This window comes from Lichenostomus cassidix, chromosome 11 (assembly GCF_008360975.1).
Source record: "Lichenostomus cassidix isolate B80296 chromosome 11, HeHo_3.0, whole genome shotgun sequence".
Taxonomy (NCBI): Eukaryota; Metazoa; Chordata; class Aves; order Passeriformes; family Meliphagidae; genus Lichenostomus; species Lichenostomus cassidix.
The window spans coordinates 12,040,595-12,184,773 of NC_139492.1; the positions used below are offsets into that span (position 1 = coordinate 12,040,595).

The following is a 144,179-nucleotide window of genomic DNA, read 5'->3' on the forward strand; positions in this document are numbered from 1 at the left end:
ACTCTATGTTTCAGACTCCTAAGATGTCAAGAATGTAATCTTTAAATTATTGATTTTAGCATCCATTTATCAGACTAGGAAAGTTCTAATAAAAACCTGTCCCTAACCAGTGCAATCTATGAGTGTCCCAGGTCCCTGATTCCAAGAGAGTATAAATTGAAGTACTTCTGTTGATCTGGTAAAGCTGCACAGAATTTCCAGTGAAACCTGTGGAAGTCACAAGCACAGAGCCATTGAGGGTTGTGGCTCTAGCAGATGGCACACTCAAAAAGCAAGTTGTGATTACAGACATCAAAAGTAACAAATATTCCCCAAAAAGGCTGTAAAGAGACAGGAGGAATGTGAGGCCCACAGTGCTGCGTTATTGCTTCCCTTCATATTTTTGCACTTACTGGAAACTCCGAGTCTCTTTAATTGAGCTTTTCCTCTCCTCCACTCTTTGCAGGGTGAGAGGGTTAATTGCTTTGGACTGGAACATTACAGTTTTTGTACTCCTGCTTCCTCCTGGCACGCTGAGCATGCAGAGATGCCATGTGCACACACTGCACAGGAGTGCCCAGAACCCAGAGCAGGAATGAGAACAGCTCCAGACATCCCAGCCATGGGATGAGAGCAGCTCCAGACTGCCCAGCCATGGGATGAGAGCAGCTCCAGACACCCCAGAGCAGGGATGAGAACAGCTCCAGACTGCCCAGCCATGGGTATCTTTAGAGCACCATATCTACGGCTTTGAAAATCAGCACTGGCCAAGTGAGACCTTAACGCTAATTGCCACAGCATTTCACTGTTTATCTTAGTTGAACTAGCATTACCAGTCATGGTTGTTAACAACCTCAAGTGGCACTTTATTCATCTATCAACAGCCTTACCCTGTGAACAAGCAAGCAAAGAACTATAAACACCCTCTCCAAAGTCACTTTGTAAGTTTAAGCTGAAGCCCACAGAAAAAAAGGCTAGTCACAGAATGTCAGGGAGAGCAGAAAAAATACAGCCTCCAAACCAATGTTTTAATCTACAAAGTTTTATTTGTCTTTTTAAACTTGTAAACCATAAAAAGAGCTTATCAAATATCTGAAATTAGTACAAGAAAAAATGATGACTCATAGCAAACTGCATTTGTAAGGTCCAAATTCCAAGACATGCATGGGGCTCTTCTGCTTCCATTTATGAAGCTGCAAACAAATTTGGCCCAGTTTGTTAGGTGTTTTATTAGAAAATTCACAAAGCCTCAGCGTGCTATACTTTGTGAATAGAACAGAATGGGAAAGATTAAGTGCAAGAATAAGCACTCAGCACCAGAAGGATCTGAACTCCATATCTTCATCCACAGAATACAACACCAAAGGAGTACATCTCTCTGCTGGCAGTAATTACAGGAAGCTTTGTCTCTATGGACTAGGCACTCAGAGGAAGATGCACACCCCACTCCACAGATATGTCCTAAAAACCAGAAAGCACAGTGCACATCATTACCAGTATGCCTGATACTGTTAATATTTGCCCATTGCCAAATCTATGAAGCACCTGAACATTATGTCTTTAACACTTGAGAAACTTCTGGAACTTCCTACACTGGGTCCCCAGAGTAGCAGCCTGATGACACAACCAACAGGCCCAGCCTGCCATTCCTTGTGGTATAAAGAGTATTTTTTGTGTCAGTAGATTTCACAGGCAGAGTTAGTGCTTAGTGTTTAGAAAAATCAGGATAGATACCAAAGCTTTGGGTAACATTGGACCAACTAATGTGTGTTTGTAATCAGACAAAAAGAACTGATGTCACTATTCAAAATGTGTTCTTAAGAATATTCAAAACAGCTGCAGAAACACCTCCACTTCTAGAGATGTTTCCCTCAGCATGGATAGGGACTCAGGAAACTGGGGATCATTCCTTCTTCTGCCACAGCTCCCAGGATTATCTGCAGCTCTCCTGCCTTGTGCCTCCCCCTGCATGCTGGAGATTCACCTCCTATAGAAAATCTTTCAAGTTTTCCCAGTGAAAAGCATTCTACAAACTACTGTTGCTGTTTTACGAGCAAAAAATGTACCATAAGAGATTCAAAAAATAATATGAATAAAACTCCTCCATACAGCATTTTCCTGCCTCTGGTGTGTCTCCCCCAGCCCCTCTGTTGGACATTTCTGTGCTATCCCCACACTTCTCAATTCTGTCCATCCTTCCCTTGCCAGTCTTTCTTCACAGCTCTAACCCTCTCAGTAATCTGCCTGAATAGCCCTTAATTCCTGCTAGTTTAAAACAAAGAAATTAGAACACCTCATCCATGTGATTCCTACCATTTTAGTTCATTTAGGATTGAATTATCTAGAAATATATAGAAATATAAAAGTAAATTAAAACATCATTAAAACCTCATTATTTAATAATTATAATCCAAGCTTCAAATAAGATGCATTTCAATGTATATTGAATATTTTCAATATAAACTTATTTGCTTTTCTATATCTGCTCCTTTTAGACCATTTTGAGCACATTTTAAATGTGCACAGAACAAAATAAAAAAAAAAATCCCAAAACAGACTCTTCCAAATCAACTCAACATCTGCTCAAATATGCAAAAAAAATACATTATTATGTCATAAATAGAGGTTGGTTTTACTGTTAAGTGTGTTAGGAAAGAAATCTTTTTCCAGAAGCTATTTAGAAAACACATTAAGTTTAATTTTTAGTTCATGGATTTTCAAACATGTTTCTGCTGGTATACTAAAAAAAAAAAATAAAAAGAAGTCGGACAGCTAATAAGATGCTGAATAAGACTTGGTTCCCAGCAAAGCCATGAATAAGTCATGTTTGAAAACATATTTTCAGATCTTGATGAATTGCATCAAGGTAATTAAAGGTGAGACTTGATTAGCTGACATGTTTCCAAACATGAACATTCTTGCCTGTACTCCAGGCAAAAATTACAGTGAATGTTTTTGCAAATTTTCTAGCATGATGAATTTTTCTCAAGTATAATCTAGGCCCAAAGGGGCCCAACTTTCCTGTTAATTGGAATACAAATGAAATCTGTCATTCAATAATTGAGGTACACGATGACATATGGAGAACAGTATGCATTCATCTTAGCTGTGTGGCAACTTGTGGAGCATCCACAGTGCTCATCCCTTTAGAAAAAATCACCTCTGTCAGAATCCACCTTGCTCCCCTCACTAACTTCTGCCAGAGGACACACACACACACACACACACACACACATATATATATTTATATGTATATATACACACACACACGTACACACACATTTTTAAGGTACTTCTCCAGCTAAACGTTGCTGTCCTATGCTCACAATGACTAGAGTAGAAAGAACCATTACAGAGGTCATCTATTTGGCTTTTGGGCCTCAAGGGGCTGCTCTGCCAATATGCCAGGAGAACCTGTACCTCATCACCCAGGGGCAGAACTGGCTCTCCATTTCTAGCAATGACTAAATGACATGTGGCTGTTTCAAAGACATTTGGAAGTGCCTTGAGGTCCTCCAGCAACATCAGTATAAAGACAGTATTTGCTGCTAATCTTAATTAATTTATCAGCTTGATCTCTTACAGTGAAAAGTCCATTTGCTATTAGCAAACCCATCAGCAGTAAGATGCAGTAAAAATAAATACTGAAATTACTGTCTGCACGTTATGTAGACTTCAAACTCACCTGCCTGGAATGGAATTACAGGCACCCTGCAGCCAGTGGGAACCTGGCAGCCTTGCCAGAGATTTCACTGGGACAGAGATTTCACTTCACAGCCTTAGCTTAGAATACTTTGCATTGTGGTCATGAAGTTGTGAGAAGAGCTTAGCATTCCTTCTTTTCAAAAAACTGTCCTCTCCAGAATTGCAGCTGGTAGAAATGAGCAAAATTTTTCAATTGAATTTTTTTCAGCAAATAGTGCAAACTTTGATATTGGCTTCATTTTGCTGAACTGCCTTGTGTAAAAACAGAAAAAGTAAATGAAAAGTCTGGAGATTTCATCTGAAGTTATTTAATGCCACTCCATTTTACTTTTCAATATTAACAATATACTCAACTCTGATATTTTTTCTTTGGAAATAAAATGTTTTGTTTAACCAGAAACTAAACTCTTTCAAATTTTGATTCCGCTATGGTTTTGAACAACTTAAAACAATATTTTTATTTTTTTTAAGGAAAAGTTTTCAGAATTAATAGCAAGATTAAATATCAGTTACTCAACACAGGTCCAACAGCAGGGGACAAGAAATTTAACTTTGAAACTTGATAGTTTAAATATTAGACCAAAGCATAACCAGTCTATACGTAATTTCCTGATCCTGTTCCTAAAAATGTTAATGCAAGCTCTTTCATCAGTGGGATCTGCAAGCACTGACAGCAATTGCAATAGGCCCCTGAAATCCACAACAACAAGAAGAAATATACTTTCTGAACTAGTAAAACTTTAATAAACAGGGGGTTCTCTTGGCACAGTTTTTGCTGTTAAATAAATAAAGCATTTAGTCAAAACCATCTATATTTACTATACAAAATACTGAAAAGCAAACATATTTAAAAGATACGGAAATTTAAGGTTCTGTGAAAAGAAACTGTGCTACATGTTATTCACACTTATAATGCACATAACACAACTGCAACACAGTATTTAGATACTGTATATTCATACATGGCTGGTGTAAAGTTTTCGTAAGGGGATGCCATGTTATTAAAATGTATTTGTGTTTCACAGAATGTGAGCAAGGCAGAATTTGACTTTTGCATGTCCAAATACAATAAACCAAACCAAATCAATGCCAGGCTGTGACCAATGGTCAGTCGTGCTCCATGTCTGAGTTCTCTTGGCACAGCCAGAACTGCACACTCCTCCAGCTGATGGCATTTGGGGATTTTGGTAGTGGTGCTGTTTTCTTTTCCAGCAAAATATCTTTGGGTGAAGGAGCATTTTTACCCCTTTGCTGCCCTTTCCTAGAAAACTCCACAGTTCTGAAAGCACTCGAGTTTTCCAGACTGTTTTCTGGTTTTCAGCAACAATCTGCATTTTTTAAAAACTGACTTAAGAACAATTTCCACCTCTCAGTCTTCCTGGCATATGCTCTACTGAGAACAGAACAGCTTTAATTACTTCTTTAATTACTTCTTCAAAACAAATAGCATGGCATCCCTTCTTAGATGGAATGTACACTGTGTGTCTGCATGCGGTATAAAGTAAGTCACTTGAATACATCAGACTTTTTAACACTATAATATAAATAAGCTTATTCCTTCTACTAGACATAAAAATGCCTTTTTTTTTTGCAGTCCATAATTATATATACATTGAAAAAGAATGATACACAAGCAGCAAAAAAGGCTTAGACTAGAACAACTCAGTGGTAACTAACCAAATTTGTGGCCTTTTCATATTTTCAACACAGAAAATTCTGCATATAAATATTTTTGGACTTTAGGAATTTAAAAATAAACAGAACAGTATAGTTGTCACACAGATCAAACACATTTTAAAAACATTTTGTTAGGTTTTACAGAACACGCTGTTGACAGCTAAAAAAAGTAAAATAAAATAAACCAGATTTTTTAGAGGACAATAAGTCTAAACATCTGCTGATCCAGGGAGACAAGAGACGGACCTAATTACCATGAAGCAGTGATTCTGTTCCAATTCCACAAGAAGGCAAGGCTTCCCACTGTTCTTTAAAAGGTTGATGTCTCTGTGTTCTTAGAAAGGACAACATCCCTCTAAAACTGGTCAGCAGTAATTTTGGACTGACCAAAACTCTAGTCAGAAAAAAACCAAACCCTAATCATAGAGGGCTTATAACAATGTTGGATAGTTACATTTTACAATATATACTATTGACAAAATACCACAACATTAAAAATAATTAAAACCAAAAGCAAATACATTTATAGAACAATTATGTTTCAATGTAGTTCTCTACTTTAATGTTCCAAAAGAAATGTAGATGTTTTCCAGTCACTTTCTACCTGCAAAACGGTGATCTGTACAAAATCCTACTGAATCTATTATAAATCTGGGCTCCACTGAAAGCAAAACTTGAATGTACTGACCCTTTTTTTGTTTTTTTTACTTTTCCAATTTCCTTTTGACCTTCAAATTTCTCAGCAGCCATTAAGGTCTCATGAGTGTGGTCTGATTCTCCTTTATGGAATGGAAGCCCTTTGATATGGAAAAAGTAGAAGAAGCCAGAATGACTGTGAATGATATTTTTTATACACGTCTCTAAAATGTGACAAGAACAAATTGGTAGGTGCTTGGGAAATTTAAATTGGAGGCACCAAGAAAATGCCATGGCATGTGTCTCTAAAAAGTCACTGTTGTGGAAAAAAACAAATATAATGTTAATATTCAAACCACAGATTTCTAAAACACAACAAAATGTACCTGAGAGTGTGCATATTTATATATATATATTTATATTTATATTTTATATATATTTGCCAACATTTAACGTGAGAAAGTATATTTCCTCAATTCTTTCTCAAAACTAAGAACTGTGGATTTAAACAAAACAAACTCCCCAATAAACCCCTCTCCTTCTCAAACTCCCATGAATGATACTTATGGCCCAAGCACTAAAGACTAGTGATGCTTTGGAAAACCCCATTTCACATCCTCCTCTTTTCAAACGGTTACCCCAAACAGAGTGAAGAATAAGCAAGAGAAAAACCAAAAATAAAAGAAGTATATTTAAATATTACCCAGTATATAATAGACTGTACTTGTGTCAATGAAGAATCTCCGAGAAAATAAAGTGTAAGTCGTACAAATGTAGCCCTGTTGACAAGTTTAGCTAATATTTCCTTGTAATTAAGATGCTTTGAAAGGATGTGAACACAAACAGGCTACACAAACACAGTATATTAAATTTCCCCCCTGTAGCACATTACAATCAATAAAAAGAAAATAAAATCTGAATAATACTAGAGGTAGCAGCTGTTTGTATTTTCCATTATCTGAGTATCTCTGGAGTCCAACCCTTCGAACATTGCTCCCCTGATGAAAGGCTTGTGTGCGATCAGCCGACGTACAGCAGAGTGGAAAGCTAGATGTCTGCAAGAGTGTTTGAAGTATCTTTCTGAGTACAATGGAAGTAGTACTTGTACAGAAGTGCGTTGACGACCTGTATTATATCACAGCTCAAAAAGCTATGGCTGTTTGCTGTTTTACAAGCCACTTGGAAAAAAAAAAAAATCCACAAGGTGTTTGAGTAAGCTATGCGGTTCCACAACATATAAATAGGGTAAGTTTCAAGAGTTCCATATAACCTCTAAAATATATGCTAGCTGAATATTAATGGAGTAATGATAATATTAATCATAGTAATGCCTTAGTTCTCGTATCACAAGAATGCATTTCCTTCATTTGGGATGATTCCTGGAGGATGTTGGTGGGATCTCTTCTATGTCTGGTAGAAGTGGTGATAGTGGTGGTGGTGCTCGTGGTGGTGGTGGTGCTCATGTCTTTGTATCATTTGTCCCACTTGGCCTTCATATAAAATGACTGTGGGCAGGTCTCTCACATGTTCCTTTTCCACAACTGTCCCTGGAGACGGAAAGGTTTTGCACATTTGGTGATTCTCCTTTGCCCTCTGCTTATGCTTCTTGTGGATCTGCTGGGATTGCAAGGGAAGGTAGGGCAGGTTCTGCCCCACCCGTGTGCTTGGGGAAGCCATGGGCACAGGCACCCCTTGGAAAGGTTTATTTCTGACTGCCCTTCCAGGGTGCACAGGGGCCACATTTTTGCCCTGGGCTTTGGGAGACCTCACAAAGTGCTTGTTTGAGTCCTGGTTCCGAAGCCTCTGTTGGATTTCTGCAATCTTGGCATAGGAACTTTCAGCCAGATTGATGTGGTTTGGATCCACCACTTGAGATTTCCTATGGTGAGCGTGGAAGGTCTCAGGCTCATGAGAACGGGATCTCGTTTGATTCACAATTCTGCCTGGTGGGTCATGTTTTTGAGCTGCTGGAGGAGATCCTAGGAAATAACAAGCTGAGTTAGTCATCTAGTATTTCAAAGTTTTAATTAGTAGCATGCAGTTGGCAGGGATAGCATTATCGGCTGAACAATTTTTTCCTAAGGAAGTGAATGCAATTATAGCTGTCTAGTTTAATTACATTTAATAATTCTGGCCAGTAAATAATACACACACAAACATGAATACCTATCTAGAGAAGACTGAACGTGTGTGTGTGTGTGTGTGTGTGTGTGTGTGTGTGTGTGTGTGTAAAAACCTTCACATTACCAACCCTCGGTCATCAAATTAACTGTGAGTGGAATAGTAAAACCCTGGCAGAGAGCAGGGAAATGAAGGAAATCCAAATCTCTTTAACTGGGGCCTAAAGCCAAAACTCCAGGTATGAACACACATTCCTCTATTTTGGGGTCAGTAGTGAGCATAAAATATGTTCTGGTATCATCTTGGGAACAAGCTCCAGCATCCAAAAGTCAATCCTTGCCTCACCCATAGACTAAATTTAATAACTGAGATGTAGAGATTGTTCTCCCAGGCTCAGCTCCAAGTTTAGATACACAAACAAGTACATCAAAGCAGCCTTGCAGCACATTAGCCACTCTGTTGTGATACCACCTTCACCAGTAATTACCTTGCAGTATTCACAGTCCTATTGCTAAGTCACTAAAGACAAATCGCACAGCTTCACAATTCACTGTCCCTGATATGGAACATGTAACTAAGAAAGAAAAGATTATGAGGTTACAACATAAATCACCTGGCCCAAACTTTGATGTGTAGTTTTCTATTCCTGCAAGATCCAAATAGTGGTTTCTCCTTTCAATGTTCTCATCAACACAATGACGATAGCACCCACTTTGCTCTGGATTGTTCTCACTCTGGTGGTATCTGTCAGCAGGAAGCAAAATTACAATTCAGCAGATCTTCTTTAAAGTTGTTATCACCATCTGCAAACCAACAACTAATGGACCCTTTGAAGTGACAGGAGCTGCTCACAAAGAAACAACAAACACTTGAAATTCTGGATGACCAGATTTGCTAAGTCGATAGGCCTGAACTGACTGTTCCTTCCCCTCATATAAATCAACCCTGATGTTGCAAAGCAAAGAAGGCTTTCAAATTGCATCACATGTGCAAAAGCAAATAAAAACACTCCTAGCATTTATTACTTTCTGCCTTAGGGCCAAATCATTCAACTGATTCTCCAATTTGGACATGCCAAAGAAAATCTGCTGTTTGATTCGTGACCATTCCCACTGCTGTGAGGAAGTGTTGAGGTAATACAGATAAATGTTCATGTGTTCCTGTTTCAGAAAGACAGGCAACAGCACAGGTGCAGTGACTAGAGAGAGCCTGGGAAGAGAAGGTGTTGAACGGTTACTCAGAGGTAACCATTGCTTTCCAAAATATAATTAATAAGGTCAGATCAGATGCTGGCTTTAGAATTTCAACTCCTTTTCCTGCTCAGCTTTGCAATTTTATTTATAGCAGAACTATTTCCTGAGAATGAATATCTGAAATACCATTCATTTATGAGGCAGAAAAAAATCAGGCCGAAGTTTACAGTATTGTAGCCCATAATGCCAAACTATTTAATTCAGCAATTTAAATGGAAGTCTGCAAATATGAATAACATTTTCAATATAACAAACAGGATAAGCAGAAAATTCTTGATTGAGTTGCTGCCTGTCATTCACGTAGTTCAGTGTCCAGCAGCACAAGATTGGTTTGCTCTTTCTCTGTGCAATTGCACTGATGTCAGCCTAAGACCAGAGTTTGGCCTTGCATCCTACACCAGTTGCTAAATATGGGCTCTGTACTTATGGTGCCCAGCACTCTGCTTTTAGTCTATTAACACATTTCCAAGTTTCCAGAGGCTGCTGATCCCACTGAGCTTTGGCACAAATGGCTTTCCTGGTCTACTTGCACTATTCAGGGATATTACAGAGCTGAGTCCCCTTGTGCCTCTGTCAGACACAGGTCTGCAGTTTCTCTGATAAAAGTCACAAGACTTGACCTACACCTGGAAGATCATTTTACTCTACTTTGATAGAGGCAGAGTCACCTGAATGGAGGAGAGTCTGCCTGGAAAGCAGGTAAGGTTTAAAGTCTCTGAGTCAGCTTTGAACTCCAGAAGTGACACGGGGTACTCTCAAAAAAAGAGGGACTGTCCAGATAGTCTCTATTTTTTTGGATACCTAGACAACTCAGTACCTTTCCTGTCTCAGACACACCTTTACAGGTTTTTACACTTTAGCAAGTCAACACAAAAGACCTCTGGGGCTAGGACTTGCCTAACTGCAGTTGCCAGGCAGGAATCACATACAGAAACCATTGGGACTTGCACACATATGCTGAAGACAATGCACAGTTAACCCAGAAAAGACATCATTGAGTTTGATCCAACAGAATTAAGCAACACTGAATACAGCACTGTCTGTTGGAAATGAAGTTAACAGGGAACCTGTTATTTTGTTACTGTAATAAATTAAATCTCTCATCAAGACAGAAAAGAGAAATGATGCCAGTACTGCCACAGCCCCACATTCTAATAACTTTCTTACATGCAAGAAGACATTCAACAATATTCATGCAAATATACACAGTGAAGCAATTATACACTGATGAGAGATGTGCTCCACTGTCAAAGAGAACTTCAAGTACTTCTGAGAACTGCAGTGTCTGGCATCCAGCCCCACAGTGCTGTCCTGCAAACACATGGCAAGGCTCAGGCAGGCATCAACCATGCAGCAAGGACTGTGTAAAAATACACTGTTGTTACTGGGTTTGAACTTGGTTCGGTTTTGTTTTTAATAAAAAATGGCATCTGCTGAAGCATTTGTGGAGTGTATAGAAGTCCTTTGTAAAATTCCCATGCTGATGTGTCACCCTGATGGCACTAAGCACACAACAATATAGCAGGGAAAGGGAACAGAGCAGTGAAAAGCAGAGGGCAGAAAAATGCAGGGACATCTGAAAGCCTCACTCAGTGAGAACACAGAGTTTAAGTCAGTCAGGGAGAATCAGGCTATCTAGCCATGAATCTAGCTGCTTATCTTGATATTCATAATAGCCCTACAGGTGAAAACTCCTGCCTGCAGCTTCCAGCAAATGAAAAATCTAACCCATCTACCTCCCAGCCTTCAGGATAAAAACATTTCTATCCATTTTATCTTGAATATTAATCACATCTTGCCTAGAATTCCTAAGTGACTGAACATGTGAAATGTGTGCAGTTCTCACAAGTCCTCATTGCTGCTTTCAAAGGGGAAGCAACTGCATTAATATCACGAGATGCTGATTTGAGTCTCAGCAGTTTTCCTGAGGGTTGTCAACTTGGCCAGAGTGCACAAACATCCCTGAAACACACCCAGGGTGAACAGCACACTCTTCATCCTGCCTACACTTAGTGGGATGCAACAAGAACTGTCAGATGCTGACCACTGTCTGATGCTGATCTACTCAGCTCAAGATACACGTGTTCTGTCTCACCTAAGGGATGAGAAGGACAAACATTTTGTCCCAACATTTGATGCTTCTATGACTGTGGATGTAATTGGAAGTGCCTGCTGTTCATAAAAACATCACATTTGCAGAGCCAGAACTTCAAGGTGGATAAGAGGGGAACTTCAAACTGAAAGGGGATTTTTGCACTAGATTATCAAACAAAAACAGTGTATTGAATTCACACGGGGCAAAACTTTGCTAATGGGCAGAGACAATCTGAACACCACATCTAGGCCAGCCAGTAAAACCATGGAGTATTCTTCAGTTCACAGAAGATTTTGTACAGAGTTGCTGACACAAGATTAATAGTAATTTTATTTTTCGTTTAATCTGAAATTTGATTGTACTGGGATTTGCTCACTGTGATAACTCACTAGCATTTTTTCTCCATCCAAAAAAGGGAGGTACTGTTCTCTTGTCAGTTTTAATAAGACAGAATGCTCCTTCTCCTGATAAATTTGTTATGTATTCAGACAAATATCCCTAAATCCAAGGAAAGCCAAGAGTTTGTTGTTTTTTTCTTTTTTAAATTTGCAGCTGAAGAAACAAACACAACTAATGAGTCAATGTCATTACTGTAACATTTCAGCAAACACTTCCCTCTGCCTTAGTACGAAACATAAAATCCTAGAATATATCAAATATACACCAAGATGACCTGTTAGTTCTCTGGTCTGGTTATGACTTGGTAACCAAGTTAGACCATGTAAAGCTTGGCACTATTTCAGTTGATGAGTGAAAAAGATAGGCTGGAAGGAGGACAGAGAAAGGCAGGAGCTGGCTGGCTGCTAAGGAGATGAAAAGGTTTTAGGACACTTTTAGCCAAAAAGATTTACCTCACTTATTTGCAGATGCCATGTAAAAAGCAATTCAAATCCTCTGAAGAGCTCACAGAAGAAGAAAATTTCAGGATTTTTTTCTTTTTTGTTTGTTTTAATATACAAACTATCCAGCTAAGGAATCTGCTCATAATTCCACAATGAAAACTCCTATAATTCCTCCACGGTTTTTTTAATAATTTTTAAAAAGAAAACAGACAAGTAAGAAATGAATGGTTGAGGTTTCCTCAGAGGTACCCAGTGCCTGTCAGGAGTCAGGGCTCATTCCCCTTACCTGAGAGAAGCTCTCTGCTTCTTCTCAGAGCTTCTTGCTTCTTCATTAGCTTTGTTTTCAGCTCTGTGCCTGGCACTCTGCAAATCTGCCAAAAGAAAGTACATTATTGTCACATTACTGTCCTTGCAGTGAGAATTTGCTTCTGTCCATGCTTGATGGAGTGAGTGTATTATTAAAACTGAGGTTACAAGGTTCTCCTTTTAGATGTGATGCCTACATTTTCCACTGAAGTACTATTTTAAATACTTCTAAGTATTTCAATTTAGTACTACTCTACCTACTGAAGTAATTATGCTGATACAATTATTATACTGATACTGTTATTACAGTGAAGATAAGCTGGATAAACCATCATGGTACAATCATTTTTTTAATGGTAGACTCTGCCATCACACAAAAACGGGCAATTTTTAGGCATGGACTCTTTAAGTTTACTTATGCTGAATTGTTTATTTTTACCCAGCAGCAGTGGTAGCTATGAACTGGCAAGAAACATTTTATATCCCTACAGCTACTTTCACACAAACCAAGGGCTGTACTATCAGCAGAGATAAAGTGGTGCAAGTCAAAAAGGTCTTAGTTTTGCCTTGCAGTGAACAAAGACAATTACACAATATAGAGGTTATTGCTGCTTCCAAAAGAAGCAATGCATCAGGAGAGGAACCCTCATTTGTTAATGAGACTCTGAAAGGAAGGCAGGTAGTTTTACAACCGAGACCATAAAGCAGGTTCATGGGGTTTAAAATACCCACATAATTATTTACCTTCAAGTTATATACATATTTGTTTTAACAAAATATAGAGATGGATTTTCACGGAATTCTGGAATTTTTTTGTATTTTTTTCCAATGGCTGATTGCACATCCTTACCAGTATGATTTAATAAAATACTCTTTTTCTTCTGGCTGCCATCTGGTGCCACAGTAAGTTTCACTCGTAGAGTTTTGCTGGAACTAGGAGAATGGTTTACTGATGCATCAACTACCTCATAGATGGTATGAAGCAAGCTGGTAATATCCTAGAGTTGGATTGAAACACAAAAGAACACAGAACTGTGAAAATGGCATGAAACCAACAGCTTTGATGCTTACAGTTGTTTTGGACTTGCAACTATTAAATGCTGAAGTATCCTCAGAAGTCACTGAATTTAGAAGACTTCAACTTGCACTGAGCATTACAATCTTCACCAAATGCATTTATGAATTAAGGCAAACCAGATCAAAACAATAACAACAGCACAAGATACTCAGGTTTTCCAAGCTCTGAATCAGCAAAATGGTGTTCTACCTTTGCTTTGTTTTGATTTACACAGAACCTAAAGATAACAATTTATACTCCACTAAAAATTGAGTTCACACAACCAAAAAAAACACAGCAATTGATTAAAATATTGGACATTACAATCTTCCTATTTGTTTGGGGTTTTTTTTTTTCCCTTGGGATAGTTAAATGGTCAGTTATCTAGAGGAAAACCAGTAAGAGAAGTGGAAGAACTGTAAACCTCAAGTCTGGAAACAAATTATGTCTGTCTGGGTATCATCCTACCATCTGTGTTTTGGGTTCTAGCTTATTTTGTAAAATTTAAACCAGTTTTAAACCCACATTTTTGAACTGCACATATTATCCAGTCAGGCCTATTACAGAACCTTCTTCACAGATCTGTTTGAAGGCAATTGGATGCAAACAAAGGCTTACATGTCTGGTTGTTTTGGAAAGAACACCAGCCAATTGTAACAAGCCAATCATTTCACACAGGAGAAACACTGTTTAGTCGCTGGTGATGCTCAAAGGTCCCTCAGGTTGATTTAATCCATCCAGGCTCAAATAGGGTATTTCAAGTCACCAGGATGAGATCTCTTGGCTCACTGCTTTTGCTCAAAGGGATTTTACCCAAACTGACTTGGGCACCAACCTAAGGCTAAAGCATTCTGATCATTGTAGGTTATAAAGAGCCCATTGAATGCATAGCTGAGAATTTCTCCATGCTGGTCTTCCCTTTCCTTGATCTGTCCTAGTACCTAAGCTCTTTCCAGATGCCTGCAAACACAAAGGGAATAGCTAAATCATCTTTGGTTAAGTTTAACTGGTTCTGAGGACTAAGAGTCAGGTCTATAAAAATTCAAAACCTCTACAATTTTCCTTTGCTCAGGGGTATCTGTAACAAAGGCAGCTCAAAGTATGCCCTAATGGGGCCCAATACTTTAGTAGCCAATATACCCAACAGTCCTCATTATGGGACCAGCTTTAAAGGTGACACAGAAGTACTAATTTCTACTCACATAGAATTTAGGGAAATACTGACCTTATGGCCAGGACCAGCGATATTACACTAGATGATTTTCCAGTGCAATAGGCAGAAAGAATATCTAAATCCTATGGGGTCCAGATTTTGTGTTAACATGTAACCTCTCTAACTTTTCTGCACTGAAGGGAATTTCTCCAGACTTGTGAGTTCAAGATAATATATTCATAAAGAGAGAGCAGAATTTGCAGTGTCTCATTTATTTTTCCCCTGATATTTTTTCTACCATTGCTGCAAGGATCTATATGTGTGACAACTACATCAATAGCTGCTTTCCATGCTCTTGACAATCACCATCTAAAGCTCGAGTGTGGGACAGAAAGCTCTGTGATAATCTGGTGTACACCTCACAGCTCTTCAGCACATCTCCCTTCTCACACTTCCAACCTACTTTGAAACCTAGCCAGACCTCTAAATAGACAGAGCCACATCCAACAGCCAGCTTGAAGGGCTGGATTTTTATTTCATCTAAGAGGAAAAACCCAAGCAAGCACATAAACAGACAAACAAACCTTATCTGTTGTTTTATACACCCTCCATAAGCCATGCTCTAGGAGCACTGTGCTATAATCCTGCACATTGATAAGCCAAACCTTCTCCTTCAGCAGAATAGTCAAGCTCAGTATTTATTCTTAACTGGGCTCCATACACTCAGCACTTGGGTGAATGGAGCTTTTCCCATACATTCCTGAACAAGTGTTGGTTAGCCAACATGTCATCTTTCTGCACAAGGCTGCTATCAAGAGGTTATTATCAACTCTTTCATTCACAATAATCTGTCCTTCTTCCTTTTTTCAACTATGCCAGATATTTCTAAAGCCAGATGTTTGTACATCTAGTCTATTTTTGTTTCAACCAAAGGCAAACAATTCCCCACTGTCCTTTTACATGGTTTTATTTCAGGGTTGAGGTCTTACTTGCTGACCAGCAGACAATCTGCCCCTTGTGTTCTGTGATGGTCTTTCTCAACAAGCTGCTTGACTCAGCAGTTTGAAAAGTGCTCCCAAAGGCTGTCAGGGAAGACCAAACGTGGCATTTGTGTGGCACGTACTTGGCAAATCCAAAATATGTGCACACACATATCACATCAGGACAAGCTACACCTCTCAGCCAAACAGGCCCAAATTAACCCAAATTAATGCCCAGGCTGTGAAATGAGCACAGAGGACTCATTAGCCCTTGTGGAGTTGCACACTGCTGCCTTTGCATTTTGTTATGTGCTTAACACGCAGCTTCCTCGGCGGCAATCTGAAGTGCTCTGCATTCTGGCACTGGAGGAACGTGGTTGTCACACTGGATGTGTCCCAAGATCGAGGTTAGGGATATCCATGAGCAACCACTTAATGCTCGTGGCTGATCTTTTAAATACTGACAACAACATTTTTATTATAGGATTGATTTACTTGTGGTCCTAATTTGGGGTTGGTAATTTCAGCAAATTGGCAGTTCTGATTTGGTCTAACAAGGCTGCTTGGGTCGCTCTGCCTCCTGTGCCACGGTGCTGGCTGAGCAGTACCAGTGACAAGGCAGCTTGAGCCTCCTGTTGCTTCACAATTATTGCTTCACAATTATAACACACGAATTTCTGAGGCACTGATCTACTGGGAATGGTCTTTGTCAATGAGATTTGAACTGTGACTAAAACAACCTCCTCACAGCCCTCTTTTAGCAGCTAATACTAAAATGGTTTCTTGTCAAACTGGTAGCAATAGCCCATTAAGATATATGTTACACACTCTTATTTTAGAGTTACATGTATATTTACCCCCAAAACTACTTTTATCTTCCAGTAGCCTTCCAGCAGATTTGTCTCCCTTGAAAGCTGTCCCACTGAACATTGTCTGTATTTCAACTCCTTTAAAAACTGCCTAAATCCATTGAGACAGCTTTACCTTCTACACACCAGCTTGTGTATTTTACCATCCTCAAGAAATTTAGCATCAAAAATCAAGAAAAAAACCTAGTTAAATGTTCTTCTCATCTGATACACCAACCAGCATGACTCAGAGCCCACCTACCAAAGAACAGAACTTTTCTGCACAATGAATTATGAGTTTTACAAGCCATGTGATTTTACAACTGTTTTGCTTTAGACTGCTTGGCACTTCCCCCACAAAAAGTGGATTTTTACACTATCTTAAATGGGTAACGAGAAGGAAGAATGAATAAACAGAAATATTTCTCTCCTTTACAGCAAATGGATGATATTTAGAGGGGAAGTATGCTGCATGACTCTAACTTCTGAAGGGCTTCTGGTATGCAGAATCTCTGCTGGGATCTCTAGTTTAATCAAGTACAAAAACTGAAACGATAATATTTTTCCACAGAGAGGAAAATAAATGCTCCTTGGATAGTATCCAAACAGCCAGCACATGCCATACCCAAATTCATTTGTCTTTTGCTTATTGCACACTACAGTTGGTTTATCCAGTGTGAAAACCCCACCCATTTTTATCAAGCAGCCAATGCAACAAAATATATTAAGAAGAGAAAAGGTAACAGATTGACAGAAATATTTCCATTCAAAACATCAAAAAGCAAACAGTTAAGCCCACACATGTATGCTGCACTCGCAGATGTACCTGCAGAATACTTCATGGATCTCCAATAGGAAATTATCAGTAATTTAGAACATTGAGAGAAACCAATGTGTCTGAAAAAAGAGTGAGAGCACTGAAGAGGTCCTCATTTCTTACAGAACTTAAGTGAGAAAGTGTCTATTCCAGGTACTGTTTTCTATTTTTAAGTCCCTATTCCAGGTATTATTTTCTATTCTTAAGGAATATTAATGGTACAGGGATGACCTTGTTTTTCCCATATTAGCATAGCTTGTCATCAAGACTAGTTAGCAAACTAGAGATTTTTGTAGAAGACACTAATAGGCTTTTCCAAAAGAATTAAGCAGAATGAGATACTTGTACCAAAAAAACCCCCAACAAACCCAAATAAAAACCTAAACTACCAACCTGCCCTCAAAAAAAAAAAAACCACCAAAAATCCCCAAAACCAATGAACTTAATAACACTGAAAGAGAAGATTCAGTTTGACTCTTTGTAGTTTGTCTGAGAGAGGACTCTGACTTCCCTTAAAACCAAAAGAGAAAGTTATATTTTCTCTTAATATTTCTATCTGACATGAAACTACCATTTCTAATGCCTGAAATGATGGCCACTGATACAGATGGGCACTGCCCCTCTATCCATTGGTTTAATTGCTCTTTCTATATCCTGAGTTAATACAGCACTGACAAACAGTGAAAACCAAAATATTTCAAGATAAGGGTCAGGCTGACAAATAGTTGCCCCAAAAAAGCCAATATCCTTCACCAAGTCAATGACTTGGTGCTGAGTTCTGAATGCAGATATAACCTCAAACCTTTTCATTCATCAGAGGATAGGAGCAAAAAAAAAAACCTAAAAAGGGAAAGAACAAGACACAAAGAAAACATAAGAGGAAAAATTGGGTGTTTAATGTAAGATACAAAGAACATTTTTAGCATTAAAAATGCATGAAGAGAAACATCAATATCAGTTCATTACCTCTCTCTTGGAAAAAGATAAATACAAATGTCTCATTTGTACTTTGTTTGTAGTCTGATTTCTACATACAGCAGGATGTTTTTATTGCAACATCAGCTCTGTTTGATCACACATTTTTGAATCATTTTTATTTGGAACGTGAAAGGAGCTTCACTTGCTATCTGCTCAAAAGCTACTCTAGAAGAAATTCCTTTTCTTTTTGTCCTGACAAGAAACTTCCTTGTGTGCTTATTCCTGTGCAGCCAGTCACCAAAGAAACTCAATTTTACAAGGAAGAACTGATTACAAAAAAACCCCCAAAAAAAACAACAAAAAAAAGCATCAGTGTTTATGAATTATAATTACATCCAGCAAGCTCAATATAAAACCTCATGGATCAAAACACATTAGTTCAATTATCTAAGTTTCAAGTCTGATTACAAATATTCGTATGAAGATAATTACAGCACAGCTGTCAGTTCTAAAAAGGCCTGCTGTACATAATGAATTGTCCTCTTACGGCTTATGGAATGAAGGGAAACATTATTAGCCAAGTTTTGTAATATACATATTAGAGCAGGAAAAGTTATCTCTCACTAAACCAGAAAGGACTGAAAACCAGTCGTCTTTACGACAGAAAAAGCAGTAGTTTAATAACATAAAGAAATGCTAATTTATAATTTGCCATGAGAATAATTATGCTGTCATAATGGGTGTATCTCGTCAAGAAGCATGACTAGATGTGAATTTCTAATTATAAGGACTACAGAATAAGTCATACAGACTCTAGGAGGAAATCAAAGCAGCATTAAGTTCTGAAGATGTTGTTAAGATCCAGAAGAAATTTCACTACGATGGAATTTGAATGCTCTTGCGGTGATCTGTCATTCTGTAGAACCCAAGGGAAATTGTATCAATTAAATACACACTTTGTTTACAATTTTTAAACACTTGAGTGAAAAAACCCCATTCAGTCCATTAGTAAAATTGCTGCCCTTCTATATCTCTTACAAACTTAATTTAACTGTGTAGATTCCTGTGGAAACTCTCAGTCATGAGGTCCAATTTTTTAAACACAATGACTTTGCATCAAATTAAATGGATCTGGGTGGGCAGGCCACTTCTTTTCCAGTGTCTCACTTTTACTATGTGGTGAAAAGCAAGAATCATAATACTGACTTCCTTTTGTAAAGCACCTCCAGGTCTACAGGTAAAAAAACTAGTTTAAAAATTTCATCTCTCTGTTAAATCCAGCTATAAATTCAGAAGACATTAAAGGAAAATTTTCCAAGAAGGAGAAAAGGTCCATATTAAGCTTTTCTCACGAGAACACTGGACTTTTGTTAAGAAAAGCTGACTGGTTCTGAATGCATTTTCATCAGCTCACTAAAGGGCATTGGTACAGATCAGCCTCTTCCTCAGACTGCCCATTCTGTCCCTGATCCAGCAATGTACTTCACATATTTTTAACTGAAAACATGCCTCTTATTCATCTTAGTTGAGACTATTCAAATGTTTAATGCTCCCCCTCGTTAAGTCATTTGCTGGAACAGGAGCAGAGTTGCTTAGCAAAGGACACTATCAGGCACACTATATCTACCCATCTCCCAGGGGCCAGCAGAACAAGAAATTCTATGTCATATTAAAAGACTAAGATTCCTCTTCTGTGGCCAGGATTATCTATGAGCTGCTATTGTTGGTCAGACTTGCTCAAAATAAACCTCTTAAATTGCACCTGTATTCAACAGAAGATAACCAAGAAGAGGGCTTATACAAATGGCCCTGGAACAGTTTGCAAAGAAGTGTGTGACATAAATGGGAAGATTTGCAATGGTGCATACTACTTGTTTCTATCTTTGGTCACATGTAAAGAGCTGAAAATTATAAACTTATTTGGTCCCTTGGTTAAAAGAATTTTTTTTGGCACAGGTTCAAGCCGGAATGTAGCAACCTCCAGACCTCAGAGAAGTATAATATTCAATCCCTGCACAGATTTGGTTTCAGTTAAGCTGTAGTCTGCTCTTGCAGCAGGGAGAGGTAGAATTTGGCTGTAACATATTCTCGAAGTATAGTCAAATTAAGCTTTTTGGTGAACCACATAATCACAAATAATTATTGCATACATACTTGAAAGCATATTCTCATTATGTTCAGCACATGGAACTCCCACTGACATTAATGGGAATTCCAGGCCTGTATGTAAAAGACACCCGTGTGTGTGGGTTGGGGTTTTGTGTGTTTTCCCCCTATTTTAGAGAGTCCCAATAATCTTGTAATGAAGACTTTGCTTGGGTCTTCAAAGACCTGGGTTCAGTCTGCCGCTAGGTCTTGTGAGTCTTCAACTAAGCTATTTCATTTTTCTAGTCTCTTCCCCGAACATCAACAAATACAATACTACTTCCTCACCTCACCCCTCCTTTTTATCTTGCCCTCTCTCTCTATCTCATCTTCCTGTTTGAAACTCTGGACTTGGCCTGCAACTTTTCATCTGCTTGTCCTCATGCATGAGGGGCACAGATTGCACTTGACTATTCAAAGCACTATCAGGGTAGAGACAACAAAAATAGCCTTGTAATGATGTTCAAATACATGTTAAAAACCCTGAACAACCACCACATTTGGCAATGTCAAAAGAAATTTGTTTCAGATTTACAGGAAAAAATTCTGCCCTCGGTTGGTGTCTAAGGCCACTACACTTTCTGTATTTGTCCTATTGCTTTCAAACAGTTTTTAGCAATTGCACACAGGCACCAGCATTAGATCTAAGAGAGAAAAAGCCTTTGATTTTTAGTTGATTATCTAAAGGCATGGGAGCCAGGAAACACACATGACAAAAATCAATGACAGCACATGGCAGTAAATTCGAAGTAAAAGACATTCTTCTAGAAGAAGTATTATTCAATTTGGGCAGAAATAGTTTTCAAAAAGGGCTATATCCTAATCCATACAACCTCTTATTTGGCTTCTCATTTGCACAGGAAATATGACTTGAAGACATTCTGATAATAAGAAATACACACAGGTATGCTTTGACAGCCACTCTTTATGCTCCTCCAGAGAACATCATCAGTGTTATTTATACTTGGAGGGAAAAAACAGAGATCAGCCTAATATTCATGAAAACAATAGAACAGTATAGTTAGTTAGTACTATTGGAAAGAATGTCAGCAAGCAACCTTGCTATTTAGTTAGCTTAACTCTGAAAAGCAGGAGAGAAGCCAGAAAAATATACATTTGCAGGGGTTTATTTTGACAATGTGTTTAGCTGTTCAGTTGGTTCAGATATTTTTCCTCCTCAAATGCCAGTATTATTTTTTAAAGGCTGATCTCAGGTATTAAACAACAACCAGCTTAAAAAATGGTACAATACATCTGAAAACAGTAAACTACTGGTGGGATTGTTTCTAGGAGGGAAGGGTCCATGGAAACTGCTGTTTAAGTTGGCAGGACACCTCCACTTCATAGTAGAAAAAAATGTTCCTGTTATAAAACACTTCTCTCATTAGCAAAAGCTGCACATAGAGGGGCAGCTGTACTTTGCTTACCTCACGTGTGACTCTTCCGTTGTTATCAAAGTCATACAGAGTGAAGGTCCATTCTTGCCTGTTATCTTCCTCTACAGACACATCACATTGCAATTCCTAAGAAACATGCAAAGAGCAGCTGATTACCTAAAGCAAAAGGCCTGTTTGCAGTGGAGATTCCCTTTAGAAGGAGGCTGCTTGCTTGCTTCCTCCCTCCCTCGCTTGCGGGAGGAAATTTTCAGGTTATGTCCTGCAGAAGCCTCTGTCTACCACAACGAAGAGATCCCATCATCATCACAAAACAGCCCTAACTCTCTGGGTTACACTTCAGGGAATTCACAACATGTTTTCTACTACATTGTAGAAAACAGGAAAAGATACAAGAAAACTGCTCCCTGAAGCTCTTGGAAAATGGTAGGATTCCCCACTAAAAAGTGAGAAGGAAAACTGTGCTTCACTCAGGAAGAGGAAGACAACAGAGGCAGACTCACAGAAGGAGTTGGCACACCACAGGGCCAGGAGTAAGGGTTAATGCAGTATGGACACAACTCCCCACCAGAGACACCTGTCTTTGATGCAGATATTTGATAGGTAAAGATTGTCAGAATCAGTGCAGTACAACATCACGCCACTGAGGCTCCTGAAATGGAGCCTGCCTTGGAACTGGCAAGAACAACCTGGGACGAGTGCCTGCTCCTTGTTTTAACTGTGCTTCTGTTAGTGAGAGAGTGATCTGTGGAAAGCATGAAAGAATCAATTTGTTAAAGGGGGAAAAAAATCCCCAAACTAAAATCAAGAACAAAGGATGCCCTTTGACTGACTCCAGTCACCTGGGTGCAAATCATTTGCTGTCTCTCAAGGCCTGTGCAATCAGAATTATCCACAGCCACAAAAAGGCAAAACAGAGAAGTTACAGTGCAATTAAAATGAAAGTCACTGTATGCAAGTAAAATAAACAGCTCCAAATAGCTTCAGCATGATAGACCTCAAAATACCTGGTTGATCTCCTGACTTGAAACCAATTCCCTACAGCAGTTACGGGTACCCCGTCCCCTGCCGAGTTCAAAGGCAGCCTCCTCTCAGTTGTAACAAGCCCGGCTGAGAGCTGCCAAGTGCCCCACACTCCACTGTGGAAACACAGTTTCGTATTACATAAACATTCCCAGCACCTTTAAAAACCAAATCACTTTCACCTCAGATTTAGACCTCTTGTCGCAACACTTGAGTTTCTGATTCTTTCATACCTTTGAAGCATTTACCAGTCTCTTAGCTCCCAGCTTACATTGCTGGAAAACTTTCATTTGAAGAACAAGGGAAAAAAATACCAATACTTGGTTTCTTGCCACATATTAATACTTCCCTGTCCCACATTGCCTAGCATAACATCTTTATGTGAGGATGTGCTCTGCTTAGTTAAGAGCCACGGAAACCTTCCCTGCATTAGTCACAGTGCCTAGAACCAAGTGCTAACCTTTATGGCATGCCAAGAACTACTTGGGAACAAATGCAGACTTTGCTGGTACACTGGAGTTCCACCTACTCTGGCACCAACCATGTTGACAGGTGTCCTCCAACGTTCAAATGTCAAGGCACTGTTAATTGCAATTTATCATGCCTTTCCTCTGCAAATGCCTGCTACTCAAGGTAGAATATAAAATGTGCCTAGAAGAGTTATCACCATACAGGAAAAAAAAAAGTGGGGAAAAGTCACCTTCCCTCAGAGGGCACGCAAGCAACACCTGAACTACCCATGGGAAACCTACCTGCTCTTAAACAGCGTTAAAACTGTAAAAAATAAATTGTACCAGACTGAGAAGGAAAAGAACACTCGAGCCATGCTGCAAGGTGGCTGCATTGTCTTTTAAACAGCCATTGAAGAAACACAAAGCTCATTACTGTGAGAGGCTGGCAGCACCGAAAGGCAGAAGTTTGCCATATCTGCTGGAATGCAAAGATGAGTATTTGTGCTGTTTCTTGCTGGTACCAGAATATCTTCCTCCTCATCAAGACAGACAACCCACTAGGTGGATGACTGCATGTTTCCATACTCGTATTTATGAAAACCCTCCCTATAGAAACAAAATCTGCCAACTACACACAATGTCTGGCAGTTCTATGAGTTTGTGAGTCTACAACAAAAGAGCCCATAGGACTCATCACCCTCCTTTACCTCCTGCCATGTGATCAGATGGATTTCTCGTGTATCAGGTCAGGGTTATTTCACTTTGGAGACCTGGGTACAGAAGACCAATGACTGCAAAAGCTTTCACAAGCATCTTTTACATCAGGAAGATTTAATCAAGTGCCATAGTCAATGAAGGTCAGTCTGAAGATTTGATAATATGGTAGCTGGCATAATAGACACAGGGTTAAACTGAAAGCTTTTCCTTACTATCCATTTCAGATCCTGGAGAGGAATAACCATCATTTGATTCTCTCCAAACCTGGAAATAAATGACACTAATCACCTCATCGGAGCACTGTATACTGAGGCACTGATTTGTGCCAGTTCTGCTGCTTCCCGTACCCATTACAAACATTATGAGCAATAAACATGCATCAGATGACACTATTTGGTCCACAGGTTATTTTTCTACTATAAGTATGTCAGTACAGTGAAACTTTAAAATACAAAGGACTTACTTCAAATTTCAGTTGCTTCTTGGAACTTGTGCGTGTGTCACTTTCTTTTTCTGCTTTCTTTTCATCTCCACTACAAACTCCATCTGTCTTCTCTGGAGGCAAAGCCACTGCGAAAAGCATATTTAAGAAAAAATGTTTATAAGGAAATGTCAAAGCAGTCTCATATTTGCAAATCTGCCTTTATATTTAGGGTGAAATTGATATCAGCAAACTTGTATGAGAGGATCATTATACTTGATTTGCTTTTGTGTTCACTACACATCCGGGCTAATTTCAGCAGACAATCTACCAACAGCCTCTCCTACAAACATCACTAGAGTCACAGGAAGTTCAAACACAGTATTATGAGAATATAAAATAGCAGAACTGTTACTGCAAATAAGTTGAATAATTTGCAAAATATTGAAAGTTTCTGACATATTGCAAAAACCCATCACATTCACCAGCAGTGAGTGAAGTAATGAAGCTGAAATAAAGTCCTCGTTCTTTTTCAGTTTCACTCTTCAAACACACAAAGCTCAGTGCCTTTCAAGAAGGTAACACTTGCCAGAAAGGTTAAGCTGCATATTTTCAATGTATGACAAAGTTTATTTCACTCAAATTTCAAGTTAAAACATCAGGCACTTGTATAAATCAATAACACCCATAAGATCATCAATATTAACACCTATTACAATTTATCATAACATATATCAGATACATAACAGAAAGATATTTGCTTCTCATGTGGACTAAAAGACAAGTGCCTAGGACTTAATAGTTATTCCTTCGTCTCCTGCAGGGGGATTCAGCCTTTGCACATGATGAAACCCTATATCTGAAGAAAACAAATTCTACCTTTATTAGCATTATGAAAACATACACAGACATTTTAACCCTACTCTCAGACTTTTAGACATTGTTTTTTACACATCCACACAGCTCTGCCAACAGTGTTATGCCCATTCTCCATTACATATAGTAGCAATCCTTCCAACTCCTCAAAACCCAGCAATGTTGCAAGAATATGGGTCCTAAAGTCAGCATTTTCTTCTCTTGCTCTGCAGCATTTGCATTTACCCAAAGCCCTCATCCTAATGCTATGTACGAACTGTTTCTTGCGGATGCCTTTGTAAGCAGCATCTCATCAAGTGCCAGTTCAATCAAGTCAGATCCCTTATAAAAGAGGTGACATGATGCCCTCCAGTTCAGGGTGACCCATTTCAAACTGGGTTTACTGGCTCTCCTGGTGTTCCACACTGCTGAGCTCCCTCCCAAGCATTCTTCCAGGAAAGCAAGTCACTAACATGCTAGAAATTAAGATACTCTATTCCATGTTCCAGGACTTTCTTTCATGTTTAAAATAGAAAAATCAGCTTCAAAAAAACCAACCAACCAACAACAACAACAAAAACCCATCCAAAAAATTCCCACAACTCCCATTACCATAGCTTTATTCTCTCAGAAATTCCAGAAGTTAAGATTTCTGCCACAACATTTGTATTGCCACACTGCAATATGTATCACATTTTCTAGTCTCGTTTATTTGTTTAAATTTAACATTATTGTGTTACCTTTGTTTGTTTGTTTTTAAAACTCTGGTATGCAATACAAGATGGATGTGCAGTAAAGAATGGGGAATGAAGTAGAAATCCTGACCTTTGGAATTTCCTGACTTTCATACTTACTGCTGATTTTGATGTTATACTAATACCAACAGACACAAGTAATTTGCATTTTATGAATGCAACGATGTTTATTATACACATACTGAGATGTTGATGTACTTTGATTTCTACTCCAAGTCATGTTAGGATTCCTTACACCAAACATAAGTAGGAAGGTCAGACAAAGGAAGACAAAGCTGCTTCACAGCAGTTTCTTCCCTGTTTCTTTTAACGTGGTGTTATTGGACAAGCAGGGACTGTTTCTTAGGAGGCTTTGTATAGTGTTTATCATGTGTAAGACACATATTAAAATAAATATTATTTCCAATACATAACTTTGAAGTGTATCTGACAAAGCACCATTTGCTTTATACTCATTTTGCCCATAAATACAACTCCACATCTCTGGAAGTTCAAAGCTAAAGCCACAAAAAGACCCCCATACAACAAAAGACTATTTTTGTCTACTTTAGTACAGAGCTTTTGTTTCATTCTAAAATCAACAAGAAATGAAAAAGTAACTTGGGCCTTCCTAACAAGGACAGTTACACTGACAGTGGTTCTTCATGGCTATTGGACACAGCCCAAGATTTTCAGTGCCTCATTTGTACCAGTGATTGGCTCTTCACATGCACAGTTATAACCTGAGAGAAACTTCTGTAATAGAGCCTTTTGCAACCCCTCACAATCCTCCTCTAGGGAATGTGAAATAAATGAAAGCTGTGCTGGTATGACCCCTAGCTCTGTTGGGACAGCAAACAACCATCTGGGAAAAAAATCCACTCCTGTTATCACACATGCTTTTAAATGTTTAAAAGTACATAATGGCCAAAAGACTTCTACAGTGGTCTTTCATCTGTTGAGGGCCAGCATCCCAAATGATAATGGCATGGCAGGCTGCATTAGGCATAGCACTTGGAGGCAGATCCTGCACAAGGTGAAAATTCCCTGGCACACTGCTCTTTGTTGGGTTTTCTGTCAAAACAGTATCTTACAGAGCATTCCCTCTTCCCACCACCACACCCTTGCACTGTGCTGAAAGCCTCTGCCATGTGCATAGAGCTCCAGAGCTCCCCAGTCCAGCAGGTGCTTCAGAGAAGAACAGCACAGACCTACCTTCTGCTTTCAGGAGCAGCCCTTCCCCAGCATGTTTAACAACTTTTCTGGGTGTACAGTTTGTGTGTTCGGATAGGAAGCTTTCACTTTAATGTATAATTTATGTAACAGAGGAAAAAAATGTGTGCTGACAAATTAGTCTTCTCAAAAAACAAGGGTTCAACTATTGGGGAAGGAGGGGATACATCTTGCAGTACACTCCTTGGGAGAGTTTAAATACTGTATGCCAGAAATTATCCTCTTTGAGCTTCACTGACCTTTGAACTGAAGAACTTATTGGCCTTGCTGCTCCAGGGAATTATCCCTTGCAATCAGTTACTCATTTTGGAGCTCAAATGAAATGGGGAAATCTGGTGATCTCATCCTGATGTCAAGTTTCATTCAGCAAAGAAAAATGAAATCTAACTGAGGCAACTTTAAGGGGGAATATGGAGATATTGAAATAGTATTTACAAGTGATCAAATAATGTGTCTGTGCATATATTCCCATGTGCCTTATCCAAACCAAATGAACATTTAAAAATAAATACTGTTTTGTCTGAGAAGAGAAGGAGAAGTGTTTGGTATCTTTCTGCTATACTTAGTTTCAACTATTGACGTGCTCAATTTCATGAGGGATACAAACACATGCAGAGCCTACTTATAAATAAAATGAGAATGTCTGCTTGGGACAGTTAAAACTGGCAGCCTGTACACAGAGATCCACCAGTGAGCCGCATGCCAAGGTTCAGATATATTCACAATGTGAACTTCCTTTCAGCTCTGATGATATTAAACTAGACCAGACAAGATAGCTATCTCAAAGGAGTGTGGAGAATTAATAGACTTGGGTTTCCAAAGTCCAGGCCATCAGAAATTGGTCTGCATACAATGCATCATCTATACAAAAATACTTACTTACCTCCCTGCTCAGATAACAAGTCCTGACAAAAAGAACGTGCTTCATAGACAAACACACAGAAAAACATACCCTTGTTGTGGGAATCCACAACTGGAGGGGAAAAAAGTATATGTATTCCTTCTCATGGGAATAACCATATGCTCTTAAAACCAATGTTCCCTAACAGAATGTTTCATGAATTGAAATATTGCATATGTTTTCTTTATTATGTTATTTTCTCGTTCATTATCAATGGCCTTGTATTCACTTCTATAACCTTAAGACACTATAAAAAATGTGTCTGGACAATATTTGAAATTGGAAAGACAATAAAGGAAAAATATTAACTTGGAAAAATTGTGAAATACCATTCTTTCACGAAAAACAAACTGACTGGCTTAAGTGTACTAGCAGATGTTTCTCTCTACAATTGTTAATTACTACCACCCAATAGTTCGTAATTGAAGTGGGGGAGGAAAAAAGTGAAAGAATGAACACCAGTTTAAAGATACAAAGACTCATCCCAGAAGAATTAAGTCTTTTCTTTTTTTCTTTGGTTTTTTTTTTTCATTCCTAAGGAAAGGGGGTAATAGGAATCACCAAAATATCACAGAAATGAGGTAAACTGATTGCTGTGCTCTGTGTACTAAATGAGCATAGAATAGTAAGCTTCAGGCAAAAATCCCATTTTTCTCTTGCCTCCATCCTGCATCTGACTATAAGGGAGAAAAAAGGAAACACCAAAATAGAGCTGCTCTCAGGTGGAAAAGGCACTACTTAAACTTTCACCCTCTCTCAAGTGGCATGTCATTCCACACTTCTCAAAGGCTCATTCCAGCAAAGGACCATTCTCTTTGTCTAATGATCTGCCTTCTCAAAGGAAGGGCTGTTTTACTCTGGTTTTCAACTGTACTTTGCACTTTAGTCAGATGGATTAACAGGATCTTGAGGACAGAATCAAAGGGTACAACTCTGATGAATGTCCAAGGCCAGGCTACCAACTCCAAATTTGCACAGCAGTTAGAACTCAGGCTAAATAGACAAACAACTTCAGAACCTCTTTGGAAGGACAGCCATTCCAAAAGGTTGTTGGACTTTAATTCAAAAAGCAGAACTTCCATTGCATATGGAAGAACCTATGCAATTCCACAGTGCTGAATTATGACTGGACATAACCAGTCATGTCTCAAACCTATCTCAGTGTCAGGGTCATTACTGAGAGAAATCAGAGCAAAGGTAAAATTGAAGAATTGACAAAAATGACATCTATGAAAGTCAGCACCTCCCATCCATGAAACCAAACCTTTGAAGGGAAATATTATTAACCTTCGTCTCATGTTGGATAGACTGGATTCCATAGCAATTCTTTAAAACTACTACCAGAAACAAAGGGACAGAATTATCTGTACGTGGGGAAAAGAACAAACCACACACTAGAACCTGAGACTTGTGGGGGAGTAGGATAAAAGGAAAACTTAAAAATTAACATTAAGACAAGGAAGTGTAGTCATAAGCACTTCTATAACAGGTCAAATTGAACTTCGGCAGCAATATTTGACAGGTTGAATTGAGAGACAAAGAGCTGGCCAAGCTCAGTAGTAAAATTCCTATGGACATCAACAGGGTAAAGGTTTCCCTTCCAGTTTACAGACCCAGCAGATGCAGCAGAACTTAGAGACTATGAGAACCAAAGAGATAGAAGGAGAATTAATTTCACTGTTTTATTTGAAGTCTCTGATGCTTAAGTTATCTGGTTCTGCCAACATTTTTTTCATCACAAATCAGGTTTGACAAACATAACTGACATTCTTTACTGACTGCGCAACAACCAGAGCAGTAACAACCATGTTTGAAAGTCTAAATTGAGGAGAAGTCCTTTAATTAACAATTACATTCACATTCAGATTTCACTTCTAAGTTCTCCTGGAGGCCATGGATTAAAAAACATCACCCCCATTAGGCACACTTTGTTTTATTCCTCTGATTTGATTGAAATATATCCCTGATGGAGATAACTTTGCTTGAGCAAAGGCCCTCTTCTCCAGTGACAAATGGGAATCAGGCAGAAACATTCCTGTTCCACAGCCACCAGAACAAGCACCCAGGAAAACAGGCTCACCCTGGGTCAGTGCCAAAAGCATGTATTCAGCTTTCCCTGTCTGAAAGCTGAAGCTGATGAATTAGACACACCCTTCAAAACAACAAAGATCAAGCTGCTTTCTCCGAAACTTACTGTAGGGAAATTAATTGTCCATTTTAAGTCCAGTGAGACAAGTCAATACCAATTTAGAGGAAGCTGTACTAGTAGTGCTTCCTAAAAACCTGGGATGGGTACTTCAACCTGAAAATAAGGAGGGAAGTCATGCTCTTCTGCTTTGTGGTTTCTTGTTGGTCAGAGCACAAATTAAAGGTTCAATTGCACACCATGGGGGGAAAAAAAAAAGAGTCACAATGTCACAAGATCTAGTGTCAGCACCTGACCAGGAGGAGACAGAGCAGAGGGGTAGTGACTCAGGCCCTGTGACAGCTTGAAAGAAAAAAAATCCCAAACCAAACCCCAACAAAAATAGACAACCAAAACATGTTTTAAATATTCAGGCTTGGTTCTGGCAAGACACCACTAGGACATTGAGGAATGGCTAAACCGAAATTCATTCAAAAATTCAGAAAACAGTTTCTCTCCTGAATAAAATTTAATCAAACTTACAGGTTAGTTTAATACCACCTCCCTAAAAGGTTCAATTCCTTTTGCCAATCCCAAAAATGTGACTTTTGTAAGTATTTACAAGCCTTGATGCAGAATCACAGCTTTCTATCTGTGTCTGGCATTTTTGGTTTGGTGGTTTTGGGGTTTTTTTTGGCTGTTACACTGGGGAGAGTGGGGAGGATTTTTTTACTATTTCTTTACAAGAAAAGTTTTGTACTAAAGATGAAGATACAAAGGACAATATGGTCTCTCTCTGCTAGCTAGGGCGTAACTCATACATGCTTAAACACTAAACCTAGATTTCTCACACTCTCCCTGGAGTGAGTTTGCTAAAGGGAGGGAGTTTGCTGAATTTTGCCAGATTATGATTCCCTTTTCCAATTAGTTCCCCAACTGGCTGTATTTCATCAACACAAACTGCCAGATTAAATGCCTTACTTGACCATCTTCACCCAATACACTTTGATGTTCAGTTCTCAAGCTTCAAAATACCTTTTGGATGAAGATCAGACAGCACTAAACAGAATTACTAATTAATTAAGCAAAGTTAAATTTTAAACACTGTTTGTTGTGTTAGCCAAAAGCCTGAACAGAACAGTCTTCTTTTTTCCCCTTCTTCATTGGAGATCAAAGAAGATCATTTCTCATTCCCCACCCCCATCTCAAAAAAAAAAAAAAAAAAAAAGAGGGGAGGAGAACAGGAAAACAGGGAAGAATCTCCATAAGCTTTGGTCAGAATAGCTCAGGATGATACCTGTAGAAGCAAGATTTTTGTTTGATCAGTGGACATATCAAACCCCACATGAACAGAATGGAATCTGTTGTATTATTTAACATGGATAAGTGATCCTTAAGTGAAAACTGCGACTGTCATATGGACCACTCACCACTTTCTAACAGCATTACATGTCCCTGGGGCTCTGAATGGGCCTGTGAAGTGTGGAATTCTGTTACTGAACAGTGACAGATGGGGACATCAACTGATCACTTGTGACTTAAAACAAAAGGAAAAACACTGCTCTTCTCTAAAGACTGATTTTGGTTAGTAACTGGTAACAATTTTGCTTTTTAAAAATCCATTCTCATAGTAAGCTGCAGACATGCATGTTCATATAGGATTTTCTGTCTTGAATTTCCTTTGCCTTTGTCTCTTTCGGCTTTTCCCCCTGAGATTCACAAGGGAATAAAAAGAAGAAAAAGACCCAGCCACTGCATAACCCCTTATTCAAATGAAGACTGAGCAGGTAATGTTAATAATGTAGGCTTTGATATTAACTTGCTCCCTTCTAACTTAGATGTTCAATAAGAAAATCGTGTTTCTACCACCTTTGCTGTGATAACAGGGCCTCTAAAGGTATCTGAACTGTAATAGTCAGTTCATCAGAATTGTTTTCCATGAGGACAAATGTCACTGTGACCCTCATAGAGCTAACCTTTTATAGGGAGCAATGTTGTCAACCCATATTGTAACATGATTTTGGCTGTAATGAATTAGTTACACATCTGACAACTCTTTAATAGTTAATATTCACTAGTACATTCAGTGTTCCCATGCTCAGAGTGCCATGTATTACTCTGAGAGGTGGGGGAGAATGGAGACTGATCCACAAAACAAGAGAAAAGCATTCTTGTGACTAATATTATTAGTCCAGCACATACATGTGCACATATGTCTCCTCCCCTTTTCATATTTATGCATGAGTGAGGAATGGTACTGAGGTGATGCATCACATACTGCAAAACATGCAGAGAAATAAATTTCATCAGAGCTTGACCCAACCACCTACAGTCTGGAAAGTACACAGGATCTCATCAGAGAAACAATTCCCACAGAGCAAAGGCAGGTATCTTCTCACCATTGTTAATTAGTACAGCCTAAAGAACTCAGCCAGAGAAGGAAGCTGCTGCTCAAACACAGGGGATGGTTTGGAGCATGATTTGGAGCACACTGGCAGGAGGAGCCAGCCCTTCCTGTTGCTCCAGAGAGCACATGTGTTTGCAACTCAAGATTCAGCTTCCCACTTTGAGCCACCCCTTCGGTGGAAGATCCTGTCACATTCTCCTAGACAATGTCACTCTGAATTTACCTTCAGAGGCAGCATCTTGAAATCTGGGCAGCAATAACCATGGGCTGGAGGGGTCTGTGCAGCTGTCCCTGCAGGGCACAGGTGCCTGGGACAGGGGAGCTCCCAGGGGGTCCTGCAGCAGCACAGGGAGTGGATTAATCCAAACCCCGCTCTGCCAGCAATATCCTGCCACACCTGCATGGCTCCACACCCTTTAAAGGCTCCTTGACATAGCAAAACAAGGGTCTGCAGCACCAAACTTCAGCTTTATGCCTCCACATCCTTAGGATAGACTATAACTCCCTCCTAAAAATATCCTTTGTGCACAGAGTCCAGGGCTGCCTTGGCTTCCCTCAGCAGCTCCTGTGCCAGCACTGAGTCCTGAGCGCAGCCGTGGCTGCAAGGCACAGAAATGCTCTCCACTCCTCCACAGCCCTCTGAAAATTCCTTGGGTAGCAGCTCTTATTTCTGGATATTTTTGTTTACAACTACTATTCCTTTCCTCTCTTTCTGTTGCTTTTACTTTTTAAAATCCTTTTTGATACAAAGTTGAGAACTCTGGATGACGTATTTTATTGGTGAAAGGACCTGGATTGCTGGATCAGACTTATAAAGCAAGAAAAACCTGATTGCTGGTAGTTTTATTCTTTTTGGTAGACTGGGGGTTGGGACTTTCCATCTAACAAGAGCAGTTGGACTCCAAGCTCTTTCAAGAGCAGAAATGTTGCTTCAGGTTCATTTCCACAACCCCATAGTGCTGCATTTATTATTTGCTTTTACTCACAAACTAGTTGTGGTTACAAAAAAGGCTCGTCTTCCAAACAAATGACATTTTATCTCTTTCTCCACAGGAGAATAAGGTTGACTGCTACTTGTGCTTTGAGGTTTGGATATGATTGAGATGAAACATCTGTTAAGAAAAAAGGTGTGGGGGGACTTTTTTCTGCTAAAAATATCATGTTTTTTTTTTTTTCCACCAAACTTGAAACATGTGATGAAATTCAACTTTTAAAATATAACCCTGGAGCTACTTGAAACTATAAAAGTCTCCTCAGTATCTGAGGCAAGTCAGAATTTCCACTGTTCAAGCTGGGCTTTTATGAAGAGCAGACTTTAGAAAAATCTGTAATCTGTCTAGGTAACAAAGGGCACTTGTTCTGCCTGGTGAGGTAAAACTTTGGGTTTCTGTAGCTACTGCAGCAGAAGTGGAGTTGAAACACACAAAAGCTGATACACACTTTGAATTTGGAACAGCAACTGGCAAAGCAACATGCTTGTCATGGAAATTGCTTCCCCAGCTCTGCATCGACACACTCGAGTGTTTCAGAGGTTGTTGTGGCTCAAGTTACACAGCTCCAAGGCTCAGGCTCCCATCTAACTTTGCATCTATCAGGCAGGCCACCTGTATAAAACAGTGACTCCTAAATGCAGTCCCCAAAATGCAAGAAATATTTAATCCTGCGATAGTGTGTGTCCACACACGAGACACTCCCAGATATGAAATCCCTACAGGCAGGAGAGAAGGGCCTTAACAGAACTATTAACACGGCATCTAAACAAAAACCTCCTGCAGAAAGCTACCAGAACCCCAGCAAAGGCAGCACTCTCACTCAGCTGCCTGGTGCTGTCACAGGTCAGTGAAACACAAGAAAACTTGCAACATCAGGAATGTTTGGGAGTTGCAGCAGGACATATTGCCTATTAAATGCAGTATTCAAGGATTCTAAAAATAAGCTAAAAATGAGTATAGTGTTTCACGTAAAGGCAAGGGATCTGAAACAAATATGTTGTCTTCAGAAATATCAAAGGCCAAAACTTCTTTCAATGATAAGGGTAAAAAACTGGAATAATTCTATGAACAACAGCATGAGAGTATTATCTAGTCCAAAATCTTTGATTGGAAATATGCTCTAGCATCACATGGGTAAAAAAAAAACAGAAAAAGAGAGAAAAGTAGAGTCACAAAAGAGTCAGAGAAAAATGGCATTTTGACTCACTTTTCAAAAACATATTTAATAAAACCTCCATGAACTGTGGTCAAAGCTACATGAAAAATAAATGGTAATAATCATTGCTGGGAAATTAAAAGTAGAAAAGGACCTTTGTTCAAGTAGAATAAATGAAACCACTGGTATTCATCATGTTTCCAGAGAAATTGTTTTCAAACTCCTGACTTGTTCCCATATTTCATTCTTTGTTCTTGGTGGTGGATGTCCTGGGGCAAAGTTCAAGTCCCATTATTATCCTGCTGCATATGTCCATTAATGCAGCCTCATCTCTGTACCACAGACCCTGGATCAGCTGTCTCAGGTACACCCCAGTATGGATGTACTTTCCACACATACCCTGATGCTCTTGCTCTCACACACTAGAAGAGAAGCTTGAGAGATCTGTAGACATAGATTTTTCAACAGGAGACTTTGTGCCTCCTAGCAAACTAGCTCACGGCTACTCCAGAGCTGAGAACAAAAGAATGTTCTTATTAATTGATTCTTTAATGACCACTCAGTAAGAGCATTAGCTTCTCTGTGGAAGAAGAAAAAGGTGCCAGTCTTAGGTAGATGGAAAGAACATGGAAAACCAGTATTATTATAAATACCATGCACCTAATATTATTTTAAGTCTTTCCATATTTAAGATATTCATTAAGGATCGAGTCTGCTTTTTCTGAGGTGCTTGTTCACTTCCCTATTAACATTTGGCTTTCTTCAGCCATCATAAAGAACATAGACCACTTGTAAGTTTGGAAGGCTTTCTTGGGTGCTGCACTTTGTAATTCTCTCTCTGTCATACTCTAAGAGACAGACATGGTTGCAGAAAATCCCAAACTCCATTCTCAGCCTTGCTATTGTGCTCTTAAGCCAAACATGCAACTTGCTTGTGTTCAACACAATAACTTTCCAGCTGTGTGGAACGATCTGAACGAAACTGCTACTTACAGCAGGTATGATCTTCCCAATCTAACGCAGAGGATTATAACCCAGAACACTCTCAAAGCACAGACAAAACACATCATCTATCACAGCCTGTTAGGCAGCACCAGTGGGAGCTGGTGGGGTGTCAGCTAAAGAGAGCAACACACTCCGTGCAGGGAACAAGCAGGACATGGGAAGGAGAGCACATGCTCTCCACACAGCAGCAGCTCAGTGTGAGGAGGAAAGCTCACCCTCTGAGGTGTCCTAACAGCCCACTTTTCACTGCCTTTCTGTGCTCTGCTTGCCAACATGGGTGGGAGCTGTTAGACACACTGTAAAGGTTCATTTGGAAACACCTGGAGACCACTAACTCATTACACACAGGCCATGGGCAACCGTTGGATGGCAACAGTCTTTCATCACTACTGACCTGGCTGCACTTGAAACAGCAGCTCTAGAAGTAAAAGCTTCTGATCCAAATACCAGCCCCCCTCAACTGGAACGGCTAATGTTAAGAAACACTTGTACAGTTTTATATTTTTTTAATTTTTTTTTAAGTGCCTCATGCCGTAAGATTTTCCTCCCACTCATGGCAAGCAGCCTACCTGCTTCTTATAATTTCCTGGATCTGTGCACAACCACAGGAAAACTTCTGCTAATCCTACCAGTCTCATGTTCTTTGGTGACTTTTATTCTAACTGCCAAACTAAGCAGTTTTCTCTTGGCACTCTCCCCTGCTCCTTCCTCCCCACACCCCCACGTCCTTCGGTGCTCCTTCCAATGCACAGTAACAGCTTATCAGCTGCCAGCCTCAGCAGGGACCTGCTGCTTGTCACACACTGCTGGCTGCTGCCAGGAGGTCACCCCGTGGCTGGAGACATTTTTCAGAGTTGCTTCATGTCATACTGAGTAGTAGGAAAGGATACCTTTCCTACTAAACCTCTTGAGAGCTGAAAAAAATACAGCCAGTGAGGAAGTGATCACCAGTCTGAGGTGATCACATAGCATAGACTCGTGCATAGCAAATCTATGGTAAGTGCAGGGGATTAGCAACAAGTCATTAAAATGCAGAGTTCCCATATAACATCCCAGAAGGCTGACCACAAGAGCAGAATCAGGTAGAATTATTAACACTCTATTCGCAATGTCAGGGATAAATAAGTATTTGGTTTAAGAACCTGAAAGGAAAGAGACCATCTGCAAAGCACCAAGACTGCATCAATAGTACTATACAGGTGATAACAATGGTGCCAACATAAGGCAAATTTGTCTTTGTGCAAGATGCAACCTATACCTTTTTCTATAAATACACTGGAATTTCATGTACATAAAATAAAAAAAATTATTTAAGCTTTAGAAAATAAATAACCATCATAACTGAAAGCATTAACTAGAGAGAGGAATGCAATTTGAAATAAACTGCCTTTTATTACCTATTCATAGCTCAAAAAAGTGTCTCCCAGGCAAGTGGAAGGTTAGCTAAAACTGGTTAAAACACTGGTGCAGTTTTGCCTTTGCTGACAATTTTATAAAAAATTTTGGCCCAAGGACCATACCTTACCACCTTCCTCTGAGCTGACAACCACACAAATATTCTTCCAATTACTAATCTTAGAAAAAATTCCAGGAACTAAGACCTTCACTGATTTTTTCCGGAATGAAGAGGCAGAGAAAAGGGAGTTATCTCACCCAGGAGCAGCCCTGCTGTGGGGTGCACTAGGAAAGGATGCTCCCCCTATGCCTGCCCTGCCCTGCAGCCCCAGCAAAGGGAAGCATCCACTGGAAGCCAACGTGCTCCAGCCCTGGGATGTGTGGGATCCGTGGAGAGGGGGAAGCACATGCAGCTGGGGGGTCCAGCAGGCTGTCAGCTCCAGGCAGATCAGCAGCCTTAAACCACTCTTCATTTGTCACTGTTGGCTCCTTGTTTGCTTATCGGTTCTCATTAAAGTCAAAAACAACAACACAGCTCTTTATGCTGGAGCACTGCCAACCACACCTCAGCTCCCACTTGACCACAGATTCCCTGGATGTTGGGGAGGAAGACATGAAGGACAGGCTGCACACACTAGTAACAAGTTGAAAAACATACAGCAATATTAAGAATATAATGAATTACTTTTTTGCTTTGCTGAATACAGAATGCCTTAATTGCAGGTTTAAAAATTCCATAATGGCTTGTAAATATGTGAAAAGTGCAACAAGTAGCTCTTTTTACAGATCTGCTAGATTTTTTTTCAGCAGTAACATGTGCTTTGAACTCTGCTGGAGAGCTTTCTAATATTAATGGGCAAGAAGATGACCTGAATAATTTGTCCTTTCTGGTACCAGAAGAGGGAAGATGTTACATCTGGGGATTTAGATATATCTAGCTTGGGAAATACATGAAAAATTTGGTTTGTTGATTCAGGCCAAGCTCTGTCACTACTTTCAGCAGGACTTTGAATATCATGCTCAGATAAGGCACCAGGAAGGCTTGGATCCTCTCCAGTCTTCTGTTGAGAGAATAATAATCAAGACATCACCCTCAGCTGACAAATGAAACAGGGAACAGATTGCTATCAGTTAAGAGGCAGCTCCTCTGACAGGTACAGGACTAGATTGATCTCAAGAGAGGCAAGATTTTTGATTAGCAGAAACACTTGAGTCATACTTTTCAAGAGAACAGTGACATGAGAAATCACATTATTGCATAAATAATTGGTACAATAGGTTAGGTATCAAGGTAATGCCTAAGACACTCAAGACTTCACTGTGAACTCCAAAAGACAGCTGTATCCCACAGGGCTCTGAAGTATAGGAAGAAATCACCCCTCTATACAATCAGTCTGCATCAGAGGAAGTTTCCTTCCTGAGCTGAACTTTCTGAAAAGCTTTTAAATGTTCAAGTGGTAAGATGGAGAAACTGCAGTTTATTTCAAAAAGACGTGGAGTGGTGAAGATAAGAACGTTCTCCTGGTCTACAAGTTTCAGCTGCAAAATTTTCTTCAAGGGTCCAGGGAAAGGAGGTGAAAAAGGTTCAGAAAAACAAGAGCAGGACTCTTGAATAGCTCGTCAGAAGCTTGCTTATGCCTAGAAGAGTTGAGGGAGACCTTAGATGTCATTATTGAGCACACAAATAGCAGATGTTTCTGAGTCTTGTCCCCATGGCAGAAGAGTGACTTGATGCTTGATCCTGAACTCAATTCCTGCCTGCCATTTTAGCTTCTCCACTGACACGAAATAGAAAATATATCCCAATGTCCATGCTAGTTTTTGTGACTTCTTCCAGAGCCACCCCAGTCATTTAGTTCTGGGAACCCATTATTCCAGCTAGGGACAAGGAAAAGAAAATGGGAGCTCTTTTACCTGCCGTGTGAAGGGTGATGAAGCACATCCTTCCTGTGCAGAAACTCGGGGACAAGGAGGTTTGAGCATGAGACATTCCTACACAGCCACAGCAGATTGCACAAGTACTCCAGCTGTGGCGAGTGGAAGTCTGAAATGCAGTGGGAAATCACTTAGAATGCAAGATGCAAATGAATCCACTGAAGAACCCATAACCAGCGTGCCCAATTGTTGTGTTACTAATGAAAAAGGAAGAAGGAAAACAGAGTAAGAGTAATATGAGACGGAGGTTTCCATTGGTGTCTCTTATCTAAGGAAATCACTGACCACATAAGAGAAAATCCAAAAATTTCAATTTAGTGACTTGCCCAGCAGCAAAATCAAAGGCAGGTGGTGGATATAATAGACAATGCTGGTCAAACCGTTTCTTTCTGCACAGCACTCAATAAACAGAGTTGCCGCTATTGAGTTCTAACCTCTTGTCATGCAGCAACATTGAGTCAACAATCCGCTCTCATGGCTTAATGCTTTTGATGTTTACTTTGTTCTTTGTATAGTTCAAAAGAAAGCACTAATGCACCAGTCCTCTTACCAAATACAATCTTAATCCCAGAATCCCGAGCCTTTTGCTGTTGGCCAGTTAAGTCTGTTAAGACGAAAGGATTTGATCAAGCTTTACATAACAACACAGAAGTTAAATCCAGCAAAGAGAGTTCTTTTTATCTGTACTGCTCAGACAGCTAAGAGGGGGGAAAAAAAGAGAGGGAAGGAAAAAAAGGTAATGAACTTGGCTATGTAAAACAAAATAAGGAATTCAATTATTTCTCTTATTGCCACTTTGTCTTTTCAGTGAGAGTCTTCTAAAGAACTCAGATTTACTTTCTCCATTAAAGTTCCTGAGATGAAGGCTCTAATGTTCCCCCGAACCAGAACAGTAGCACTTGCTGTGCTTTTTTTGCAAATCTGAGAAATGTTTCTTTTTCATCCCTACCATGTATTTATAAAGACAGAATATTGTTCACTGATGCATGGTGTTTGGTAGAGCTGGGTTCAAGTCTTTGTTTTGCCATTCATGTCCCCTCTGAGCTCAGTCTAACCAACCATTTTCAGGGTTGCAGATCCCTGTCTCTGAAGCTGTTGGTGATTTTGATGTTATCTTATGACACACGAGTGTATAATCATGCAGCACATGTTTTATACCAGTACCTATGTAAAGATCATGAGGCAGCAAAATAAAGGCAGAATGCTGTTTTAGATGGAAAGGTTAATCTATGTTCTAGAATATTAATTACATTTTCCCACAAAAGTATTTCTATGCAAAGAAGAGGTACCGTCTTGTACATAAGCTGCACGGAATTCAAGCTGTGCCCTGTGTCAAAGATCTCAAATCATGTCTCAGCTTCACTCTATCTAATACATTTTTGTGCTAGTACTAGCACAAAAAGGATAGTTTAACACAATGCTTGTAGTATTGTCTGATAATTATAAGATTTTCAATATCTGAATGGAATGGGAAGTGGTTAACATTGTCCCCAGCATGGAAAGCACAGCCTGGAGATCTGAGAGCAGAAGGGATGAGGAACAAGCTCTGACAATCTGCATGCATTTGCCTGAGCACTGGGTGGGAACACTCATCTTCATCCCACCAGGAAAGATGCCACAGAACAGCTCTTCCCTGGTAACAGCACACAAAGAATGGACCACTGCTGCTATCTAAATCTGGTCTTCACTACTCGGCTAATTAATAACAAGTGAAACTATCAGAAGTAATAACATGAAAGTGCTGAAAGACTGAAATTACAGTTACCTAAAAGGTTTTACACCCTAGTAAAGCATAAAAAAAATCTTGGTGCTGACTAGTTTAAAAATATTATATATTGAACATTATGTTTGCTATGCAAGACAATGCTACACAACAAAGAAAGAAATCATTGGGGCAAGGAAAGATAGAATGAGACAAAGAAAATGAAATTATTCACCATCCTGACATTTAATATCCTGTCTGAAGGAGTTTCTCCTATAATTCTAAAATTAAAATCCTACCATTTATTGGCATTATGTCCTGCTAAGGGGAGATTGGAAAACTCTGGTGAAGTTAAATACAAAACCACTCAATAAACACTGACTCCATCATGGCAAGTATAGTTTGCCTTTGTGATAAACAGCAGCCTACAAGCACTAGATGAAATTGAGTTCCTATGTTATGACACATATGAGACATGGAGCCTTCATAAACTACAGAGATGATAGAAACTTGGAGTCCAAGGATCATGGTCTATTAACACATTGCACACGTAAGGAACTGGGAGACAGACATTCTTAACAGAGAGAATATTTCAGGTTCTGCTTATACAAAAGTTTCTAATAACAGAAACAAATTATTGGATCACAAAAGGATAGAAATTTCCAGATTAAGCTTGAGATGGTTCATTGCTCTAAATAAACTGGGCATATTGTTTCCACTAGCACACAGCCCATGCAGCCACTTGTCATACTTGAGAGCTTCTGAACTCTCATTTTCATGAAAGGAATGAGCAACAAATTATTCTCCTCCATTCATGAAGCCCCACTTGTCCCTGAAGCTCAGGGTAGCTGAGATGAGTTCTCTGTCAGAAAACAGCATCCGTACTCAAGGTCCTTCCCACCACAACGATTCCATCTCAACTGCCTGACAACAGAGGAGGAGATGAGATGGAAAGGGAAGTTGTCTGAGGCAATGATGATTCCATTCATATTCAAGAAAAATGTGTTGAGCAAGAGTCTCTAGTCGTTATTAGAAATTAACGTGGGAGTTTCTAAGGCTGGTTTGTGAAACCCAGAAGGGAGTGCAGTGTCTCACATAACCCAGTGCTAACAGTTTCACTCACTGCATTTGCCACCTCTGCCAGGGACACTGACATTCACCACTGCTACTAATGGCAAGAGAAGTGTCTGGAGAAAATGGTGAGACCTTAAATAAAAACACTTGATCCCTGTGGTTCAACTGGCTCAATTTTTTTAGTACTAGTAGTAGCAGACACAAAAATAATATCCTATTTCCATCTTAACAGTTTTTTCAGGCAAATGACACGTCAGTAGATCAAGAACTGCACTCTCAGTATATGCATTCTCACACTGATTTATTCACTAGCTTACTCCAATACCCCTTTATATTAACCAAAAAATTGTGTCTTTAAATACCTTCTAGATGAAAGTGTTCATCACCAATAGTGTCTCTGTAGCCTTCCCCAGATAAATCCTGTTTAAAACAAAACAAAATAAATTAACTACAAATATACTACATATAAAGGGTTGAGGTGTTAATGATATATATTTATTATTATTTATTGCCAGAATTAATTTATAACATGAATGAGAGCATGGAAACTGTTTCCCAGGAAAGAAGTCAATCACCTTATTAGTCCTAGTCAATGCATTTGGTGCTATTTTACAATGCTCTGGACATACTTCTGCACAAAAATTTAGTGAAGATAATTTGACTATAGTGGGGAAAGAAAAAATAGTGTTCATATTCAAATAATTTTACAAAGTAATGTTTAGCATTTCAATGTTCTTTCAATCAAGCAAGATTAAAAAAATCTCCAAATGGAAATGATAAAGGAGAAATAAGTCCTTCACTGCCCACAGAGGAATGTTATCACTTGTTTCCACCAACAAACAGAAAACTTCCATATGCCAGAGGGCACTCAAGAAAAGCAGATACCAGATTCTGACAAGCTGCCTGAGCCTTCAGTCCTGAAATTAATGAAATTTTGTCAGCCCCAGTATGTCTTGAACAATACAGAAGCAGATGCCATAGATATGCAGATGAACTTATCTCGGACCCAAAAATATTTCTCCAATGGTGCTGAAGTCATTATAAAGGGCATCAGTGGGATTTGGAGCTAATCACAGTTACAAAGACTCTGAAAAGCATTCTTACTCTCTTACTAGCAAACCCTTGCAGCTCCATCACCCCAGCCCTGCTACACCACCAGCAATGGCAGCTCTCCTCCTGTCCTGCCTTCTCTCAGCCATCCCAAAGCTTTAGCAGCACCAGAGTGCCACTGACCTTACACTACAGTCTGGCTCCCCAGATTCTCCACAAACACTCTCTGCCTCTGAGAAAATAATGGTGACAAAGAAGGATTTGGGCCTAAAAAACTGGCATGCTGCACTCACAGCCATTCCAGCTGCATCTGCAAAAACAGCCCAGCAGCACAGAGCCAGCATTCTCTGTGGCTAGCACAGGTCCTTCCCATGAGAATTCCTTTTGTGTTTTATAAATAAAGATAAAGTTTGGACGTTATTAAAAACAGTGTCCCAAGATTTGGATGGTGCAGGCCTGGCCAATCAGGCCTAGGGGGAGGTTTCTGACTGACCAATCTGGGTGACCTTTGAAAACTCTATATATATGATGAAATCAAAACAATAAAGGTCTTTCCTTCTTGCCACTGAGAACTGGGTTCTTTACTCTGCTAGCGGCTCAACAGCAACAATTCTCAGCATCAGCCGGGGAGCTGGAAGTTGACTGTGGAGAGCTTTTGGTACAAGACAAGGGAATCACCTGTGAAAATTACTGTCTGGTTGTACTCATTAGCTTTATTGTTAAGGAATCTGATCATGATAAAGGCAGTTCACTTCTTCTCCTTGAAAAAGCTGACAGAGGTTCTTTACCTTCCACATGACCATATGTTATTCTTTGAAATTAGTTATAACAAAGCAACTAAGCCACAAAAGCATATCTTATGAATTTTTCAGTATCAATTTCTGCAACAGCATGTTAAATATTAGATTTCACTAGCCCTACTGGATACCAAGCCCAGAAACCCTGAAAATATTGTCTCTGCACGATCACATCCCCTGAAGTAAAGTCAGAACTCGCAGGACAAGTGTCTCTGAGAAATGCTGGCAAACTGGCCTGGAATGTTCAGATACTGCACAACACAATGCTGCTATAAAGGCTGATATTCTGGATTTATCTTTCCAGGTAGCAAATCACAAAAAAACTAGAAAAAAAGTAGTTCCAGTAAAAAAGGTCTCTTTTTCTGGGCATGTGCTGATTAATATCAATCATTACCTTAAAAATTATGGAAGGAACAAACAGAGAAAGAAAAGAAGACATAAAATGTTGGCATGACGTATCATTTTGCTGCAAGAGGATGATTTTTTCAGGACCATCTAAAAGTTAGTATATTTTTGTTTGATCAAATTCCCCCATGTCACAATTCTCCATGAAGCTGTGAGCACCTCACCTGCTCTCATGGATAATGATATATGGAAAAGACTGTGCTCTCCACCATGCTAAATATTGAATAACTGTTTTTGTTTGGGGTTTTCTTGTGTTGGAATTCCTGCTCCCTTTGGAAAAAAAAAAAATTCTGTTAACCTGGTCAGCAAATATGCAATGGGATACACTTGTGGTGTATCCCTGAGAATACTATCTAGATGGTAGCTTTCACTTCCTAAAATTTTAGCTAAGCAAGCACTGCATTTGGGTATCAAACACTGCCTGTTAAAATGGTGTCATTAATCTCATGCTCTACAAAATTCACAAGTCATTAATTGTTATGATTTTTCATATGCCAAAGGACATCACTTAAAAATAAGCATAAATTTGTTGATGAAAAATGCACTATAAAGTAACTCAAAGGAAAACAGTAGAAGATAGGGAGTGTAAAACAGCAGAGTGAAGCATTAATATTCATTACACTAGCTCCTTTATTTTCTGGCTTTTAATCATTACATGGGTCTTAAGCAAATATGTTTTATATTCCAGTCTAGTTTCACTCCTTCTCTAGCTCCTAGTTATTTAAGTTAAAGTAGTAACTTAATGCAAGCAAATTTCCAGTAAGTGTTTCTGCCTTAAACCAAATTATTATAAATTAACACATTCTAAAAAGTGTTTTCATGCTGTTCAACCATAATATAACTGTTATACAGCACATAAATTGACAATCCATCCTGAAACTGATGAGAGTATCATTTGAACATTTAGTGACACATTTAAGCAGAATTTCTCAGCTCCCATTCAAACGAGTTCCTCTGTGGAATATTCTGACATGTATTATCTTTGATAGACAGACATGTATCTGCAAAGCGTGTGGGCAGGTCTTAAGATTTTACAGGGGAAAAAATGCAGGAGAAAAAAAAATATACTCTCTCATTCATCTTATCATCATTAACTTTTCTGTCAAAAAAACTGCAAGAGAGTTACTTGAATATTTTTAGCACCACCGAGATATGTTGCAACCCGGATAAACACCAAAACGCACCTGCCTGACAAAAAGTTTGTGGGCACTGTATGTAAACTCATACAAGGGAAAAGTACAAAAGGTGAGCAAGCATCAGGGAAAACAATCCTGAATGCAGCTCACCCTGCATAATATTCCCCCAGTAACCCACACAAATTGCCTTAAAGCCGATAAAACGGTGCATCTACCCCCAGCAACCCAAATTCATAAAGTGGGCTAGAGTAAAAGAAAAGGGTCAATGGGTAAAACAGAACTCAGAGCTCAAGAAATTCTAGTGGGAAGCAAACACTACAGCCAGGTAGGAATATTTGACACTGGGGACAAGTGTGTTCAAGCACAAAGAGCACATGGGCTCAAAGGGGATGGAAAAGCCAGGCAGGAGCACTGCCCAAGAGCAACAGCAACAACATTTATGTCATAGGCAGTTGTATATCACTGTCCTGACACGATGGTTTAAATCACAGCACTGCATTTTCAAACTGGAACACTGAGTCATGAAACAACCAAAACCAGATGTACCCAGTGAAATACTATATAAATGAGGTCAGCAAGCACTTGAAAGAATGAAGAAAAGAAACATTTACATAGGAGGATTATTCCAGCATGCCATTGCTATGTGTTGCTAAACAGGAACTCATCTAGAGTAAGTGTCTCTACCTCACCAGGAGTTTCCCAGATAAATAAGTTGGCCTGTGTGAGCTACCAACACAGCTCACAGTGAATGACTAAGATTCAGGCTCAAACATCTGCTTCAAAACTCAGAACAGCTGGCCTGGCTAGAAAGGACCTCGTGTCCCATGTATCCCACTCTGATAGGTGCCACTGAGCTCAGCTCAGATTTAAGAGGGCGGGAGTGAAGAGTTAATTAGTGCAACTCCCTCAGAAATGTTGCTGAGTATATACATACACAAGGAGAAAAACAACCTTTAAAAGCTCCCACACCCCAGGGCCTCTATTCAGCTGGGTACAAGTCCAGTAATTGTCACAAACCTCCCACCTTCGCTGTGCAATCAGACATCAGAATTCTAACTCAATGGAAATTTTAATTGTTTTTAACCTCAATGTCAGCCCTAACTGCCCTGTGCAGTTTTCTTACTAATACAAGTCTCTGGAGACAAAGGCCAGGCATCCATTCTGGGGCATCCAGCTATTGACTTCCTTCTCACAAACCACCTGAAATGCTGCAATCCAAATACTCCCCATTCATTCTGCCTGCATCACCTTTGCTGTCTTCCTGCTTCCACCTTGAGGTTAAGCTCCTTGACTTCCCCTTACAGGCTCTGTATTTGCAGTCACATCTCCCAGCCCTGCCTCCTGCTCCCTACACCCACAGGTCACTCTAACCTTGCTCTGCAGTATTACCCTCACTGCTGTCCTGGCTCTGCCTTTCCATGTCACCCCCATGACATCCAGCACATTTATGGCACACAAGCCAAAGCTACTGATTGCAACCAGAGCATGGATTTGAGTAGCATGTGCCTGACCTAGCATGGTACTCAATACAGTTTTGCTCCAGTGTTGAGTACAGACAGATACATCCATAGATGTATTAGATATTTCAAAGGATAACCTTCAATTTAAGTGGGTTGTCATGCTAGCAAGCACATTTTTAAAGCTTGAGCCCCCCTACTCCCTGTATTACATCTCAAGTCAATATTGTGTTAATTAACATTTTTCTAAAAGGTGTTGCTCTTCTCAAGTAGAAACAAGTTGCTTTACCTCTCTCCTTCTTGAAACACCTCATTAAAATCCTTTGATTTAGCCTTAAGATACTGAATTTTCCACATTTTTGGCAGAAAATATGCACACATTTCCTGTTTAATGAAGTTTTTGTTGAGGACTCATATATTCTTTTTTTTTTTTTTTTTTTTTGCACAACACATGCAGAATGACAAACCATCAACCAAAAACCTTTCCTCCCTATTTTTAACCATCTGACTGAAACACGGGTTTTTCTCTCTTTATTCTCATATTGATGCAATAAAGTTCCAGCACTTTTGGAATGAGCAAAGTTGAAGAAACAGATTTCACAACAGGACTGCAAGGGACAAGATATGTGGCAATTCTAATGTCTTGTGTAGATTTTAAATGGTTTTAAAGTCACTGCCAACAAGAATGCTGTGTCACCTATGGACAAACTTTAATTCTTGATGTAGAAAAACAATCTCAAGAAATGGAGGCTCAGGAGAATGAGGATGCCCTTTGGCCTTTCAACCAAACCACTGAAGACCTGTCAGTTGCCTAGTGGCCATTCTGAATATTTCAGTCTGATTCGCAGGAAACAAGTTTCCAAGATAAGTCTGATTTTCATACAGCAAGTCCTTAGCAGACTGTGAAAACCTCATCTGTCGAAGATGCTTCAGGAAACCCATCCAAATCCCACAGCAGTCATTATTGTTTTACTTTATTTTTAGTCTTGTCCAGTCTTGAAGAGAAAGAGGAAAAAGACTTTTGAAAAACAGTTGGTGGAAGGAACTTGTTCCCCTCTGGGTATCTGAAATTTCCCATGGACTAGAAACACAGCCACGAGCAACTGTGATCAGCTCAAGCCTAGGCTTCAGCACTAGGAAGCCTACTCACACCTCAAAAAATGGTGTAGTTTCTTTTACACTAATGTAAGTAGAAGTAGATATTCAGTCATCCTGAAGTGGTCATCATTCTTTAAATACAGGTTAATATTTGTCTTTATGCATACAATTGTGTGCAATCACTGCTTACAGACAATAGAGAAGAATGTACTTTGGGCATGTATCTGCCTCTCTCTGCATTTGGAAATGAAGACTTCATTGTAATATTCTCTTTCAAAAATGCTTGAAGATCCCCCTCATAAGCTTTTTCAAATAAACCATACACTCCTGTAAAACAGTATTCTGTTTAGGACAAGATCTTCCTTTCCTTCTCTGTTCATAAGCAATCTATAAACCCAGGGCCTTACAGGGAAAAAAGTATATATGCCAAGCCTCACTACAATGCAAATTAAAACCAGGTGAATACATGTAAGAATTACAGCATATACTACATAGAAAAACATTATAGAGCAATACACATTTATGCATGGTTTGAAGCCTAATATTGTTCTTCTACAGCATACTTCCCTTTTTCTTCTGCAATCATGAGGTTTTACTTTTTTGAAGTTTGCCATTTTGGATAATTTAACAATAAAGATAATTCAGTATGATTCAATATTCTGTAGAGAATGCATAAAGCAACTCCCACTTAAAGAAGTCAAGGTGACTCTAATTTTCAGACCCACATTAAAATACGCACTGCAACTGCAATAATGTAGATTGTTCAGCGGAAGAAACAAGCTCAACTTCTATGCTGTTTTCTTTCTCTGGAATAAGAACCTGTGCTCTGTCATTACAGAAGGGTTTTTCTTCCTCCACCATGCATTGAAGTTTCCCTCAGATAAAATTTCTTCATAATATAATCACAGCAGGTAGAGTTCTTAAGAAAACAGACTTTCCCTCTAAGATCTGTGACAGATGATCTTGGATGGGTTTAACTGCTGTGGCTTAGGATTTTACGGCCTTTATCTGCCCTGTTAGCCTCCACGTCAAAAGTTATGGTCTTCCTAACAGAGAGAGCAGGACACAACAGGTCTACTACAACAGATACCAAAATTCATCCTTTGGCACTTTAGCATAAAGGTCACATTAAATCTACCAGCTCCAAAAATAAAATTAAACACAAATGCCTTCAGTTTGGCTGCCTCTGTTCTCTGGGAGCAGTAACTCCTAGCCATAATAACATGGCAACACTGTTTGAAATCATGCATCTGTATCCACCAGCTGAACAGAATTGGCACCCCTGCAGTCTCATCTCACAGAAGGTATCTGTAGAGCAATTCCAGCTGCCGGTAAAATACTGTGATGATAAAGACATGATGGCAAAAAAAAAAAACAAACCCAACAAAAACCCACCCTTAAACTGCAGTCACAAAGGATCATAGACTATTAGAGGCTTATGAGGCAGAAAACATCCCCAATACCTTTTATCCCTGTTACAGGCCCTTAAATGGGCACAAGGAGCAATTGTTGTAAGATATACTCTTAAGGATAGCCCATTCATAGGAATATGAACTTGAGCCTGTTGAGGAAGTGGACATGCAAAGCAGATGGACACTTGCACAAAAGCCTTCATGGAGGACATGTGAATAAGAAAGGAAACATGGTATTTTTTGTTCCAGGCTACTTGCAACATGCAGCTGAACCTCTTTTACCCAAAACAAACATGTGCACCAGGCTTTCCAACAGGATGAAACACTAATCCTTTCTTCATATTTCTGACCTATTTCTTTTCTCCATCCAATGGAAATCAGTTAGTGAGAATAATAAAACGTGCTCTTTGCAAGTAGCTGTTTCACCTCTACTGCAGTGGGCAGAGGAGCATCCTCTTTCAGTGGCCAGTCACTGCAACTGCACCCAACAAAGGCTACCCGCCTGCTCATTTCACTCCAATCATAAGCTTCACATGGGCTGTGGAAGATAAGCATGCTTGTAAACATAAATCAATTTATATCCTGCATATATATAAATATATATAAATAATCTAGAGAGAGAAAAAACACCAGCAATAATAGCTTAAAATACTAGGAACTTTTATCCAATGTATGTTAAGACCTGTAGATACTCATAAGATCAATTTAGGATACAGTTTTATTTAGATTATTCCATGTTCAAGACAGAACATTACTATTTTTATGATGTTTTAATCCTGGATTTCATGGATCTTTAAAAACCTTTGCTAGGTATTTGCAAAGTGACATCTTCCATTAACACTATTATTGGAATTCTGTAACTATAAAGGCTTCTAATTTTTAAGGTGATAGGATAAAACAGAGTTTTTCAAGGACTTCTGACAGATAAAAGATCATACAATTGAAAGCAACTGTTAGAACAGATGTACAGAATCAGCAGTTACTTTCCAACTGAAGGGTCCAGCCATCTTCAACTAAAAAAGATCATCAATCTTTGAGATTAAATAGAACTGAAACAAGAAATGACTGCTTTTTGCTATATTTAAATTCACTTTGAAGACACTTCAGAAGAATAAATGAACTCACTCTACAGATTCAGCAATTTACCTTACTTTGTTCTAACTATCCTCTAATCTCCTTGCTGATTGGAAAATCAATTGTCCCACGTTCCCCAAGATCTTCTCTTCAACATAGATTAAACTGATGAACATGTCTAAGGACATGAATGAAAGAGGACAAATCTTCATCTTCCTTCCAGCCTGGAGAAGCTCTGTAACTTCTCTGAATTGCTTATTTTGGGCTTCTTCACCACAGCAGACAGATGGGCGTAGCTATGTAATAAATCTGATTTTCTGTTCAAGTTCCTTTCATGATAGATTTGGTTACCAAGAAACTCTTTAACAGACAGGCTTGAGTGCACTGAGGTGATTGTATCCAGGCATGCACTGGGAAGCAGGAGTGCAGAAAATGGCTACAGAACTTGAGTACAGAATAACTTGCTTATTTAAGGTGTGATCACCAATTTCAGTGATCATTACAGCTTTAACATACTGCTTTCTGAACATTTCTTGTGAGAATAGCCTGTGTCTTCCTATAGGGCTCAGGTTTTCATATAGCACAAGGGCTTAAAGCTCCTCTAGAATGATAATCAATGTTCCTCTATTATGTTTATAGCTCTAAGGCTTTTCCTGCTAATGGATGACGTATATTTATGCAGCTGGAGGAAACCTGGATTCAATAACTGCTCCACCACAGACTCACTGTGTGGTGTAGGGCAAGTCACTTAAATCTCTCTGTGCCTTCATTTTTCAACTGTAAAATGGAATTCTTGATGCCCACCTTTGCAAAGAGCTCTGAATCCTCAGGATGAAAACATACCCTGCTAAATAATATTACCTTGTTAGGAAGCACAGGTGTGTGACCCTGGACACATATGCTAATGTAGAGCCATAAATCTGTCAACAGGAGGTGCTGGCAAAACAGATGGTTCACATTCCTTTTTAAACCACCTCTTTGTCCCCAGAGCCCAGGTATGTCAGCTAATCATTTTATAACTGGTCGGGGTTTTAATGGGCCAGGAAGTCCCAGCAAAGCACAATGCCATCAACATTATGGCTGAAAACAGAGCCAACAAGAGGAAAAGACAGACACAGAGGTTTCTTTTACTCTTCTCCTCTGCTGCCTGGCATGTAGGACAAACACTGTAAGGCTCTGCAGAAAAAGATAAAATAAAAAGCAGAACCTATCCCCACACATTCCTGTAAGCAATCCAGCATCGGTGACCATGCCTGAATGGTGACTGATGCTGCAGACATGAAAACAGACACGTTTTTTCATTACAGGCAATAAAAAACCACAGAGCCACACCGTTTAAAAACCTGATTTAGATGAACAACTGCATGTTGATTCACAGGGTCAGGAGGACTACAAGCAAATAAAAAGTTCATTTCTAATTTTTTTTTTAACTTAAGAGTTGCCTCTATTATTAGAAATTCCCATTTTCTATCTCAGTACCTGAAAACTGAGCATACAGCATTTTCCTTGAAAATGTTACTGTAGCAACAAGGGCTGGAGCAGGATTTGAGCTGCAGGCTGGGCAGGCAAGTGACAGGGAGTGCCTGGGCTGGCTGGGCAGGGCAAAGCAGCAGGCAGGGCAGGGGACACAGGACAGAGCTGGCAGGGCAAGCAGGGTAGCAAGGGCAAGCAGGCAGAACAGGGCAGGACAGGGCAGCAGGTAGGGCAGGGCAGGAGGGCAAACCAGGAAGGATAGAGCAGGCAGGGCAGGGCAGGCAAGCAGAACAGAGCAGGAAAAGCAGGCAGGGCTTGGGGTTGCAGGGCAGGGCAGGGCAGGACACAGTAAGGGCAGGCAGGGCAGGACAAAGCAGGCAGGACAGGCAGGGCAGGACAAAGCAGGCAGGGCAGAGCAGGCAGGGCAGAGCAGGCAGGATTTGGGGTGCAGGCAGGACAAAGCAGGCAGGGCAGAGCAGGACATCAGGCAGGGCAGAGCAGGACATCAGACAGGGCAGGCAGGGCAGGACAAACCAGGCAGGGCAGATCAGGCAGGGCAGGCAGGATTTGGGGTGCAGGCAGGGTAGGACAAGCAGGGCAGAACAAAGCAGGGCAGAGTAGGCAGGGCAGGACAAGGCAGGGCAGGCAGGATTTGGGGTGCAGGCAGGACAAAGCAGGCAGGGCAGGGCAGTCAGTAAGGGCAGAGCAGGAGGACAGGCTGCCGTGCAGGCCCGTCTGCCACGCACATTCCCATAAATGGAATCACAGGGCCAGCGGCCCACATCAAAGCATGGAGTTTAGCAGATTTCCCCTTCCCCTCCCCCTGAGTCTTTGAGACGGAGACTTCATACTCCAGAATTTAATATCTTTTTCCTCCCTCCCCCCATCAACCCCTTTGTCTGTGTCTCTGTTCTCTAAGAGCTAACAGATGTTGATGCCATATAGTTTCAAAGAAAACTTTTGATGCCCACATAACTCATTACAACTAATATATTCCAAGAATGCTTGTAGCTCAGGAAACAGTGGGGTGAAAAAACAGAGGAGAAGGGGCAAATGGCTACACTGAGTAAGCCTTGAGAGAAAATAAATAGTTCACTTCAAAGTCATCAGGGAATTCTTTAACAAGCTCTTTCTTCCGCAAAACACAGAACAAATTCAGCTGAGCCTAGAATTCCCAAAGGAAAAAAATAAAACCAAACCCCATACAAATGGCAAAGCAGGGGGAAGCATCTGAGAGGTCGCCTGGCTCACCCAGCAACAAAGTGCAGCATTCTCGAGGTTCACTATTCCCAAGCAACCTGCACTGTGCCAGGACACAAAAGCACCGCTGAAAAGCAGAGACTGTCAACAAGAACAACACAGAGAGCCCTAGAAAAAGCTAACCCTGTCCCTCTGCACAGAATGAACGCAGATGGCAATGAGATTGCTCAGTTCATGGAGCACTGTAAATCAGCCTTAAACATATGAGGAGGATGTGTCATGAATGTCACAACTAAAACCAAGAAACATCCCCTCATTTAGCAAAAGCAGGTGACAGCATTTTTCAGGGCAGGCAGGTCCATGATCTTAGCTGTTTTCTAGGATTACACCTAGGATACAAACCTCCATAAATTTTGCTTGCAGGTCTCCTCCTCTCCTCTGCTGCTTCAGCACACAGCTGCATCCTCCCCTACGTTTGGTGAGAAGCCCCCCAGGAGTCACCAGGGGTTGGTAGAGAGAAGGGTTGAGAAAAAGGGGGAGGGCGAGAATGCGATTACATCAATTTCCACAGCAGGGGGATCAGATTGCATCATTGTACACAACTTGGGGCCCACTCTTTTATCCCTGATGCAGGCAAATTTCCCATTGAAATCAGTGGGAGACTCGTCTGTGCGAGGACTGCAGAATCGGGTGTTCTGTGATCACAGAATTAAAAAGCAGTAGGAAGCCACACCTGGCAGCACCTCTCCCAGTGGTCCTCTGCCCTCCATCGGGATGGATATCAAATCACAGCAAACAAAAATATAACACCAATGTTAAATCCCTTCTCCCCTCATATACAAACTCCTAAAAATCCACCACTGCAGTTACTGTATAAAAGTCTGTATAAAGTTCTTGCCACTGTACTGCAGATTTCACACAAAGCAAGTAACAATAAGAAAATATCAGGGGGAGGCATACACAGACATGTCTCATCTAACAACTAGAAAGCCAGGAGTTTTAAAGGTTTTCGACAAGCAGGTGTGTTCTACTGCTTGTCTTTTTTTTTCCCAGGGGTTTAGTTGGAAGAGGAGAAACAAAGACAGCCCTACTGCAGCAGCAATAACACATGGTCTCTTTCTGAATCGTTCAAATACAAATCATAGTACAATAGCACAATATGTGGAATTATTACTTTTTCACTGCCGCTTATTTGCAAGCACCACATTTTGCATCCACTCATATCTGCATGAAAATATTCCTTGTAGAAGCTCAATAGCCTCCTCAGTTTAGCTGCTGCTACTCCTATTCACACCTTCTTTGCAAAATAATTATCCCTCAAGCCCAATGGTAAACAGCTTAGGAAAAGCAGAACTAAAGTCCTTTATCAGATTTGTTGAGGATAAAATGTTGTTCCTCGTAAAATGATTCCTTATTATCTCTCCTGCCTCACTGTTTGGGGATAGGTCATTTCCACTAGGGAATAACAAGGAAGACATCCTCAAGCCTCATGGCTTTGTAAGTAAAATGCCATATTACTGAGGTCATCCACCACATTTCAGAGCATTAGGAAGCTTCAGCAGGACAGCAGAGAGCAGAACTGCTCAGGTAGCTCAAATCTAGTCTGTGGCTGAGTGAGGCCAAGGTGGAAACTTCAGAATGTTTTCAGGTGATGACACAGAAGTACCAAACACTACTGAGCCCATGTTTTCCACCACTGTCAAATAGCATATTCCAGTGTGGGCTAATTACATGCTCCTCTGTCCCACATATACCAGCACACAGAGAGGGAAAAAAAAACCCATATAACATAAATGTTATGTTTTCATTTTCCTGGTTAGGCCTGATTTTAGTTTCAGCTGAGCCCTATCATGACTATTTTGAGACAGCAAAATAATTTGGCCTTTAGGATGAAAAAAATAGCAAATAATAATTAGAAGGGGGGGGGGAACCAAATCCCAGACCAAAAACTTAGTGTCTATTACTTTTAGTGCCTATTGGCAGCAAGAGCTGGAATTTCCCCCATATAAGATGAAGCACAACAGCAGCAGCACAATGAATGAGGTTTTACACAAAAAATAGATTGAACTACAGTCTGGGGTTCCTCCTAAAGCTGGTGATGCTTTGCCTTAGAAATCTGCACCTATAGCAGTACTCCTGACTTCATACCATGGTTCTGCTTTCTATACTCAAAACCAGCATTGCAAGAAGCCAACCAAAGTAAGGATATGGGACATTGTCCAAAGCCCTAAGAGCACAATTGCCATGTTCTGAGCACATCAGCAGGGCTAGCAAGCCTCAGTGTGCTCCCCCTGGAAAGGTACAGCCCCATTTTACACGGGTGGCAGAGGAAACACTGCCCCATGACTTGCACAACACACTTGGACAAAAGTGGCATCACCTGGGACCACAACAGACACTTTCTCTTCCCATAGAGGTTGGGAGAAAGATGAAAGAGTAACGTAGGTTATTCAGTTTCATCCCAGGTCCACAAAGCCCTCAGCATGTGATTGTGACAGAGTTTTAACAGCCTCATCAGGTTACCACCCCGCCTTACTTTTAACTCCATCTTTGTGGCAAGGTTTTCTACTCATTTGCTATGATTTATAACATCTTATTTAAACATAAAGGCCCGTGGAAATCCTTTACAATGTTTACACAATTTTTAATGTTTTCCATGAGGACCAGACACATTTGGGAGGGGAAGGAGGAAGGATGGCAACCCAATGCAGATTATATGGAGAGCAGCAGGCTTGACTGACCCCATGCAGCTATTAAAGGGATAGAAACACTTTAAAATTCACATTTGCCCAGAAAAATTTTACCTAATCTAATGTAAACACCAAAAAGGCATTAAAGGAGGAAGAAAGTCTCAGCATTTCCAGTCAGTTCACTTTGACTTTACAAAGGTTGTTTCAATTCAAGCCTGCTGGTCCTTTTTATATGCTCTAGTAAGAAAGGCACAGAAAGAGGAGTGGTACAAATAACTATGAAAATAAAGGAAAACTACACGGAGACTTTACTGCCCCAAGCTACCTACATTTAAATTTTTAAATATAAATTAGGGGAAATATTTAATCACAGTCATTACTGGCATCTCAGTTGACATTATTTTAATATCAAATGTTTAATGCTGCTAATTTTTAATAGCTTGCATTTAATGAATGAAAGAAAATTAACACAAACAGAACTTTCTCACTAGGCACAACTCTTAATTTCAGTCAGAAAAGTCTGTCAGGCAGCCCAGATTGCATCAACAGCTTCATGAGCTCATGACACACCAGCAGCATAGCACAAACTGTTGCCATTGCCCAAGCTGTCCTGGCAGGACATGCAAACCTTGATTTTGATCCCAGTTTTGCCCTAGTTTCACGTTTCTGTAACTGCAGCACAACAAAATCAAAGCGTCTAGAAACAAAGTTGTTCTTCACCGGACATTCAAGACCAACTCGTTTTCTAGTCAGTTATAGCATCAATATCAATATCAAAGTAAATATTTTAACTTAGGTTGAAAACTCTTTATATTTCTTCCACAAGCAAAATATTAAGAACTCTGCCCTAGAGAAAGACAAAAGGAGCCAATCTCCCCTTTAAATTACCAAGCAAGCCTGGGCTTTGACTCCTTTTTCAATGGGAAGTCAAAACGTCTGACTCCAATCAGTTTGTATAAACCAGCTTTTGTTTTTCCTTTTACCCAAATGACTCCACTCTTAAGGATTTATTGTAACTGGATTGCTTTTCTACCCAGCAGGGAGCTGTAGCACTAGCAAAGCTGTTCCACACAGTAGGTTTTCCGCTGATTGAATTTCTAGACTTTCAGCTCTTCGGAAATGTTTGCTCTTGTACAAGCTGTCAGAGGGAAATTGTGTGCAGTCGATTTTGTCTCAGCTAAAGCCAGGCGGGGTTCCATATGCAGCCAGCCAATGTAGAATTGAAAGAAGGAGGATCAATCAAATTGCAAAGGAAAAAAGGTCTCAGCACAAACAAATTAAAAAAACCCCAAAGAAACAAACCATACAACACAAAAAGGGCAGAGGGAAGCATATGAGAATGAAAACCATTCCTGCAAATAGGTGCAGTAAAAAGAACCAGCAACATCCTTTCTTAAAAGGAAAGCTTTTATTTAAAAATCACTAAAATAAGGGCTAGGAGCCATATGAAGAAGTTGTTCCATTAACCATGCACAAAGTCAACACCATTATATTGCTCCAGCTCCAAGCTGCTGTATAATCCCTCATCCCTGGAGCAGCCCACCCCACCAGCAGTGCCCCAGCTGTCAGTACCACAGTCACAGCAGCTCTGCCACATGGGCTGCTGGCTCTGTGTGAGCAGGAACACACACAGGGAAGATGTAGGAAGCCATTGGAAAGCACCTCAGCTGCCATGCTTGTCACAGACCATGGAGGGTGATTTAACATGAAGGATTTTTCAGGCATCAGGTTCTCAGGACCTTACAAAGACTGTGGAGTTACCCCCACTTCAAGTGGATCACTGCCATTCTCTTGCCATGCACAGGGTCTAATGGTGCCAATTGCTGTCTGCACCTGAGGTTTTGTTCTTTAGAAATGTAATAACTGACAGGGCCAGAAGTGCACCGAGGGGCCAACACAACCAAATAAGTCAGAAGCAACAAGCAGAGATGAAGACATCTGTATTAAAGGTTTCATAAAAGAGTATCAGTATAAGCAACACTTGCCTGTGGTCTGGTCTGCAATAGCTCATATTTCTAACTCAACTGCAAGGACAAATATTGGCTCTAACTGCATTGCAGGGAACAATAATGCTTTTAGGCATAAGCCAATACTTCCAAATGACACAGTCACCCATGAACGTGACAGTAGAGGTAGGCATTGGACTGGGAGTCTCTGCCCTGCCAGCAAAGGGCAGATAAGCCTCACAATATTGAAATGCATCACAACAGAACCAGGAGTGGTTGCAATGACATCAGGCACACCATCTTGCCTCTGTACTGAGGTTTGCACTGGGACAACCCCACATTAGAAAAGTTGTGCACCTGGTTTATCTTCTAAGAAATATTTATATCTAGTGGGTCTTTTTTTGACATACAATGGAAATCAAAAAGCCAAACAACAGGGGTTTGGTTTTAAATTACTAAATTGACCTTAAAATCTAGGTCCTACTACCTTGTACTGCTCTGGACTTATCCTCATGTGTAAGTTTAATGAGTAGCCTGGAAGTGCAGCAGTATCCCTACTGTCTGCAAGGACAGTCATTCTAACTTTTACATGTATAATGGGGAAAGCACCTTGCAAAAGATCTTTTTTAGAGCATCCCAAGTGTCTGCAACAGTGACTGGTGAAGAACCTCAGTGATGGTGCAAATAGGAGCCTTCAGTCTACTGTGCACTGTCTTTCCTCAGAAGACACTATACAGTGAGAGATGATGACATCTATCATAAAATAAATAATAATACCAAAGATTTTTGCAACAACTCTTCCCCAGTCAGCTGCCTTCCATTAACAGTGGTTTTCTCTCTCAGTTCCTCCCTTATTTCACCTGTTAAGTGTAGCTCAGTGATTTTCCTGCTGGGAGTCTGTTCAGACACGCTTTCCCAACTCAGCACACTGACAACCTGACATTTGTGCTCCTAATCAAGAGTGCACCTCAACAAAGCCCTGATGATGAAAGGAAATATCCTGGCTCCAAAGTCTTCTAAAGGGCCACGTGCCTGACGAAGGCATTTGCACCACTATTTACACCACATTTAATGAACCTCATTACTGAATCAGGTGTCTGCTCATGTTAGTCACTGAAGAGTTTCCTCTTTTTCTTTTTTTCTTTACCTCTTGGGAGGCAGAGAAAGAAGAGCTCCTCTTCGACCATAAAGAAAAATATTGCAAATAGAAAAGAAAGAGGGCAGTGAGCAAGAAATTCCTGATACCAAGAAGGAAACACAAGGCTGCAAATGACCTGAAACTTTGATCAGTCTTTCCTCCTGATACTTTAAGATTTACTCCAGATGTTCCAAGCACTACTGCTGACAGTGCCCCAGCCCAGGGCTGTAACCATGTACAACAGCTAAACAAAGTATTGCCTTAAGATAAAAAATCACTCATAAATCCCAACAAGGGTTATTGAAGAGTTATTGCTCTCCAGGTAAAGATACTCTGTCCTTTCAACTAAATGCAGATTTGATTCAGAGTGACACAGAATTTAAGATTCAATATTGCAAATGCACAACCTTTCTATGGGAAAACCAGAGCAAGGATTGGTTAATTCTCCCCACACAGTCTGAGGATGCTCTGATTGCCTGAAAGATTTTTTATCTCATTATCAATTTCTATCAAGTTCTCTATTGCACAGTTCAGTCTGAGGGCACGTGGTTGCACAAAGTGCAAAGAATTATTCTAGAGCTCACAGACATAATTGAAGCAAGGGAGATATCACTGCAACACATCTTCCCAACAATTATCCCTAACTGACTGCTTAATTTCTTAGATCTATTCCACTTTCAGGTCCTAAAAAACAGAGAACAATATCTGAACTGTTTATCAAAGCCAGTGTTCTTCGCTACTATCAGCCTTAAGAGTTCAACAGACTTTGCTCTATTTACCTGCTTTGTACAAAAGCCTGCCTTGCTCTTTTGCTTCTAAAAGAAAAAGTTAGGAGAGTGAGAAAGGGAAATGACTGAGTAGAGCAAGAGAGCATTTGGGGACTTTGGAAAAGGAGAAGCACAGCTTGGAAGCTCACAGCTCACCTTCACGTTCTCCCAGATGGACACCAACAATCTTACCATACTAACTCACCTGGGCATTGCACTGGAAAATACTCACCTTCCTCAAAAGGTTGGAACACAAATTTGAATGTGTTCACTCTACTCTCTGGAATGAGTCACTCTACTCTGATGTGTGCAATTATACAAAATGCACATTGTGGATTTGCAAGATCTCCCATTTAAGTGAACAGAACCTTAATCATTGATGTTCATGGAAGGACACCTTATTTCCAATGCTTAGCATAGGCCAGCTGCAGATTAATGCCCTAGACCATATGTCACGCCTTGCAGATCTCACTTTAGACTACAACTGTCTTTCATCCCAAACAAACTGCTGTCAATCTGTGTTTATATGCTTCAACTATCACCTTACAGTTATTACTGGAAACTACCAACTGACTGCTTTTGAAGGAGCAAGGCAGTTTCACACAGAACCAGGATGATGACAACAGAAGGAGATGAAGTAAGAAATCTAGGAGAAGTTATATGTTTTTGTTTTTATTATTACTGCTATTTTTAAAAACACAAAAGACATTGAGGATGGGAGAAGTTAAGAGACAAAGCTTAAAGACACATGGAGACTGGAAAACAGATGTAGAGAAGAAATTAAAGGCACCCAGTAATGGAAACATTTGCACAGGCACAAAAGCTTATTCAAATGAAGAGTTCTTTTGAAACCAACTTGACTCCTTAAATGAGTAAATTTAAGTTAGCAGGATCAATGATCTAAAATGAATGCTTAAAATAAATGAAAGATACAAGATATCAGAATAACAGCACATGAAATATGGTATCACACTAATACTGATATTAATCATCTCTCATTAAAAACAAACTTCAAAGTCGTACAAGAAACCTAAATGGTAATATAGGCAAGATTCAAAAGTGATGATAGAAATAAGGCTAAGGTATATAATAGCACATGCAGTGGAAAGGGATCATCAGAAAGACTAAAGCAAAAATGGAAACCAGCAAGGACTACAGCAGGAAAAAAAATGGGATATATGTAGTCAAAGAACATGCCCAGATGTTTTATTCCCTATTTATGCAGGGTCACACACTGCAAACATTTAACACCTGATGGAAAGACTAAAGCCATGGCCATTACTGTGAGTTTCAATTACCTGGGTCTAATTCTTAAGGATATTCCTAGATTTGGAGTTGCAGGGGCTTCCCTTGTAAATGAGAACCCACATGAGCATCTGCAGGGTTTGATCATTAGCTCACAGCTGCTTCTGAGTTCCATTTTTCTTACAGTGTGGTTCCAACAGCCACAGCCTTATCCAAGTGAGAATGAACTGCTGATAGTGTGACAAAATGTGGTGCAATGCAGAGACAGACATCCAGTGGAGACTAATATTTCCAAGAAATTATGAACAAATTCTACAGCCCATCTGACAGAAATGAGATGGGCTATTGGCTGACACCAGAAAGCACTGAGAACACTGCTCTAGTGAGAAAAGTTTCTGTAGGATGTAAATGAACTTTCCTCAGATCACATATATGTAAAATATAGGTTAGGTATCAACACCTAGTGCATACAGGGAGCTGCTTTAAACAAAACCAAAACAAATTAGCAAGAATTCAAAAGAAAAAAATGGATATGAAGAAAATAATTCCATGGATGATTGTCTTTTAGTGAAGCTCTTCTACAAGCTTGTATTATGGAAAAAGAGGCAGATGAATTCTCTGTCAAATTTCTCTGAATAAATTTCTTCCATCAGTGTCACCCTGCTGAAGCAGAATGGGCAGCTGACAGTGCAGATTCTCACCCAGCACCAGTTCCCCTGCGCTGCCCTGAGCAACCATTTCAAAGCAATCCCCAAAGATCCTAAAAGAGCTGTTCTTCCATCAGTATTTCTATTTTAGACCTCACCCTCGTATTTTGTATGGGACAGAAAGGAGTAACTGCCTCCACAGACATAGCTCAAACATAGGAATCCATAACAGAGATTAGAAAACAATAAATACCTCAGAACTGGGAAAAGCACATAGAGATAGGCTAGAAGAATCAGGAAGGCCCTGAAAGTTATATCACTGACAGAAAAACAAAATGCTCAGATGTTCATTGCAAACCCACAGCCTTTCCAGAGTCTCCAGGGCCAATGCAGAAGCCCCAGCTTGAGTTGGAGGGCAGTGTCTCTAAAAATTCACCTGTTGCAGGCTCTGCAAACAAGATACAGAGGTGTTGCAGTGCACAGGAATAGAACTTTACACAATTTTCTGGTCCATTTGGACTGATGGATACTGTAGACTCAAATACTGCAGGAGAGTGTCTGTTAACGTGTGACAAACTTTTGGCTTTGGGAAACTTGAATGCAAACTGTCTTAGATCACGAAACACAGTGGGTGGAAGAGTTTTGGAACACCAGTTTAAAAATTCTCTGCCCTAGGATGGGCTGAGGTTTTTTCACATTGACTAGCAGTATATGGATTTCACACTGAAGTCCCAGGTATTCTCCATTTGCTCATGTTACTAATAACAGTCCGTTTTAGCTCAAGATCCTCTGGTTTTATAGCAAATAACTCAGCATATCCAGTATTTATCAATTGTAATGTAGCACCAGAATCCCTGTTAACACCTTAATTTTGTGAATCTCTTACACAACACCTGCAGAGAAAACTTTACAGCTGCTGAGCTTGTTATGGGCTGGGCACTCTTTTGCATCCTGACTGAATCCTGAATGTGCCCAACAAAGCTCCATTTATTTTAGCTAGGGATATTTCCATATGCCTGTTTTGATAGGCAGAGCTCCTTCCCCTTTACTTCAGTGTCTTTTCCATTTAAGAGTAACAAATTTAAAAGTTTAAAAATAAATAAATAAATAGATGGAACAGGAAACTATCATAGCTTCAAAATCTCACCTTCTGGATAGAATTTAGGACAAGGGACAATACTAACAAATACAATTTCTACCAGACTTTAAAACCCACATGCTCAGGCCAATGATCACACACATACACAAATTCACACTGTGAATTCTCTTACAGTGTTGCTGGAGATAACACACAAAAGCTTGTTTAGAGACCTCTGCTCTTTTTTCATTTATCATTGTGTTTATTTTTGTTATGCCCTTGCGCACAGAGCCTTAGCTCTCCACTGACAATGTGCATTCTGCTCATCTCACTGAAGCAGGAGGGAAACTCGAGGAGCACAAGTTTCCTAACTGTACCTAGAGCATGTCACCACCCTGGGACACCCAGAGTCAATCGTGCAGCCCTCTAGGGTCAGGGCTGCATTTCAGCCTTCTGGTAACAGACTGGGGCAGGCAGCTACGGCACTTGGGCATATGGAACTGTACTGCCAGGAAGCTGCAGCTCCTTTGAACAGTTTGTGTGTAGGGTAACCAGGCTGGCTCTGCAGTTCAGCACAGGCAGCTGTCACAGCCCCCCTTGCCTGCTCGACCTGGGGAAGAGAGAAACACAGCCAAGGAAAGAACACAGTTCAAAGGCCTCAGCCTGAAAGCAAATGCTAAAAAAAAAAAAAAAAAGGGGGAAAAGGAAAAATAAGAACAAAGAAATCTTAAGCTGGTTTGTCTGTTTTTCAATTTACACAACTGTAAACAAATTCAGAGGTTTATTAGTTTATAATGCTTTTTGTGGTCATGTAATTCAAATGCGAGCTTTGATTTAAGAAATGGAATTTGGCAAGAATGGAGTTTCAAGGCAGCCTACTCACTTTCCCATTAAGAAGATTAAAAAAGAATTCAAAATATTTAACTTTGAGTAATAAGGTCTATACTTGTGTAGCAACTAATCTTGTGCTCATGCACATCCCAATTTGGTACTGCGCTTGCTTAACTTTAAGCAAGTAAGTAATCTCACTGACTTCCTGCATACTTCAGAAAACGCTAAGTGCTTTGCTGAAATGGGGCCATGATCAGATTTAAACAGTGTCCTTTAATGAGGATTTACTCATTAGAATAAAAGATCTCCAGAAAAGTCACTCAGCCTGTTAAAAGCCAGCCATTCACCTTAACCAGCAACTTTTTATCTAATTTTGGTTTTAAATAGAGTTATCCTACATTCAAGCATGGAATCTACAAAGAGTTATTTTAAACAGAGCATTTCAAGTTCAGCTAAATCTGGGAAAAATCAGAGCCTAGACTCTTTAAGTGCATCCGGACTTGCTGTGCCTATATGCAGAAGGCAGCAGCACATAATCCCTTGGTGTACCACAGCCACTTGGGCATTCAGCCTTAACTCTGAATGTGCTGTCTTGCTTTTGTAATCCAACAGGCAACATCCATATTTTCTGGCCAAGTTCTTTCCAGTTATGATTTTTTCCAGATTTCGGTCATTGCTTGCATGCAAAAGGAATTGAATTCAAACCTTAATGCTACAATAGGCTCTAATTGTATATACCACATACTTTTAAACACTAATCATTCTCAAGTGCAGAAACTGAGAAACAGCCTCACTTGGCCTTGAAAATACAGGATGTAGTTAGGAATAAGGGAAAAATTTACTGAAGAAATACCATGTACTTCCCCATCTCCAACTCAAAGATATAAGGCCAGTATTTTACACTGAGAACACTCCTGATTTCCTTTAAAGCAGGTTTAGGTCTTTATCACAATTACTGTTATTCTGCTATTGTTTTAGCAGCTCTCTCTTGCAGGTGTTACTGCAGAAAAAGTCTTTATTTCACAGTAAGTTACCCTAAAGAAGAAATTACATTATCCCACATCCACACAGAGCAATGACCATTCATTTACCTGTTTAGAAAAACATTAGTAAAGCCACAGAAGCTGCAGCTTTTACAGCCAGTATGGATTTAATTTTTCCCAATGGGAAGAGGGGGAAGTTTTGCCAGAGCAGGTACATCTGCAGACTCCTCAGAGAGGCTGCTTGGCTTTACTCCCACAGCACTACTGGTAGATGGGTTTGTCTGCAAAAGGAAGCTCTGCTGGATTTAAATAGCAGGCTTAGTTTTAAACAGAGTTCAAGTGCAAAAAGCCATGTGGACATTTATTCCATGAGGTTTATTTTTATTTGGCTTAATTGATTCTGAGCCATTTTAAGCCAAATAAAAAAGATAGCCAGAATCCTTAATGCCCACACTAGAATCTTCACCATTCAATCCAAATTAAAGTAGCAGTTTATTTAAACTAAAGTTGTTGTGTATGGACAAGGCCAAAGCTAATCAAGTGTTGTCTCATCACAATCCCAGCAAACAGCCTGAGTGGAGATAATGGCAAGCTCTGCTTCCTGCCACAGCAGCTAGCAGTGAGGGAGGGAGGCTCTTCCAGTCCCAAGGAAGACCAATTTGGAGTGTACATGGAAGAGGGAGAGGGTCTTCCTGCTAGATGGGGCTGGCAATTCCATTTCTGCGCCAAAGAAACAATCCCCTCAACGTCCCTCCAGTGTGTTGTCAAACCTGACCTGTGTGAAATTTGAGAATGGATATAAATCAAAGGGAGAAAAAGTAATAAAATGCTCCCGGCAGACTTGATGACATGTTGATAATGTTCTCGTCCTGGAGTCAGGGTGACACCAGCCCAAAGATGATATATAGAACTAAGCCCACATACCGACGATTTACTGGCCTAACGACAGTTTTCATTGATCAGAGGCCAACAATTACTGGATTCCTTCCCACTGCCTATTTCAGTATCAGGCTCTGGCATACAATCAAAACACTAGCCCTGCTTCTCCACAGTTCATGTGCCAACTTTGCAGTGGATGCTCAAGCCAAGTGAGAATGATATGCAAATCTGGCAGGTGTTTGGGGCATACCAGGAATGCTCAAAAACCCAGCCATAAAAAAGGAAACGGCAGACAGGCCAGGGGAGTCCCAATCTGCTGCAGAAAGGCTGCAGGCTCTGTACAGTACACAGTAAACAGGTCCCAGAAATTGGAGACATGGCTTTCAGGCAGCAACAGAAAAGCTCAATTATTTTATCTCAGCATAAACAAAGCACATTCTTTATATCCCCCCCCAGATTGTCTAAAGGCCTCTCTTGCCACTGCAGCTTATTTCAGAAAGAACAAGAACTTACAAATAAATAGAGCAACCAGTGCTGGTAACAATCACATAACATTCCTTTGTATTTTGTTTTGCTTTGTGTCTTGAAGTAGGGAACCAGTAGAAAGAGATTTCCTTCCCAAGCGTATGGAAAATGGATGTGTCAAACTGAATTAATATCTGCAATAGCACATTTAAATGGCCATGATTAAGCTGCTGGAACGAGATGAATCAATGTGGGAAAGGTGCTGGCAAAGAAATATTTTTCCAGTATATTACTGTCTCTTACAGACAGGCAAGTGCATGTAATTTGTCTTGGTCTATCAGGATTTACCTATCTGTCCCACAGTTAGCAAAGGGGAATGCAGCAAATTTCCAAAAGCTTCTATCTACCTTCTTTGGGACTCAAAGGAAAGTTGGGAAAGGCTCCAAAGAAACAACTCCTGCTAAAAGATGTAATTGTCTTGCTGTAAAACTCATGAAATACACACGTTTAGAAACTACACAGGAGCTCAGACTGATATGACAGTGCCTTTGTACAACACTCCTAAAAACATGCCACTAAATATTTTCCATCTCTCTTGACCTTCTATCCTCTTTCTCTTTTTCTTAAATCAGATTTGGTCAACTTTTCCAACAGAAGTGAAAGCAGCTCAAGAGTTCAGAAAGGGAATTACTGTTTTGAGGAACACAGATAATAGAAAATATCTTCTAAATTGATATAACACACTTAAAATATTTAACCCTCTTCCGCGAAAGGAGAAAGGATGTAACTACAAAGAAAAAATTAGGCAGCAGAGTATTCAGAAGATGCTACCAGCACATACTCTGAAAAGACAGGGAATTTTCCTCTATTCAATATTCCCAAAAGTAAAATTTTTAAGTAAAACTTTTTAAGTCTACACAAGTAGACTTTTATGGCGAGAATTAACTTCTGTATAAATATTTTGCACAAAGGAAGACCCCCTGAAAGCAGATGACCCTGACAGCCTTTATGTGCTCCCCTATTCAATACAAGCTCTTCCCTGTTGCCTCAGTTTCTAACTTCACTTAATATAGCCTTTTAGCATCCATGTCTATTTACTCCTGAAATGTGCCAGGCTAGTAACCACAATTTGCATTGCAGCCATGCCTATATTGCCCTGGAGAGGATCTGCAGCACTGAACTGCACTAAACTAAGCCTGTGAGGGCTGACCAAGCTCCTGGCTGTCCTGTGTGCAAGGGACTCCTTGTCATTCCACAGGAAAGGCATTCCCCCAGGAATCAGCACCACCCTGCCTCAACTGCACCAGGTTATCACAGAGGGGAGCAACTCTACATGAGACTCACTAAAGACAAGACACTGCCAGAGCAGCTAAAGTACTAAAAACACATTTATTTTTTGCCTAATGCAGACAGGTTGATGGAAAGAGCTGCTCTATCTTTTCCTTTCTAAAGGATTAGATAGAGAATGAACAAAATGGCAGCAGAGCTGAAGAACATGCTTTTGTTTTCCTTCTTGTGAAAGGAGCAAGAATTAATTGAGGGTCCCCATCGAATACATACTTCTTTCATCCTCTCTGCCATTCAGTTGCAGTACTCATCTGGATCCTAACTCTCTCCTGCAACTGCTGAAATCAGCCATCTTTAGCAGTTCCATATCTCTATTTTCTTTTTTATTTTTCATTCCTGGACAGGGATTATTTCAACAGCATATTTCAGAGTGGAATGAGAAGGTGACATTGGCAAACACTTTCTATCAGGAACTGATATTCATTAATCTGAGCCCAAAAATTAAAGGATAGCCCCACCTGAAATGTTGGATCTGCCTGCCTGCATCACACATCTATTGGGAGGAAATACAGGACACAGCTCACTGAGAGGAGTGCCCCACTGTGTTTTGGGGGCTCAAATTAATATTCAGCATATTTTGACAATGGATCAAAGCCATAGCAAGTTTGTTAAAGTATGTTTTCCCCACCCTTTCATATCTGTTCTTTCCTTCTTTCATTGCTATTTAGACAGTCTGGTGTTCATCAGCATGCCCTCCTAGTCAGGCAGGCATCTGTTTCAGCTTCAAGTGGTCTGTGGGGAAAATCAAAGCTTTTATGTTCAAAGAGGCCAAATTCTCACCTGAACAGGGTCCCCAGATCAGCACATCTGTATGCAGTAAGTAGGTGTGTTTCTAAATATCAGATTTTTGGAGATAAAATAATCTACAAATGCAAAGGTGAAAGATTTATTCACACCGCTTACTTCAAATAGTAACCCTACCAATCAAGGTTAGCAAAGTTCTTTTCAGATATAACTCTTTCCCAAGGGACTTGCTTTATGTACATGGTACCCCTATGCTGTTCCCTATACACCAAATGCAAGGATAGGGCCAAATGTCATTCTAATAACTCATTTTTATGTGTGTACAGAGATAATATCATGGTAAATTGTCAACTATCTCTTTCTTAGTTGCTGAAGGTGCCACACTCCCAGAAGTGCACTGTCTCTGACAGTTTTTCAGGACCTCTTCTGTTGGATTTATTTGCTGCATTTGATTGATCTTTGATGAATCTGGGTTATGACAGTGAACTATTGTAATGCATTGCGTGTTGAAATTGGGTCAACACTGAGTTTATTTTACACCTTTAGTGACATATGAATGATTTACAAATTTTTCCTAAGCAGCAGGAGACTGTTTGATGCTGTTCCAAACTGTCCTGGACAGTTAGTACTCACACTTCTGAAATGCAAGAGTACTGTAGAAGCTACCAGAAGCTCTAGCATTGCCTACAGACAAAGGCAGATATGAGGACATCACATTCAGCAGCACTGCCCAGAACTGGAAGGTTAGGTAAAGCGTGCAGTCAGGCAAAGGAAGTTTATATTGATCACACAGATCAAAACTTCCTCAATAGGACTCCTCCACCCCTTCATTCAGGGCTTTTTTTTGGCTGGTGCAAGCTAAATTTCTCCAGCTTGGATTCAGAGGACAGGTTACCTAGTGAAAAACGTGTGGAGTAAAAGCATTCAAAAAGTAGTTGTCAGCCTTCAGAATTTGTTCCTGTATCTTTGTTGTGGCTTTTCCCTTCCTCCTCTTCCCCACTATTTCTATTTCTCATTTCGGATCTCAGCCTTTTCACTGCATTAACTTTCCTTTTTTTGGACAGTTGGTGGCTTGTGTTTATATACAGGAGTCAATACACATCAGAACATTCCTATCTGCCAAACCTCACAGACTTGAAATGTGAGAAACACAAAAAATAAATTTGCAGTAATAAACTTTAAGTAATCTACCAGTCCAGTTCATCTAACTTCATCTTCATCATCCCTCCCTTTCAGCTGATACCAATAATTTACAATAATACAAGTGAAATGAAAAATAGGCCTGCATGGAATGGCCGCAAAAATAAGACTAAAATGAAAGAAAGAGAAAGATAAAATATGGAGTCATGGTGCACTGTGCAATTAGGATAATTTAATTTTCTATTTCACTAATTGAAGGTTGCAAACAGGGCTGATCTCTGCAAGTAGCTGTGAAGTGATAAAGCAATTTTCAAGTATTTCTGCTCTGTCCAAGTAATACCTGAGTAAAAGGGGTATAAATCCCTTCTTGCTTGCAACTTGACAACATCTGACAGAACAAGTTTCTCTATACTGCTATACTGAAAAAATAAAAATCAAAGCAATTCTCCTCTTAACTAAGAGCCCACACCACCACACCACAGAGCTGGGAGATCTGGATCTGCTGCACCCTACCTGCCCAAGTGGAAATTCTTCCCTTTATTCATCTCTCCAGCAAGTGCTGGGGCTGCCACTATATTTAGCCAGCTCATGCAGGACTGGCTCCCGCTGTCTTCAAAAGGCATATCAGGTGCTGATGCCTATTTTTAAACAGGACATCTAAACTTCCCAAGTGTGGTGACCCATGGGTTTGGACATTCTGCTTTTAATCAAGTGAGTTAATTAACTACAGGGCTCTAAAGGAAAAAAAGGCATCAAAGAGGAAGAGCAGGCTACAATAAAGCAACTCAAGATGTGAGTGATAGGAGCTCCTCCTACTTCAAGCACAACTATTCAGGGAAGGAATTTTCTCCCCTCCCCTTATCTATGCCACTGAAATACAGGCAAGGCTTCTTCCTTCCTGCAAGAGGCTGACATCATCTTTTGTTCAAGGAAGTCTCTAGCACTGGTATTACTCACTCTCAAATGAAAAGTTATTCAACAGACAAAATTTTGTCCCTAAATACCATGCCACCAAGAGGATCATAAGAAAGTATTGAAATCCATGACTGAAACTAACTACAAACTGCTTTACAGACATTAACAGAAACTTGTAAAATAAACAAGAGAACTAGCTATGGTAGTGAGCAGTGATGGGAGGTGACAGGTTGGTGCAGGATGCAATGGAAGTTGAAATATCTTTAATGCATTTTCAAGAGAGATAAAGTATGTAATGCAGAAGTTAAACAATTTGAGAGAACCAATCACAGAACCCAGGATATCTTATAACCTCACCTACTTTGTAACCCTCAGCCAATAAGCCTACCAAAGCAAAGTGCCAGGGTTATTACTTCTTCTGTATGCTCATTATACATATGGTGAAAAAGACATCCAATATTTTTAACCATTCTGAGCATAATTTAAAAAAAAATCAACAAAAAACTCACAAACCAAAACAGCTTATCATTGTTCAGATTATTTACACAAACATGTCTTCCTGCTGGCACACATCTCACCTCTAACACAGTGGAGTTGTTATTTCGAGCTGTGCTGCCAGGGAAAATGCAAGGATTTTCTGTCTGTTCAATGTAAAAAGCAGAAACAAAGATATGGGAAAAGTCATAGTTCAGCACAAGGTTGAAAAGTACTGCAAGTGCTTATCCAGTTCTGTGACACACAGGCAAACACTGAAAACACAGAGAACATGATGATCAATGGACAAAACCTCTCGATCTGCAGAAGAGAATCACCCACTGTTGATATGTGGGTGTCATGTTGTGCTCCTGCAAAGATAAGTCCTTGGTCCTCTGTTTTCTCTCTCTCTGACACGTGTACACACAAACACACTGTCCCTTAAACACCCACACAACAAAGTGCAGCAGAGGCCAAGCTTCACAGGCAAAGGTTCCTAAATCTACCCTCTTCAGATAGATGAGATTAATGCTTTTGTGTCAGCCTGATGACATTCCAATTTTTTCTCCAGCTTAAAGGCCTTCCTTAAAGCAATGAATAAAGAAGGGACAGTCAGCAGCTTTCCTTTCTCCTTTTTCTGTCATCTGCTCTTCTCCATTCATACATACACATGTCCTCTCCCAAATTTTTACCACAGCATTTCTTTTGTTAAGTTTCTCTCTTCTCAGCCATTGGCCATGGTCAGGTTTTCTTTTTCCCCTGAGAGACAGTGACAGTTTTGGACACAGCAGTGAGTTGCAGCACAGAAACTGGACATGAGTCTATCCATGGAAACCTGATATATCTCCTTTGGTTAAAATAGCACAACTAACTGTAAAATTTCAAAGCAGCTAGACGCTGAGCAGCTAATCCTACCTCACTTACCTCCTGCTATATATTCAAAAATAACAGCGTTCTCAATGCTATATGAAAATTCTCACCCCTGGTCTATATATATCAATATATATCAATAGCACTCAGAGGAGTCAGCCAGAGATGAGGTCTCACTCTGCCCCGAGTAACACAGACGGCAGATCAGACACCCCTGCTCACGTGGCTTACCAGAAACAGTCCCAGTGTTAAAACTGACCTCACTGAAGTTCCTGTTTCTTTCCACTGATGAAAGGAGACAGCATGACTAGCTCAGATGTCAACATTTACCTTGTAGACATCTAAAGTTAGCTGAGCTGAACAGAGCTCCAGACACGACAAGGAGTTCAGGGCACTGCACAGTGCCTCAGCGGCTGTGACGAGGGGTGCTGGTAAAGACAAAGGGTAACCACAAATTCTGTACAGATTCTGCATGAGAGGACTGTAAAATCTGGAAAATTTTCTATGCCCATTTTATTTAAATAACAAAACTGTTGTCAGATTAGAAATGAACATCCTACTTGTAGAAGATGAAAGTCTTAGAATAAAGAAAACAATGGCAATTTACCTGAGTAGGTACTGTAGATTTTGACCTCTGCTTCACTGAGTTGCGATTTGAAAATTTTCCACTTTAGTTATAATTCGCAAAACTCTTCATAGGTCAAGTCATTAACAAATGCAGAATAATTTTCTGTAATGTGTGACATGCAGCACATATGGTTTTTCTTATTTGTTGTTACAGACAACATTCATGCTTCCAGTACCCCTCTTTTTTGATGCTCTGCTGGTTTTTCCCATTTATTTTCATTCCTGACCTTTAATGGCAATTTTGCAGGCAAGTCACAGCATTATTTTCATTATTGCCTGACTCACTATGTGTCCTAGGTTGCAATATAGATGTAGTTAAGTATTCTATTACCACCAGCTGTGGGCCGTTAGCTGCTATCACCTGCTAATGACCCACTCCGGATGACAGGCAATGGGCCATCTGTTAGCTGTTACCAGCTGCTAATGACCCACCCCGCATGACAGGCAATGGGCTATCAGGGACCCACCGTGTGACTCATGGACTTATCTCATCCCATTGTGGGATGCTCTGCCCAGGAGGGAGGAACCAGGTGTTCCCACCTGGATATAACCTGGCCTTGGAACTGCCTGAGGGAGCCCTGTCTACTGGGTTCCCAGAGGACGAGAGCTACACTGGATCTTCAGCTGGAGACTAGACCTTGACAGGATCACCGCTTCAACTGGACTACTTCAGTCGGACTGCTACCACCACCCTAACAGGGTGTTAGGTTGTATCTGACTTTGTCAGTGCTTTTTTCCTTGTATTATTTCACTTATTTTTAATTTCAATCTTGACTTGTGATCTCCCACTGGTTTGTTTTCAAACCAACACATATTTTGGCGCCCAACGTGAGGCACGACCTGGGGAAACTCATAAATCCTATCACCATGATGCTCAGCCTATCTATATGGGTACTGTATCTCGCTCTCTATATTTTTCCTCAAATGGGAAACTATCTGCCCGTCGTATTGCTCCTGTTGCGACCAGGGAATGGCATGAGAATTGCTCTATTGGTTTATTATGCCTATGGCATGGTTACCTGTGAGGCGATGAACACCATTCGTTATATATACTCGACTTTGTCTGCCTGGCCTAACCTGAGCTGCTTCGTCTGGGATCTCATCAGCAATCGCACCCACCCTCTGGGGCTAGGAGGAGAGAGCGGTTTCTTCCAGCCTTTCAGGTCAGGCACAGCCATTTTTGACAATATTGAGTTCTCTCTGGATGCTAGGGATGGCATAATCTTTTTGTTAGTTCTGTTTTCTTTGACCAGGACCATTTACCTCATGCTGAAGAACAGAACAATACTTTGTCTTCTTGAGGAGGAGAAACGAAGCAAATCAGCAGGCAAGAGGAAAAGAACCAAAGGAGCAGTCGACGTCTCAACACAGACCATCACCAAATCAGAACAGTTGAAGCCGGTAGCAGTTGCCCCCGTCCAAAAAAAGAAATCCAAGAGCAAATCAGTCCGCATAGCGACTGACGAGGATGCGGCAGGACCATCTCACCCAGCAGAAGAGACAGAGCCGGAGATCATCACTCGCTCTCTATCCCTGGGGGAGCTGCGTGACCTACGGAGGGAATTCACCCGGCAGGCGAATGAGTCCATCTTAACCTGGCTGCTCCGCATCTGGGATGCCGCCGCTAATGACACCATTCTGGACGGAAGTGAGGCCAGGCAACTGGGATCCCTGTCCCAGGATGTGGTTATTGACCAGGGGATTGGGAAAACCCAGGAAACTCTCAGCCTCTGGCGGCGATTGCTGGCGAGTGTACGGGACAGATACCTGTGCAAAGAAGACCTCCAGATGCACCAAAGAAAATGGAACACAATAGAACAAGGTATCCGATGCCTGAGGGAATTGGCCGTGCTAGAGATCATTTTCTCGGACAACGAAAGATTCCCCAAGAGCCCAGATAACGTCCAGTGCACTTCACAAATGTGGCTAAGATTCGCGCGGCTCGGACCAGAGATATACTCTCGTTACCTGGCAACACTGCAGTGGAGGGAAGGCGAAGACCAGGTGGGCGTGTTAACAAACAAACTGAGAATTTATGAGGACACCGTCACCGCTCCACTACGCACTCAGGTCTCATCAGTGGAAACAAACCTGGCCGAGCAAGTCCGGAGCTTGATTGAAGAGAGCCTCCAGAAACTAAGGAAAGAGTTCAAAGAAGGATTTTTCCATGTCACACCGAAACCAACCAGAGTCTCTGCCATCAGGAGCAGACGTCCCCCAGCCAGGGAAAGAAGACAAACTCCGCGACGTGACCTCTGGTTTTTCCTGCAGGAGCATGGGGAAGACATGAGGAAGTGGGATAGGAAACCCACCTCCACCTTAGCAGCCCGGGTACGTGAATTGAAAAAGGAAACATCCACTTCAGGAGGCTCATCTAGGTACAACACTGCCCCAGTCTCTTGTGGACAGAACCCCCGACAGAATGGAAAGGATAATATGACTGATCCTCTTGAAGGAGCCTCAGGAACACATTTACGGGAGAAGAGCACCACGCACCAAAAACAGGATTAGAGGAACCCTGCCTCTAGCCAGGTAGAGGAAAGGGATAACCGGATCTATTGGACTGTGTGGATCCGATGGCCTGGCACGTCTGACCCACAAAGATACACGGCTTTGGTTGACACCGGCGCTCAGTGCACCCTGTTGCCATCCAGGTATGTGGGGACCGAATCCATTTCTATTTCTGGGGTGACAGGAGGATCCCAGCAGCTGACTGTACTGGAAGCTGAAGTGAGTTTAACTGGGAATGAGTGGCAGAAACACCCCATTGTGACTGGTCCAGACGCCCCATGCATCCTCGGCATAGTTTATCTCAGGAGTGGATATTTCAAAGACCCAAAGGGACATCGCTGGGCTTTTGGGATAGCAGCCGTAGAGACGGAAGACATAAGACAACTGAATACCCTGCCTGGTCTCTCAGACAACCCATCTGCTGTAGGACTACTGAGAATTGAAGAACAGCAGGTACCAATCGCTACAGCAACAGTGCACCGCCGGCAATACCGCACTGACAGAGACTCTGTGGCCACCATCCATAAGATGATTCGGGAACTGGAGAGCCAAGGGGTGGTCAGCAAGGCTCACTCACCCTTTAACAGCCCTATATGGCCGGTGCGTAAGTCCAGTGAAGAATGGAGACTGACGGTGGATTACCGTGGCCTGAATGAAGTCACACCACCACTGAGTGCTGCTGTACCGGACATGTTGGAACTTCAGTATGAGCTGGAATCCAAGGCAGCAAAGTGGCATGCGACCACTGACATTGCCAATGCCTTTTTCTCCATTCCTCTGGCAGCAGAGTGCAGGCCTCAGTTTGCTTTCACCTGGAGAGGTGTGCAGCACACATGGAACCGACTGCCCCAGGGGTGGAAACACAGTCCCACCATCTGCCATGGACTGATCCAGGCTGCACTGGAAAAGGGTGAGGCTCCAGAGCATTTGCAGTATATTGATGACATCATTGTGTGGGGGGACACAGCAACGGAAGTATTTGGGAAAGGAGAGAAAATCATCAGAATTCTCCTGGAAGCCGGTTTCGCCATCAAGAAGAGTAAAGTCAAGGGACCTGCCCAAGAGATCCAGTTCCTGGGAGTAAAGTGGCAAGACGGGCGGCGTCAGATTCCTACCGAAGTCATCAACAAGATCACCGCGATGTCTCCACCAACCAACAAGAAGGAGACGCAAGCTTTCCTAGGCGCCATAGGTTTTTGGAGAATGCACATCCCTGAGTACAGCCAGATTGTGAGTCCTCTCTACCTCGTAACCCGCAAGAAGAACGATTTCCACTGGGGCCCTGAACAGCAGCAAGCCTTCACCCAGATCAAACAGGAGATCGCTCATGCGGTAGCCCTTGGACCAGTCAGGACAGGACCAGAGGTAAAGAATGTGCTTTACTCTGCAGCTGGGAGCCATGGTCTGTCCTGGAGCCTTTGGCAGAAGGTGCCTGGTGAGACCCGAGGCCGACCACTGGGATTCTGGGGTCGAAGTTACAGAGGGTCTGAAGTCAACTACACTCCCACCGAGAAAGAAATCTTGGCAGCCTACGAAGGAGTCCAAGCCGCCTCAGAGGTGATCGGCACAGAAACACAACTTCTCCTTGCACCCCGACTGCCAGTGCTGGGGTGGATGTTCAAGGGAAGGGTTCCCTCTACCCACCATGCCACTGATGCCACGTGGAGTAAATGGATTGCCCTCATCACACAGCGTGCCCGTATTGGAAACCCAAATCGCCCTGGGATTCTGGAAATCATAACAAACTGGCCTGAAGGTGAGACTTTTAAATTATCTTCAGAAGAAGCAGAGGAGAAAGTAGCACGTGCCGAGGAAGCACCCCCGTATAACGAGCTGCCGGAGAGTGAAAGACGCTCTGCCCTCTTCACCGATGGTTCCTGCCGAATTGTAGGCGCAGATCGGAAATGGAAAGCTGCAGTATGGAGCCCCACACGACAAGCTGTACAGGCTACCGAGGGACAAGGTGGATCGAGCCAGGTCGCAGAGCTTAAAGCCATCCAACTGGCTTTGGATATTGCTGAACGAGAGAAATGGCCAAGGCTCTATCTCTACACCAACTCCTGGATGGTAGCCAATGCACTGTGGGGATGGTTAGATCGCTGGAGAAAGGCTAACTGGCAGCGCAGAGGAAAACCCATCTGGACCGCTGAGATTTGGCAGGACATCGCCGCCCGGGCAGAAAAGTTGACTGTGAAAGTTCGACACGTGGATGCACATGTACCCAAGAGTCGGGCTAATGAAGAGCATCGTAACAACGAGCAGGTGGACCGAGCTGCCAAGGTGGAAGTGTCACAGGTGGATCTGGACTGGCAGCACAAAGGAGAATTATTTCTAGCTCGTTGGGCCCATTATGCCTCTGGTCATCAAGGGAGAGATGCGACATACAGGTGGGCTCGTGACCGAGGGGTGGACTTGACCATGGACAACATCTCACAGGTCATCCACAGCTGTGGGACTTGCGCTGCAATCAAACAGGCCAAGCGGGTGAAGCCTCTGTGGTATGGTGGACGATGGTCAAAGTACAGGTATGGGGAAGTATGGCAAGTTGACTACATCACACTTCCCCAAACCCGCCAAGGAAAGCGCTACGTGTTGACCATGGTGGAAGCAACCACGGGATGGTTAGAGACCTACCCTGTGCCTCATGCTACTGCCCGGAACACCATCTTGGGTCTGGAAAAGCAAGTCCTGTGGAGACATGGTACCCCTGAGAGAATCGAGTCTGACAATGGAACCCATTTCAAGAATGGCCCCATAAGCACCTGGGCTAGAGAACACGGAATTGAATGGATATACCACATCCCCTATCACGCACCAGCTGCCGGGAAAGTTGAACGGTGCAACGGACTACTTAAGACAACTTTGAAGGCACTTGGCGGGGGAACCTTCAAAAATTGGGAACTGAACTTAGCAAAGGCCACCTGGATGGTTAACACAAGGGGTTCTATCAATCGAGCCGGTCCTGCCGAGTCCGAACCTTTGCACACAGTGGATGGAGATAAAGTCCCTGTGGTACACGTAAGAGGTTTTTAGGAAAGACTGTTTGGATTAGTCCCACCTCAGGGAAAGGCAAACCCATCCGTGGAGTGGTTTTTGCCCAAGGACCTGGTTATACTTGGTGGGTGATGCAGGCAGATGGGGAAACCCGTTGTGTACCACAAGGAGACCTTATCTTAAGTGAGAACTGTGTAGTTGGTAATAGAATAAGGGGTGGATAATGTCCTAGGTTGCAATATTGATGTAGTTAAGTATTCTATTACCACCAGCTGTGGGCCGTTAGCTGCTATCACCTGCTAATGACCCACTCCGGATGACAGGCAATGGGCCATCAGGGACCCACCGTGTGACTCATGGACTTATCTCATCCCATTGTGAGATGCTCTGCCGAGGAGGGAGGAACCAGGTGTTCCCACCTGGATGTAACCTGGCCTTGGAACTGCCTGAGGGAGCCCTGTCTACTGGGTTCCCAGAGGACAAGAGCTACACTGGATCTTCAGCTGGAGACTAGACCTTCACAGGATCACTGCTTCAACTGGACTACTTCAGTTGGACTGCTACTACCACCCTAACAGGGTGTTAGGTTGTATCTGACTTTGTCAGTGCTTTTCCTTGTATTATTTCACTTATTTTTAATTTCAATCTTGACTTGTGATCTCCCACTGGTTTGTTTTCAAACCAACACACTATGTTAATTTGCTTAAAAAATGCTCATCTCCATTGCAATGAGGGCTGATTCTCCCAGCCAGCTTTTGCTGGTATTGTTGTATGTTTAGTTTGTTAAACAGCCTAGTCCTCAGATACAAGTCATCAAGTCATTTTGGTCAGCCTCATTTCTGAGCAATCAAGTCAGCTGTTTAAACAACATGCTTCCACTTCTCCTCTTCAAGGTAAATTACTTCACTGGGAAGCAGAGTATTGTTAGCAGCATCTGCTGTAGTTAAATTAAAGGCAAAAGTCAAATTCTCTAGCTGTTTTACAAACACTGAGCAATTTTTTGAACTAACTAGATGATTGAAAATTTGTTGTATAATTTAGGAAGAAAAAAATTTAATTGAAGCAAAATAAAGTAAAATAACTCTCACCCCTATTTGGTTAGAGATCCGCCCAGGCATTACATGTTTTCTACCACATGCTGGCCTTGCATAACAGAGTTCAGAGGCTTCCCCACCATTCACCATATCCTATAAGAATGAAAACCAAACAAGCTTTTCCATGCATCCCTCAAACTGATTTGAGCAGCCATTTACACCTGTCCCAGGGAAACTGTGAACTCTAAAATGAGGGTGAAGTCACACACATCTGGTAACCTGTACAACTCTCAACCCAATTTTCTTCTGGCCAACAGCTCTTCTCAACTTTCATGATACTCATTCACAGATCTGATTTAAAAGAGAACAGTTTCCTCTAACAAATTTAGTCATGGGAGAAGGCTGTAACAGGCAAATCTACACCTCTATTTGGCAGAATTTATTCCTAACTGAAATTCACAAAAAAAGCAATTTTTTATCAACTTGCGTGTGCTTTTGAAGTTCTGAGTTTTTCATTCATTGTGTCAATCATTCAAGCTATCACATGTCTTTAAAAACTAACAAGGAGATCAACATATATGTTAAAGGCATATTCTGGAAAACACAAAAGAATTTTTTTTATGTACTTATAAAATGTTGGGCAACTTTGTAGACAAATATCAAATTTAGGGGAAACTGAAGTTGCAAAAGTCTCCAAGTAGGTCCAATCCCGAGCTCTCAGCTTGGGTGTCATTCAGGAGATAGACTCTTGGAAAACTTTGCCCTTTGGATAAATGTGTGGCCTCTTGCATAGGTAGTTATGATTCTTTCATGTGATATCGAATGGTATATGAGGTGATTTGGACAGTCAGCCCCAGTTAAACCTTAGGAAAGTGAGAATGGGTTTTTAAGCAAGGGCCAGATTGTATTTGGTTAGCAGGTTTTTAAAAGCATGTGTGTAAAAGGATACTGCTGCAAAGGAAGTAGCCCAGCTTCAACTCCCATTAACCCTTGACAGGTATGACTTAAAGCTGAAATCTCACACCTTCCCTGGTTTAGCTCTAAGTGCTCAGATATGTACATAGATAATTCTCAAATTCCCAGGGTTTATAGCTCCCAGCTCCATCTAATGAAGAAACATCCTCACAGTGTTTATTTTTTGAATGCAGTAGCAAGCCTCCCTGCTCTCAAGTCTCTGAATGCCCATTTCAGCCAGCTACCAACTCATGTCACACTGAAATGAGCATGAAATCGAACTATAAACCACACTGGGCCAAATTAGTATTAACACAGACAGGGGAAGTAAAGCAGGAACAAGGCAAACTCAGTTCACAGCTGTGCAGATCATAACTAAAGTGCTATATGCAAGAACAAGATTGTATTTTCTAACAAATTCCATAGAGATTAAGTCATCAAAATAATCCTGGTAAGAAGGATGGTTAATTCCACTAAACAAATCTGATATATACAAAAGGAAGTCTACTTCCTCTAAAATGGACAGAACACATGATAGATTCAAGAATAGCTGTCATGGCAAAAACAAGAGAATTTTATGACCATAGTAATGCAGTTGATTACACAATTAGGCAAACTTTGAAATTATTAGTTGCACTTTGGAAGTGCCTAAAAATCCAAATATTCCTGCTCTAAACACAAGTGGAAGATATATTCTGCCAAAGAAATTCTTAGGAGGTGAGAGACATAAGCAAACATAGTACTGGAAAAAAAACATCCAAAGGAAATGAAACTAATTATTTCCAGTCACAGAAGGATTCAGTAAAGAATTGAAAATAGTGTGTGGAAGTCCCTCCATCCCATCTCCTGCATGATGACCCCGAGGCTGTACATAATTACAGAAGTATAATAAAATGTTCCATGTAATAGTTGCTTTGTCATCCTTCTTGAATAGACACAGACACAATGCCAGGCAGTTTTTGCAGGATTCAAAGAAAAGTTAAATTTTTATTCTTTCCCACATCTCTATATTGGATATTTCATGCCTCTGAGGAAGAGGGAGAAAAGGCAGACTCAGGTATAGCTTTGGTGTGCAGGACCAAAAATCTCTTATACCATAATTTAGCCCTAGGACACAGAAGAAATTTTGCAGTTTTTCAGAGACCAAGACACAGAGAGAAAGAGCAGACATGGAAGAGAAAAAGAAATGTCCAAGACAGGATAAGGTTAGAGGCTGAGCTGCAATGAAGAAGACTTAGAAAGTGATGAGAGACTGAAAAGGAAAATACTGGTTGAAAGACCTAATATGGCTAAGCAAAGTAGTCCAGGCCTTTAGGAGAGCTCTTCTTAATATGAGGCTCCCAAGGCAACTCCAGGGAAGCCTTTTCTTTTCTTTTCTTTTCTTTTCTTTTCTTTTCTTTTCTTTTCTTTTCTTTTCTCTTCTTCTTTTCTTTTCTTTTCTCTTTTTCTTTTCTTTTCTTTTCTTTTCTTTTCTTTTCTTTTCTTTTCTTTTCTTCTTTTCTCTTCTTTTCTTTTCTTCTTTTCTTTTCTTTTCTTTTCTCTTCTTTTCTTTTCTTCTTTTCTTCTTTTCTTCTTTTCTTTTCTTTTCTTTTCTCTTCTTCTTTTCTTTTCTTTTCTTTTCTTTTCTTTTCTTTTCTTTTCTTCTTTTCTCTTCTTTTCTTTTCTTCTTTTCTTTTCTTTTCTCTTCTTTTCTTTTCTTCTTTTCTTCTTTTCTTCTTTTCTTTTCTTTTCTTTTCTTTTCTTTTCTTTTCTTCTTTTCTCTTCTTTTCTTTTCTTCTTTTCTTTTCTCTTCTTCTTTTCTTTTCTCTTCTTTTCTTTTCTTTTCTTCTTTTCTTTTCTTTTCTTCTTTTCTTTTCTCTTCTCTTCTTCTTTTCTTCTCTTCTTTTCTTTTCTTTTCTTCTTTTCTTTTCTTCTTTTCTTTTCTTTTCTTCTTTTCTTTTCTTTTCTTTTCTTTTCTTCTTTTCTTTTCTTCTTTTCTTTTCTTTTCTTCTCTTCTTTTCTTTTCTCTTCTTTTCTTTTCTTTTCTTCTTTTCTTTTCTCTTCTTCTTTTCTTTTCTCTTCTCTTCTTCTTTTCTTCTCTTCTTTTCTTTTCTTTTCTTTTCTTTTCTTTTCTTCTTTTCTTCTTTTCTTTTCTTTTCTTTTCTTTTCTTTTCTTTTCTTTTCTTTTCTTTTCTTTTCTCTTCTTTTCTTTTCTTTTCTTTTCTTTTCTCTTCTTCTTTTCTTTTCTTTTCTTTTCTTTTCTTTTCTTTTCTTTTCTTTTCTTTTCTTTTCTTTCCTTTCCTTTTCTTTTCTTTTCTTTTCTCTTCTTCTTTTCTTTTCTTTTCTTCTTTTCTTTTCTCTTCTTCTTTTCTTTTCTTTTCTTTTCTTTTCTCTTCTTCTTTTCTTTTCTTTTCTTTTCTTTTCTTTTCTTTTCTTTTCTTTTCTCTTTCTTCTTTTCTTTCTTTTCTTTTCTTCTTTCTTTCTTCTTTTCTTTCTTTCTTTCTTTTCTTTTCTTTTCTTTTCTTTTCTTCTTTTCTTTTCTTTTCTTTTCTTTTCTTTTCTTTTCTTTTCTTTTCTTTTCTTTTCTTTTCTTTTCTTTTCTTTTCTTTTCTTTTCTTTTCTTTTCTTTTCTTTTCTTTTCTTTTCTCTGGCACATTTATCAATGCCATGCCAATAACACCAGGTCACTGTAAGAAACAGCTCTGCATTGAGCACAGGCAGGAATGAGCAGTGTCACAGGAACTGAGCTGATGGAGAGACCTGCTGACATATTGCTGGAGGCAGTGTTTTACTGCAGTGGAGGGAAGAAGCAGGAGGATGAAAAGCCTGGGGAAACAGGCCCAGCTCCAACTCATTCTCTCCCAATGGAAACTGGCAGTTCCCCTTGGACCAAATGCTGCACATGTGTGCACTAGCCTGTTCTGACCACAACTAGAGCCATTCAAAGAATATTTTCTTTGCCAGACAGTACCATTCTAATCATCCACATGACTCAGTTTCAGGCTATCATGTCAAATAACACTTAGATACAATTATTAGTAATAGTAATAATCTCACCATCAAATTAATGTGAGCTTTTGCCTCAATGTAAACATCACACTCCTTAGGATCAACAATCTGCTTTTTGATGTTTAACTCAGGGTATGTGAAGAGAAGAATTAATGCAAGGTGAAATAGATAAACCTTATATATAATACTATTTCTCAATACTGCCATTTTAGATGAAGCAAACATGCAAAACCAGACTATCAGCTCACAGGAGGAGAATTGAGCTATCTTTCTGCAGTCTCAGAAGCAAAAACTCTTGCTTGACACAATAAATAAAATGGTTCAAAATCTGGGCAGTAACAGAAATCTCAAAGAGCTTCAGACTGCTAACTCCCTGTGGTAGTCTGCCAAGCCAGCTGAGGGAATGGTTTCTCCTTGGTAAAACAGAAAACCAGAATTTGAGTAAAACACACCACAGTCCCAACAAGTGTTGTCACAGAAACAACATGAAGAAAGAGCTGGAATCTGAACCGATGCTGGTGCTTGGACTGAGTTCTTGCCCCTGGAAGAACTGGAGGACTATGACTCACATGGCAGGAAGTTAAGAGGACAGGTCCACCAGCCAGGTGTGAGGGCAAATATCATCACTGAACATGGCTGAAAGGTTCTCCAAGAGCTGAGCACTCTGAGTTGCCACTGTTTAGATAAAACAAGGCCATTGCTATAGTTTCCCAAGAAAGCAGCTTTTAAAGTTCATTTGGAGTTTCATATTGGCCCAACCAAGGAACCCAAAGCCAAACTCAACCCTCGAGAGAAAACTCACTTGCATCATACACACAGAAGCACAGCTGAACACCCCAGTAAATACCCAGGATATGGCAATGACCTGTCAGCATCTCCCAGGGTAAGATCACCATGCAGAGCTGCTGGGCACCATTTGCTGCAAAGTGCTCACGTGCAGCAAACCAAGTGTGATTCCTGTTTTCCCTGTCCACTTCCCATCTGGTAGCTGCCTACAGTTCCCTCCACATGGTGAACCACTGCACGCCCAGCAACTGCAGCCCAAGGACAGGCACCCAATCTCTGTGCTGTCACTCCAGCAGCTTCTTGCTCCATGAGGAAAAAAAAAAAAAGATGACAGAAAAGAAAAATCAGAAGTAGAGAGAAAAATAATTATCTGGCGAAAGGCAGATACAGAGGGAACAAAAATAATAACCAGGAAGAAGTTGTGTTTCCTTGCATAACAGCAAGGAAAGAAAACAAGTCCAGACGGCACAGAGTGGGATGAAAACCTTGGAGTACACAGCAGCTGAAAAGGAAGATGAACAGAAACAAGCATCTTTTGCTACACAGGGCTCTCCATAGAGATACAAAGGGGAAAAGTTTGCCTCTAATTAGAATTAACGACTTTCATTCACCTCCACAGTGTATCAGCTTCCAAGTTTCTATCCTGGTTTCTCTTTCCCCACCTGTGCTAGGCAGCAGCAGTGGTGTAGAGGCTCAGCCACCTGCAGGGAGCAGCTACAAACCACGGGGTATCTGCTGGGGGAATGGCTGGGGCTGGCCCTGGGGAAAGGGGTTTGTCACCTGGTATCCCAGCAGGAAATGTCACAGTCCATTACACAGACCTCGGATACAACAAAACAGCGTATTCATTTCTATTCTAAACAAATTGCCATGTTCATTTGGACATGCCTATTAAGCCTTAAGAAAAAATAAATTTGAGCAACTGCCAAATTTAAAGCCTTATGTTTGATAATATTTTTTTTTTCCCCAAGTAGCATAATGGGCCTAATCCATATTGTGGGCAAATATCCTGTAAAATTTAATTAAAAGCCCAAAGCTGGTAAACAAAGTGATATTATGACACCAGAAATATAACAGTTTTGTGAGGTTTCAATACAACTCAAGTCACAGGTGGTTCACAGTCCATGAACCCCTTTGCAGTAAGTACCTACTGTACTTTTTTTGTACATGTTACTCACTGGGGCTTAGTGCCCCCAAATGTTTCCTGGAGGAGGAGATGAAATAATTATCTTGGTGTACTTAGCCTTCACTAAACAAAAAAATATTTCCATTTCCAGCCTTTGGGATTTCATACACCCTGAAGTTTGATGGTTAAAAGTGCCGTACTAAGTACTAAGACAGATCATAAAAAAGGTTCAGGCTTTTCTCCAGGGAAATGTTATGCTGTGATCTCACTGTTTTCCCAGATAAATTTCATTGCATTGTTTCTTTTGCAGCAGTTTTAGACCCATGTGAATGCCATAGCCAATACCAGATGTGCCTCCATGCACTTGCGAGAGAGCTCTGAACAAAGAAAATCCAGGAGAGCTGGAGTTCTGCTTAATGAGAACAGCCCTGGGACAAAGCTTTAATAGTTTAACAAAAATTACATTCAAAACTTAATTAGCAGAAGCTCTGAACTCACAAGCCGTGGCCCATGAGTTCTAATACACTAATTAGCTAAGACACCCTTTAAAGCCAAGTACAGCTAAACCTTCTTGAAGAGCTGTCACGTGAGTCCCTGGATCTGAGGCAACATTTGCGCTGCACATGGGAAGTTCAGCCTTATTTCACTACAGTGCTGATGCACATACTATTATTGTAGGTCCCAATTACTTTGGGCAACAAACAAACTATAAAATGTTCATAGCATACAGTCCTATACACAGGGAAAGATCAAAGCAAACTTTAGACATGGGCTTTGAGCAGCCTGGGCTAGTGGAAGGCGTCCCTGCCAATGGCAGAGGGGTTGGAATGAGGTGGTCTTTAAAGACCCTTCCAGCCCAAACCATTCTATGACGATTCTACAACTTACATACAGTAATGTGAGCCAAAAAACTTGGACAGCTGGACAAGAATTTTCAAAACTTCAGAAAAATTACATCTTAAAGAAGGATAAAAACATTAGAAATATTCATTTCAACCATGTAAAAATCTGACGTTTCAGCAATTTTGAATAAAATGTCGCATTTTTTACTGTAAACTTTTCTCTTCAAACCTAACCCTGGAAAGGATAAAAATACCTTTTTGTTATGTTGACACAAACACATCCATTTCAGCTCTTACCATTTCCACATTTTATCATGGAAGTTTTCAACATGCCTTACACAGTGGAGAATGGGAACTAAATTTAATTTAGGCACATCAGGAGAATTTGTATTCATTAAGGAGGCTATCCTGCAGTCTTAAAGAAAAAGAACAAAAGGGAATTTTACATTCCCGTGACAGATTTCCAGCCAGTGAAATCCATAGTGCTTAATTTATTTACCTTTGAAGGGCAAACAGAGACATTGCCAGGATTTGGATCTCCTGTGCCAGGGCATTTCAGTGGTTGAAACCTGATGCTTCTATGAACCAGTCATTAGTTTTCTTTCTCTGACGCCTTAGTTTTCCAGCCAGAAAGGTGTGTTTCTATATTTCAAGATAATTAACTTAGGCTAAAATTAGATGTAGTTTGCTACCCAATGGTTAAAAGATAAACCTTTCCAAAAGGAAAACTGGGAAATCTTCTCTTTCCCTGCCCCCCAAAAGCAATCAAAACCCCTGCAGCATTATTGGTTTATTTTATTTTAATGGATCTTGGTCAGTTTATAAATGTGCTTACATGGATGTCTGTAACCACAGGGGATAACCTTAAGAACCCAGAGGATTGCTCCAGACCTTTGCCTCATTTTTTCTAATGCACATGTGACACCCAAGATAGAGATAGAAGGTTTTTAAATGTGTGGCAAACTAGAGTCACCCCCTGGCTGCTGCCGACCTTGTGTGGCCAAAACTCAGGTAAAGCTGAAGCATCTTGTCTGCTGTGCTCCTACCTCGAGACAGCAGACACAACTCAGAACCCTGAATTTTAAAATATATTTCTGCTGGAGTGATGTCCACTGTCAACACCCAGATTTGCACACAGATAATACAAACTAGCAAACTTTGATTAGGGACAAAATACAGTGTGCTGCACTAACTCCACATACACATCTGAAATCTGGGACCCTGATGCTGAATCTGATTAGAGACCCTTTCAGTCTAACTTAATACATGGAACACCATCTCACCCACCCCTGTGAAATGGACACTGGACATGCATTCTGCTCTCACCAAACATTGCCAAGAGTAGCAGGCAAACATCAAATATTACACATTGCAACCATCCTGTCATGTGATGACTACTGTTTTACATGTGGAACTGCATAAAATTCACACTGACACAAATCCATAGCTAATAGCTATTAGGGTGCTTACTATCTACATGAAGTGCCCTTCTTTTCAGCTTTATATAATGTACATGAGATCCACAAAACATCAAGGGAAATCTCAAACAGGAGTGCAGAAAAACTTACTCCCAACAGGTTGAAACTAATAACAAAATAAAAAAAGAGAGAGGAGTACATCAAAGTACAGTATTTAGTTCTGCTTGTATGTGTAAAGCACTAAGTCTTCCCTTGAGGATACAGAGTTGTGATGTTTGCTCCTGCACTGTGCTGCCTCCGTTAAACCCATAGAAAGAGTTCAGGCCTCATGATAACTTTGCAACTGCTGATCCAGTAAGCTGCTTAAAAAGACTCTTGATCTCTCAAAGCAAATTTTTTACTTCCAGTTTCAAGTTACATTCCCTATTTCAAGTGACTAAAAGAAAAAAGAATCAAGGGGGAAAAAAAAATTTAAAATGAAGAAAAATTAAAATGATACATGCAAGCTTTCCATAGAAATCAGCCAGCAAGGATTCAACAGCACACTATTCAGATTTCAGTCCAGACTGTTCAAGGTAATAGGTTGGCAGCAAAATGAGGTTAATCTTCCCCCTTTCTCCTGTAAGTAAATGTAGAAAGGAGTCTAGCTGGATCTGCAACACAAAAATGAGTTTCCATTGCAGCCACAGCACTGACTGCTGCTCTGCAGTTGTAAGGAAATGCTTTATGTCACATGGGCAGGAAGAGAAACCCATGGAGAAAAAAACTCATGAGGGTCATCATCCTGCCTTCCAAATCTTCTTTAGTCCCAAAGGAGAGATAATGCAATCTAGAATTGGGTTAGATTTTCCATCAACTCTCAAGACAGACTGTCCCAGCCAAGAGGGTGCTCTGCAGAGGAGCTGGGGAGCTCTCAGGAGCCCAAGCTGGGGCAGCATCTGAGCACCTCTCTGGCTGCAGATGTGTCCTGGCTTCCTTCTGATTCACAAAATAATTCACAGAAATGAAGTTCACCAGAAAGATACCTAAGATATTTTTCCTCTTTCCTTGTTAAGATTCCAATGAATTTCTCACAGATGGAGAAAATCTGATCCTGTGCCCTGAATCTCCACCTTATAGAACTGTTTGCTCTGTAGAGTGTCATGGACAAGTTAAATACAAAGTGAATTTATCAGTGGCTTTTATTTCTAGTAAGTATCTGGTAAAAAAAAAAAAAAACCAAAAAAAAAACCACCCCAAAACAAAATAAGCAAACAAAAAACAAACCAACAAACTCTTAGAGGATCATTAAAACACTAAAAATGCATATCTAAACATGCAGAACATCCACTATGCTTTATTTCTACTTGTGAAGCAAGACAGGTTGAATCACAGAATCTGTGTGTCCTCTCAAATTCAAGCATTCCTTCCCATCCCAGGTGAACAATGAGTGAGCTGCTCTATAACAGTGATGCCCTTGAAGTCCCTCTAGCAATTTTATTTGTGTAATTTTGACATCACTTTAGTTATTTTCAATGAGACAGGGTTCAAACAATACCAGTTCTTATTGCCATCTATCTCGTTCCTGCACATTATTTGACTAACAGCCCTGCTTCCTAATAATCATATTTGCTTTGTAATTAATGCAACTAGAGTTTCCAAAAATTGCACAAGTTGTATGAACAAGGATGAGCCATAAAAGCCTCAGGCACACTGAAGCAAATTTCTCCTTTTCACACATTCACTCTCAAAGTGTTTGTGTAAACACAAAAAAAATTGGCTCATTTTCCTTTTATTTAGGCCACAGAAGACCAGGAGGTGGCAACATTTGGATACTTCTCTCATGATGAAATCTTGAGCATCTGGGAGAAAAAAAATGCTATAAATAAAATATATAGATGATTGAAGTCAATGGGAACTGCACATATGCATCCAAGAACTTTATTTGGCCCATAAAATGGAAAACCAGCATCAGCTAAAACCACAACAGAAATGGATATAATTTGTCAGGTCCAAATGCAAGAACACAAATGGAAATGACAGAGACAGAACACTAAAACCTCACAGAGGATCTGCAATAGACATCAAAATACTTACAGAAATCGCAGAGAAACACACTTGAAAATAAATAATTGAGGACAGGCCTGTTAATATAATTAGTTCATCCACTGCAAGAAAGGTAAAATAGAGTGCGGAAGTTGGGATGTGGAAAAAAGGATTCATCACAAGTAGCATGCTTCTGCTTACAAAGAAAAAAAAATCCAGCTAATGGTAACTTTCTACAGCTGCCTCCCTCCTCCCTAACCAGCACAATCCCTCACCAGGAACAACTTCATACCAAAGCCAGTTGTATTTCTGCTGTGCCCAAATCAAGCAGGCTGTTGTGCCAGGTAGTTTAACTACTGATGCCTCTGTGATTGTCACAGTCAAGTACTTTTATGCAAAATATGACTTACAAATCGCACAGCATGTGGAACGAATCAATAATTGAGCAAACCTGCTCTCTCATGAAGAGTTTTCAAACTTCTGCGTGAGGTAAAGCATAAACAGAGTCCTTGGGCAATAGACAACACACCACTGAGCTTTATGCAGCAAAGCTTGTTCTTGGATTGTATTTTTGAAAGCAGTGGTTGGTAGAAGCAAACATATCTGTCTTCTCGCCAGACCTTGATGAGCTCCTGTTGGAGAAAAGGATGTTCCTGCAAAAACCAGGCAGAATTAGGCTTTTCTGGGGTTACCACTTCAGAGCTTGTGTTATCAAGTGCCTTGCCAACACTAAAGTCTCAAGACAAGTACTGTTTCATTTCAGTAACATCTAGCTATTATTCTCCTCTATTTGGATCTCAAAATATCTCTGGATACAAGATGAGTGTCTTCCCATCACTCTACCAGACTATCAAAGAGCTAAGCCTTTCTATTACATGACTCTCAACTCTGATGCTCACAATACTTTGGCTTCAGCTCCTCTTTCAAGAAGACATTCATACAGGTATCAGGGCTCTCCTTTTTCTTGTATAAGGGCCTCTGATCTAGAAAGAAAGACATTTGCTGGGATTTATATTCCCTTTCTGTTTTTCTGAAGCTTTTGGTATTCTGTCTTTATCCTTCATGTCTGATGATTTGAATATCACTGTTCTGACAAACACATCATTTCCCTTCTTAAAAGTGTTTCTATTACTCTTTCGACTTCGAACTGATCATCATTCTGATTTAAATGCAACAGTTTCAACTAACAAGTTGTCTAAAAAGATAATCAAGACTCATTTTCCTACATTTTCTTGTCACTTGCTAGCCTGTAATACTCAAGGGCCTCTATTCCAAAATCTCTTTGAATTACAGCTCCTTATTCACTTCTGGAAGACTCAAAGTTGGATTAAACTTCTTATATTCCTTCCTGTTACAATCTTAAAAGGACTCTTTTTTGTCTTGCATTACTTTCTTTCCATTCTTCGTATACTTATTTGTCATTTGCATTTCAGTTACACTTGGAGGTCCCAGCAAAACGGTAGAAACAGGTTTGCACATTACAGCACTGGAATTGAGGGGCTCTGCCCCAGGAGTTAGAAATGGAAAGGAACAAATAAAGGATTATTATCCTTGTGGGAAGGACGAAGAAGCAAAATACAGAAACAAGACTTGTCCAAGCTTACAAGGAAGTCTCTGAAAGATCCAGAGAGGTCAGATCTCCTAGAGCTGAAAGGCTCATCCCCATCTCCTCTCTCTGATATTCTCTTTCCCAGGGCACTTCTGCCCATCTAGTCTATTCAATTATGTGAAATCAACAAATAAATGGCTTCCATTTGACTTTTGCAACCTCCAAAGTCTGTTTTTCCAACTGCCAAAGATGGTGTTGCAGTAGACCAAAAGCAATCGATTTTGAGAAATGAGGGAAAGAAATCAAGCAGAGTGGATGATCCCCATTTCCATTCAGCAGCACCTCAAGGTACTGAGTGGACTAAAATGACAATCCAAGAAATTTTATATTAAATATTAAATATTAAATGAAGAAAACACACACATGCTTTGAAGTACACAACATCACTTCTAAGCAAAGAAGAATAATAATTTTCACAAAAATACATTTATTGCTTAATGTCTTATATTAAAAAAATATTTTTTAAAAAATAAAATTCTACAAGAACTGCAGCCTGGAGCATATAATGGTTTATGCAACAAATACTTGTGAAATGCCTACTTAAAAAGTTAAACCCCCTGGAGGGCTTGTGAATCTTTTAGTTGTAATGTACCCCTGGAGGATTTTATTTTGTATCTGCCTAGCCTAAAGTTAAAGAGCACTTTTTGAACATGTTTGCTTTACTTGAAGCTAAAATCTGGGTTACTTGGGGGAGGGCAATGGAGAGTCTAATAAATCTTACTATATACTTCTTGGCAAGAAAACTACCTACTGGTGTCATGAAGAAACAACTTTACTGCTCTCTAAAGAAATATTGGTTTCAGAAGTTACTATTGTATTCAAGACACATGGAAGCTACATTAAATCAAGTTGTGAAACATACTTTGTAATATGTGTTTAAAAAAAAAAAAAAAGTTAAATTCTGAAACAGATTCTGGCATATTAAAAACAGGAGAAAAAAAAAAAAAGGAGGGGAAAAAAAAAGGCAAGTTTCTAAGGCTTCCATAAATTTTGAAGGAGGAAGTTTAAAACTTGGGTGTTCCTCTCCATAAGTCACATTCCACAAGGAAACAGCTTGATTTTATGTATATAGTTTTACCATTCAAACTTCAGTGAGGTTTTTTTTAAGCTTCTATTTTAACCATTAAAAATTGTCTATTTCTGAGCACAGGAAGCATGAAGAGGGATCCCACTTGCTCTGAGGACACCAGCTAGAATATGGTTTTTTACTCTTATTTGAGAAAGTGCCCTAACTCTTGGCTCACAGCACTCCCAGTTACTTTCTTCCCCAAACACTGCATCCACAAATGGATCAGCTAATTAATCTAGACATAATTAATTAAGGCCACCAGCAGCAGAACAAAATTGCTTTGCCAGTTGCCTGTGCATCTGGATGTCCTCATATATGTTGCCCAGAGGAAAAATCGAGAGGCCCAGTCTTTACAGAAAATCAACTGTAAAAACAATAAAGTGAATTCAAACCTTCTGAAAGAAAATAGATTGAGTGGTCAATTTATCCTCAGAACATTCTTGCATGGAGCCATGTCCAATTCTGTACTTGAGGGACCATTAGTACAAAGGAAACAAGTTGAACTTCAAGTCCCTGAATTCCTGTGCTTTTTGTTTGAGGATGCCTACAGGAATGTGAAGTGAGAGCAGGTGCCACAACTGTCCTCCTATGGCATATTTGGTAGACTGCTAATAAAAAATGCTTTCTTGGAAGTATTTGCAGCTATATAACTAATAGAAGAGCGTTAAAAGAAAAAAAAAATTTAAAAAAGCCCTCAACACCTCAATGTCTGCCTTTCAAAACATCTCAATTCTGATGCATCTGACAATTAAACTCCTTCACTGGCTACTAATAATTGAAATTAAACAAGCAGCATATTTTTAAAGCTTCAAATTCCAAAGTAAACTTTATTTGGAACCTCAGAATAATTGTCTCAACTCTGCAAATTAGAATGAATATTTAATGTTACACTGCTACCACCACAAAAAGCCTACTTCTTTTGATAAAAACACTGATTTATCTCAAAGTGTCCTGGGAGGTTGAGGCTGAAATATTGCAAGAAAAGCTGGCTTGGATCTAGGTTTCAAAAATGACAAAAAAATTATCAACCCTCAGTTCTTAACTGCCTTACATTAGTCTTCAAAGTTAAAAGGGGGATTAAAAACATCACTAAGTAAAGCAAGAAAATACCAGACATGCTGGATTTCCAGCACAGTCCAATTTTATCTCCTAATTATTTAAAATGCAAGCTCCAAGTGCACCAACCATTATGACAACAAAAATCTGATCCAACTTTGCAACAACAACAAAAAAATGTTTGTCAGAGAGGTCTAAACCACAGACTCATTTTGTAAACTTGGAAGCAATTCCAGAGCTAGTGCCATACATCTCAAAGGAAAAGATAAACCTTCACTCACATATTTATGTAATAACAAATGGATCATCAGCCTCCACGCAAAAAAAAAAAATTAAAATCCTTCACAGTTGAAGCCACAAGACTTCAACAACAAGTCCTTCTTATCAGGGATGTTTCCACTAACATAAGTGCAAGCAGAACTCTTGGCAGAAGTGTCCTGAGTTGTGTGTGTCAAGAGCAGGGAGCGAGGAACAAAGCTGCCTCCAAGGGCTCTGAGCACTCTCTCGCTCCTTAACAAGAAAGGAAACCTTTTGCCTGCTTCAGGAAGGGTCTTGCAGGATAAGGGTTTTGTCCCCTTCCAAATCATCTCTGGTTTCCAAAAGCTTTGCATAAGAAATTGAAATTGAAATAATAGAATAATAGAAATTGAAGCCAAATGGCACCTGAGAACTATAGACTGAACAGCGAACTGAAGGCTTAAACAGCTCGTGTAAGAATGAGTTGCAGGCAAACACATTTGAAGCTTGAGGAAAATTTCATGCTCTTACCCGCCCTTTACATTATTCCAAATGCTTCTGGAGGACCACCTGGCTCAGCAGATCAGAAAGAAAAATTGTGTCCTTCAATAACAGGCTGCTGTTTCAAATTCAGCCCAGTCTAATAGTGGCTGAAAGCTGTAATCCAACAGGCGGCCAATGGTGAATGAAACAAGGATTTCCCTTCCAGTTTCTGTTAAGTAACACACAACTGGCAGTTTGAGCAGACAGGCCAAGCACTGGCTCTCCAAGCCATGACCAAGATGTGCTGGCAGGGCAGGACAGTGCCTTACACCTGCCTTGTGGCAAAGGACTTCATTTAACCAGTGCAGTTAAATGTGAACCAGGAGTGAGCTTGTGTTTTTAAAAGCAAGATGAAGAGAATTTTACGTACAATGACTTTTGCCTGATTAATTCCAGCAACAGCAGATATATCTAGTGTGTTTACACAATATAAATTATTATTGCATCAAATTAAACTCAAAACAACTCTTTAAATTTTGTTTGAAGCTACAAGCTGTAGGACCTTGCCATCTGATACAGCTCTGCTATCATGGTTTATGGAGCAAATGACTAAGCTAGGAAATTTTACTGGATGAACCTCAGCAAAGTGCTCCAGGCTAGTTTCTCAACATTAGGATATCTGAGAGTATGGCTACATGGCAGGCATTCCACAGTAATAGCTCGTGTCAACACTTCCACTGGGGTAAATAAAGGCATAAGCTGCCTCAAATTACCTTGTATTTACTGTGGGGTATGGGGGAATGCAGACAGAAGTCCATAAAGCAGCCAGTTATTGGTGCGTCCACCACCTCACCTACCCAGAGATCATCTGCCCCAAAACTGCACCCAGATTCCCACATCAGCCTCCAAGGCACTTGATCCTGAGATCTCCTCCCTAACCAGGCACAGTTTGCTCCATGGATAAGATGGGATGAGGGGGGTTTAACTCTCCCAGCACTGCCATTCCATTCTATGCCTGGTTGCCAAAACATCCTCAGTGCAGATGAGCTATTTTAAGCTTCCTCTGACACTGGCTGTCCCTATATGCTTCAAGGGAGTGGCAAACCACCATCCAAAAGAACAGCCCCTAGGAGAAACCAAATAATGAGCAACATGTGTTTTGGTACAGAAAGGCGCAGAAAACATGGCTTTCCCTTTCAAGGCACATGAAGGAAAAGCTTGGAAAGGCAGGGAACTAGATACTGTTTTCTCAGCAATATTTAGTCTAACTCAGCCTCCACCTACATTCACTTTTGCACTGAAAGAAACACACTGTGTAAACTTGTTCACATTTTTTCCTTTATATCCTATCCAGTGTCTTCGCTCAAGAGTATTCAAAAAAGATGGAAAAGGGCAGCATCTCCCCAGCTCACTCTACAGTAGGAATTGTCTTCTGAAACACAAGAGTAAAAATCACTTTTTCCAAAGCTGTGTTTTCATTCTGTGTTATTGGTGACAATGTTATTGCTGACCCAGTAACAAAGAGAATAAACCCCACATTGTCAAGGCTGTGACTATATGTATATGCATAGATTCAGGAAAAAGAAGGCAAATTTAAAACAAATACTTCAATAATGAGTGTTACAAAATGGTATTTTTCCTCCTAAATGCATGGATAAAGGTCCTTTTGCTAGTCTCTGAATTTGCCTTTCATAGCTACATCATCAAGCAATGTCTTACCCAATAAAAATATTTCTTCAGAATTTAATAACTACATCTATAGTACCTTGTCTGAGATTCAAAAGCCTTGGAAATTAAAATATGGCAAGAGCAGAATTTATGACAACTCTGTGAAGTAATGTCTATGCATACACTCCCTCTTAATGCCATGATTAATTTACTGTTAGGACTATATTGTAACAAACTTATTTTTAAGTTACTGGTTCTCCCCCAAAACAATGCCCACCCACAAAAGCCAAGCTGTTGGTCCCTGTGCCTGCTGAGCTGTTTTCTGCCTACTGAATGATGGCAACCAGAATAAAAGTCAACAATTCTCAGATGTGTTAAAAGCTTCAAGCTCTTTGCAGCACTCCCCATAAGCCATAAGCAAATGTGATATTGCAAAATGGCTTGTCATCACCCTCTTCCTGCCCTTCCCAACACATATATTCCTCATGAAGGGATCTTTTCTCTCCAATAGCACCTTTGAGATACTGAAACCTTACTGCTCTATTATAGGAAATAGCAGGCGAAGATGTCTGCTCTTACACAAACAATTCTATTTATGAATTGAAAAAAACTTCCAGGGCTGGCCTTTCCAATATATTTATTATTTCAAGGATCATTAATCTTTATAAAGGACAGAGCTCTGAGTTATAACTAACTGCTGTCAGCATAAACTGCTAAAGCCATGTCTAAAGTAAAAACACTTCTATGTTGAATGGTATCATGTACAAGATATTCATTGAAAGAGAGAAAAACCCCATAAATCTCAATTTTGCTGTCATAGATGCACACAACTACTCTATATTTTCAGTGGAAGAAAGAGAAATGGACAGAGTTCAATGAACTCAACTTTGAAGATCCTTTTCCATTACATACTTGAGAAAGTTAAGAGATGTAAACTGTGCAGCTTTAACAATTCTAAGAGAACTAAAACCTGTAATTATTCCAGTAATTCTTTCACACTCAAACAGATCTCTACTGCCTTGTCTTTACACCAAATTCTTCCCAAGTCCTACTGTTATTCCTCATCATTCTCCTTCACAGTTCTAAGTAACCTTTTTTTACGCATCAAACAATATAGACTAAATTCTCATTCAGTCTCACTTCAGTATTTACCGGCATGTTTACATATGGAAGCAGATTGCAGTAAGTATTGCAGAATATCTGCTGAGCAAACACTCTGTATCACAATAGAAGTCTGCACAAGTAAGCACATAAATTACTGATTAATAAAAGTACTTTTTATTCTTTCATTCTATGTCTACAACAAAGGGTCTTATCAGCTTCCCTACACAAACAAGCCATAAATAATTTGCCCTTTCAGTCTTCTTGGTTCAACCACCCTGAGCTCTTCTGTGAATTTCTTCAAGCTTGCCCATTATCTTTTTGGTTTTGTTTTTTTTGGGGAACAAAAGGATATTATAATGGTGGCAGACAACCATACACTGCACACTGCCAGACTCAGACTGGTCTCAGTATCTAGACTGAAATACACATAAGTTACACACACACTCTTGTACCACAGACCTAACAGGGCCAAGGCGAGCATTTGCAAATTCAACAGGGAATGAGAGGGAGGGCAGAGTTACAATACTTTAGATCCTAACTGGTTTCTGAAGAAGTGATGTCCCCTGCAATACTCCAAAAGGAACAGCAAGTAACAACTCAGCCAGGGTTGTAGTCCGCACTCACTGAAATTTCCTGCTGATTTTCAATAATTCCCCAATGAGGGGTGCAAAAGTCAGCAAAATGAAAAGAGTTTCTCTAAAGGACATATTCAAATGCTTCTGAACAAGGGATTAGTTTCAATTCTGACCTCTTTGGTATCAATTGGAACTTTGCCTGTGAAAATGGTTTCAGGACTCTGCCCACTGGTTTGTTTGTGCAGTGGTACAAGAAATATGTAAATAGATTAAATTTACAACAAAGTGCCAAGCCGTTGAGATTGCTGGTTCTGTAATATTCTCTGCTACACGATTACAACAGCCAGAGCAGGGCTCTATGGAAGTCAGCACTGAAGCCTCTGAAAGCAGACACCCTGCAGTGTCCGAGGGACTCTCTGCCACCATCCCAGCACCATCACACGTGTTCACACATTAGCAGCCTCTGCTCAGGGAGAAGCCAGGCTGAAATTACATTAAGAGTTACAGATACAATGGGTGACAGCCCAGCGGAAAGCGTGTTCCATGCTCAGCTGATTTGTCCTGTTCTCTGTTGGGCAATGATTCTCACTGCCATTCATAAATCATGTCTTCTGAGGAGAATTCACATTTAGAGCCCCAACCTCCCACTCTACAAACACACTGCTGAGTCAGATCCTCTTAACAGATCTGAGCAGACAGCTTTTACCCAACCTGAGAGTTTCTCTAAAGGTTCTGCTTACTGCAGACCTAATTCTTCATGCTCCTCTGCCCTGCTTTAAGTTCCCCAAAACCAAGGATATTCATTGTTTATTTCAATCCTTTCCCATCTAACAATTAACTTCAACTACTTGAGTAATGAAATGTATCAAACTATCAAACTGAAAGAAAAAAAAAGCTTTCCTAAAAAGATAGTATGACAGGACATTTACTTTCTTCTCTGTAAAAACATAAAAGTTTTCCCTTCGAGAGAATTTATGAGAGAAGTATTATTTTTAATAGACAAATAATGCTACATTTTCAGCTCTATTAGACCTAGTCAAGTTGTCCTCCTTTTCCTGAATATTCAGAATTTGCCCAGTAAAAGGAAGGATATGACTCCAGCAGAAAGAAATATTTTCAGAAACAAAGACATGCTGAAAAAAGGAGACTTACACTACTAGAAGAGAACATCTCTCAAGCCACATGGGTGAATTTTAACATTTATATCCCTGCTAACTAGATACAGGCTCAAACCAAAACCACAAATATGGGGAAAGTCTGAACTCAGATCTGAATTTTATAGCTCACACCCCAACTCCTCTCTTAACAATGGTTGGAAAATTCTTTTCAAAACTCCTACAATATTTGTTCCATACACAGGAAATGAGTTTAATAGTGCATCTTTGGGGATTAGCTTTGTTGAGCTGTCCAAGCCTTTGATTCAAAGTCTGTAGATAGTATTGCTTTAGTTGCTACACAGACACAGACATATTTCATGATGGGATACCTCCCTCGCTCACATGGTCATTCACCTTAATCCCTGCTAACTTTACAGGCGCTGCAGTGCACTTATCATTGGCTGCAAACGAAGTCCTTTATACAAGTTTCTTGGCCTTCCTCTATTCACAGCATGAAAATGGTAAAGATAAATATACTGCTGAAGCATGGGAATTGGGAAGTTGGATAAAAAGTATTACATTCTTACAGAGGAATTCTTCATTTCTAGACAACATAAAGCAGTTCCTGAGGATGAATTTTCTGCTTTTCTGCTTCAGCATAGTGGGCTGTATTATGACCCTCTAATCCTCTGCAAGCAAGGCAGCAGCTGAGAGCTGCACTGCCCTGGAGCTGTCTGAGAGATGACTATGATCCACTGAATCACAGTTTCCTTTCCAATTTCCACTCTGCCTCGAGGAAGGCAGCAAGCACTGCCTCTGCACTGTCCTCTTCCTGAAATGATTCTGCTCATGAGCTGCGCTATGCTCCCCTGTCTTTCCACTCACAACCAGGAAAGTAAGGAAGTAGGAGATTTGAGGAGAAATTCTTTAAGCTCCAAAAATAGGTATATTCTACACGTTTTTTGTTACATCTGTGCAGTGGCTGTGGTATAGTAAAGTATGGTTATTCAGCAGATATGATGTGTACTTGCCTCAAATGTCACTTTGGTGTGCTAGACAACACAATTGTGAAGAATTCTTGGTGCTCCACACCAAATGCACACCCTGCTAGTTAGAGCACCACAAGGCTTTGTTTCTCCCCCAAGATTTAGTTTCTGAACAATGTAGCATTTAAATCAAGCTAAGGGAAAGGCAATAACTGTTAAAACGGAAGCATCTAACATTCAGTGTTGAGGCCTGAGGAACTGAGAGGGAGTGAAAGAAGCACAGGGCAACCACTGGGAAAGTGTGATCTGTGGGCAATAGGTGGCATAGAAAACTTTCAGTGTCCAAAGGAGAGGGGAAAAAAACCCAAAAACATCAACAAATGCCCGTAAAACAGTACCCTGATTCCAGCCAGACTGAACAAATTCTCCAAAACCACAGAGCTGCTAGATTAAAACCATCCTTACGATTCAATATTCAGAGAAATCATCCTTAAATACATAATAATATGGTTTGAGATGCCATAAAATCCTCTTTAGACAGGCAGAATATTTCTGAATTCTCTACATATTTACAAGGAGTGGGAGCAGGGAAGCTACAGACTGGGATGTGCCTGGCTGCAGCATGTAGCTCTGGGGTGTGCTCACTGCTGCCAGGCTGACAAGACAGTAAGTGCCTCTTCAGCACCATATATTTATCTGTGCTCTCTATTGTTTAAAAGAACAAATGACATTCGCAGCAGAGAATTTAGCAGCAGCAACTAAAAGCTTGGGAGTACCCATCGCTAACCATGGGTCGCTATTTCTAAATATGACCGTGGGTGATGCATCACAGCCAGCACCAAAGGAGGGGGGAAGAGGTGTTAATTAACCTGTAAACCTGCTCCACTTTGTGCTCCAGATAGCACAAAGGCCCACCGGAATGGGAGGCATAGTTCACCCTCATTATAAGGCTCTCCATTACAAAGCCGGTGCAAAGAAAAGCCTACTGCTTTGACTCACCACCCCACTTCAGTTCTTTGTAAACATTTTGACATGCATTTCACTCATGTACAAACTCTGCTGCTCCAGAGAATAACCTTCAAGAGAGGGTAATTTCATTATTCAAGCAAACACCAGAAAAAAACCTCATCTCCCAGCAGAGCCTGGAGCATCAGAGCTTGTCTCCAGTTGAACTTTGAACAAACCTTTTCCTTCCCCCTTTAGTTGCATCTGTGTACTCCATTTCGTTTAGTAATAGTGGTGAAAGTGTGGCATTCTCATGCTGTATTGTACACCTATTATGATTCATACATATCCCAGCCATACACTCTGTCCCTTCATTCCTATTAATCTTGCCCTGACTTTATAAGCATCACCAAGAGCAAGGTACAGCAATAAGCAGGAAGCACACATCACCTGGATGCAGATATCCTTGGACAGACCTCCACGAGAGTGGAGATCCAGCTCATCAATGAAAGACATGTTCCTCTCACCACCTTCTACAACCTTGTCCAAAGTCTCTTTCAGATGAGTGAGAAGTAAAATGTCTTTTCTCTCTACATGTCAGAACTGATTTGATTAATACAAACGTTTTAGAATTAGACTTCTTGAGCCACTGGATTGTAAAAAGATCTGGACAGTTCAGAAAGGGCCCTTTCTGAAACATCTTAGGAAGATTATTGTAGATCAAAAGAAACAATGTTTGAGGTTGGGCTATTTTGCAAGGGGAGATTATATAAACTTCAAGGGGAATTCAAACATTCTTTTTCATTCTTATTTTGCTCAAGAAAGTAAGTGATAAATACCTGGCTTGTTCATAAAAACATAGCCATGAATTAAGAGTACAGCTGGCATTGCAGCTCTTCATGAGCTATAAATATTTATCCGGTGGGGAAGTAGGGAAAATTGGATAAAACCAGTAGGTTCTAAGAGAAGACAAACGAGACTAAAGAATGGCAAGTGTTTAGCTATTTTGTGTCTCTGTGGAGATCTGAGAAACTTTAGAAAATATACAGAGCTGAAGCTAGGCTCTGGACTAGAATGCATGGCTCCAGGACTTCACTCTTAAGCCATAAATTCAGAGTTTCAGAGACCAGGTAGCACCACAGCAGTGGCTCTCCATCCCTGGCCACCCACATCACAAACACCTCCCAACAGCCAGACCAGTCCTCTAATCTCAGATGACTTCAAAGCCTACCTACCTTGTGATCCAGAGAGCTTAAGAAAACTGTGTTTAACCTATTACCTTATCTCCTTAAGTACAACAGGGCTGACATCTACCCACGAAAATCCCAACCACTAAATAGAGACCCAAGGGGCACCAACAGCCAGGCCAGTTAGGAAAGGCACATCCTGTTATCAGAGCCAGTGTCTGAACCACAGAGAGCTTCAACCTTGCAGGGGTCTTTCTGCCATACACACCTGAATATAAAATAGGGTCCAGCACCACGTGTAAGTGGCTAAATCTAAGAAGTGCTGCACTAGAACGTGCAGCTCCCAACAGACTGAGCCACTAGAAATTTCAATCAGAAGACGAAAATACAAACAAAAATTATTTTATGATTGAAGTAAAAAGGATTGAGGGCACAGCCCAGATAGCCCACCTGTACTGGCTGAACTTCTGATATGCCCATTCTCACCTCTTCCCCTTAGCAACCAAATCAATGATTTTGTTATATCATATGCATGCAAATTGGATTAATTTCTTTGACTGTGTCCCCAATACCAAATGAACCCAAATTTTGCCCTTTCCATCCGTTACCAAGCCTGTCTACATAAGCTGAAGAAGCACTCCCTTCTCTGCCTACTTGCTTTTTTCAGGCCTCCTTTCAGAGGAAAGGTCAAGCCTTTCCTCTAATCAGCCCTCTCTCATCTTCTTTCTTAAAAGAACATTTTCACCCAGTCTGAGGGGACTGCATTTTGCTCATTCCTGTTTGATGCATTTCTTGTGAGACAGGATCAAATGAGATTGAAGGCCCAGAAAACCCCATGCTGCGTACCTTGCATAAAATGTACTTTCTCTCATACTAGAAAAAGGCTTATATGACATATATTTTTTATAAATATATATCTATGAAATTTTGAAAGTAGGCAAAAAACATTATAATATCATAAGGTGGCAAGGAATACAAAAGAAGAAAAAAAACCACAGTGAATAGAATCCTCTTTTATAAAAAAGAAAACTATGCTTAACACAAACTCCTTCATGAATTCTCTTTATACTTCCAGTGACACAAATTCACCATTCTGCTGACACTGTTGCTGACGCTATTGAAAAAGTCACCCAAGATGGCTCATTTTAAAATAAAATTTTACAAGGAGACAAAATGGGGATTTATAATTGAACATTTCCTTCTACTTAATCATAGCATCATTTCTGTAATGGCATAAAGTCCATTTGATCTTTTAATAGATTTAAAGATAAACAGATAGTATTTTGGGGGTAACTCCCACAAAGACATCCAGTTAAAGGAGAAAACTATTAAATTATAGCTGGCTAAAACAATCTTCCCCTAATTTACTTAATGCAAACAAACAAGAGATCCCTGCAGTAATTCTGTGTTTCTAATACTGCTATCAATTTTAATACTACCTCCAGATTCCATTCATTTCAAGTGACTGAGAAATTCTTAAGTATTTACAATCATCAGTCAAACAAGGAACCATTTCAGCTCTTTGACCTTAGAATCATGAGGTATAAACTTTTAACTTCCATAGAGAAGATATTTTTAAAATGAAGAGTGCATTTCCCAGAATAATGATGCTCTAATACTAAACAGCAGCTCAGTTATTTTGTGTTAAGAAACCAAAGCCCTTCTTACACAATTTCAAAGCAGCAGCTGTGACTTTGAAACTAGGAACTCATTCTGGCCACCTGCTTTAAAACCAGCCAAAATAAACGTGGTGGGATGGTTCCTGTTGATAACCATGGGATGGCAGGGTAGCACAGGTTATTTGCTGCTGGGCTAAGGTCCTAGACATCATTAACTTCTCCAGGATCTCATCTGGATGAGGACCTTGGGATCAAGCTGCATCTGAAAGCTGGATTAATTATTAAGTGTTAGTTTGCAGTACTGTTACTCATGAGGAGCAAAACTTCATTGCACAGCTGAGATATATTGTTCACGGCGTGCCATTCACAGTGTGATGTTTTACTCCCACAGCAGATGATACTTCTTAATCCCTTGCCAAACAGAAAGTATTATGGTCTGGCGTGTAAGGTATTGGTTTCTTTGAAGAAAGGGTTTGTTTTGCTGCTGTGTTTTCTTTTTTTTTTTGTTAATAAACTCAAAACCATCTGTAAGAAGAATAACAGTAAACTAAGAATAAACTAAGAATTAGCTCAAACTAGCCTACTTCTTCTAGCCTTACAAAATGCAAAAAACATTGCAAAAAGCAGTGTCCACCAGTGCAACTAGTGAACACTAACTAGACCTTCCCACAACCACAGCTGCTATAGCAGAGTGCACCTCAGGAGATATTTCAGGGCCTGCTTTCAGCAGAATTAACACTTACTGAACTTCAGCAGTGAAAGACTTTGGCCTACAAAATCTCAGCCATTTCTAATTCTCATTGTTAAAAAGCAAATGCAGTCCCCCTCAAAAAACTACACTACAAAGAACTACAGAAGAAAAAAGAAACCTTAAATATTTAAAAACATACAAACACGTTCCTAAAAGTTTAATTTAATATAACATTTTAAAAGAGCAAGACAAGAAAAGAAAAAAATCAGGTCGCTCACAAGTGTCCCAAGTTCTTTCTGCTTTCTGCTTGTCTTTGCCTTGCTTTCCCCCTCTGCACTCTCCTTGTGCAGAGGCACATCTCAGACAAAGTAACCACTGTAACACTCACAGTGCTGAGGTGGGAACACACTCTTCTCATGGCCAGCAAAGGACACACACTTTGATCTTCAAGGAAAAGACTCTGGATGGTGCAACTCAAAAAGGCTGCTACAAGTTTATTTCTTTTTTTTTTTTCTTTCCTTTTTTTCCTATAAATTATCCCTCCTTTTGATATCTATTCTAGCTCTTAAAAAAAAATACACTCATCAAGTTAAGATGAAAACTGCCCACACGACAAGTTTGTGTTTACAAGCTTAAGAGCAAGTTTCACTTGAACACAGGTCAATGCCTCTTTAAGAAAACATCACATACCAAAAAAATCACACATGGTTAGAACACATCATGAGCAGAGAGGAATTGTGGACTCAGTCTGTGAGGCACCGAGCCAGCCTGAGAAGCCCTTTGAAGTTAGAAAAACATCCTCTGGTCAGAGCACATTTGTGAAACGGTGGGACAGGCGCTTTAAACAACATTCACTCCGAGATCACCTGCGGTGTGCCAGTGGATTGGCGCCTGTGTAACTTCAACAACGTAACCCTTTATATTCCACAAAAACCACTCGCTCCAAAATCTGTCCTCTGAACAGCACAGTCACTAAACTGTGTGGCAAAGCATGTACCATTTCCCTCTCTGTGCACCCCAGGCAGGCACTTCCATCCAACAGACATGGGAACTGTGGGCAAACCCAGCCACAAGCAGAGCTTGGTCAGCAGAAGGAAGGCCAGAGCAGGGCTGACACACAGGAAAGGCATCACCCTGCAAGAATACTGCAAACAGTGCTGCACAAGGCTTACAGCACCGTGTGGAATGCAGCCAGGCATGACACAGAATGCTGCTCATCACCAAGGACGATTCTTGGCTGTGGGTAAGTAAGTCCAGGTAACACATGGGGTATTTTTTCCACTCCCATTTACACACAGATAAGACTGAACATCAGAAGACTTTTCCAGTGGAGTTAGCTCCCTCCACCCAGCCCAGCTCTGCCGTCAGCTATTAGCACCCAGCCCGCTAGCAGCAGGAAGCTGTGCCAGCCCAATTTAAAGCACATCCACCCCCTGATCTGGCAGGTTCTCTCAGGCTGGAGTGCCTCAGAAGAGTCTCTAACTCTCCAGCAGCAGTAGCTACCCAATCCTCACACTACTGGGTATTGAAATTGATGTGCAATAACAGATGATCTTGACTAGAGCCCATGTCAGTTGAGAGTGTGGAAGGAACAAGCCTCACCCTGCCTTTGGACAGGGTTCCTGCTGATGTTAGGAGACACTCAGACTGTACACTAGGCCAGGACTTTTTCCTAAAACATACCCCTAAAGGCATATCATTAGCATTTTTCTCATCTAACCATTCTACTCTTCTGTGTTTGACAAGCTTTCCTACTTTCCCCAGTGGTGGTGAAATTCCCCTCATTTTTGAGGAGACAGTACTGCCAGTGTTGCCATCAGAAACACATGAGGAGGGTCAGATTACTGTTGCAGAGCTAATAAGGGACCTCACAGTGTTTTTCCTTCTCCCACAGGACATTACCCATTGTCTGTTACTCAATTACTGACAAATCTAGGGGGCTTCCCATTGCAGTGCCTTTGGTTTCTCTTTCCAAAAGGGGAAAAATCAGAGGTGGCCACAGATTAAGGATAGATTGTTTTAGCAGAGGTTTGTTCTGTATTTAAACAGCACATGTATGTTTAATCAACAAGCACAAGCAACACCTGCATGGTGCAGTCTAGCTAGTCCCTCCTGGATAGCAGCAAACGTGTCCAAGGACACAGAGCTACTTCAATGTGCCTCACTTTTGAATTTCATCACACAGTTCTCACAATTTTCTTTTTCCTAAATGACATTTAAAAAAAAAGAAATCAAACAACACATCTGGTAAAGAGTGTTGTGGTAAGGTTGATGACCAAATTCCATGAAATCTATGTAGCATCAATGAGTACAATACTTTCTTTCCAAATGCTGGGCTTTTTTCTTTCTTTTCTGTTACACATCACTATGCTGTAGTCCAAGAGCAACTGTCTTTCAAAGTAAAGCCCTGTACAATAGCTTACACAGGAAGAGATCTCATTTATTTCTTTATGCTGTGCATTAGTCCAGAGTTAAAGATTTTGTGTGCTTCCTATTAGTCATAAATAAATGATTGAAAACAGCCTCAGAGTAGAAGAAAAAAAAAATAGAGTGAGACTGTGGTGCAATACTTTAACAAACCAACCTAATTAGATAAAAAAACACCTTCATACAATAAAAATGTGGCATTTTAATGGGTATTAAGCAGTGCTGTGAGAATAGCCTCTTTCAAAACATGCTTTTTAAACCTATCTGGAAAATTACATTGCTAATTACAAATGGGAATTTAAGTGGCAGTACAGCTGGGAAAAACTTTTGTGAACCTGTCATAAAATGATCAGATAAACTGCATCTGCAGGGGAAAATACACTGCCATTACACCAGCAATGTAGCTGCCAGATTAAAAGACTATTAGTCTCTTGAACCTTCCCTGAGTCTTCCACTGATGTGGCAGAGAACCCAATATAAAACCACTAAAAGTTTCCCCTCTATTACAGCAGGACTTTTGCATCAAAGCATAACAGAAATTATGCAGAATTTTCAAAAATTATGAAAACAGTCTTACCTAACTGCACTGAGTTAGTTAAAAATATACATTTAAATGTAATTTATTTATGGTATTCAAAAAAACTCCTTTTACATACATATCCACATCAGGAACAAGACCTTGCACATAAGCTTTGCATAAATAAAAGTAGCTTTAACTGAGATAACCTATGAAGTTTATCCTCAAAATAAAATTAAATATTCGGGATGGCTAAATGAGGCACAGTTTTTCCATGGGAAAAAATATCAAAGTATTATTTATTTTCCTGTAGGTACTTGTTTTGAAAAGCCTTTCCTCCCCACCTGGGCTTCTGCTAAAAGCCACAATCTACATTTAAACAGTGTGTACGCTTCAGAAAATTATCAACCATCTTTTTTTACAGCAGGAGCTTATGAAATTATTTGATCCACTTTTCACATAGAAAGTCTAGGGCTGACCATAAATAGGCAGGCTCCCAGTATAAACTTACTGGGATTACATCAAAGACCTTCCTCTAGGATCAGACGATTGATTTCTTCAATGCTTTTTAGAATTTCTTCCAGGATATTTTGGGTTATTGCCTTAGACCTTTGCTCAGCTGGAATGACAGATATTCTGTTTGCTAGGCTGTGATGTTCTCTCTTTACAGGGGAATGAGTGTCTGTAGTGTATACACACGTACACTATATGAACAGAGAGAGACTTGGAAAGTTCACAGGCAAAATTATTATTTATTGTTTCAAAAAGAGTAGTTTATTACAGAAACACTGATACAGGCTCAACCGCAGCATCTTACGCAATACAGAGACTGCTTGTTATTCTGGGAGCTCAGGACTGGGACACTCCATGCTCAGAGAAAATTCCCACTCCCCCAAGCAGGCATTTGTTCTTTACACGCACTGAACGCACAAGGCTGAGCCTTACAGCTACTGCCCTCTTTACCTAACTCTCTTGAAACTAACTGTCCTGGAACTTAAAAAGATTTTTAAGATAGGACAAGAAGCAGCTTAGTCCTTACCTACCACTATCAAATCTTTGGGGAATCAGACAGCAAGCTATCTCCGAGGGCAACGTGACACACTACCCACCCTTCTCCTTCCTCCCCCAAGACAAATCTGTCACCTCCGTAGCACTCATCATTCGCATCAGAGTATGGATCAAAAGATCCGAGGCTGCTCCCAAATCCCATTTCTCCTGCAAGACGGTACTTTGTTCTGTCACTTCCCTACTGAGTCTATCCCCTTATTTTATGCCTCACAGCATGTGTGGCTGCACCCCAAGATCAAACATCCATGCATGATTTTCTTTCACAGATCTTGAATCACAATGTTATATTTTAATAGGAACCTCAATATACTTAATCCCTTTAAAGCTGCCACAGTAATGCCCCCAAATGCATTAAATTCCACCCTAATCGCAAAATACAAAGTATTTCTCTGGATGGACAGTGCACAGACTGTTCTGACCACATGCCAATCCACCTCTGAGCTAAAGCAACATACACTGCCTGCATTTGTTAGTCAGAAGTCCAAGGATACATGGCTGAAAATTCCAGGCACCTTAAAAGTTCTCTGCTGCAAATTTTCCTCACAACATAACTGATCTCCCACATTTAAGGGAGGATCTCACATTCTCAAGGCATTCCAATTGCAAATGATACAAGGAACAAGAGCCACTGAGCCTGCATTTAAAGCCAAACCGATTAAAACAGAAAGCAAGGCTGGTAGATATCCCTTTTCAAGGTGTAATCGAGACACCCACACCCAATCACAGCCAGCTCAATGAGTTTCAGGGTCCACTGAATCCTCAGATCAAGAGGGGTTATTGGACAAAATCACCAAACTATTGGAGCTTTGACAAAAAGCAGAAAAACCGCTAGCCTGATAAGTCTTGTTCACAAGTAATAAATTTTATTAACAACAGCCTTAGGTTTAAGGAACAACTACTCCTCATGTTTGTCTGGCAGGGACCTTGGTTTGAACTAAGGAACCACAGGGTCTTCTGCTCCCGCTGCTGAGGGGTTAGTGTGTGGTGGGACCTTTTAGGTACATTTTTACAGAGCTCTCCTTGGCCATTGAGGAGCTTCTCAGGCATCTCAGTCTCCTGTGGCCCCTGTCTGGTCATCTGAGGAGCAAAAAGAACTACCAGAAGTTTTACAAACCAAAACAATAGGATCATTTCTCATCCTATAATACAATATTATATATATTGTATATATATACAATATATATACAATAGGCCAAACCATGGAATCACAGAATGCTTCAGTCTGGAAGGGACCACAGGAGGTCACTTGGCCCAACTTCTCTGCTGCAGCAGGGCCATCCCAGAGCACAGGCACAGGATTGTGTCCAGATAGTTCTGGGATAGCTCCAGTGAAGGGAGACTCCACACCCTCTGGAAAATCTGGTCAGTGCTTGATCGCTGCACATGAAAGAAGTTCTTCCTCATGCTCAGGCGGAAATTTCTGTGCATCAGTGTCTTCCCAATGCCTCTTCTCCTATTTTTTGGTACTGAAATCAGAGCCTGGCTCCAGCCTCTTGACACCCTCCCTTCAGATACTGATAGACATTGATGAGGTCATCCCCTCTCAGCCACCTTCTCTACCAGAAGTGCTACAGGACCTCCCCATAAGACACTGCAGCACTCCCTTCCTTAAACAATTAGGTTCTGTATGACCAAACCAGAAGTGTTTCTGACACACAGTGGGCACCTATCAGGTCACATGAGACACAAACATGTAGAGATTAGGGAAACCAGTTGAACACTTGCTTAGAGACATAAACCTGCTGGAAAGACAAGTCCCATGGCACGCCAATGGATCAATCCTTAATAAACAGTGGACATGAGATTACATGGCAGCAGCCTATTTAGAATACACTAACTGTACAGGACTTTCCAACTCAAAAAAGGATGTCTTACATGTTCAGAAGTGTCATTGTAGTTCTTCAAATTTGAAAACAAAATACATGCCATGTTGCTCTCATGGCAATAAATCCAGAAGCTTACAAAAAGCTAATCCACAGCACAACTGTATTCCTTGCAGAGAGAGCAGGGAAGCAGTAGTTGAAGGTGAAAAAATAATTTCCCCTTTCTCTTAGCTTACTCTAAAAGCCAGCAAAGCCCTTTCACCACATCTAACACCACTGGCCTTCCACCACTGCAAGAGAAATGTCATGAGATACTGCAATACAAACACACTTTGCTGGCTCAAAAATCAGACACAATGAAGACTTTGCATTTGGAACTCGGTTCATAATTCTTGAATGGAATACAATCCAACTCAGTGTCCCATAGCTGTAGTTACTCTGTAGGAGTAAATACAGCCTTAGTTTTGCTGCCAATGTTGGCAGATATGTCTAAATAAATTCACAGAGAAACTATATTTGACCATTCCTTCACATTAATTTTTTTAACTAAAACTTTACCTCATTTTCCATTAAAAGATATCTATAAATATCACGTAGTTTGAAAACTCACAAGTATTCAAAGTAACTGGTAGATCAAGAAGAAAAGTGGTTCCATTACAAAAAAAAACAAAAAAGCTTCAAGTGTTTTGCACATCTGAACATCTACCATTTGCTTTCCAACCAGGGTTTGATGCTGACATTCACTAAGCAAAATCTGCCTGCAAGGATTTCTATAAAGGCCAACATCTGCAGCACTGGGAGCAATGTTCCATTCTGATTTAAATATCATCACCGAACAATTATTTCCCCAACTTTGGAAAAACTAACTCCTACAAAGTTTCAATACTCAAGAGACTTCTCTTTCCTCTGTTTGTAACTCACTCAAAAGAAACCATAAAAGTCAACTAAGATCTTCTTCTGAAGGGTGCATACAAATAGCCACTTACTGAGCTCCTCCTGGGTCTTATTACAGATCTCAAAACCTACAGAAAACCCTTCTGTTAATGAATGCTGCTGTAAAGAACATTCCCATATGTCGACAACCATGCACTGCAAATGTCCCATTTTTGTTATAACTAAAGTTTTAGTGTGAAGTCTGGACTGCATTATTTACATTTAAGACATTAAAGAATATAACGTATTGTTGTTACGTTTCATCCCAGTTTGCAGAAGAAAATATTACTCCACAACCAAGCCGTTCTCATTCAGAATTAAGGTTTCACTAAGCCAACAGGGACTATCAGTAGCCCAAGAAACACTGATGAAGACTTGACCCAGCTACTACAGAGAATAGGTTTTCTTCTTACAAATACCAACCTAAGTAACTCCACTTTAGAGGGGGTGGGAGAAAGAGGGTTGTTAGAGATCAAAAAAAGTTCCTTTAATGAGACTGTTTGCAGAAACTTCACGGGCCATTCGGCTTTCCAATCAACATGCCAAATTAAAAGTGCACCACATTAAATCTGAAACACCTATAAAACAAGCCCTGATGAAATACAGACTGTCTTCCATCCACCTCCTCCATATGGCTCAAGCAAAGTCAACTTTTAATTTCATAACACAAAATATTTAATTTATGCTTTTCTTCATATGTCAATTTAACCTCTGGCACATAGCTTTGAAACCATATAAGGATGCCTAACACTTTCCATATGGCAACTGAATTGTGGCTTTTAATTGCACCAACTGGTATCATTCAAGGATAATTCCCCTGGAATCCAGCTTTCTGCTACAGTATTGGCCAATTCACTAATCTCATCACCATGGCACTAATACTTTCAGAGACTCTTTGATTGTTAATATTCATATTATAATTTTCCCAAACCAGAGCTGTCAAGATATACTATGTGTACCACTAATTAAATTATCTTGGTTTGTTGGCACCAAATTTCAACACTAAATAAGATTCTGCTTTTCTCTCTCTCAATACAAAGTTTGGTCATTTTGTTCTAAATGCCATACACAATATTCTTGTGTAATAAAATACTTTTTAGTCATACCAATATCTAGCACTGCTGAGTTGTCATTTAGTTTAATCCTCAGAGTCAATAAAAATAATTATCAATATAATACTGACATTAATGGACTTGAAAATATTTCAGTCAAAAAGATCACTTCAAGCACTCACACAAGATAGCATCCAAGGAAATTTTCATTCCTCTTGTCACCACACCAGTAAGAAGGCAGTCTTTGAAATGCCACTCTACCCATGAAATGACCCCAAAGTAGTGCTACAATTAAATCTTGCATTTCAACAGACTTTACCCCATAGTGTTTACATAACACTAAAAAAGTCTCATTTCTATTTATTATTTTCATTTTCAATGAATGACCTACCCAGCTGTGTCTTCCATAAGGTGGTGTATTTTTAATATGCACACACACACAATTTAACAGTGGGGGACAGGGAATGGCTTTTTTTTTTATTTAAGATTGATTATAGTAGAGGAGCAGCAAAGTTGACACTGGTGTTGTCTCCTCTCAGCCATGCAAGGAATGCCCATTAATGTCACTGGCAGTTACAGGCACAGAACAAATGGAGAAGAAGCCCCACCTCTGAAGTACTGATGCGCCTCAGCATTTCATACTGTATTAGTCCCAAAACAGATACTCAACTCTAATTAATATCAATTAGGGTTGAACATGAGGATCACTAGCACCAAAGAGCCCAGCAGAAGTGGTAAGCTAAAGTAATTTCAATTTTACCTAAAATGATTACCTACAATGTGGCTCACTAAGAATTGGTTTGAAATTTAATTAAAAATATGATATTTTTTCCATTCCCAAGCACAGATCTCAATGAGACGCACAAGAACCTAGTAAGATTTCTTATGGCTTTGAAGATAAAAGCAAATTGAACTAAGCAAATGTCATATTTAATATTTTCCCCTCTAGCATAGAACTACTTCTCAGTTAAATAAATAAATACATGAATATTTGCAAACAATGTTGATTTCCAAAAATAGTTTGTAAAAGTAAACACACTGAATAAATTTAAGCTTGAGAATTATACAGGATAATCCATGATATCAGAAAACCTTTCCAGATACAAGTTAATTCATTCATAAAGCAGCCAAACGAGTGTATTCAGTTGCTCTATCTAGCAGCTTTACAGCCTCGGTGGTTTCAATTAGCTTTGAAACCAGAAGAAAACTCTGGACCTCTTTTCATGGATGCAAGAGAATTCCTTTCCTCTTTAATCGCAGGTGATGTGGAAGCTGCAGGCCAGCCGTGGGGCTGCAGAGCCATTAAAACACTTGGAGCAGAGCAGCCCCTGCTGGGCGGGTGGCAATGCTTTAATGAGCTCCGAGCTCTCACCCAGCTGCAGACACACCTAGGTAATTTCGGACACCCTCCCCGGGCCCTGGCCAGAGCGTCACCCAACCAGTTACTGGGAGATCCTTCTCTGAGGACCAGGCTTTTGGTACTAGAGGGACACTAATTACTGTTCTGTCAGTGAATTGGAGGGGAAAGATAGATGGACAGGACACGACATGGACAACACATCAGCTGAGGGAAGTCTGCTTGAACCAAGGAACTGTCCAAACTTCTGCCCAGGAGGAGGAAAGGTGTTGTATAATTGAACTCACCCCTTGAGTGAGGTGATGCAAAGACCTGCCCTCCACAACAACTGTAAATTCAATTATTCTAGAGAGGACTACAAATGAAACTTTACCACTTTGCTGTATTAGTCACTCATTCCTCTTATAAAACTCTGCATGAATCCCCTGAACTTCAGTGTCATCTCCCATTGTATGATTAACTTCAGCAGAACAATTCAGTGTCTGTTCTTGAGAGAAACAGACTTCCAACTACAACCAAGACAGATTTTTTTTGCTTATAGAGAGTAATATAAATCAAATTGCACTATCACATTCAAGTTCTGACAAAAATTATTCAAATCTTTGAATTTTCAGTCTTGGAAGCTCTTCCAACTAAGTCTCTGGGTGTCCTCTCCCATCAACAAGTCTTTGGAAGTAAACTGAATTTCATCAAATAGGCCCTGCATACTAAAAAACCACCAACAAACAAAGCTCCGGTTAAGGATTCCTACTAGGAAAATTATTTCTTGGACCATTAATTTTTTTAAACGCAGGTGGATGTTTCTGTGAATGCAGATACTTTCATCAGTGTTTGATCTAGCTCTTTCTGCCATAAGTCACAAACACAGCAATTTAGGATTTATTCTGGGGGAAAATACCCGTATTTTACCAAGGAGTCAAAAGGTTCAGCTGTGACACAATAATACTGTACCATTCCATAGAACCTTGTAAGCCCATTGAACATTTTGGGATGAATTTTGAAGTAGTAAGGAGAAGAGTCCTTAATCAATGCAAGTGCAGCACCACTACATTATTGGGGACTACACAATTGTCCCACAAAATGCCGTGACTAACCATTAGCAGAAGCAACTACTATTTCTACATCTTGAGGTGACTGAAGAACCAAGAGGTTAGGCTACAATTCCCTTTGTATCTTGGTATAATTATACAAGAGATCAAAGAGATCTCAGAAGAGAAGCAGTCATGCAATCTCAGTTATGGAGTCAATAGCTGTGACTCCATAATCCTTGTCAAAGTGACTGTACATATGGCACATCTGGTTCCAATATAGGATTAGAAATTCATCCTTCCATATTCCAAAAGTTCATATTTTAAAAGGAACTTTAATGTAGCTGTCACAGTGTGCCTATGACAGGATGACAATTAAACTAAATCAATTACCAGGCTATATATGGATACAGATACTATCAAATATATTAGGCAATAAATGGCAAATATTTTTGAACATTCAGAAACAGCTCTATAAGGATGACAGTAAAAAGCCTCACGGGAACAGTACTTTTAAACACATTTAAACCTATTTAGAGTTTTATAATGTACTAAAGCTGCAGACTAATATTTAGTTAATGGCTTGCTAATTGCTGAGCCATCATGAGGAGGGCTTCCTCTTGAGTAAGGGGGCAAATACTGTTCTACTGTCATTCCAGCTGAGCAGACTTTAAGAAACTGCCAACTGAAGAGTGTTGTGAATAGAAGGTATCTTTGACAAAAGGTATTTCCTCCTTCTTTTCAGAAAGCAAATTATCTTTGTGGAAGAAAATACATTTCACAAACTAAAGTCAGTTTTTCCCTCTAACTCTTGTATATTATATCTGTGTTTAGTTTGGTGAGTTGAGCTTCTTTTCTAAAAAATACACATGTGAAAGGTAGAACATATCCAAAAACCTTGACTTACAAAAATTGGGATAATTAGAAAATAATTAAAAACAAATTACTCTTTGTATCTGTATCATAGTATAATGAGAATTTCTTTCTTTGGACATTGTTTCCAAGCAAAGCACAGTAAGTATCACTTCAACCAATCATACCTGTAAGCTGAAGGTGATTATGCTCATCAGTTACAAACACATCAATATCTTACCCCCTTTTTCTTTACTTCTAGTGACTCTCACACAATTTATGCTCCTCAAAATACAATACTGATGGAAACTAAAATGTCATCATTAGTTTTTCCCGTACTACGTATCTTCAACTGACTTTAACATCCCACCAAAAATGAAGTACTCTCAACTTGCAAGTTAATTTTTCCTGAGACACAAGAAGTCCAGGCTTCTGTCAATACAACTGGTAGCTAACAAAGCAAAGAGCCTGCAGGAGGTTTGGTGGCCCTGGCTCTGCTTGTGCTTTGAAAGCCACACTGCTTGCTGGGAAGCACAGATTCCAATCTCCCCATCTCTCAGGTTACCCTTCCAGTGATGAAGCTTTCAGGGCTTGATCCAAAGTCAATGGGAGTCTTTCAGTAAACATCAATAAGCTCTGGATCACACCCTGAAACACTACAAGGGCCATATCTAAGTAATGTTAAGTCTGTTTACCTCCCATCATGCTTTTTTGTTTAAAGAGACAACATTAAAAATAAATAAAAGAAAACGGCAGCTGAAACATTTCCTCCAGCCCTGCTTTACACGGAGAACCGAAGGAAAGAGAAGGGGTGGAAAGTGACCAGTGTAGTAACTGCCAGGACAAGTGACTGGCATCATAACTTTAGGGAGAAAGCCTCACGGCATTAGCAAAGAGCAAATAAATAACAATAACTCTTCGGGGACTTCTCCTTGCCTGCCAAAATGTCACAGGCAAACTTGTGCACTAAATCAGGGTTCACAAGCTATCGCACAGCGGCTGGGTGCTGGGCTTTCCCCAGAGGTTCTCTGTTTGTTCCTGTTTGGAAAAGGTTTTGTTCTAATCGCACTGCCCAGACACCAGCACTCAGGTTCCCTTACTCGTCTGGCTTTTGTACCCTCACCAAGTTTGCTCTGCAGCTCCTAACTTCATCAAAGGACTGAAGGAAACCACCCACGGGGCAGCGCCTCGGAGCAACGTTAGGGCAAAGAAAACCTTCCTTTGCACAACCGCCCCTTGGGAGGGAAAGAGGGATGTAGAAAGAGCTTTTGCTTTTCACTGTTTCAAAAGGAAGGGGCGGGGGGGCAGCGAGGAAGCTGACATACCCTGGCGCTGGAGAGCCTGCACACGGCGCGGTGCTGGCAGCCGTGCTGGAGTCCCGAGCTGCTGCCGCCGCTGCTGCTGCCCCCGGAGTATTTCTGCTTCACCATCCAGTCCTCCAGCCCTTTGCGAGCCAGAGAGGCGTTCACCGCAAAACTATCACCTAGAAAAGAGGAGACAATGCCGCCGCTGAGCCGCCCCCACAGCCCGCCCGACCCCCGCGGCCACCCCCGCGCCCGGCCGGGGCTGGGACTGGGACCGGGACTGGGGTAGGGAGTGGGATCCGGGCTGGGACGGGGACCGGGGCGGCCGCACAGAGCGCAAAGCGCGGCGGAAAGTTGAGGGGAAAGGGCAGGGGGCCGGGGGCAGCCAGCCGGACCGGGGGAAGGCGTTCAAAGTTACTAACAGTGAGGAGCCATCCCTACCTTCTGGACTTTCTCTGGGTTTACAAACGGCAGCTAGGCAGATCCGGAGGAAAGTGTGTGAGGGAAATAATAAAGGAAGATCGTTAGACACCAGAATAAAATTACAGCAACAAACCGAGTAAAATCCGAATAAAGGGAAAGGGCTAAGGAAGTAGCAAGTGAAAGGAACTAACCATGTTTCGAGTGAAGTTTCCCCATCTCTCTGCATTGATCTGCAATTACGATTCATTTGACTGTTTTCAGTAGGGTCAGGTTCGCTTGTTGTTATTTTTTGTAGATATATAAAATCCCAGCGTGTTTAGAAATCCATGTGCTCCGCTTCTCCCTGCTAACGCGCAAGCGAGCTCAAATCTCAGCTCCTCTCCTGCAGCACGGTCCGGCGTCCCCCTCTCCGCTCCAGCCTTCCTCCTCTCTCCTCTCTTTCCCAAAGACAGAGGCGGTTACAAAAGACCTTACTTCACCCACCGGGGAACATGATTGACACCTCATTGAGATTAGACCACTTGCAGGCAGCCTCCGCCTTCCCATTGGGCCGCGGCGGCAGATGAAAGGGGCGAGTGAGCCTTTTGGAGGCTCAAAAAGGAAAAAGGGGAAAAAAAAAAAAAAAAAAAAAAAAAGAAGAAAAAAGAAAAAGGAGCAGCCGGGGCGCGTTTCACTTCCAGCCAGGCACGGGCGGCGGGGCCAGCCCCGCTCCGCGCCCCGCGCAGCCCCGGGGGCGCCGGGCGGACAATGCGCCCGCTGCCCCCCGGCCCGGCCCGGCCCCCGCCCGCCCAGCGCCGCCCTCCGCGGAGCCCCGCGGGGCCACCGCCCCCGCCCGCGCAAGAGCAGCACGGGCCGCGGGGCCGGCTCTGCCCGCGGGGCCGGCTCTGCCCGCGGCTCCGCACCGAGCGCCCCGCGGGCCGGCCGGAGGGTCCGAGCACGGCGCACGGCCGGCGGGATGTCCGCACGCTGCCCCCGGCACCCAGCACCCGGGCGCGGTGCCGAACCCCTCCCGGCCCTGCTGCGCGCTAGCTGGATTGCGAGGGAAGCCAGCATGTCTGGAGAAGCAGTTGTTCTGTTGACTTAGTCCCGCAAATTGTTTTTCACGGGCATCCCCTCGCACACAAGTGATCCTAATGAAGTCACTGTTAATGCCAAAATGCAGTTCTCATGGTCGGGTCCGGAACCCTTTTTCAGTAATTCAAAATGTTGGCAGTAGGAGGACAAAGTCTCTCACAGCTTTTTTTAATTATTAGTTAAGTAGATGAGATTTACAAAGAATCTCCCTACTTCTCCAAATTATGAATGGTATAATTTTACATATAGCATAAACTAAAAGGAAACTTGCTGTTTCATAAAGATAATTCTCACAGTCATTAAAAATTTGCTTTCTTCCTCTGGCTGGTCATTATATTTCTGTTTATGAAAATCACATCTCCCTTGAGATCCTTGTAGTTCAACTAGGAGAGATAAAAGGGAGTGCGTAGTAGATTCAGAACAAGAAAAAATGAAGACTTCTGAGAATTTAACTCAAGAAACTACTAGTCAAACTATGTAGAGTTTGACCCAGATGGGCCTGGTCCAAAAACTTCAAGGCCACATCTGTGCTTTCAAATCCATACGTTTCAAGCACAGGGAGGAAGGAGTTAGACTTGGGAGCTCATCTGAAAAAAAAGATTCAAAGCATATGTAGTAACACTTCTGCAGGGAATTGGGACTGGGAGAGGAGGGTCAGGCTTGGAGCTCATTTTTAGAAGGAATTCCAAAGCACATGGATGTGGTGAAGGTCTGGTATGAAACAACTGTGCAGCACAGCCAATGCACTGCCATTAAATGGACCATTTCAAACCAAATTGTTCTTTGTATGATTGCAAAGTCATTTCTCACATTATTCCAACTATTTATCTGTCTAGCAGAGAAAGCCCTTGCATTGTGAAATGCAGCCATTGCAACAGCATCAATTGCTTGTCAAAGAGCTAATAATGTGCATAGTTTTGTGAATTTGTTTTTTATGTATTTTAATAATTTATTTGGCCCATTTTTTTATGTTGTGTATTTAAAGTGACATATTTGTTCCTTTGAAGATTGTCTCTCATTTTGGGCAGGTGAAAGAAGGAAAAAAGTGATTTAAATGAAGCAGGCTCATTGGGCCACGAGCCTTACCTAGACTGTGAAAACTTTTAAAAACTCTGATCCATATTAAGAAATTTGAAAGCCTAATATCTCAGGTATGCAGGTACCCTTTTAAAACTTAATCAGCAAATGTTTTATTTGGAATATCACTTATCTTCCCTGCTTATGAGGAATAGAGAACAGCTTAGTGTGAGTGACCCCAAATAGGATGGGTCTATCCATTCATCTTGTGAAATGGTGCCTCCACCATTCAGCTCTTGGGAATAAAACAAGGCCTTAGAAATGTCATGAGTTCAGCAGGTCTGAACAAGTGGCATGGGGAAGAAGCCCTGGCTTTCACAGCAGATGACAGAGGTCCACTTGTGTCGAGGAACTTGCGTTATGACACAATCCCTCTTGTGCAGAGCTGCCTTCACATATGCAAAGAGCTTAAAGCAAGCCCTTTCTAATTACAGTCAATGACATACCCTGCAAAAACAAGGTTTTCACAGGAGAGCAAATCTGACAAAAGGATCCCAAATGTCAGTAACTGACTCCATGTACAGTGGCATTTATGACTGTACTGCTTGGGCACAGGAGTAACACCATTACAAGCTGGTTATGTTACTCTGGGTATGAATCACAATTACAGCTAATTCTTCCTCCACCTGGGAAAAAGAAGTTTTACCTACACTTGAAGTGACAAGTCTTGCGATTCTTAGCATGGTTTTACTCAGGCAAATTCTGGTTGATTTCAGGAGGATTTAGCATGGTGTACCAAGTAAAAAGGATCCTCAAGGTTTGACTCAGTAGAATTATAATGATCCTCAAACTTCAGGGACCTCGAGGCCTTTTGTTTTTCCTTCCATGAGGCCAGAAGTGTATTAAGTAGTGACGTCTAGCAAAATATCAGAGTAAAGTACACCATTCAAAAAACAGTGCTAATGATTAAAGGATCTCTCATTAAACCCAGTGACCTCAGTGGAATTCTTAAAGTTAGAAAGCTATGACATAGAGTATTATTCATTGCCCTTTCATTAACGCTGACTACACTCTACTTCAGAAGATGGAAAACCCTTTTGAACCTTGCTATACTATAAAGCAACTGATGATATGAAATGCATCTTAGCCAAGGAACAAGTTAATAAGACCATTCTAGGAATTAATTTTCAATATTCAATAGCGTAGCAAAATTAATACCAATAGTTGCAATAGCAAGAGTTACCTGAGAGATGAAAGCATCACACTGATTTTCTTGTCTGGGTAATGGTAAGATACTGCTTTCCAGTTCTTCTGCTTTGTCTCCTTCCTTTTCTTCCCCTCTCCTGCCATGTTCCCTCCAGCTGGAGATGAAAGACGTCTGGTATTGGCCTCCCACAGTTTCAGGTGGGTGCTGTTCTCTTCCACCTGGAAGTGACATGCTGGTCATGCTAGATCACCTCCAGAATGAGTGAGGGTTCACATTTGGTTTCTAAAGTGGAGAAACCCCACGTAATTCTAAAAAAAAAAAAAAAAAAAAAAAAAAAAAGAAAAAACTAAAAAAAGGCACAAGGCCCACAGAAGCAGTAAAGTGCAAACTGTGTGGCTCCTCCTCTGCATTAAACAATCTAAGTTCATATTGAACAGAAGTGTTTTAAGAAAAGGTTGCTCAGTTGTGAAGGAAAAACATATGCTTTTCATGTTTCTAAAGATGCTCCTGGTACTCTCAGCAGCATTGCCAGGGACAAGATGGATCATATCTAAGTTCTTAATATTTCCAGGATCCCACTGATACAGAATTTTTAACCTCATCATTCTCAGAATCAGAAATGGTCCCAAACCACGCTCAGCCTACATTTCAACCACGTTCCAACCAAACCTTTTTCACTCCATCAGCAAAGACTTGCCCTCAGCAATGATACCTCTTCAACAATTGCCTCAATCACTACCCTTCTGATGCATTTAGGGCCCCAAACCCTTTTATGAACATTTAAATTTTGGTTTGGTGACCACATGACTGCTTTGACTGCTCATGCCCAACACATAAATGGGATGTCTGTCACAAGACACTTTTAGCTTTTGGGTCTTTTTCCTTGTACCTCTGGTCTTGGCAGTTTTTTCAGCACCTTTGCCTTAGGCATTTTTGCAATCTGGCATGTTAGCACCTCCTGGCTTTAGCAACTTTGCAGCCTTGGCTTATTTCCTCAAAGCTTTGGAATGAGTCTGCACTGTGGCATCCTTTCAACTCCAAACCTACTTGCTTCACAGGTTTTCCTTGCGTTTTTCTTGGATGTCAGCAACTGCCCTGACCCTAGGGGAGGAAGAAAGACTGATCAGCAAGTTCAAACAGTGTCTGTGCAGCAGAAAGATGTCTATCACAAATGAGCGCATTCACTACATCACTTGCCAGATATTGCTCAGGTGCCATGAGAAATTTTTCCAGGCCTTCTTCAAGATTATTCCTATACATCTTCTGAGAGCCTGTGATGATTGGCTAGAGAAAACCCTGGTGAACTTCGTAGTCCCAGAGTGTTAAACCACTGTGTCTCCATACTCCAGTGGATGGAGTATGGAGACACAGTGGTTTAACACTGTGATGTTAAACATGATTAAAGTATTTTCTCTTTCACCTCTCTGCAAAGCCAAGAAAACCCATCAAGTAGAGATAGATGTTGAGTTTAAGGGCTGCTAGTTCAGGGTGACAAGTGCTGATTCAGTAGGTGAGCTGCTTTCCACAGCAACGAGCCAGTTGTCCTCTGTACTGCCTCCACTAAAATACCCTTTTTCAGGTAGTATCACATCTTCTTTTCATTGTATTCAGGGAAATGAGTTTTAGAAGTCTTAAAATGGAAGAATCCATGATGATGAGGAAAAAGGTTCATGCCAAGTTAATCTTTGCTCTCTCCATCTATGACTCTGGAAGTCCACACAGCAACTGCCTTCAGTGAAGGCCTGAGTTTAGAAATGCTTTGTTTCTGTGAATTCCTAATCGCCACCTGTTATGTCCTGCAGCTTCTCTCTCAAAGATCTTTGCATAGCTAACTCAGTAATACAGATTTTAGCTCATCAGAGAAGTGGAAAGGTGAAAAAAACAGTTGATGCTGCCTAAAACTAGTGAGACTCTTGCTACCATGTCTCTCTCTATATCTGAAGAAGCTGTTTGTCACAGCAATTTAGAAGCAATTGGCTTCTTCAGTATATTTTAGTGGGTGTTGCATCTAGAATCTGTTTGATTGGAATCTGACTGCAGATTCACCAGAATAAATTCAAAGATCATACAAAATTAGCAGGAATTTTTGTGTCATAGTTGCCCCAAGGAAAACACTGTTCCTTTCCAAATAAAATGAACTTGCAGTCTATTTACAAATCTGAAATTATAGATGTCCTTTATAAAAGGGAATCCTTGAGATATTTTAAAGTGAGATTTTTCTGAGTTTTCTTTTTCCAGTGGATATTTTGCTGAGATGAAATTTGCTAACAACTGTAACAATATGCAGGGAAAGAGGAAAAAAAACTTTTTTCAACATCATGTGTAGTGTGCTACACATAAAAAGAAAAGCAAAATAAAAAGTACTGCCATAACTTCAATAATCAGAACCTTTCCTTTAGCATCTAAGAAATGACAAGTAAGAAAGTTTTAATATAGGAGAGGATTTTTATTTGCATTTCTTAACAATAAGGGTGGTTTATACTCCACCTGGTGTCTTTTCTCACATCATCTTTTATGGGCTTCTCTCAGTGACAAGTACCTTTGTACAAAGGTTTCCTCCCCCCTTCTCCCCCTTCTCTGGTTCTAACTCTCTAGCAGGCTTCAGCATACAAACACAATGGGAGCATTGAAAGGAAGACAGTGGGACACCTCCTTTGATCTTGTGTTCTAATAACTTGTGTATGTTTGTGTCCAAAAACAATGTTCCAAGGCTGTGAGGGCTGCTGCTGCCGAAAAGAATACTCATCACAGGGGCGGTGGAATAGTTAAACTGTATTCAGGAGAGTAAAGTACTGGCCAATAATGTAAACAGCAGACTGTAAACTCTACTAAAATGCTTTGATGACTGAAGAGAGCCTCACTCCACAGCTGACAATGCAGATATCATAGGTCTGTTCAAAGCATGGCACTGAGGGTCACCATTAAATCATACAATACCCTATTACTTTTCATATCCATTCTAGAGAATACTCACTGCACATGGACAAAAGAAACATGTCTTGCATTAAAGCAAATGGCTACTGTCAGATAAGCCAGCTGAGCTCCTCCACTCTGCTGCTGCTTGCTCAATGTTGTTGGGGTTTTTTAAACTACAAGAAGCTGGATTTCTGGTTTCATTTTTCATTTTGTAACTCACTGGTGCTTTTATTTCTGAAAAAGGAAAAATTATTGCTGGGAAAACAATTGGCATGGGAACAAAGACCAGTCAGACCTTACATGCAGAGCACACTGCTTGGGTAAAGTCACTGCTGACAAAGTGGCAATTCACAGCAAGGGGTGGAGGAAGGAGAAAGTTGCTTGATCACTATCTTATTATTTACAATTATGGCATGGTAAAGTCTTATATTGTCATATGATGACAAATCTGTGGCCTTTGGAAAGAAAATGTCAGAATCAGGATCTGCACCTATTTTTTGTATTGTTCCATTTCTAGAGTAGTTTCAGCATATTTGAAACTACAGAGTTTGACAGTCACCCAAGCCTGATTTCCAATATGATAGCATTTACAAAACTCTCATGAAACATGAAAGGCTTGAATTCAATGTGTGGTGGTTCAGCACAGCACTTCTATGTTAGTTTTCCTGTTTGGTTTTTTTTTTAAAATAAGCATAAATTTTATTGAAGATCTGTTGCTATAGTAAACAGGGTTGGTGCTGTGCTTACAAATAAGTAAATGTCATAAATGTTACCTTAATGTATATATATATAAGGGATAAAAAATGTTAGTAAAACTATCTTTTAAGCCCTCTATGAATTATAACAATTTCAAAGTGTTTTGGCAAACACTCATAACCATATCGTACTGGGGAAGAAAACTTTACTCTAAAAACTATGCCTGGACCACCATGTCACTGTGCAAATCTGGCACCAGTAACTTGCCACAAGTATTTTGTCATTCCAAAATAAACTTGGCTATAAAGGAATGCCTTCTTTTGAACATTAAGATACAGCAGCGTAAACAATCAGGTTTATTTCCAAGTTGTTTACACGTTGAGTCATTGGTTACTACTGATTTTCCCCACAGGTGTCCTGTGCACACCATGAGTTGTGTTGATAGAAAGCTTGTGGTGCAGCAGGAGTACAGACTGACCCAGGTGAGGAGCTGAGGCACAGAAACAGCCCTTCTCCATTTCCCTGGGTGTTTCTGCTCTGCAGTACTGAGCAGAGCCCAGCTGCTGTAGCCCACAGACCAGCTCGGGGATGAATTACACAAGACTACAACAGAAAGGACCCAAACTGTTCATATTGAGCATGGTCCTGGCTCAGTGCTCAGCACTTGAGCAGCTTCCCGAGGTTAGTGACCCAGCAATAGACTCGTTTCAGGCACAGACCCAGGGAGATGCAGGCACACAACAGGAGCAAAGAGCATGTTAGCACTGCCCAATACAGCACATGGATGCTCCAGGGGATGAGACATGGACAGAACATGTGTGCAAGGAATTCCTTGCAAGGAAAACTGAAATCACTTAAGCAGTTCAACTGTGCTGAGGCCACCAGAACAGCACAAAGAGCTTGATCTAAATTATGCTTGCTGTTTACCTGTAGTCTCTAAACTTTGCTGTGGAAAACAGCTTTAATTTCAAAATTTACTTAGTTTTTTGTTACAATGTGCACCCAGTGGAACCACAACACTAACTCATACAGATAAGACACTATCTTAAATGATCTTAAAACCAAAGTCTTCAGTTCTACATGAAAACTTCTGAAGGACTAGCAGATGGACAGATACAAAATGACCAAGTAAATTCTGAACATTTAATTTATGCTTCTCTGCCTTTCTTTTACCATTAACTATCAGTGTTACAAGACTTTACATCTACCAAGAGCACTGCACATTGATTTAATTTGTGTGCTGGATACATAGCCTCTGCACTGTACCTCTGCAACATTTTCTTATGGCATTAATGACATAATTATTGCATTCAGATAGGTTGCATTAGTTTGAATGAAGATAACCCATGGAGATCCACTTTGCTGCCCTGTTCCACTTTCTGTGTCCTTTTGCATTGTGCATTTTCAAATACATGACAGAAGCTACAGGAATTCTGGGATTTGCATAAAACTAACAAGCCCTCAATTCTTCTCCTGGCATTCATAATTTTGCCATGGTGGTTTTGAACTAGTGCCAGACCACATCTAACCAAGGCAGCATTTCTGGCAGCATCCTGCAAAGTCAGGGTGCATCATAGCAGGCTTTCCCTTTTGCCTCTGTTCTGGCAGCCAAAGGGCAGACAAGTGAAAGAACTCAGGCACATAAACCACACACCTGGTACTTCCTCACAGCATTACCTACTGCCCTCACTTGTCGAAGCCTCTTGCAATGTCTTAAAAGTATCTTTCCCTATAAGACTCCTTCAGTATCTTGAGGCAGATATAGGACTGTGGCTGGACCACTGCTGCTAATAGCACCTTCACACAATAAGAGAACAGTGTCGTATTTATTCATCCAAATTTAGATTTTAAAAAATACAAATTCCTGAAAATGTATTAGGTAGCATTCATCCTCCTTTACAGTCAATGGAGAGAAAGGGTGATTCATGTGACCTATTTTATATGTCTCTATGAAGTTGAAATGAATCATCTTCTAAAAGTACCTATTAGGACATGATTTGTCTCATCTTAATATAGACATTTCAAATAGGTCAGATGAACGGGTTATTCCCCTCCCTTGGCTATAAGGGGAGACCAGTGACCAGATCAAGTGAAGATATTGTAGACAGCTAAAGCTGGGTGAGATGCATTCCACTTTGTGCTGATGGAGTAAGATTTTAAGGTTCTTCTTCACCCGGTCTCAAAGGGAGAGGGGACAAAAAGAATACTGCTGCATACCATGCACTGTAAAATATTCAGGAGATCAGAGGGAACAAATTGCTACTAAGCTGAACAAGGCTCAAGTGAGATGTACAAAAGCTCTGTCACCATACAGAAGACAGTCAATGTGTAAATTACAGGTGTGTTAAGCCAATTCCTGGATGTGTAGCTGCCGCTCTGTGGAATGTTTCAAAGTGTGTTTTCTGTTTCCTCAAGGAGTTAAAATGTCACCACAAAAAATTTCTAACTGCTCTGGTCTTAGGATCTGCCCTAATCAGCCCTCTAGTGCAGAAAGATACTGTGACCAGATCAGCCAAGCAGACAGAACACATGCAAGAGCAGCTATGCAATCTTTACTCCTCTGGTACTTCTAACCATCTAAACAGTGGGAGTACCACAGCTTACATAGGCTTGAGGAAAGATTGGGCAAACCAACATAAGGGAAATCCACTGACAGTTTCTAAATACAGAGAAGTCGTTTCAGACTCAAGAATTCCCTGAATAACAAGTTGTGACAGACAGAGATGATTGAGGGGAAGTATCATGATATGTTAACCTTATTATATTCTTCCCCAGGCATCTGCTTTTGGTCACTGTTAGAGACCAGTGCCCTGTTCAGCAATTCTTAATCTACCTACCACAAAAAATTAAAGTGTTTCAGACCAATTGAAGAAGTTCAATTAGTATAGTCCCCATGGAAGAGAGGAAGAAAATTCTTGCACCGAGTTCAACTAAGCCACTGAGCTGGTCTGGAGGCTCCATACTGATTTCAAGAGACCCATGAGGTACTATTCATTCTCTTTATGTCTGAGTAGCTGTACAATAATATCCACATTATTAAAATAAAATCTTGTTTCATAAGACAGTTTCCTCATATGTTCTGAGTATTTCCTACTGAGAGTGGGAAGGCATTAATAAAACTGGATTTAAAATTCTACAAATCAGCATAAATCTCTATGGAAAAAGAATATACTTCAGCTCTTCCCTGCTGTTGGATTATTGTTGAATACCCTATGGTTCTTCACAAATTCTTTTCTGTGGCACAAACCAACGAGACTGATAATGGAACTTTTGTTTATAAATTCTATACTCTCTTTAGTATAATGTCTTATACTGTAATAGCTCATCTTTCACACAATGGAATCATATTCAGAATTATGGCATCCTGACAAATAGTCAAGGAGTTTAAATGTATCAGTCTTAAATCAGGCCAAACAGGACTAACAACCTAAAAGCCAACATAGCCTTCCCCTGGTCATGAATGGTTTAACAGTTTTTGGCTGCTGTATTAGTTCCTTGGGTACAGCACTGATGCTGCCTCCAGCTGATCCCAAGACTCTGAGCCCAGCAGTTCAGCCAGGGTTCAGCACACCTCCCTGTGCCTTTATCCAGACCATTCTCCATCCCTTTGTCAGCAAGGATGTTACTGTGTTAGACAGCACCAAAAGTTTTACTGAAGCCAAGATGAACAATATCTGCCACAACATCCACTTGTCATTATACAAGGCTGCCAGGTTTGCCAGGGATTATTTCCCATCTTCATAATAAATGCTGAGCACTCCCAGTCCTTCTGTCCTAAACATGCTTGGAAATGGTTTCTGGGGCATTTGTTCCATTGCCTTCCCTGGTATTGAGGTGAAGCTGACTGGTCTGTAACTCTCACATTGGCCTTTTTGTCCTCCTCGAAGGTATGTGACACATTTGCTTTACTTCAGTGCTCAGATGCCTCCCCCAGCAGCAGTGACCTGTCAGTGATAAGTGAGAGTGACCTCACAGAGGTATCAGCCAGCTCCCCCATGAGACCATCCCACCAGTACCCACGGACTTGTGTACATCCACCTCCTTTAAACATTACCTAACCCAACATTTTCTCCCTGAGGGTGAGTCTTCATTGCTTCAGATTTTCTCAGTGGGCTCAAGACCCTGGGACTGCTGGAGGTTGGTTTTACCAGGAGCTAATGAGCTGAAGAGTTCAGCGATCACCTTGACCTTCTTTCTGTGCTTTGTCACCAGGTCCACCACCTCACTCAGCCGCTGACCCACATTTTACCTGCACATACACTGGCAGAAGCCCTTTTGTTGCCCTTCCCATTCCTTGCCTAACTAGACACCAGCTGGGTTCTGGCTTTTCCAGCCCCAACCCACATTTACATGCGTTGCTGGAATCTACAGCATGGAACACGCCTGAAGTTTGTGGCCAAACTCAATCACAAATTCAATGTACCAACCTCAGAAGTAAACATGGAATGGTCTTTTGTGTACAAACTGGCAGGAGACTGATTTTGCAAGGACCACAAACTATCCCAACCATCCATAATTTTCACTTTAGCAATTAAAAGAATCCAGATGTGATTCTCTGCATTCATTTAAAGAAAATTAGACAAAAGTAAATAATACAAGCAAATATAAGGGCTTCAAATTGCTGCAATGGTCCCAGCCTTTGTTGATCTTACAGCTGGGATTAAAGCTGTGCAGAAAGCTTTTCTGCTATGTAGGAAATTCCATAATTTCTTTTTTTCATTCTAAATGAGGAAAAACTATTTATTTATTTTCATAAATTTTTTTAAGTTCTTTTTGAGTTTAAACTGATGTTTAGGCTTTCCCTATTACAAAAGAGTTTGTCTTCAAAATTTTAAACAATGGGCTTAAAAAGTTCTTTTACAAGCTCAAAATGTTCTATTCCAAAAATATAAAGAACTTCTGTTTCAAGTCTATTCAAATATTCTGCTCCAATATTTTTATACATAGAGCTTTGTCAAAAGTGAAACATTTATATGGATTGCCATTTTGCAATGAAGAACAGTTCCACAATAAATTTTCTGACCAGTTCCAATTTGAAATGTGAGAGAATACATGGATTATGTTTACAAGTTTTTTTGTATCTTCAATGGTATTACTTATCCCTTTCATCTCCTAAGGGCAAGGATGACTCAGAAAATCATGATCCAAAGTTCATGTCCTAGATATAACAAATATAATAATTTTGTTTATTGTTTTTTTCTTATTTTAAAGATTTAAGATATCATCTGAAATAAAAGAGTTTTCAATTGTGATTAATCTGACTCTTTATTTACCTAGGTTCATCTTTCCAGGGATTTTAGTGAGGAAGGTATATTTTCATTCCAAGTCTCTCTATTTCAGTTTTACAATAAAGGAAGAACATTTATTTCTGCCCGTTCCCTTTACATCCATACTGCAGGGTGCCTCTTATGATTATACTAAACATTTTGGCCAGCTAAAGCCAGTTAGCTTTATTTTATGTGTTTTTATACTGAAGATTTTTACATTTGCCTTGTTAGGACACCAGGGCTTTTTCACCACATGAGAGGCAAAAATTAATAATACTTTATTTTGCTAATACTGAGTTAACTGTCACAACATACAGCATCCAGACTAACCCTGTGCTCATCAGATATTCCAAATGGTACAGACATAATCCTATTAAAAAGATAAAATAATATAAGAGAAAACAAAGTGAAAGGAATCTTAAGTATGTATATTCCTCTTTAGGCTTCACAAGTGAGCAGTCCCTCTGAAGCCATCACATTTCATTACAGTGGAGCTTTCTGGTCCAACCCTGTGTATAGGAAAGGCAGCTGCATATCCTTGAGTTCTTTCCAGACTGAATTCGGCACAGATTTTGAGTATAGGATGAGCATCTGACCTTTAAAAAAATCCTTAATTCAGAATATATAAAACAGGCTGCTTAGCCATTCTTCTTATTTCTAAAGGAGATTAAATGCAGTTGAAGAAACTACACTGCATTCAGAAACTGGACCCTTTGGAAGAAAGGGTGACATTTTCTCAAAAAGAGAAAGTCCACAGACTAGGACTTTTCAACTGTTTCAGTATAAAAGAGCCAAATATAAAGAGCAGGAAACCATTCTGTACTTTCAGAATAATGTGAAAAAGACAACCCAAGAGAGCTTTAATACCTGAAATGCTCTTAAATCCTAAAGAAAGACTTTTTGTAATACTATATCAAAAGGGGAAAGGGAAATAGCCCAACACAGTGCTTTCCTTTTTTCAGCATGATATGGATGTGGAAAGTATGTTAATTCCCGTATTCTCAAGGGAAAACAAATAACATAAACAGACAGACAGCAGAGGAAGAGAGCAGTATGTTTAAAATAATAGAGAAACCCACCACTCATTTAAGCTGTTAGCTCTGGGAAGGCTCAGGCTGTGTGTCCAATCACAGGACCTACAGTTTATGCCAAGGCTTGTTTCAGATGCATTCTGCACCAACTCCACCAAACGCAAACACAATTAGAGCATTCAGCATCAGACAGTAGGAGATCCCCTTTGATGTTGGGATAAAATGAGGATATGCATGGTTTTGTCCAAAATGACAACCATCCCAGGTTTACTAATGGGTATCTAATAGAAAAAGAGAACTTTATGATGCTCATTAATTACCAAACTGTCATGTGCTTCTGGCAGAAAGAAAGTAATCCTCTTCTCCAGATTAGACAGCCACCACAAAGGACTTCAAAGAACTTTCAGTCCCCTCCCCTGAGAGCTGCCTTGCATAAACCTCACAGCACTAACCGTGCAAATTAAAAGAAGGGAGCAGTTGACAAACCCCTCCCGATACATGCGCAGTCTATTGCTGTTGGCAGTTCAGACACGAGCCCTTATTCTGCTGGCAGATGTGCACATTCTCTACACATAAAACATGCTCTAAAATTCACACAAAACTTTACAAATTATCAGTAAACAATGCTTTCCATTCTTGCTTTCAAACACGGAGATATTTGTGCTGAAGATCCTTTGGTGGCAATAAAAATTCTCTTTTAAGAACATGAAAACATAGGAGAAATGCAGCTGAAAGTCTAGTTCTCTGAAATTTTCCTCAGATGCTTTTCTTAATAAGGAGCAGCTAAAGTATGCCTTTTTCTGGCAATTCACCACAATGGGTATAAAGGGCTACAGAAATCATCCAATATGAGAATGGATGTGTTAGGGAGCATGAAGCACTTACAGTGATTCCCCTAGTTTAAATGGTCAGACATTTATGGAGATTTTGCTTTCAGCACAAATTCCTTCCTTTGCTCTTACATTTCTATAAACTCTTTATATATAAATTTCTTTTTTTTTCTTTTCCCAGGGACTGAACTACAGACTTCAAAGTAGGCAATACATTTCACATATTTATGATTGTCACCCAAATGCATGTATTTATGGTTGCTTTCACAAAGGTCTGAAATAGTGAGAAAGTCTGAATTGTCTCTCAGGACGAGCGAGGGGACTGTTACTTCTGATGTTTGGATACCATGTGATTCTAGATGACAGAATTGTGTTCCTCAACATACCTGCCTTGTATTTTCTTTATTTAATCATGTAGATTCAAATCACTTTACTGACAAGGTGAAAGACAATGAGCCCCGTTATTGGAATCTGAATATCCTTTATTCAAAGCATCCCAAGCACCATTTGGTTAAAACTGTGTGCCTTGGTCTTACTAGATAGATAAAGTACTTAATGGTTGCCCCAAAAATTTGAAATTTAAATAAGGTCTATCTCAAACCAATTTGACATATATTTTAGAACAATTGCCGAAAGCATACTGCCATCCAAAATAGGGCTGCCTTCACATTTAATGAGAACATAAGAGTCCAGGGGAAGTAGGGCCGAGTGACACATAGTACTAACGGCTCAGGGGAAAAATAAATAATCATAGGGACCATCAAAAACTGTTCCTTTGTTCATACCTTTGTTCATACCTACACTTTTCAGGTAGCACTTTGGTACATCCTGGTGAACCTATTCCAAACCCTAAACACTTTGAAAGATTCTTCCTTCCCAAGTAATGTGTGCTACTTCTCAGTTTGATTTTTAAATAGCAACAAGATACCTGAGAAAATAAGTTTAATTTTCCTTTTTTTTTTTAACGAGTAATGTAAGTCCTTGAAAACTCTAGGGTTGCATCAGAAACATGACCAACCAAGGTCACAGCTACGTATGTAAAATACTAAATGAGGCTGGCTGAAATTTGTTATTCAACCTTTTTAGTGAAAAAAAAATCATCTTTTGGGGGTAAAGCCCCCCACAAATATTTCAATTGAAATAAAATTTTCATAGTAGAGAAATGTCAAGAGCTTAAAACTTATCAGCACAAAACTGGAGAAAATAAAATTCTCAGACAAAATTCCTTCCCTTTTCACCTTCCATTGATTGTATTTGATTATCAAAAGTACGTTTCCTGGTTGTCACTACAGTTAAACCCTTCAGTGTCACTTTTACTCACTAAACATGTTCCTTTCTAGAGTATTCTTTTTCTATAGTAATAACTACTAAGGGTCCCAACATTTCTGAATTACTGTGGGCAGAACCTTGACTTTCCTATCAGCTCTTCAAAAAAAGCATTTACAATGGACCCAGTTAGGCATGACTAAATAAAAATTTCATATTTGAATGTGAGACAGTCTATGCTTGGTCAGATACAAAGAAGCTGCCAGAGAGGTGCCAGCGCCAGCTCCTGACCATGGGAATAAGCAAGTGCCCTACACTGGGGGAAAGACAAGCACTGCTTACACTGAGAAAAATGAAATATGATCATAACTACTAAAATAGTACAGTTGTATTGTGCTATAGAAACTTTCCTGATTGTATCTCCATGGATTCTTTTTTTCCCAGCAGAAACTTTAAAAATACTTCTTGAAATACAACTATGTGCTCCTGATGCCACTACTTCTATCTGCTGTTTTCTCTGGGATGAGACAGCCACAAATCAATTAAAATTATTAATAAAGACAGTCCAAGTATTTGATTAGTTTGTAAGTTAGCTAAAGATGGCCAGAACTGTAGCCTGAACAGGCACAGGAGTTTCTTTTCTACCTCTTTTTAGAGGTTTTCCACTACAGCTGAAAATCCAATGCCCACCCTCACTTTGTACTTACAATTAAGCTGATGCAAAAAAGGACAATCTTTGACACAACACCCTCTGTTAAGAACATCCTCCTCCACCTCCTTCCCCAAAGACAGCCGAGAAACTGTCATTTCTTCAGCACAAATGCAAACCACAGCCCTGTTCCAGCCACTCTGAAGAAAATTAACTCTACCCCAGCTGAAACCAGCACAGAAGATTCTTATTTAGGAGAAGGTCTAAATAAATGCTGATGTGGAAGAGATTGTTAGAGTTGTCTAAGTTAGTCAAGAGCCTAGAGTGTGTTAGGTGAAGGTTCTACACTGGGTTCAAGTAGAACGTGCTTGGGATGAAACAATGAACAGATTCACAGCAGTAATGCTGGTTGGAATCAAGGTATTTATCATTAGGGTCAGGTGGTAAAGTAGGGCTATTGAACAAATGGAAAATATTAGCTCATGATCAGATAGGAGATGCTTCTCATAACAGAAAGATCTATGGGTTATGAGACTCCTCATGTAGGTCACTAAATGGGTGATTGGAAGTAAGTTAGTCATGTTTACCTGAAGTGTTAACTGCATAAATGTTTTCATAAAATCACAAATTACCCAGTTATCATTGGACACTTACCAAGCTTGAAAGCAATGCAGTAAGTATGCAAAACGCTGATACTCACAAAGCACTCCAGATGAGTCTCTATTGTACCCAGCCAATGACAGCCCTTAACTGTGGGGGCATAATAACAGATGTTGAGAGGATGATCAGAGCAAGTAAACTTATTGCCAGATTATATTTGATGATACAAAGTTAACAAATTGGGAAAATAGTTTTATTCACTCTGAAGGATCTTCTGAGGGTGTTTGTATCTTGAAAATAATCCCAATGTTAATGCAGAATTGTGAGTGCATTTTCTATTTAAAAAAATAATCAGTATAATAGCTGTTAAGAAGATTTATCTGATGATCCTGTTGAGGGTCAGAACAGCTTATCTGTTCTTAGAACTGTAAAGATAATATTAAGCATGCAAAGAAGCAGCTATGGATCTAGACAAAGCTGCTCAGTAAATCAAAAGGCTCCCCTGCTATGTTACACTGCACACAAACAGCTTTAGCTCCAACTCTGCACACACTGACAGCTTCTTACATGAATTTTAACACTAGGACACAACATTAAGATTTTCTGAGCAGTATTTTTCCCATTCTGATGTCCCCCACTCTCTGGCAGCCTTCTCTGAGTGACTAACTTCTACACTTGAAAGAGGCAGAGAAGGCAGAATGCTGGTACACTCTGACAATGGCACTGAAAGCTGGAGTTTGCACCTCGGGCTGTGGAAGGGTTCAGAACTTCTCTGGTACAGGAAATGTCTATGGTGAGTAAGTAGAACATGCATAAAGCCAATTATAAAATAAAACTCCAAGTCAACCTTCCTCTTGAAATCTCAAGATTAATATCACAAAGAAATAGATATGGAGAACATACACTTCAAATCAGAAGCTCTCCTTGTGCCTCTGATGCAGGAATATCAAGTTTCAGCTCTCTGAATGTGAGCTGATAACCACATTAAGGAATGATACAACCACGTTAAGGAATGATACAGCCACCAGTTCAACAACTGCTCAGCTGTGTCATTTTCTGACCAGCTTCTCTTTTTCTACTCTAGAGTAAACATAGTTGACAAGGCCAAATATGTAGAACACAGACACAAAAAACCCAAACAGCAAATCAAAACAAAACTAGTGGCTCCATACCCACAGGGGAGAGCCACAGTCTGTTCTCTTGCAACCAGTCTTGGTTATGAGAGAAATTCCCGTGAAGGCAAATTGCTGTGAGAGGGAAGTGCTGCAGAGCACAGGCAGGGAGCTCTGCCAGGCTGGGCTGCAGGGAGGGTGGGCATTACTGGGGTCACTTCTTTTCACGCAGGAAATGAGGGACAAAGGGATCAATTGCTCATTGGGAAGAGAATTAAATCAACCAGAAATCAGCAAGAGGGAATGGGGCAGATGTAGAAAGTTAAGACTGATGGTGCTGTTCTTGTGACTTAAGATTGTAGTATCTAAGACGTTCAAAACAAAAAAGTTTGTGAACTAAAGTACTATGAATAGATTTCTGCATTTTGTGAACTTCAATAAGGTGATGATCCAGGTAAAAGAAAAAATTTTCACATTTAGATTGTATTGAAATGAAACATTCCTTTCAAGTAAACACCTCTATAATAATCCTAGGTTATACATGCTTGAATAAAGACAATTTAAAAAAATTAAAATTCAAAAGTAAAGTATTTCAGGGGTGAACAATACTAAGGGAACATTTTGGGTTCTGCAAACCACAGTACAGGTTTAAGACTAAAGACAAGCAAACAAAAAGTAGTATTTATTTGATGGGGGTTTTCCCCATGGAGAAACACATGTTTGGATATCTGCATTTTTGTAGAACCTTGAGTATGTTAGGGGTTCTCTCTCAGCAAAGCAGTGCAGAGTTCACCCAGCTGTCTAATGAGGTAAGAGTGAGTGCTGTGAGGGGGGATGTGCAGGCAGGACAGGATCCTCAGTTTGGTAGTCAAGGAACAGAAGGCACAGTGAATGGAAAAGGAATTAATTTTCAATGTTTTTGGGGAACTAATGGAAAGGTCCTAATCTCTTTCTGGTAGCTTAGTGAAGTCTTATTTTGGCAAATATATGTAGTTAGATATTGCTTGGTTTAATGACACAGTGTCATTAACTTTTATTACTCATAAGTTACTGGAGGGAAGAGAGATGTCTCTTCAGCTGGGGAGTCCCCAGCTGTGTGGGTCAAAGGACACAGCGTGTAGATTGATGATCCTTAGTCCTGTGCAAAGAGGAAAACCAGGAGAAGTAACTGCCATCTCAATTACAACTGGATCCTAACCCCAGAGAGGAATACAGCAGTCCACAGAAGCTGAAGCTGGAAAGCTCCCTAGATTTTTTTTTCACTGACTTTAACAATTACTCTGAAGAAGGAATTTCATCAACTTGTACAAAACACTGAAGAGACAAAAGGGGATAGTCCTGCAATAGCAGTGATTTGGACATACTGCCAAGTTGCTTGCTATTTGATAATCCCAGAGTTATTTAATAATCTTGATCAGAAGGAACTCTTGAAGTCATCTAGCCCAAAACCCTGTAACTTTTATATCTGTTCAGAATTCCCTTTGGTGTAACCTGTGACCACTGCTTCTCAGTCTTTCACTGTGCATCTCTAGGAAGAAGACAGTATTAAGTGTAGGACCTGCAACACTTTGTCAAGCTAATGATTCAGTATCATGCTTCTAAGCACTAAGGGAGGAACAAGGCATGCACAGATTATCTCCATCATCCTTCCTGATTCCAACAAGTGGAAATTTAGGAATGCCGAGTCTGCAACCCAGCAGTGCTGCTTAATTAGACATAGATTTAATCCTTTCTGGAACCTATTTGATTCTCACAAAATTCTGTGATGGAAAGTGCTGCAGTTGACTTATATATTATGAAAAAGTGCTTCCTTTACTTGAAGTGAAACAAATCAAGCTCTCCCAGTTTTAGCAATATTTTACTGGAAGCAGTGAGGCTAAGATGCATAGCTTCACTCAATGATTTATGTAATTTCAGTGGCAATGGTCTCAAGGATGTTTTCAAACTTTACAGTTCAGACTAACTGTTGAGATAGCAAATGTTAACACTCTCTGAGAGTTTCTCTGCATAATAAAATTTACCATCAGGACTATCACAATGAAGTTTTTCCACTAGACTTCTAGGAGTGTAATTTCTCATGTGAAGACACTTCAAAATAGGCCAGCTCACCTAGGATTTGCAGCAATATAGCCATCATAATATATTATAGATTGACTGGTAAATCTATACATGTACATAAAGACTGACTGCAAAAATGCAAAGAAAGAAATTTGGAAATAGAGCTTTATTTTACCCCTAAAATACAAGCTCTTGCCCACTTTTAAGATCAAAAGCAAAGATATTATCAAGAAAAATACAGCTGTGTCAGTCCAAACCACTAATCACTTTTAAATCATCAATAGTTTCTACTATATTGATGCTGAAAGCACTGCTGGTCAGAACACTTAACCTGAAAATTGAAAAACTCCCCTCTTAAAATGATGCTTTTACTTATGCTGGCTTTATTGATATGGTTGCCCTCCATCCATTCTGATGCCACCATCTGTCCATTGCTTTCCAAGGGTTCAAGTATAGTTATAATAGCTAGTGAAAAATAATAATTAGACCTTAGTTGAAATACCAGGTATCTTACCAGCTTAGTATGTTCCAGAAAAAAAGAGTATACTGACTGTTCATGCTGGTGCTGAACTGTCTCTTAGCAGCTTTTTCAATTTTTCCTTTTGTAGACTTTCCAATAAATGCTTTTAAAACTCACTAGTGTGATCCCTACCTTCCACTTTTGTTTCAGTGTTGAGTCATTCTATTTAAGTCCCTTTGTAATAGCAAACTGCCCTTTGTATAAACTGAACCTAGTTAAGAATTCTCTTCTGCTGCAAAATCCGAACGGAATTCTTGGCGGTACATAATGCCATACACCATACCAAGGTGTTTGCTCCAGTATTTCACTCAAAAGCACTGGGCTTTGTTCTGATTTACACACTTCAGATAAGATCAGAATCAGGCCAACAGTTTCTGCCAAGAGAGCATACAAACTGAAAGGCTGAGAAGATAAAACAGACTCACTCCAAGAGATTCAGAGAATGAAAGTAGCATAAAGCTTTTTAACTTTTTCTGTTTTGGCTGGGAGTGATTCTAGCCTGTGTGGAGCATCCGTAGGCCCTATGAAAGCAGGGAGATCTACAGAGGTACTAGACAGGAAAGTAAAAAGAAAAATGAACTGGTGGAAAAAAAATAGAATTAAAACTTTAATATGTCACCCTGCTTCAAAGAAAGTTGCTTTGTTCATACTGCATAGTGCAATCACACTGAGGTTTTTAGAGACCTCAGGACTACTCTGTACAGAAATGTTAAGAGTCTGGAGAACAGTTCATTACTGTTGCATCTGTCCTTCTGACATATATCTTCCCCTTGCTAATTGACCATACAGGAACTAAAGCAAGAAGCATTCATAGCTCACAGTGCAATCTGGTTCCAAACACAGCTGCGAGTGACTGGAGGCACTTTCTCTCCCAACTTGATCGTGTAGGGACAGGGAACAATGATCTGCAGACAGCACATTGGGCATCTTGAACTCCGCATCTCCCATCCTAGAGAATGCCTCACCTGCCCTGTGCTGGTTTTTTTTGCTTTTACCCTTCATAGGCTTTGTCACAGCAAATGGCCAAAAAGACAGCTTTGTTGCCCTGTTTTATCAGAGCTTGGCCCACCACCAGCTCACAGTGAAAACCTCATGCCCATGTTAAGAATCTGTCTCAACCCAAACTCTAAACTTCTAAGAGGCACGAGGAAATGTAACATCTGTGCAGATTATACAGCAACAGTAAATCAGTTCTAAGATCATAAACTTTGTTTGATATTAATAGAGAGGAAAATGAAAGACAGGAACTGGAGCAGCCAACACCTTACAGGTGCTAAAATGAGCCTGGTATTTTAACATGGACCCAAGCTATTGTTCATGGGTCTGGATAGACCAGACACAAGCAAGCCATGCATGCTACAAAACAGTCTGCCAAGAGATAGCACAAGCCAACTCTCTCTGAATATGTGAATGCTTTAAGTCAAAAGTGCAGCTGGGCTAATAGTCATTGGGAAAGAAAGCATGAGTCATAGGGTTCAGTAGGCTTTAACAACTCTTCATGTCACAGTGCAGACATAATCTCACAATCTCACTGTGCAGTTCCTGGACAGCTGGAGAAGGACTTTGGAGAGAAACATGTTGTGCTTTCTTTCAAAAATCCAGGGCCCTACTCCTTTGGCACATCTCTCCAGCAATGGAAAGAATCCCAACCTGGTCTTGGTTTGCACTGTCAGAGCTGTGGTAAACATGCCATGTCTGCACAGCAGGACCAGGACACACACCGGGATGCACATACAAGGATACACTGCTGCTGCAAATGAAGACACAATACAGAGGCACAGCATCCTATAGAGCTGCAGGGCCTGACTGGGATGTTCGTACCACCAGGACTGAGGGGTACTGATCAGAATTCTCGTGCTCCACAGCGTGGCACAGATTTACTAGAATAAATGAAGAATTACATCTTATTTTGGTTCACATGCTGCTACTTCTTACTGTGTCCAAAAACTCTGCTTTACTTCCTTTGCTTTCACCAAGAAATGAAAGTTGCGTGTGTCCCAATGAGTAGATTTATTCCATGGCAGACTGATGGACAATGTATAGACATTACTTTTTTCCTATACCCCCCAGATGGCTTTTTTCTCCAAATGCAAAACACATTGTTTTCAAAGCAATGTGTATTGTATGACATAAAGCATGCCAAGTTTCATGAACACCTAAGCATGTTTAAAAAATAAGAGTTGGATGATACTCATACATTAAAGGTTGATCATTAAAGTTAATTTCTGTTTATTTCTGGTAATTATGTTAATCCTGAAGTGTTTTATGGCATTCATTGAAACTGATTGCAATGAAATGTTTACTAAACTGTAGTACCTCTTTCTGTACAACTCTATTGACCATTTAGTTTTTCTAATTTTCACAAAAAGGATTAAAATTTTATAGTGTCTAATTAGTAACCTTAAAGCAACTCTGAATGACACAAGTCATTGATCAGGCACCTTACAGTGGAAGAAGACACTGTCATCTCATGTTGCTTATATGTGAATAAGTTTGTAAATTTAACTTATAAAGTTTTAAACTTTAGCTCCAGATAAATTTAACTGCTTTTTAGACAAGGTATTGGGTTTGTTTTGGTTTGGTTTTCAAACATAAGCAGTGCTCCATTGCCAGAAAACAGGCCCCTGGGTATTTTGCTTTCAGTATGTCCTCCATCAGTTAAGATTTTGATAAACCTACTTTACAGGGGCTAAAATGTTGGATTTTTCCAAATGTGCCTGATATAAATAAGCCAAGTGTTTTGGAGAGGAATCCAGAAGTATTTAATCAGGCAAAACTTCCATTGATTTCCATGGGAGTCTTGTCAGAGTAAGAACTGAGTTAAGACTTCAAGACTTGGCACATTATCAATCCCAGCAAATGACGGGCGAGAGCTGATGCCTAACGCATGTTCTAGGGAGGAAACTACTTGGCTCAGGGACCAGATTTAAAACATCACATACTGTAGTTTAAGCCCTGTAAGAAGTGAGAAGAACAAAGCTTAAGTTAGTCTCTAAACACCCAAGTCAGAGTTCAAATACAGTGCAAATATTCTTTACATATCTCAGCACGTCTAGTGGCACGTTTACTGTAAAAGGCAAGAGCAATGGATAAAAGGGAGCAGGTCTTGGTGGGAAATGAGCACCCAGAGGAGGCATCAAATGCACCTTTTTCACAGGCTGTTGATGAGTAGACAATACATGATTGTAATATGACAAAGTTAAGAAATACTATTAAAATAAGGAACACAGTATTTCATATAGGTGTTTTAGAGATTCTTTTATTCCTGAATTTCTTCAAACAGCAATCTCTTTTTTATCCTGTTTGGCATTGTGGGGAAGGCTGAAATATCACATTCTCACAACCAAAGCCAAAAGCCAAGAAAAAGAGAGATGAAGGGGTTTACTATACAGCCCTTCCTAAATGCTAATAAACATAACTCTGAATTTGTCCAGCACACTGCACTAGCCTGCCTTATAAAGACAAATTTTTCAACATATTTTGATAATAAAAACGAGTGTAACAAATGAAGTAAGCTGTTCAGGAACGGGATTTCTAGCTCAGTCTCTTTGTCTGATCCATCACAGGTGGCATTTTTTAATGTGCCTGATGTTGCAGATTAGATCAATGGCTGGCAATTAACTGGGGGCTTTGTCTGATCTGCAACAAATTCAGAAACTGCAAAAATTCCCCATTTCAGAAGGCACAATACACCCCCATCTCAAGCTCCTTCCTACAGGATACTGCTCCTATGGAGGACAAGACTGTAGGCCATGAAAGCTCAGTTATTTTGAAGTATTTGAACTCTCCTAGAGACTTAAAAAATTCCATCTCTCCTACATGGAATGTCTTACTGGTAGAACATTTATGCATGACAATTGTGTGCATTATTACAAAGTGCTGGGCTAACACATAGGGCTGTGATACTATGAAATATTTAGGACAATACTGAGAGAGAGACAGAGGTTTCAGAGTCTTGCTGACCAGGTGTTAGCAAATGAAAACCAGGTGTTGTGTGGAGTTGTTTCTAGGCAAACATCAAAACTGAGTTGCACTCAGCACAGGAGAGATTTTCTATTTTATTTCTGGTTGATTTGAATGACTTTTTTAGTTGACATACTGCTTTTTTTTTTTTTTTTTTTTTTTAGAAAAAACCCTACTTTTCTGGTTGCAAAAGAATTTACTTTTTAATTGAAACACCTCCCCCCCATCTAAAGACTTAAACAAGAGCAAGACTTGTCACCTTAGCAAGAGACAAGAATTGTATACAAATCCTTTATACTAGTTTGTTTTGGGAAGAAAGTTGACACTGTAATGAGTTTCACAGTGTGTAGACTTGACAAACACATCCCACATATACTGAGATGCATCTTAACCATCAAGTCATACCCTAAGTCAGAAGTTAAGTGCACAGGCCAGTTTACCTTATTCAGAACTCTTAATGGCACACAGACTCCTCACATATTGCCTGAATGTAACATGGACTCTCACAATTCATACATCTTAAACAATTGCTTTTCTTTCCCCTTTTTAAACTAGATAGCAGTCTATGGGAGAGGAGAGTTCATCATAAAAAAGAGTAGAAAATACTTTCTGAGCATTACCAGTGTATACAGTCAATGACATCCTGGCCTATATCAAAAGGTGTGCTGGAGAGGCTCAGGTAAGACATCAGGAGGAATTTTTTGAATTTTTTTCACTGAATGGATGATTAAGCATTGGAACAAACTGTCCAGGGGAGTATTGGAGTCACTATGCCTATAAGTGTTGAAGAAACTACTGGACATGACACTTAGTGCTGTGGTTTCATTGACAAGGTGGTCTTTGGTTAAAAGTTGAACTCAATGACCTTGGAGGTATTTTCCAACCTTAATAATTCTACAATATCCCCTGCGATCTAAAGAAACTTCAAAAACTTAAACAGTTTTCACCAAATCAATTCCATTTTTCATGACGTAAAATTACCTTTAAAATGTCTTCATATATATACAGATATAAATTTGAATGCATTATGATGTCTTTTCCACTTACAAAGGATATGGCCACCTCCCATCTTTAATTCTATAGATTTGGGACAAAAATTCCTCAGTTATAAATAGCCTTCCCTTGCACATGTAAAGTATTCTTCCTTTAATAAAGACACATAATTCACCACCTCTCTCAGAGCCTGAAGCTCGTGTGCTTTTACTCTACGTAACTCTATGCTTTTGTACTGTAAGCTTCAACACTGTCCTGCTCCCTGTCACTCACTGAAACTTTTTGAGGGGAAGAAAATTAGCTAGAATATAGGTGGGAAAGACGAGCATGCAAACGGTGAGTAAAGATAGCTGGGGCAGTGAAAGGCTTCATAGTACAGGTAGACAATAAGGATTGCCACCTTATTGCTACCTCTAATTATTTATATACATAATATTTTGACCTTGAGCTCAAGATTATTCATTCATCATGAATGGAATACTTAATGCTCCTTTGTTTCACTTGGACTTTTCATGCTTAGCTAAGTTGGGGCCTAGATATTTCTCTTTCTGAGGCATGCACCACAGCCATGGCAATTCAGATATTACAGATTTAAGCAGCAGAGCAGGAAAACATCTCTGTTCAAAGACAGCCTTAACTAGGTGGCAGCTCTCCATTCCTTCCACCCCCCCAATCTCATTAAGCTTGCAAGAATGGAGCCTTCTCCTGCAGAGGCTTATTCACATCCATAGTCCTCATGCTCCAGGGAATAAATGATCTCAAGACCATTCTTGTAGCTAGGAACATTATATGCCAATATTTTCATGAAACAGACTTGTAATTCTCCTGTAACTTGACAATGGAAAGGCTCTACCTCCTGAAATTAAGCAGATTACAAAGAATGAAACAAGGATAGACCTGTTTAAAATTAGTAAATACAATTACAAACATTAAAGTTTCTACAGGCATTACTAACTCAGCCTCCCCGGATATCACATGGAAACAGATGTGCCAACATCAACGCTGCTTCTTCTGATTTTCTTATTAAAAAGACAGCAGCTGGTGAGGACAATGGTGCTAAATGCATTACTGGAATGTCTTGTTTGTAGTGGGAGGAACTAATCTGAAATTTAAACACATACTCACAGATACGTGCACTTCCATAATAGCTCTGTCATGGGATGTTACCAGCCCCCTGCTGCTGTCAGCATCTTTTAGTTCCAACAGCTTGTTACTGACACATCCTATCCAAACTTTGCTATTAATGGTGGAGGTGGAACATGGCGGGAGCTGTACATCAGGTTCTCTTTGTTTAACGTATTTTTTAAGAAACACACAAACAAACCTGGCCATTTCTAAATTTTCCAATATCTGGTTTCTACCAATTAAGTTAATTTGAGCACATAAGATAATGATAGGAAGTACAAATCTAGGAAAAGGCCACATGCATTCAGCACACAGCTGCAATCCTGAAGAAAAATGTCCTTAAAAGCATACACATGTACACATACACACTTAAATAATTTGGGGGTTATCATCCATTTTAGCATTCTTCAGTTAGTTTTACCATACTGCAAAACAGTCTCACCCCATGAGTTTCCCCAAGGGCACTGGCCATTTTGTAGAATAGGAATATAACCTGTTCTGTGCAATAATAATTTTATTAAATTTTTGTGTGAGAGACCACAGCCACACATCTTCAGTCTCTCAGAGTGAGGCAGGCAGATACTCATACACCTGCTGAAGTAATGGATTTCAATGGCTGGTTATGAGAAGCTGGGGGAGCTGCACAGAGTGCTGTGCTCTGTCCATATTAGATGGCTATTAGATAGCTATTAGATGTTGAGCACTAAAACCAGATGACTGCATCTCTGCAGCAAGAAAAGGCAACAGATCCCACGCCTGCAGGCAGACTGGTTTTTTAAAATTTATTTATATGAGACCAGAAAAAAAAATAAAAATCTTTCCCTTGCAGTATCACAATTAACAGGAAACAAGGACCAACAGTAACACAGCACATGATGCCAGGAGTGCTGATCCTCCTCCAACTTCTGAATCCATTTAGTCTGTCCCAGAAGGCCCTGCACAGATGAAACTCTTTGATATGTTTTTAACCTCTATGAGAGCTGCACGGGTGCAGCCCATTTGGAAAGCAGGCAGCTCCCATTTTTCCACCAGGGGCAATGTTACTTTGAAATCATTCCATGAAGTCATTAGACATGAGTTTTTTGTTAATGTTTTTAAGAGACATAATTTATTCATTTTATTTTACTTTCAATGGCTCAAGAACTGCAACGAATTAAAAAGTCATCTCAGAAACCTATTAAGGTGAGTCCCAGTCACCAAGTTCCAGCCTGCTTTGTTAAGCAAATTGACTTCAGTCATTGTATTTATTACTAAAAAAAATAAATAAATAAAAGAAAAAGCCCTTACACTTGGTGTGCATACTCTTAGCAAATTCTCTGTCTGGAGATTAATCAAATCTCTCTGTTAAGCTGCCCTGGTGGATGGGAAATTAAATATCTCACTATGAGTGTGAACACATTTTAAGGCAGTTTTTAGAAGTAGAGAAAATCTTGACAATGTAATAGAAATTATTACAATTGTGAGATCATTTTTGTTTGTAAAAACTTCACATGCTAAAATAATCATGAAATCTTTCCATCTACTGAAATTATGTGGATGAAACAGTATGTCTTAAATTATATTTTAAATCCAGACACTGCTGTTCTCCACAGAAAATGCTGGAGATAGTATATCTCATATAAATAGCAAATAAATGAACACCAAATATCTCAGTATTTATTTGTCTATAGGTATTTTGCTGAATACATAATTCCCTCACTGAATCACTAGATGTTGCAACCAAAATTGGCTATTATGACTATTGTATTTGATCTCCTGGGTAACACAGGCAAAAGCACCATTAATTTCTGCATCAAAACCATTCTTTTTGTTTGATCTACAGCACCTCTTTTAAAAAGATACCTAGTCTTAATACAAAGACTTCAAGTGAAGGAGAAACCACTGTGTCCCTAGGTAAATTTTACAGTGGTTAATTTACTCTGCTTGTTAAAAATGGGCACATCACTTCAGTCCTGCATTTGTCTAGCTCCTGCTTCTAAACACAGGTCTGTTATACCTTTTTTCTGCTTAAAAAGCTAGATTAAAGATGTCAGCAGTAATTGTGCAAGTTGATCTGCAATAACATATAGCCTTTGGTGTCGACACTAATCAAGGTTAGGCAACTCCAGCAACATCTAGATACACAG

General features: G+C 40.2%; 1 protein-coding gene across 3 annotated transcripts; it reads right to left on the reverse strand.

The window, feature by feature from the left end:
- Positions 1–1,005: 1,005 nt before the first annotated feature.
- On the reverse strand, positions 1,006–119,160 carry NKD1 (NKD inhibitor of Wnt signaling pathway 1). Of its 3 annotated transcripts, XM_085071883.1 has the most exons (11): positions 119,064–119,160; positions 115,921–116,166; positions 115,748–115,780; positions 115,328–115,485; positions 42,416–42,473; positions 24,582–24,688; positions 21,960–22,055; positions 13,465–13,612; positions 12,595–12,679; positions 8,732–8,862; positions 1,006–7,976 (listed from the first exon to the last, which is right to left on the reverse strand). In XM_085071883.1, the coding sequence occupies exons 2-11, from the start codon at positions 115,943–115,945 to the stop codon at positions 7,402–7,404; spliced, it is 1,416 nt and encodes a 471-aa protein (XP_084928009.1). In that variant the 5' UTR covers positions 115,946–116,166; positions 119,064–119,160; the 3' UTR covers positions 1,006–7,401. The 3 variants fall into 3 exon arrangements, with proteins under 3 accessions (XP_084928009.1, XP_084928008.1, XP_084928010.1); XM_085071882.1 differs by lacking the exon at positions 119,064–119,160 and having other exon boundaries at positions 115,921–116,460; XM_085071884.1 differs by lacking the exons at positions 21,960–22,055; positions 119,064–119,160 and having other exon boundaries at positions 115,921–116,467.
- Between the last annotated feature and the right edge of the window lie 25,019 nt (positions 119,161–144,179).

Excerpts from the sequence above, each read along its gene's own strand:
- NKD1 (XM_085071883.1), bottom strand. The coding sequence starts at position 115,945 with ATGGGGAAACTTCACTCGAAACATG. Across the intron at positions 115,486-115,747 it reads ACCCAGAGAAAGTCCAGAAG|GTGATAGTTTTGCGGTGAAC; the intron begins GTAGGGATGGCT and ends CCTCTTTTCTAG. Across the intron at positions 13,613-21,959 it reads ACGGAAGAGTCACACGTGAG|GATATTACCAGCTTGCTTCA; the intron begins GTAAGCAAAGTA and ends ATCCAACTCTAG.